Source organism: Mustelus asterias, chromosome 9 (assembly GCF_964213995.1).
Source record: "Mustelus asterias chromosome 9, sMusAst1.hap1.1, whole genome shotgun sequence".
Taxonomy (NCBI): domain Eukaryota; kingdom Metazoa; phylum Chordata; class Chondrichthyes; order Carcharhiniformes; family Triakidae; genus Mustelus; species Mustelus asterias.
Window position 1 is genome coordinate 36,470,803 of NC_135809.1, and position 144,179 is coordinate 36,614,981.

The 144,179-nt window shown below is 43.5% G+C and overlaps 3 protein-coding genes across 4 annotated transcripts in view; 2 read left to right on the forward strand and 1 right to left on the reverse strand.

Annotated features, from left to right (window-relative positions):
- Positions 1 to 15,951: 15,951 nt before the first annotated feature.
- Positions 15,952 to 35,635, reverse strand: stmp1 (short transmembrane mitochondrial protein 1). Its single transcript, XM_078219967.1, has 3 exons — positions 35,448 to 35,635; positions 20,780 to 20,833; positions 15,952 to 17,779 (listed from the first exon to the last, which is right to left on the reverse strand). Exons 1-3 carry the CDS (start codon positions 35,460 to 35,462, stop codon positions 17,705 to 17,707), a joined length of 144 nt encoding a protein of 47 aa, XP_078076093.1. The 5' UTR covers positions 35,463 to 35,635; the 3' UTR covers positions 15,952 to 17,704.
- A 101-nt stretch (positions 35,636 to 35,736) lies between these two features.
- dennd11 (DENN domain containing 11) lies at positions 35,737 to 76,228 on the forward strand. 2 transcript variants are annotated; one of them, XM_078219968.1, is made up of 9 exons: positions 35,737 to 36,066; positions 49,173 to 49,272; positions 66,715 to 66,873; positions 68,698 to 68,857; positions 70,912 to 71,050; positions 71,714 to 71,842; positions 72,712 to 72,862; positions 73,135 to 73,203; positions 74,345 to 76,228. In XM_078219968.1, the coding sequence occupies exons 1-9, from the start codon at positions 35,817 to 35,819 to the stop codon at positions 74,538 to 74,540; spliced, it is 1,353 nt and encodes a 450-aa protein (XP_078076094.1). In that variant the 5' UTR covers positions 35,737 to 35,816; the 3' UTR covers positions 74,541 to 76,228. The 2 variants fall into 2 exon arrangements, with proteins under 2 accessions (XP_078076094.1, XP_078076095.1); XM_078219969.1 differs by lacking the exon at positions 66,715 to 66,873 and having other exon boundaries at positions 74,345 to 76,222.
- A 26,912-nt stretch (positions 76,229 to 103,140) lies between these two features.
- Positions 103,141 to 144,179, forward strand: part of LOC144499101 (protein mono-ADP-ribosyltransferase PARP12-like) — a 65,784-nt gene continuing 24,745 nt past the window's right edge. The window contains exons 1-8 of the mRNA XM_078221178.1: positions 103,141 to 104,017; positions 110,101 to 110,236; positions 117,843 to 118,107; positions 124,582 to 124,683; positions 130,792 to 130,915; positions 132,517 to 132,685; positions 136,028 to 136,130; positions 138,377 to 138,473. Of these exons, the coding sequence (XP_078077304.1) occupies positions 103,683 to 104,017; positions 110,101 to 110,236; positions 117,843 to 118,107; positions 124,582 to 124,683; positions 130,792 to 130,915; positions 132,517 to 132,685; positions 136,028 to 136,130; positions 138,377 to 138,473 (1,331 nt within the window). The 5' untranslated portion in view covers positions 103,141 to 103,682. The remainder of the gene's footprint in view (positions 104,018 to 110,100; positions 110,237 to 117,842; positions 118,108 to 124,581; positions 124,684 to 130,791; positions 130,916 to 132,516; positions 132,686 to 136,027; positions 136,131 to 138,376; positions 138,474 to 144,179) is intronic.

Below are 144,179 nucleotides of genomic sequence, written 5' to 3' on the forward strand. Positions count from 1 at the left end.
TAGTGGACTCAGATTGCTAAACAGAACTTACACTTAGCTCCCAATTCAAAGTCAAATATTGGAGAAAAACCCAGATTGTAAAGATGGCATACATTACTATCAATAACTGTTAAGTTAGTGACATTTCAAACCAAAGTAAAGTTTATTTATTAGTCACAAGTAAGTCTTACATTAACACTGCAACGAAGTTACTGTGAAATTCTCCTAGTCACCACAGCCCGGCGCCTGTTCAGGTCAATGCACCTAACCAACACGTCTTTCAGAATGTGGGAGGAAACCAGAGCACCCGGAGGAAACCCACGTAGACATGGGGAGAACATGCAAATTCCACACAGACAGTGACCCAAGCCAGGAATCGAACCTGGGTCCCTGGCGCTGTGAAGCAACAGTGCTAACCACTGTGCCACAGTAGACAATTAAATCAAAACATACTGTAATAACAATTGTTCAACACCAGAGGCAAGAATTCCACAGATCGACATCCACGAGTACATTCACTAGAAAGGATATAAGGATGATCACTATGGCCTCTCTTCTAAGGGAATTTAAACCATATTAACACAAATTTCTTTCTACATGCAATCCATGCTATACCTGACCTAGAAGTGTATACTGTGATAGTATATAATGAGCTTTACTGTGCATCTAACTGTTGCTATACCTGAGCTGGGAGTATTCAATGTCGACACTGGATCCAGCAGTAAGTCTTCAGTGTGACTATCAATTTTGAGCACAAAACTTTCCAAAGTAAAGTTAACCCTTATATTAAAGCTCTAAACCACACTGTTTTCATACCTCTTCCAGGATTAATATCTCCCACTTTCTATGCCTTTTAGCTTTGACAAAGGGTCATATGAACTCGAAAAATCAGCTCCTGTCTCTCCTTACAGATGCTGCCAGACCTGCTGAGATTTTCCAGTGTTTTCTCTACTGATTTCATATCATTCACATGGCTGTCGCCAGGCTTCTTTTTATTTCCTAAAAGTGCTATTATAAAATGATAAAATCTTACCTTTTCTTAATCATTGATAACCTTTGCAAGAGAGATGCTGAAGTGATCTTGTATTCATAATGGATTGCCATGTAACAAGTTGATCACAGAGTGAATGAATGAAAAAGTGAATGAAAAACCACCCTTTAATTGGGTGGTTTGTCCTCTTCTCTTGCTAATTTACTCCTTCCTCCTGACCCAATTCATTCTATTTTGAGTTGCATTTAATGAGTTTTGATTTGTTTGTCTGATCAGATTAGTGAGTGCTCCTGGTTAGAATTCTGCATGATTTGAGAATCAATAACTTTTTTTCTCCATGTTGTTATGATAATGGTGTTTTAACTACAATCAATGTGACCACATGAAAGTGGGAATGAGCTAAAACAAAATGCATGAGATTTAAAGAGATTATTCTTACCATGTTCCAAATCTAAACGGGGCACTCCCAGAACCCTGCCAAGCATTAATGTGAAGCATTATGCACAACCATTCCTTTTGCATATTCTTCTTCATTGTGTTCAAAACTACACATGTAAACATAGATCAGGAAAAAGATTCTGAGACACTCAGGACAACTCATTTCCCGACTGTTAGGGGATATCTCAGTGGGATCATAAGACCATCAGTCCAAAGATGTGCGGGCTAGGTTGATTGGCCATTCTAAATTGCCCCTTAGTGTCCCAGGATGCATAGGTTAGAGGGGTTAGTGGGTAAATATGTAGGGATATGTGGATAGGGCCTGGGTGGGATTGTGGTTGGTGCAGACTCAATGGGCCGAATGGCCTCTTTCTGCACTGTAGGATTCTATGATTCTAAGATATGAGAGCAGAATTAGGCCATTCGGCCCATTGAGTGTGTTCCACCATTCAATCTTGGCTGATACGTTTCTCAACGCCATTCTCCTGCTTTTCCCCCATAACCTTTGATCCCTTTACTAATCACGAATCTATCTATCTCTGTCTTAAGTACACTCAATGATTTGGCCTCCACAGCCTTCTGGAGCAATTAATTCCATAAATTCACCACCCTCTGGCTGAAGAAATTCCTCCTCAACTCAGTTCTAAAGGGTCGTCCCTTTACTCTGAGGCTGTGCCCTCAGATCTTAGTCTCTCCTACTAATGGAAACATGTTCCCAAGGTCCACTCTATTCAGGCCTTTCATTATTCTGTAAGTTTCAATGAGATCCCCCCTCATCCTTCTACACCAAGGAACTTTAATAAGGATGCTTCAATAACAAAACAACGCTGACAGCAAAACCTCAATTCTTTACCCCAAATTGCCTTTGGAGAATCAAGCACCCTGGTACGTTATTGGCTGCCTGTTGAGGCCAAACAAAGTCAGAGATTGTATTTCACTGGTTGTATGCTATAACAACATGCAATTATTAGTAGCTTAATGCAGCAAAACTCACCAAGATTTATCACTTGGTGGGTATTAGGCATAAGTTTAAAGTTTATTTATTTGTGTCACAAGTAGGCTTACATTAACATTGCAGTGAAGCTACTGTGAAAATCCCCTAGTTGCTACACCCCGGTGTCTGTTTGGGTACACTGAGGGAGAACTTAGCATGGCGAATGCACCTAACCACGTCTTTTGGACTGCGCGAGGAAACCCATGCAGACACGGGGACAACGTGCAGAATCTGCATAGACAGTGACCCAAGTCGGGAATCAAACCCGGGTCCCTGGTGCTGTGAGGCAGCAGTGCTAACCACTGTGCCATCGTGCTGCCCACAAGTGGGGTAGTAGTTGAAGCTGTGATTGAGACATGCTCATTGCACTCTGGTGATACTCCTGCCTCTAACGTAGGAAGGTCACGATTCAGCTCTCCCATTTGAACACACCATCTATGCCAATACTTTAGTTCACTATTCATGGAATACTGCACTGTTGAAAACACTATCTTTCAGATTTAAAATCTAGGTTTGAGATGGAAATAAAATATCCTGTGATTCTATTTCAAAGGAAAGCTTGATATATTTTCTGTAGACACTAATTTTAATGCTTATAAAGCCAAGGTCAATAGATTGAGTTAAAATATAGATCAGCCATGATCTAACTGAATGGCGGACTAAATTCAAGGAACTCAATGGACTCAATCTACACAGCAACCTGTCATTTTTCTAATTTCCATTTGTCGGACCTGATCGTGCCCCATCTGCATGTCTACATAACAATATTAACTTTGTAGTGTGGGAGGAAACTCGCACAGACACGGGGAGAATGTGCAAATTCCACACAGTCACCCAAAGCCGGAATTGAACTCAGGTCCCTGGTGCAGTGAAGCACCACTGCGAGCACTGCTGCCTCACAGCACCAGGGACCCACGTTCGATTCTGGCTTTGGGTGACTGTCTATGTGGAATTTGTACGTTCTTCCCGTGTCTGCGTGGGTTTCCTCCGGGTGCTCCGGTTTCCTCCCACAGACCAATGATGCGCAGGTTAGGCAGATTGGCCATGCTAAATTGTCCCTTAGTGTCCCAAGATGTGCAGGTAAGGGGGATTAGTGGGATAAATTTGTGGGTTACCGAGAAAGGGCCTGTATGGGATGCTATGCCAGAGAGTCAGTGCAGACTCGACGGGCTGAATGGCCTCCTTCTGCACTGTAGGGATTCTGTGACTTCACATCTAAAAATCATTGACTATAAAATGCTTTAAGACATCTTGAGGACATGAAAGATGCAAAATGAATGTATGTTCTGTCTTCTTCAACCTAACGTAAGTATGTCCTCATTGATAAATCAAAGAAGCTCGAACTTTTACAGTTGCTTGTCACTTGGCAATCCCATGCTGCTGATGTATTTTTCGATTCATGCTGTTCTTCAGCACACTCTATTGAAATTGTTCTATCAGTCAATGTCACTTCTACTTACATGTCCAACTGAACAGGTCAAACACTGCCCTAGGATACAGGGGGGAAAAAAAATCAAGTAACAAAATAAAGTGCACAACGAAAACTGCTGAAGGCCCGGAGAACACACAGCAAAGAGCGCAAGGCACAGAGCATATAGCCGAGAACATAAAATAAAAACCAAACTGCAAAGGGTGGAAGACACAAAGAGCATAACATAGAGGACCAAACACTCAGCAGGAGTAGCAGAGAAAGTACACAGCACATAGAAAAGAATGTATGATGCACAATGTGTGTCAGGGTAAAAAGTTCACCTGATCCCAAGAACTTGACTGGTCCAATGTGATAATCAAAGATTACTGGGCTGTCAGCCAGGAACGCTGCTGCTGTCGCCAGTGCAAATATTAAGGAAGCAAATAGGCTCCATTTTAATCTTTAAAACAAGTATTAAAACATTTTTTCCATTTTAAATTCCTGTGCCCCACGTGTATAATCAAAAACGTCAGCTTGTCACATTGCTATTACAGGGATGCTGCTCAGTTTTGTATCTTGCAGTTCCTTCAATTTGTATTGCAGAAGAGCTTCCACTTCCCAACTAACCCTCCTCTACTTGCCAAATCCCACAAGTTTTGCCATTTCATGTAATGATACTTAATCAAATTATGATATTAATATAGAAACAGAATGTATAACTTTAAAATGGGGATTAAATTATGTTTGCAAGCCCAGATCGAATTTGCACCATCCCTGCCACTCCCTACACACACCCCACCCCAGTTTAACCCAACTTCACTTGAAGATTACCCCTTGGGTCTAGAAATTAAATTGCACTATGCCCATTTTTTGGGGCACAAAATAGGCCATGAATGATCCAGTATGGAATGGAGCATCGGCACACTGGGGCAAATTTTCCCGTTCCGCCCGCCACGGGAATTGTTGCGTGGGGTGGGGGGGGGGGGGGGTGGGGGGGGGTTGGGTGGAGAGCGGGGACCATGCAAAGGTCCATTGACCTCAGGCAGGATTTTCTGGTTTTGGGGTGAGTGCGGCCAGAAAATCCCACCCATTCAGTCTGTCCAAATGTACACTGCAAGGTTCAGGGCATCGTAATATCTTGTACTTAGTTGAGCATGGAGGCAGGAGCAGCAGAAGCGATCCTCCTAGTTCTACATTAAAACTTATCCCTATGGTCTTTTTACAATCCTAGCCCTGTTATTTTGGAGCTACAGGATCAGATGTATCTCCTAATTAATTTCCCTCCAACTTCAGCCAGACGAAGCTGAACTCATGAGCTCATTTTTGGATCATAGAATCCTACAGTGCAGAAAGAGGCCATTCGGCCCATCGAGTCTGCACCAACCACAATCCCACCCAGGCCCTATCCACATATCCCTACACATTTACCCACTAACCCCTCTAACCTATGCATCCCGGGACACTAAGGGGCAATTTAGAATGGCCAATCAACCTAGCCCGCACATCTTTGGACTGTGGGAGGAAACCGGAGCACCTGGAGGAAACCCACGCAGACACGGGGAGAATGTGCAAACTCCACACAGACAGCGACCCGAGCCGGGATTCGAACCCAAGTCCCTGGAGCTGTCAAGCAGCAGTGCTAACCACTGCGCTACCGTACCGCCCCAGTGAATCTGACCTGCCGCTTAGCCAAAGGAAGGAACTTACTCAGGAGACTTACCTTCTTCCTTCTTTATTTTTGTGGGATTGTCATATTCCCAAATATTCAGGTTCAGTTAACTCCACAGTAAATATTCCCCCTCCATTAACAAAATAGGAGTTGGGTTCACTGAGCCTTTGATATAGAAGTTTAGGTGAGACAATTTAAATTTTAAGAATACACACAAATTACTATAATAAGAAAGCATGCAATAAGGTGATTATACAAAGATAAAGAAATCTCAAAAGGAATATATAAGAGAATCCAGCAATTACTTTCCGTGGTTACAAACGTAAGAATTCTAAGAGTAAGTATGCAAAGAAGCAATTAAGTCAGTAAGTAAAATTTAAAGTTTATTTTATTCATATCACAAGTAGGCTTACATTAACACTGCAATGAAGTTACTGTAAAAATCCCCTAGTCGCCACACTCCGGCGCCTGTTCGAGTACACTGAGGGAGAATTTAGTATGGCCAATGCACCCAACCAGCACATCTTTCGGACTGTGGGAGGAAACGCAGACACAGGAAGAACATACAGATTCCACGCAGAGTCACCCAAGCCAGGAATCGAACCCAGGTTCCTGGCACTGTGAGACAGCAGTGCTAACCACTGTGCCACCATGTCACCCTAGTCAGGATATCCATCAACTATTGAAGGAATATTACCTTAATGCTTGAGTGAGATTTGCTTGGTTCAGAATAGATGTGAAGTCAAACTAACAGTTCTTCTTAACAAATCTGAAGATTTAAATTTGAGTTGAGATATTTATAATGAATTTTGGGTTTGTACAATTAAGGAAAATGGAAACCATGGAAAATGTTAATTTGTCTGAACCATAGACCACCTTTAGTTAGTATCCTCTTTATAATAAGATGCCTGTGTAATTTCTGGCAAACGTTACTGTGAATTTATTCCCGAAGCTGGATTTACATTACAGTCATGTTGATCAATGTTGCATAATCAAGATATTGAGTCCAGCAAGATAATAAAACATGGGAGTGCAATTCTCCCCAAAAATTTCTATGTTTTGTCCCCAGCAGGAAAATGGGTGCAATTCCCGCCGGGTAGGTCAACATGATCCAGGTCACAATCTATCCACACTTAGGCAGTTTTTTGGAACTTGGAAAGTGCCAGGAAAGAGATATGTGGGACCTAAAGATGCCAGCACAGTCTGCTCCTCAGAGATCAGGACACCCTTGTTAAAGGGCACCCCAATCTCCAGACAATCCTACAGACCTCTCCATGCTGTGCCAGAGGTCACAGTCAGGGCACTGCCCAACCATGTCATAGAAGCTTAGAATCCCTACAGTGCAGAAGGAGGCCATTTGGCCCATCGAGTCTGCACCAACCACAATCCCATCAAGGTCTTATTCCCATAACCCCTCTTATTTACCCTGACACTAGGCTAGGGTTAATTTAGCATGGCCAATCAACCTAACCTGCACATTTTTGGACTGTGGGAGGAAACCAGAGCACCCGGAGGAAACCCACGCAGACACGGGGAGAGTGTGCAAACTTCATGCAGACAGTGACCCGAGGCCAGAATTGAACCCGGGTCCCTGGCGCTGTGAGGCAGAATGCTAACCACTGTGCCACCCCATGTCCTTGACCAGTTAGGGGCTCCAATGGCCTCTGAGCCCCCCTGGCATGGTTATCAAGTCTGATCTCTGTCTGTGGAGACCAGTAGTGATTTCTGCCAGCTTCACATTGTGTCAAAGGGCGGGAGAATTGAAAGGGGCCAGGTGAAATCATCTTAAAGCTGATTCTGCATATTTAAATTAGGATCTAAATATGCTAATCTGCTTCCTGCCCATGCTGGATGTGAACCAGATTACGTCGCTGACGACACAAATCATGTTATGGCCCCTCTCGCAAGATTCTACATCCATAATGTAATCTGCAGCTGTGCGCAGGGGCCAGGGAATCGCCCTTGGGGTCTTGTGTTTCATTGATCTGTTTTGTGGTTTACCTATTGGAGCTGTTTTGTGACTTATGTGCTGACTTCTTAGCAAAGACTATAGAATGCCATTCTTTGAGGTGTGTGTATATAATATCAGCAAATTCACATGTATTATGAAGGGAGTTAAGCCCATGCTGTGTTTACAAGCTATTAAAATATGTTTCGCTGTGAGTTTACTCTAGGTTACTTTTAAACTAATGTTCCTGTATTAATTCCATGTTATTTGACCTTTCCTTTGCACTCCAATGCCCTCTGCACTTCTCTCCAGATTGCCTCATTTCCCAAGGCTCAGCTACTGTCTTGGCTGGAATCCCAGTCTGACAATCTTCTTCCCCATGAACAGGCGAGAGCTGCAACTGGGGCCATGACTGCTGCCCACAGCTTTTGATAATAAACACAAAGTTGGCTGGATGATTTGCTGTGGTCCAGCTCTCAAACTCTTTAAGCAGCAGATGTAACAGCTGAGGTGCTTGGTGCAAAAAGCATTCTGAAAGTGTGTGAGGTCAGAGTGCAGGTCTGAGGAATATGATGCAATTTAAATAATACCAAAAATATTGGACTTGTTTTTAAACAGAAGCAAGTCCTTTTAACATTACTCACTACAGTTGCTGCACTTGTCCCAGAAATGGAGCCGATCCATCAAAGATCAGACCAGTTGTGCATAACGAAAAGCACAGATATTTGAAAAAGCTGGAAGTCAATGTCTAGTTCATCATTTTTCTGTACTGTCAAAGCTGTTCAAATAGTTTGAAGTAGACATCAGACTCCCAGGACACATACAATGCAGGTTTGATGTAAAACAAAGCTCTCTGTATATCATTCATGTCCAAGTAGTTTAGGCCGAGTGCCAGAAAGTAACAAAGCGTAACCTTGCCAGTCTGTTGCAGGCCACACACTCTTCAGTCACTGTCATTACACTCAGGATTCATTCCAGGTTCGAGTTCTTATTTTTGCTCTGTGTCTGCCCACTACAATCCATCACTCCCTGCTCCTCATCCCAGGCAATTATGTTTGTTAAGCGTCTTGCAGTTACTCAAGGAATAACTCATTGAGGCCAGTTACAGGCAATGTCAGTGCTAATATTTACTACGTAAAAAATATGCTTTGAAAACCAGTGACAGACTGAAAGAACTAAAATGCAGCTTATATTAATGACAATTTGCTTTTTGCAAACATTAGATGCTACAGGGTTGGTCATAGCCCTGAGCCTGAGGTTCAGTCCCCACCATCATCGATTTGTGGAATTGAACACAGTGGTCAAGAGATTCATTTGTGTGGCATCACTTTTAGTGAATCATAGAATCCCTACAGTGAAGAAGGAGGCCATTCGGCCCATCGACCACAGTCCCACCCAGGCATCCCCATAACCCCATGCATTTCAGAGTCAGAGAATGTCAGAGAAACCCTACAGTACAGAAAGAGGCCATTCGGCCCATCGAGTCTGCACCGACCACAATCCCACCCAGGCCCTATCCCCATATCCCTACATATTTTACCCACTAATCCCTCTAACCTACGCATCTCAGGACACTAAGGGGCATTTTTTTTTTAGCATGGCCAATCAACCTAACCCGCACATCTTTGGACTGTGGGAGGAAACCGGAGCACCCGGAGGAAACCCACGCAGACACGAGGAGAATGTGCAAACTCCACACAGACAGTGACCCAAGCCGGGAATCGAACCCAGGTCCCTGGAACTGTGAGGCAGCAGTGCTAACCACTGTGCTACCGTGCCGCCCATTTACCCTAGCTAATCCCCCTAATATTAGGAGCAATTTAGCATGGCCAATCCACTTAACCCGCATATCTTTGGACTGTGGGAGGAAACCAGAGCTCCCGGAGGAAACCCACGCAGAAAGGGGGAGAATGTGCAGACTTCCACACAGACAGTGACCCAAGCTGGGAATCAAACCCGGGTCCCTGGTGCTGTGAGCAGCAGTGCTAACCACTGTACCACCCCATAGTGGCACTATGCAGTCTCACTTTGCTTACCCTACCTGCATGTACTGCGTGACATTCATCACTGATATAGGTGTACACATTTGCATCCCCTGTATGTATCCGAGCACATGCAAATAGCACTTTCCTAATGCAGTACCACCCAATCGGTTGATGTGACACACAGGATACCAAAACTGGACAACATGGCTCCAAGCAATGTGTTGTTCAGAAATGAAAAGAGAAGATGAAGCAGCAAAATGGACCAGGTATTCAAGGTAAGTAAAATTTATAGAACTTTCTCTACTGGAAAGTATCTGAAAGAGATCTCGTGTTTTTGGAAGTGTTTCTGGTGCACTTGACAGAGGGATGGCAGGGGAGTGGGTGACCCGCCCACACAAGGTTGCAAGCATGGGACCAGCAGTGACACTGCCATTGGCTCTGCAGCATAGCAGGAAGATGGAGCAGAGACTGCTGAGCTAGCGATTTCTTCATCATGTCCTCTGCCTTAGTTAGAGCCAGAATCTGCCATGTCCCTTGACAGTAATTGTCTGGTAAGTCAGTCAATGCACCCAGTCTCTCGATACGTTTGCTTATTCATCACTCTCCTGTATATGCCACCCCCCACCCACCTCCCACAATCCACCCCAATCAAGGTCCTTATCTGAGTCCTCTGTAGTGCTACACAACTCAGTCTCTGGTGCCCTGCCAAATGAGCCAATCCTAATCTCTGACCTGCTTGCAGCCCATTCATACTCAGTGATTCACCATGTGTTGATGATCTTAGCTCTCTGCTTGCCTCCAAGGTAAATAGGTAAGTGCAGTGCCTGTATCTGAGCTGGTGGATGTCAGATCAAGTGTCATGGCCTCTTCTTCACTTGCTCTCTCCTTTTCTCCCGGAGTTGCTGTGTCTGGGCAGCTGGCTGTTCCTGGGTATCTGAAAGTAGAGATGCAGGATTGGAATGTTGGTTTGAGGGAAGGTTGGGCAAGGGGGGGGGGGGGGGGGGGGGGGGGGGGTGGGGGGGTGGGGGGAAGGTTTGTGGTGGATGTTGCGTGGAGTGTGGAAAGCAAGAAGGCCATCGTCACATCATCAACAGTTTGCTTGTCATTCCATACAGTAGAATGAGCGGGGAGTGGAGAACGGCCATAAGGCCAACATCCTCTATGTTCTCAGTGATATTGGATGGCATGGGCTCTGTTGTGTCTGACTCCATGATCCTGAGAGCTGCCTCAGTGTTATGGCTCAGGCGACGTAAGCAGCCTTGTCTGGCACCGGTTCTCTTCTGCTCCTTCTATTAGATGCCAACTTCCTCTGTAAGAGAGATTGCTGAATGCCAGTGTGTTTGGGGTGATGTGTCTGGGTGGCTAGGGGTTATATGAAAGCAGTGAGAGTTCGGTGTGAAGCAGAGAACATTGCTAGGTTTGTGAGGTTGAGCTAGTGTTTCTGGATATTAGGTATGAATCCTGAGTATCAGGCAATGCTGCAAAATAGCACGAGAGGTTGGGATTGGAATGGATCGGAGATGTCACCCCTGCAAGGTCATTAGACTTCTTGGCTAATGCATTGCTTCCAGGTCCTTGGAGTTAGACTCCAGGAGTTGACATTCTGAGGTAGTTGGGCACTGCCAGTTTACCAGAGCAGTGCCAAGAGGCTGGGGCCTGAGTGGGGATGGGGTCTGAGAGGAGGCTATGATGGGGGTGTTGTGCAGGAGAGGTAGTACAGGGGTGGAGCATGAAGTGGGGGGTCGTGAAGGGGGTGCAGCATGAAAGGGGACATGTTGGGGACATGAACGGAGGGCATGTTAGGAGTTATGAAGAGGGACCCATTGAGAGGACCCCAATGTCCCGATGCCAGTGGTCTGTGTTGGGGAGAGGGATGGGGAAACTTGCTGCCAATGGGGTAGAGGGGTCCCAATCTCCATGGGAGGAGGGAGAGGGTCTCCCAGTGCACTGAGAGATCGGGGCACCCTTTTTAAAATGGCGCTCACTTGCTTTGCAGCCGGGTTCACCGGCATGTTCAGGCCCCACCTCATCAGAATCGACACGGAACTCTCCCACCTCCAAATAAACAAGAGTGTGGAATGATTGCAGTCCCAATCGCGCTGATTGCTCCAGATTTCTCACCATGATGACGCTGTTTTTTTGGGGGGGTAATTCACGGTCACAGTCTCCGCTACTGAACTCTGCCTTCCAATAGTCATGTTGTAGCCATTGGGGTAGCACTGCACAGGAGCATTACGTTGTCAACGATTCATTTATTTAGAGGACCTTATGACTGTTTTAGGCAGCTGACAGAGATAATGCACCAAGCAGTTTGGGTTGAATGTTTTCAGGCATCCGCACCCATTTTCTGTCCGTAAATGAAGGTTTAATTTCTCCTACAAACTAAAGCACAGGTTTTAGCTGCAATAATGGTGGATGGGAGTATAATTTAAATAGGATTAGGGGTCCTGGTACATGGTTATTAAAGGGTAGCTCACTCACGCAAAAGCGATTGATGAAAAGTCATTCATCTGAAACACTGCCTCTTATGTCTCTCTCCATAAAGGCTGCTTGACCTACTGAGTATTTCCAGCATTTTTTCCTTGGATTTCCTGCATTAGCAGTGTTTTGCTGTTTTGAAATTCTGATCACAAGATAAAGTTAAAATTTATTTATTAGTCACAAGTAGGCTTGCATTAACACTGCAATTAAGTTACTGTGAAAATCCTCTAGTCGCCACACTCTGGCGCCTGTTTGGGTACAACCGGGGGAGAATTTAGCATGGTCAATGCACCTAACCTGCACACCGTTGGACTAGAGGAGGAAACCGGAGCACCCAGAGGAAACTCACACAGCACAGGGAAAACGTGTAGACTCCACACAGACAACGACCCAAGTTGGGAATCGAACCCCGGTCCCTGGTGCTGTGAGGCAGCAATGCTAACCACTGCGCCACCATGCCACCCCACTAATTGCATACTGGGCTTCCTGATGAATTTTAGAATAGAAAAGCAAGGAAGAAGTACTGTGATGAAACAATATTCTAGTCAGACTTCATATGGAATATTTGGCGTGGTTACGGGAACCCCATATTGGAGAGAATCCAGGGATGATTCGGCAGGACCTTACCTGGGATTGGATCTTGCTGAAAGACTGGAAAATTCTGGACTGTTTTCCTTGGAAACTAAAGGAGTAAACATTTTAAAATGAAACATTTAAAATAATGAAAGGAATTGGGGAATACCATGCTTTGGAGGAACACAGAATCAAGGGACATTACAGTGTCTAAGAATTCAAGCAAAACTGATTAAAATTAAATTCAGGAAGTACTTCTTTACATCAAAGCTTATCAGAATATAGAACAAATTGGGGTAATTCATTTTGTCTTATCATATGAGCAATAAATCTGGAAATGCCATTGGTCTGCTTTTCACTTAATTGATTGCAGTGGACTAGAGTTGTAAAATGCGGACTGGTAAATTGAAAATAAGAGATGTTTCTTTTCCAATCGATCAAAAATATGGAAAAGCTTTTTGAAACTGGTTGTTAAAGCAACAATTATACTTTTCAGAAAATGACATTTTTACTTTACACCAAGTCTTGAATACTGTCTGTTCTACATCACTCAGTCAGCATAGCTATGACAACTGCAATGATGTTGTGTGTTATAGTTAATAGTAATAAAATAGAAATATCCTTGATACGTCCAACAGTATTTACACATTTAGCATCACTTTTGTTCAAGGTGATTTACACTACCCTGCGCTGTACCTTCCAAACACGTGACCCCTACCTTGAAGGATGAGGGCAATAGATACATGGGAACACCAGCACCCACAAGTTTCCCCCCAAGCCACACACCATCCTGACTTGGAAATGTATCATCGTTCCTTTGCAGTCGCTGGGTCAAAATCCAGGGATTCTCCTCCTAGCAGCACTGTGGGTGTCCCTACACCACATGGATTACAGTGGTTAAAGAAGACAGCTCACCATTACCTTCTCAAGGCCAATTATGGATGGGCAATAAATGCCGGCCTAGCCAGTGATGCCATATCCTGTGAACCAAATTCAAAAACTCACTTATGCATTAGATATATTCCAACATGAGGAATTAGAATCATAGAATCATAAATTCCAACAGGGCTGAAGGAGGCCATTCAGTCCATCAAGTCTGCACCAACTCCTTAACCAGGCCCATCCTGCACCCTATCCCTGTAACCCTACGCACTTTACCCCGCTAATCCCCTAATCTACACACTAAGGGGCAATTTAACATCAATCCACCTAACCTGCACGTCTTTGGAGTGTGGGAGGAAACCGGAGTACCCGAAGGAAACCCACGCAGACACGGGGAGAATGTGCAAACTCCACACAGGCAGTGACCCAAGACCGGAATCAAACCCGGGTGGGTCCCTTGCGCTGTGAGGCAGCAGTGCTAACCACTACGCCATAAACGTTTGATTACTCAGAGGTGCGTTTTGTGGACCAGATACTCTTTCAGGAACAATCCCCAGGCAAACTATGTCCCCTGAACTATGGCCACTATAAACAGAAGGTGATCTACTTTGGCAGAAAACCATCCCTGCAAAGAAGACAGAAAATTAACCCATTGCGCCAGAAAACCATAGAAGCAAAGCAAATTGAAGTATGTAGAAGGCACAATTTTCCACTCAATCATTTAATTCAAATCATCAAATCACTGAATCCATTAGCCAACTAAATTTCTATTGGCCTATGTTTAATAAAAGTTAGACAAATCGTTTGATTCACAAACCAACTGGATTGTCAGGGGTGACTTATTAGATGTTTGCTGGGGAATTAGGGACCATGGAGAACAGACAAGCAATGCAAAGTAGTGATCCATAGTTGAAATTGCTTCAAACAGAGCAGGCAAAGCTTGACAAGCTTACTGATAAATCGCAAAATTAGCATTTCATATTCATCCCCGTAAAGGCAGTGGAAGTAAACCAAACCAACTAGAAAGTTCCTTACAATGTAATCCATTTAAGGAAGGAAAAAGGTTCTGAGTTCGATAAAATAAACACTGTGGGTTCATCGAAATGAACACTGAGAATATACTGGTGAGTGCAAAATTGCCTGCTGTTCAACAACATCATGTGTGATGGCAGGAGCTGCTGCCCCCTGGTGGTTAATTATATCTCACTGTTCTTACTGTCACTGTTCTTACAGATTAACAAACACCTTGCAGAAAAATATGGAAGTTGGCAATCATTGTTCATATTTTGCATTTATCTTTCACATTCAAAAGCAATTCACTTTTTGTCAACAAAAATCAATGAATTACGATGCTAAACACTCAATGTCGTGATTTTGAATTTGTGCTTTTTTGTTAATCTTGGCAACTGCAGCGCCAGGCTTTTCTTACTCATTTAGGTTGACAACACGTATCCTTCTGTACGTGTTTCCATATAGTTACCCAATACCCTTTTAAAATTGTTAGCCTTTGCTAATTACACGTGGCATTTTTAAAAATGAAATTAAAGGGTATGGCAATTAAATATTTTGGCACCTGTAGGACTCCACAACTAGCCTTAGTACCCTCTGCCATGGAAGGAAAATTGGACATTTCTGTTCACGATTGACGTCCTGATTAAAGTAAATGCGTTTGGATGTCTGGTGAGGAGAGGATAATGCTCAACGGTGATGTATTCAAGGTAGAACAGGCTGCTGAGATTCAGTTGCTAAATTCAGAGATGAAGAGTCATGCGGCTCACCTGCCAATTCGGAATCCTAACCCAACAGGATTGAAGATCTTCAGCGTGAGGATTGAATTATAGGATTTACAGCATGAAAGGGGGGGGGGGATGATTCAGCCCATCATGTCAGTGCTGGCTCTTCAAATGGAGCTGACTACAACAATCTGCTGCCTTTTCCACGTATCCTTCTGTACGTGTTTCCATATAGTTACCCAATACCCTTTTTAAATTGTTAGCCTTTGCTAATTACTCACTGTGGTTGGTATTCTACTGTAGGTTCTTGTAGTCCTCTGTGGAAAAATATACTTCTAACTTCCTCCATCTTCTTATGATGATCTTGAATCTATGACTTAATTTGCTAATTGGTGGAAATATTCTTTACCCACCGAAAATCTTTTGTAATGTTCAAAAGCCTCTTACATTTCCCAATTACCCCCTCCTTTTCCAGTGGAGATAGCCACAGCTTTTCGACATCTTTCTTCTTAACACTCACCTCACATTCTATTAAATTTTGACTATATTCTTTCCCTGGTTCCAAGGTGTTTTCTATAAATACCAGAAGTCTATGTAATATAATTGTAGCATAACTATTTAAGTTGTGCAAATTCAACATCACTTCCTAGTTTTTATATTCAGTGGCCAATGGAGAAATTCAGAATGCCACTTCAAACATTTTTCTACCTCCACTCTCACCATTAAAAGACTTATAGAGCTGACTTACAGTTGGAGGCTACACTGCAGCAAATTCAGGAGTACAACAGAACATTTCACAACGGAGGGATTTGCTGGAAATTTCCAGTCCTCTTATTCAGACAATAATTGCATAGAATTGATTGGCTTAGAAGCTAAGAGCATGGAGGGGAGTTGTATGTGTTGCTGCAGCTCCTTAAAGAGTAACCAACACTTCCTGTGGAGGAGAATTAAAACTGGTTTGTATTTGCATGTTTGGAACATGACCCAGGGAATTATAGGTACATAGGGAGGAGGAGGAGGAGGAGGAGGGAGGGAGGGCTCATTCTTGTGACAATATTGAAAGTAACACTGGAAGAGGTTGCAGAAATGAGAGTTGCCTTTTTATGGCTACAAAGAGGACCCTTCTGAAACAGCATCTGCCAAATTTGCAAAGGGAAAGGTGGCAGAGCAGTTATTGGAGGGTCTTCCTCTCAGATGATGAACAAGTCAAACTTAGAGCTTTACAAAGTTAAGTATGTGCTGTTGCGATCTATTTAGAATGTACTGATATGACATGGCGTAAGTACACACTTATTCTTCACAGATATGTTCATTGTCATTACGGTACAGGAGGCCACCATTTGGCTATCACAGGCTGTTTTTTTAGAAAAAAGTTATGCTAAATATTCTGCTTAAAAACAAAATAAGCAAGGTTATGGTATAAAAAGTACACGCTGTAGGCACTTGTGGATAGTTCCTTAGATGATAGTGAATAAGAGGTCATTATCTCGTAATGAAAAGTATAAGAAAGAATTTTGATTCCATCTTGGAATAATGTCCCAACACTCAGCACTTTCCATATCCACGCAGAGATAGCTATGAGAGCCATGTGCTCATTAACACAGAGCACACAGATTGCAGATATTACCATTAGAATTGTTTGTCTAAAGCACAGACACACTGGAAAGAAACATCAATCCCCTGCTGACATTAAAATGCTTACTGCTTTGTGAAATTTGTTTTCCGAAGAAAATTCAGATAGCTAGGTTGGAGTTGATCCGGAGCTAGATGGTGGTGCACCGTTCACACATATACAAGTTCAAAGAATAACTGAATCTTGTAACACACTCTCCTTTGAGATTGTATCCATTATGTATTTCAGGAAATAGGTGCGTTGATTTGGAAGACTAGCTCAAGATTCTAATGGGCTTACCAGTCTGTGTGTTAATGTAACTCATCCATTAGCTACAGCTCATCACCATTAATTAGTCTCTGAGGCAGTTTGAGCCTCAGTTTCATCTGTGGTTCTCTAAAATAGACTTAGAAACCGAATAATGATTTGGTTCTGTCACGTTAAGTGTTTCCTGGGGGTACCTTAAGAAGCGCTGGATTATCCTTTACGTTTTGTTATAGTACTTGGCTAAGTTGAATATTGTGTTTCCAGAACCACTGATGGAATTTTCCATTTATCTCATGCACAAACAGCCACTTGTTTATGTTGGGGAAAATAAAAAAAGACCAACACTAAGACACATTTTGTTACAATACCAGTGACTATATTTCATAATAGAAATTATAATGCACTGTTCTCATAATACAAAAAACAGCACATCAGAGTCAGCATAGATTTCATGTCATCATCACTGGCTTTTCAATAAACACGAACCAAAATTGACAATCCATTACATCAACACAAGCAGTATCAAATCCCAATTTAACTAAATGTGGTAAAGCAATAATATATCACAGGTGATATAAATACAGGTGACTCTGAACTAGTGAAGCTGACTGCTTAACAGGGGCTAAATAAATAGAACTGAAATTGGACCAAAACAGTTTGATACTGAACGCATCCAGTCAATTTATGCTTGCAACTGAATGCTAACATCCCAATCTTATCCGTGGGCTTTCCACCTCAGGATCAATTACTCGGTGGTTTTTTTCGGCCTTCTGCGTCCTTCTTGAATTCTTCAAACTTCTTATAGATATTTGGAATCTGAAAAGAGAATAAAAATCTGAGGATAAACTTTCTGCTGTAAATGTACACATCAAAACCTGGCAATGAACCTTGATAAAACAAACTTCATTGGTTTGACCTATAGAGATTTCCTCTCAAGAGGTTAGATGGCAGATCCCAGTTTTACTGAGTTACGTGGAACCATCTTACCGCAGTAAAGCGTACTAGCCAATCATATTTGTGAGTTTTTAACCATGAAATATTAGTATCTAAATTACGGTAATGAAAATTTCTAAACCTGGTAAGTTGGGTGCAAAATTATTTCTGTTACAACCTTTCAACTCTGAGCATCTGATTGAGTTCATGAACTTTCCCACACGCGTGCCTGCACCTCACTGTTGGTGATGTGTTTTTAAACTATTTTCTTGGAAAAATCGCACTATTTGATGCATAAGCCTGTAGTAGAAAATGCAAAGCTCAAAACCTCATTTAGGTGAGCATCCATGTTGCGGAGAAGCAGTCGGTGGCAGGGACACAAGCATACATATTAGGAGCAGGAGGAGTAAGCCACTTTCACACAGTTTCAGAATCATGAGCTTAAGGTACTGGCCATTTTATCATTAACTTCAATGCTTTTGGGACAATTTCCAACACAGCAGGGCAATCCCATGGATCCTATCTATTCAGGTCACAATGAGTCCTGCATCCAGAATTCACAAAAATTATACTGCTGCTAACCTCATGTAAATTAATCCTGCATCCCATTGAAAGGGTAGAGCATTTGCGTATGTGGCCTGAAGCAGACTATATACCCAGAACAGTTTGGATTCAGCTATCCACGAAAGGTGGATGGATCTGAGTGTCAAGGCTGGGCAGCTTTTTGTTGCAATTATCCCAAAACTCCCCAAGGATCTGCTGATCACTGTTGAAGCTTCCTTTGTTAGTAAACAATTGCAGCTTTCTAAGCTAATCAATGGAAGTTTATCATGAACAAGCACCTGTGAATGGTCTAGGTGCAGATGTTAGACGGATGGGGATAACGTTGCATCTTTACTTAACTTCTTCCATATTAAAACTTAAGAGTACTTTTTGGACAACTCCTTTCCCTGATTAAAGATGCATCTTTGATTTGGGTAGTGTGAGTAAAACCACAAACGTCATCCTTCTCCGTACCACACCGGTCAACAGTTCCATTATTTAAGTAATAATAATTACATGTGGTTAACCTTGCCCCCACAAATCTAAGTTTTCAGTGAATTTGGGAAGCAAGTTTCTTTGACAGTCTTTCAACTTGAGGCAGTCAATCACATTTCTTGAAATTAATTAATTACACTTCCTCCAAAGATTGAGAGGAATTTTTGAGATATGCCTACAGTTCTAACATGAAATTCTAATTTCGTAGCCTGGTATGCATGTGAATCAAGAAACGTGAGTTACAAGCTACCCACCTATATCAAAGGTGCAGACATTTGTAAATTTTGCAGCAGCATGAATAGGTTATCTACATAAGGAACAAAATTGCCCTGAAGGAATTAGGTGGTTTTTACCATGGCTTCAGTGATTTGGAACCACTTGTGGACAAACATAATCCTGGGTCATCAGCAATCTGCTGGGGAGAGGGGCTAGATTTGAACTCACGACCACAGCTAATCCACTGCTATAACCACTATATGTTATCTGTCACAGAAACGAGGCTTAAAAAAGCCCCTTGCAATTATATGTCGCGAGTCGTTCTGGTTAAAGGGGATAAAATCTGAGCCACATTAGACTTACCATTGGAGTTAAAAACTACCAGATCCACTCTTGTACAATTGAGTGGGAATGTGGGTTCACACTTCTCAGGTATTGCACTATGGAATCAGCACACGATGGTTAAAACAGCTTTCAGTTCTGCTGAACAGGGGTATTTTGTGAAGGTTGGTCGACGAAAGAAAATGGGAAAGAACTGATCCATGTCTTAAAGATTTGGGACATGTGGTTTGATCACTGTTTATATTAATAAAGTCATCACAATGTTTGGCGGACCATACAACCATGATAATGGGATCATCAGGATTGTTGAACATGAATCATAGAAGATCATAGAAACCCTACAGCACAGAAAGAGGCCATTCAGCCCATCGAGTCTGCACCGACCACAATCCCACCCAGGCCCTACCCCTATATCCCTACATATTTACCCGCTAATCCCTCTAACCTACGCATCTCAGGATACTAAGGGCAATTTTAGCATGGCCAATCAACCTAACCTGCACATCTTTGGACTGTGGGAGGAAACCGGAGCACCCGGAGGAAACCCACGCAGACACGAGGAGAATGTGCAAACTCCACACAGACAGTGACCCAAGCCGGGAATCGAACCCAGGTCCCTGGAGCTGTGAAGCAGCAGTGCTAACCACTGTGCTAGCGTGCCGCCCTAGCAGTTGAGTTTCTCTTGGCTCCATATTATCTGAAATCAGTATTGTATGTCATTTAATGTATTGTAATTTAATGTTAGTCAGCGCGGAATATACAGATCAAAGGTAGAATTGGTACAAGTGTTTAGGGCTAATCAGTGTTTGCCATGGTCAGTCTGGAATGGTAACGCATGATATCCAAGTTGTTATATTGAATTGTGGACTCAAGGAATCATATAAACTAGATTCATGTTGTTTGATTTGACCAAGTACTCTTGTTGGATTGTGTAACATGAGCTCATCAAAGACAGGGACTTGATTGTGCAGTTGTAACAACTGATGTCTGTGTTTAAAGCAACAAAAAAGCACAAGAAAGCTGTCTTCCAAAGAGCACGTTATTCAAAGATAGTCAAGAGTATGTCACTGATTACTTTCCATGCCATGGAACACATTATGTATAAGGAAACAAAAAAAAAGAGAAATGAAAATAAAATAAACCAGTTCGATAACTTTGTAATGATGCTGGACTGAAAGATTATAGAAATACCAGAACCATAACACATTAGCATTGCGCCCTTCGATTAATGTCTTGACTTAAACAAAATTATCCCTGAGGTGCAATAATTAATTTTCATAAACATACCTGATAATTTTGAGCCAGATACATTCCCACTAGGTTTCCAAAAGTAAATCCTATCTGAAACAGAGCACACACAAAGTTATTAGGACAGGTGCCCACACATAACACTTTATATAGGAAAGAACATCATAAACATCTTTGAGCATGTGTACATATGACTAAATGTATACTCAAATCTGTCACATAAGGAATGTTAGGGTTGAAATCAATGGAAGTGCAGATGATTACGGAGGCACAGTGGTTAGCACTGCTGCCTCGCAGCACCAGGGACCCGGGTTCAATTCCCAGCTTTGGTCACCGTCTGGGCGGTGAGTCTGCACGTTCTCCCCACGTCTGCGTGGGTTTCCTCCGGGTGCTCCGGTTTCCTCCCACAGTCCGAAAGACGTGCTGGTTAGATGCATTGGCCATGCTAAATTCTCCCTCAGTGCACCTGAACAGGCGCTGGAGTGGGGCGATTAGGGGATTTTCACAGTAACTTCATTATAGTGTTAATGTAAGCCTTACTTGTGACACTAATAAACTTTAAAAACTTTTGACGGTCCTCTAAAAAGATATGCGAGGTGATAAAACTTGAGTTATGTGACTAGTAATGAAGTTTCAGTTGGTGCTTCCCTTGCCACAGTGTCTAATTATATTAAAGCAGCTCTGTGCACTTCAGTGCTCAGCAGCTGCTCCCATTCATTGCTGCCACGACGAAGACATTACGTCAGATTTTCTGCTCACATACATCAATGGCAGAGCCGCTCCACTCACATTTGCAGCAACCGACTAGTAATGAATTTTCATAAGGTAGCAAAGCTGTTCAGCATCATTAGCCCGCACAGAAACAAAGCAATACAAATATTAAAAGTAAGCTTAAGGAAGTGAAGTCAGAGATGGAATGGGTAATCACCAGTCAGAAAAAGTGGGGCAGGCAGGAAGTCAGTGAAGCCCCAGAAAGCATCTCACTCAAGAACCGTTTTTCTGTTGAGAAATGGAGATAGTGACAGTTCCTCTGGGGAGTGCAGCCAGAGCCAAGTTCACGGCACTATGGGTGGCTCAGCTGCACAAGGGGAAGGAGTAAGAGTGGAAGAGCAATAGTGGTCAGAGATTCGATAGTGAAGAGTGCAAATAGGTGTCACTGCGACTGCAGAGGTCACTCCAGGATAGTGTGTTGCCTTCCTGGTGCCAGGGTCAAGGATGTCACTGAACAACTCCAAGACAACCTGAAGGAAGAGAGTGAACACTCAGAGGTCGTGGTTCACATAGGTACCAACGACATAGGCAGAAAGAGGGAGGAGGTCCCACAGAAAGAATTTAGGGAGCTGGTTGATTGAAAAGCAGGACCTCAAAAGTTGTAATTTCTGGATTACTCCCGATGAATTCAGGAACAGAAGGATAGGGCAGGTGAATGTGTGGCTGAAGAGATGATGCAGGAGAGAAGGCTTTAGTTTTCCCGGATCACTGGATCCATGTCTGGGAAAGGTGGGAGCTGTACAAGTTGGACAGTTAGCTCTTGAACTGGAATGAGACCAACTTCCTTGTGGGGAGGTTTGCTAGTGCTGTTGGGGGGGGGGGGGGGGGTTTAAACTAATTTGGCAAGAGTTGGCTCACAGTTTGTAGGTATGATCAAATATAGAACAAAAACGGAGTCAGTCTGGAAGGCAGGGCAAAGAGATGCATGTTAAGGCACAAGGGAATATGGCACGGTTGAATGGCATTTATTTTAATGCAAGCAGTCTTACAGGTAAGACTGAGGAACTGAGGGCTTTGATTAACACATGAGGGTATGATGTTATTGCTGTCACAGAGGTATGGTTGAAGGAGGGGCAGGATTGGCAGTTCAGTATTCTGGGGTACAGAATTTTCAGACGAGATGGAGGATATAAAAAAGGACTTGGTGTTGCAATACCAAGGTGTCAATTACTGCAGTGAGGAGGGATGATATCTCCGCAAATATCATTTGATATATATCAAATATATATATCAAATGAGGGCAGATGGGTGGAAGTTAAAACAAAAAGGGGCAATCATGTGGCTGGACATGTACCATAGGCCCCCAAACTGTCAGGGAGAGGTAGAAGAGTAAATACGTAGACAAATCTGAGAAGTGTTAAAATAATAGGCTAATAATAGTAGGGGATTTCAACTTCCCCAATATTAATTGGATATTCAAAGTGTGAAAGGCTTTAGAGGGGGTGAAATTCTTAAACTGCATCCAGGTTTTTGAGCTTTTTGAGCCAGCACACAGAAAGTCCTGCAAGAGAGGAGACTTTTTAAGGAATGAAGCCGGGCAGGCGGTGGAGGTGTCAATGGGGTAGCATTTCGGGAATAGTGACCATAACTCGGTAGGATTTAAGGTAGTTATAGAAAAGGACAAAGATGGACTGGAAATAAGGTTTCTGGGGGATGGCTGATTTTAAAAGGATAAGACAGGATTGAGCCAAAGCGAACTGGGAGTAACTACATGTCGGAAGATTCACATCAGAATGGTGGGAGTCATTCAAAGATGAAATACAGAATGTACAATGCTAACATGTTCAAATAAGGGTAAAGGGTGGAACCAAGTGCAGAGAACCATTGATGCTTTAGGAGTACAGAAAGCGCAAGGGGTACTTAAAAGGAAAGAAATTAGGAGTGCGGAGAGGGGTCACTGGTGGGCAAAATCAAGGAAAATCCTAAGGTGCTCTATAAGTCTATTAAGGGCAAAAGGATAACCAGGGAACGAGTAGGACCCATTAGCGACCAAAATAGCAACCTGTGTGTGAAGCCAAAAGATGTAGGTGAGGTATTAAACTAATATTTTGCATGTGTTCACGATAAAAAAGGATGACGTAGGTATAGAAAGCAGGGATGGGGACTGTGATATAATTGAACAGATTAGCATTGAGAGGGAGGAAGTGTTAGCTGTTTTAGCAGGTTTAAAAGTGGGTAAATCCCCGGGCCTAGATGAGATGTATCCTAGGCTGCTGTGTGAGGCAAGTGGGGTAGATTTCTGGGCTCTGATGCTAATTTTCAAATCCTCTCTGGCCACAGGAGAGGTAAGATGTCTAACAACATCAGGTTAAAGTCCAACAGGTTTATAAACCTGTTGGACTTTAACCTGGTGTTGTTAGACTTCTTACTGTGTTTACCCCAGTCCAACGCCGACATCGCCACATCACAGGAGAGGTGCCAGAGGACTGGAGGACAGCTAATGTGGTACTATTGTTCAAGAGACGGAGTAGGGAAAAAGCAGGTAATTACAGACCAGTGAACCTAACATCAATAGTAGGGAAATTATTGGAAATATTTTTGAGGGACAGAATTAATTTCCACTTGGAAAGGCAAGGATTAATCAAGGATAGTAAGCATGGCTTTATCAGGGGGAGATCATGCCTAATACATTTAATTGAATTTTTCGAGGAGGTGACTAGGTGTGTAGATGAGGGCAGTGCAGTTGGTAGTTTGCACGGACTTCAGTAAGGCTTTTGACAAGGTCCCACACAGGAGACTGATCAAGATGGTACGAACCCATGGGGTCCAGGCCACTTTGGCAAATTGCATCCAAAATTGGTTTAGTGGCAAGAGGCAGAGGGTAATGGTTAAAGGTTGCTTTTGCGGCTGGAAGCCTGTGTACCACAGGGATCGGTGCTGGGTCTCTTGCTGTTTGTAGTGTACATTAATGATCTAGATATGCATGTGGGGGAGTATAATCAGTAAGTTTTCAGATGACACATGAATTGATGGTGTGGTAAATAGCAAGGAGGAGAGCCTTAGATTGCAGGATGATATACATGGGCTGGTCAGATGGGCAGAACAGTGGCAAAAGTGTGAGGTGATGCATTTTGGGACAAACAAGGCAAAACAATACCCAGTGAACGGTAGTATGCTAGGAAGTAGAGCACCAAAGTAGAGGATCTTGGAGTACATGTCCAAAGATCCCTGAAGACAGCAGGACAGGAGGATAAAGTGATTAAGAAGGATATGGCATACTTGCCTTTATTAGCCAAGGCATAGAATATAAGAGGAGGAGGTCATGATGGAGCTATATAAAACAGTCATTAGGTCCGCAGCAAATTACTTGCGCAGTTCTGGTCACCATATTTGAATGCACTAGAAAGGGTGCAGAGGAGATTCAACAGGATGTTGTCTGGGTTGGAGCATTTCAGCTATGAAGAGAGGCTGGGGTTGTTTTCCTTAGCGCAGAAAAGAGGTGGATAGGAAGAAACTATTCCCCTTAGTAGAGGGGTCAATAACTTGGAAGCATAGGTTTACGGTACGGAGCAGGAAATCTAGAGGGGATCTGAGGAAAAAACAGAGGATGGTGGGAACCTGAAACACTCTGTCTGAAAGGGGTAAAGGCAGGAACCCTCAGAATATTTAAGACACATTTAGATGAATACTTGAAACACCATTGCACACAAGGCTTCAGACCAACTGCTGGAAAAATGGGATTAAAATAGATTGGTGTTTGATGGTCAGTGCAGACACGGTGGGCCTTCTGTACTGTAGAGCTCTATGACTAATGTCTTTGACTAAGTTATTGGTCATCTGACTTACGTGGCTCGGAGTCGGACTTTGTTTTATAATGTTCCTGTGAAGTGCCTTGCGACATTTTATTATGTTAAAGGCGCTAAGAAGCAATTCAGAGAAGGTTTACTGGACTGAAAATTGGAATGTGTGGGTTGTCTTATGAGGAAATATTGGAGAGGCTAGGCTTGTATGCACTGGAATTTAGAAGATAAGAGATAATTTGATTGAAACATACAAGATCCTGATGGGTCTTGACAGGGTGGATGTGGAGAGGATGTTTCCTCTTTTGGAGAATCTCGAACTAGGGGGCCACTGTTGAAAAATAAGGGGTTGTCCAGTTAAGACAGAGATGAGGAGAATTCCTTTCTCTCAGAGGGTTGAGAGTCTGCGGAAATCGCATCCTCAAAAGGTAATGAAAGCAGAGTCTTTGATTATTTTTAAGGCAGAGGTAGAAAGATTCTTGATAAGGGGGTGAAATGTTATTGGGGTTAGAGGGAATGTGGAGTTGAGGTTACAATCACATCAGTCATGATCTTATTGAATGATGGAGCAGCCTCGAGGGGCTGAGTGGTCTACTCCTGCTTCTAATTCTATGTTCATAGATAAGTTGCTAGCCATCTATGACCAGATCAGGTTGGACCATATCTAGTGTGACTAAGCCTCATTCTCCTCTGCCAATAACACCCACTTTTCCAGATTGATAGTGGCTTTGTTTCTCCATTGCAAACTGTCTCCACAAAGCTCTCTCTCCTCCAAGTGCAAGGAGAACAAGGATTAACAGTAATGCACGCTCATGTAGCATCTTTTAAAAACATCCCACGGTGCTGTGCAGGAGCATTTAAAACTAAAATATGACACTGAACTTCATAGTTATTAGGTTAGATGATCGAAGGATTGGTCCAAATTGTTGGTTTTAGAGAGGGTCTAAAAGGAAGAAAGTGAGATAACGAGGTGGAGAGCTTAGGGCCTAAGAAACTGAAGGCACGGCCACCAATGGTGCAGCAATTAAAACTGGGGATGTTCAAGGTGATGAAGGAGCAGCGCTCCGAAAGCTCGTGATTCCAAATAAACTTGTTGGACTTTAACCTGGTGTTGTGAGATGTCTTACTGTGCTCACCCCAGTCCAATGCATCTGACCTATGTGGCTCGGAGTCAGACTTTGTTTTATAATGTTCCTGCGAAGTGCCTTGCGACATTTTATGTTAAAGGCGCTAATGTTTATTATGTTAAAGGCTTTATTATGTTAAAGGCATCTCCATATCAAAGGTAGAAATAGGCAGTCTTAGTGATGGTACAAATGAGGTCGGAAGTTCTTCTCGGGATCAAATGTGACAGCGAGGTTGCAAACAGACTGACTTAATCTGTTGCCAGGGAGAGAGATGGAGTCAGTAGTTAGGGAATGGAGTTCAGAGCAGGGACAAAAAAAAGGCTTCAGTTCTCCTAGTATTAGAGGAAATTCTTGCACATCTAGTACGAGATACTGGAAATGCAGTCTGATCATTTCAAAATAGTGCAGGAGTCAAGAGAGGTAAAATTGAGACTAATTCATAAGAACATAAGAACTGGGAGCAGGAGTAGGCCATCTGGTCCCTCAAGCCTGCTCCGCCATTCAATAAGATCATGGCTGATCTTTTTGTGGACTCAGCTCCACTTACCCGCCCGCTCACCATAACCCTTAATTCCTTTACTGTTCAAAAATGTATCTATCCTTGCCTTAAAAACATTCAATGAGGTAGCCTCAACTGCTTCACTGGGCAGGGAATTCCACAGATTCGCAACCCTTTGGGTGAAGAAGTTCCTCCTCAACTCAGTCCTAAATCTGCTTCCCCTTATTTTGAGGCTATGCCCCCTAGTTCTAGTTTCACCTGCCAGTGGAAACAACTTCCCTGCTTCTATCTTATCTATTCCCTTCATAATCTTATATGTTTCTATAAGATCTCCCCTCATTCCTCTGAATTCCAATGAGTATAGCCCCAGTCTACTCAGTCTCTCCTCATAAGTTAACCCTTTCAACTCCGGAATCAACCTAGTGAATCTCGTCTGCACCCCCTCCAGTGCCAGAATATCCTTTCTCAAGTAAGGAGACCAAAACTGTACACAGTACTCCAGGTGTGGCCTCACCAGCACCTTATACAGCTGCAACATAATCTCGCTGTTTTTAAACTCCATCCCTCTAGCAATGAAGGACAAAATTCCATTTGCCTTCTTAATTACCTGCTGCACCTGCAAACCAACTCCTTGAGATTCCTGCACAAGGACACCCAGGTCCCTCTGCACAGCAGCATGCTGCAATTTTTTACCATTTAAATGATAGTCCATTTTGCTGTTATTCTTACCAAAATGGATGACCTCACATTTACCAACATTGTACTCCATCTGCCAGACCCTCGCCCACTCACTTAGATTATCTATATCCCTTTGCAGACTTTCAGCGTCCTCTGCACACTTTGCTCTTTCATCCATCTTAGTGTCATCTGCGAATTTTGACACACTACATACACTTGGTCCTCAACTCCAAATCATCCATGTAAATCGTAAACAACTGCAGTCCCAACACTGATCCAAGGCACACCACTAGTCACTGATCGCCAACCAGAAAAACACCCATTTATCCCCACTCTTTGCTTTCTGTTAGTTAACCAATCCTCTATCCATGCTAATACATTACCCGTAACACTGTGCCCTTTTATCTTATGTAGCAGTCTTTGGTGCGGTTGGCTTATTGCTTCCACCCAATCATGATTTAAATGAATGGTGGAATAAACTTGTTCCCATGTTATATGTTCCACTCTTAGCTTGCCAATCATCGCCAGAGTATCTGCAGCAATGGATTCTCTTTGTGACCTTTTCTCAAGATTTCGCCAATTCTTTACCAAACCACCAACCCTCTCTCCCTGCAACTGAAGGTGTATTTACCAATGGTGGAGTGATTAAAATCGGAGATGCTGAAGAGGCCAGAATTGGAGGAACAGTTGATTTGTACCGCAACTCCATTTACCCTTTTTGTTCCTTATCCTATGTACTCATTCCTCAAAAACTGAGAATATTGATTCAACTGAAAATATTTACACCAAGATCAATATCAGTGCAGACTTGATGGGCCAAAGGGCCTCCTCTGTATTGTATGATTCTATGTACATACTTTTGTTGGCAAGAGTTTCAGATTTTGACTTATCTTGGAGGGTTGTGGAGCACAAAGAGATTACAAAGATAGGGAGAGGAGGCCAAGGAGGGATTTAAAACAAGTTTGAGAATTTTAAATCAAGATGTTGCTTGCATAGGAGCCAATGCAGATCAGCAAGCACAAGAGCACATCAACCTCTATGTCTCCATCATTTCCCTTGGGATGTTTTCACCACCTGTGTTGTCAGACTACTTGTCTGCTATTCACACTGGGTTAAGCTGCAAGTTCCTCCAGCTGAACACTGGGAAGATTGAGATCACTGTCTTTGGTCCCTGCCACAAACTTCATATCTTTGTCATTGATATTATCCCTCTCTCTGGTCCACCCAGCACCACTGCCCTTGCTGGCTTACATTGGTCCAAGGACCCATAACATCTCTAATTTTAAATTATCTTTATTTCCTTCTGGATCTCAGGCCATTGCAATGCTACAACCACCACCAACCTTACAACTGCTTCCCAAAACTCTCCACTCCATCAACTCTGACCTCTTGTGCATCTCTTCCTTCCATTTTGACACCATTGGTAGCCCATGCCTTCAACAGTTTAGCCCTCATGCACTTGAATTCCCTGACTAAACTCCTCTGCACTTCCTCCTTCTCCTTCAAGAACCTCCTTGAAAGCAAATTCTTTGACTAAGATGTTAGTCACCAGGCTTAATCTTGTCTTTGGTTCGCCATCCATTTTTCGTTGATTACTTTTTCAACTTTACAGGTACTATCTAATAACAAGTTGCTGAATCTGTAAAGAGAAAACAGGTGCTTATCTTGATAATATATATCTAAAATGCTCACTTATCTTTTCCATCTATGGATACTAGCTGATCTGTGGCATATTTCTAGCATTTACTGCAACAAAGCCTTTCTTACTGTTTTGATAGTTTTATTGTTATAATCTCCACATTTGAGATGAAACTTCGAATATGTATTAGCCATGAGAATTTTTAAGAATACAGCTAAATGTGAGGCCCTTCCAACTCACTGCAACTCTTTTCAGTCTCGCAATCCTCTGAGATCCCTGTGTTCCTCCATTTCCTTCCCTCCACCACTGGTGGCTGTGCTTCAACTCTCCAGGTCCCAAGTTCTGGAATTCCCCTACTAAACCGCTCTGTCTGTCCACCCTCACTTCAGAAACAGCTTAAAACCTACCTCTTTAAATCAAACTTTTCATCAACCTACCTAATATCTTACGTGGCTTGGTATCAAATTTTGATTCTGAATTTTACATTGGGATATTTTACAATATTAAATATGCTGCATAAATGCAAATTATTGTCAAAATAAAAGCATGCAGAGGTATGAAGAGAAATGTTTATTAAAAAATCTTTCTCCCAACAGCAGTTTTTAAGCAGTGAGTTCTTGGAACACTCCCATAATAAACACAGCTTGGCTGAGCCTCAGAGCTGAATGCTGAGTCACAGCTAAATTGGGTGGGTCACAAGCTGCACTGGAAAATATTTCTTAAACTTTCAAGTCAGTCAGATGGCAAAGACCAACTTGTTCTTGTGGAAATTATGAACAGATGCAACAGAATCTGCATCTATTGTTTATGCATGAACATGATATAGCATAAAGTGGCTGTCTGAAGGGCAAATTTACTTCATCATTCCATATCCTGGCCCCTCTCTAAAATCTCGGGTTCACCGGATATGACAGACCAGGAGATCCACAATGACTTATTTTAATATACTAAAGTCCTCTGTCAAAGGCTGTCCACTTGCACGTCTAACATTGCCCGTCTTCACCCCATCATTCGTCCATTTATGTACATAATGGGTCCCTCCACGTTTAATTACTCTCTACTTCGGTCCTTGCTGACTTTTTGATGTTCCACTTTGTCCTAAACTCGGCTGCTTGTATGGTAACCCATACCAAGATTTGTTCGTCCATCACCATAACCCTCAATGACCTATATAGAAACCAGTCCACCTCTATCCTGCCTCAACTCTGCAAGCCCCCGCCCAAACTGTGTCTTCATCTAACTCCTGTCTCCTTTCTGTCTATCCTCTGTTCAGCCCCAACACTGAAACTAAAACTGTCAACCAACTAACTCGCACTGATTTTCCTGAACTCTGTCTTTCCTCCTCCCATTTTCCTCTTAAGAACCTTCTATAAATCCACTACATTTGAACAGGAGGAGGTCATTTAGCCTCTTGGACCTGTTCCACTACTTGAGATCATAGCTGATCCTAGATCTCACTCCCCGCCTTTGCCTCATATCTTTCAATACCTTTGGTAAATAAAAATCCATCAATTTGGATTTAAAAGCAACAATTTATCTTGCATCAATTGCTGCTTGTGAAAAAGCATTCCAAAGTTCTACCAGCTTTTGTATGTAGATATGGTTTCTAATTTCACTCCTGAAAAGGTCATTCTCTCTCATTTTTAGACTATGCCACTAATTTAACTCTTGGGAGTACAGGTATCCTTCCTAAGGTGTGATGTCCAAAACTGCTCAGCAGTCTCTCAGGTGTGATTTAACCAGAACTTTTTAAAGCTAGAGTCTCTGGACTCTTTAGATTCTTGGATATAAAGGGCAGCGTTCTGTTAGTCTTTTTGATTATTTTCTGTACCTATTTGCAACATATTAATGATCTTATGCGCCTGGGCCACAAGTCTCTTTTGACTTCCACTGTTTCTAGCTTTTGCCTGTTCTAGACCAAAGTAGCTAACCTCACATTTACCTCCACTGAAATCAATTTGCCACAATTTTCACCATTCACTTAATGTCCATCCATGCTGTTTATAATACCGGCTATTTTTGTGTTATTGGATAGAAGGCCACATATCCAAATTTGCCAATCTAAATCATTAATAAATATAGTGAATATGTGAGGTCTCAATGCAGATCCATGCAGGAAATCACTTCACATCCTGCCAGTTAGGGTACCTAATTATTATGTCCATTCTGTCTCATGCTGCCCAGCTAATTTCCTAACCAGGCAAATAATTTGCCTTCAATCTCATGAACTTCAACTTTAGACTTTAACTAACATTCTCATGAGAGGGACCTTATTAAATGTCATCTAGAAATCCATAGACATCCCCATTACTTTCATCATTAGTTTTTTAAAAAATCAATCAGGTGTCACTGAGGCTTTATGAATCCATATTTGCTCCCTGATTAAGGTTTTCAGTCACTCTATTCTTAATTATGGACTCTAGTAATCTCCAAACAACAGATGTTAGACTAACTGATCCATAATTCCCTGGATTCCCACTGTCAACTTTCTAAATAGCAGAATGACATGCACAATTTTCCCAACCTCAAAGAACAAATCAAGAGAATTTTCCAATTTTATAGTTAAGAGTATCTCGAATGTTCTAACCTAATTTCTTCAAAACTCGGGAAATAAACCATCTTTCCCATAGTTATCCTATTTTTTTCCCCTTTTGAAAGCTACAATTGAAATTTCCTCCAGCACCCTTTCAGGCAGTGATTCCGAATCCTAATCACTCTCTGGGTAAGAAAGTATTTCCTCACATATCAGTTTAAATCTGTGCCCTCTGGTTCTCGACCCCTCCACTAATGAGAACAATTTTGCTCTATCTACTCTGTCTAGACCGCTCATGATTTTGAACACCTCAATCAAATCTTCTCTCAAATTTCTCTTCCTCAAGGAGAACAACCTCAGTTTTTTTCCAATCCATTGATGTAACTGAAGCCCTTAATCCCCGACATCATTCTCGTAAATCTTTTCTGCAACCTCGCTACAGCTTTCTTATTACTTCCTAAAGTGCAGTGCCTTAAACTGGACACAATACTCCAGTTGAAGTCAAACCAGTTTTATAAGGATTAATCATGACTTATTTGCTTTGTACTCTATGCCTTGATTTATAAAGCCCAAGATCATCTAAGCCTTTTTAATCACTTTCTTAATCTGCCATGTCATCTTCCCTTTGCTGTGCCTCTTCAAACTTGTACCCTCGAGTTTATACTGCTTCTCCTTGTTCTTCCTGCTAGCATGTAATATTTCCCTGCATTGAATTTCATCTGCCACCTGTATTCCCATTCCATCAGCCAGATCAGATATGGAGTATTGTGCAGTTTTGGTCTCCACATTTAGGAAAGGACATACTTGCACTGGAGATGGTCCAACAAAGGTGCACTAAATTGATCCATGGGATGAGGGGATTATCATATGGAGAGAAGCTGAGTAAATTGGGCTTATACTCTCTGGAGTTTAGAAGAATCAGAGGCAATCTCATTGAAACATACAAGATTCTGAAGGGGCTTGAAGTGGACACTGAGAAATTGTCTCTGTTGGTTCAAGGAGTATAATACAGGGACGTAGCCTCAGGATAAGGGACCAATTATTTAGAACTGAGATGAGGAGATATGACTTCCCTCAAAGGGTTATGAATGTTCCATCATTGAATCCATTTAAAGCTGAGATAGACAAATTTTTGGTGTCTCAGGGCATCGAAGAATATGAGAAACGGGCAAGAAAGTGGAGCCGAAACTGAAGAACAGCCATTATCGTACTGAATGGCAAAGCCAGCTCGATAGGCCATTTGATCTACTCTGGTTCCTGCTTCTTGTGTTCTCACCTCATCTCCAGGGCCTTCACTCACAGTGGGAAAGGCAGGAAGCAAGAGGAAGGGACCACGACGGCCAGGAGAGTCCCAGAGTAGCAGAGGTTGTGAACTGGAGAGTCAGGGCAGAATAGTTCTGAAGAAAGATCATGACATGAAACATTAACTGTTTCTCTCACTCCAGAGATGCTGCCAGACCTGTTATGTATTGCCAGCAATTTCTCTGCTTATTTTTAATGTTCTGAATATATTGTCAGCTCTTGCTCAGTTGATAAGTTGGTAGCACTGTTGCCCAATTAAGAAAGTTTGAATCACAGAAAGTCTACTTCACTCATCATGCACCAGCCAAAAAACAAGCCACTTAGCCCAATCCCACTTCCCAGCATTTGGTCCATAGCCAGGTTACAGCACTTGAACTGCATATCTAGATAGCTTTCAAGTGAGTTGAGGGTTATTGTCTCTCGAGCAGTGAGTTCTAAACTCTACTACCCTTTGGGTGAAAATATTTTTCCCTCACTGCCTTCTAATCTTCTACTGATACCATATTGGGAGCTGGGATGTTAAACAGGGCAGAGTGTCACTTATGAGTGAGCTTGCGAATTGAACAAATTGAACTCGTACATTTTAAAAGAGTGGCAAGAATCAAAACACCTCACTCTTTTGAACCAGAGTGATCAATGCTCTTATGAACATTACTGAGTTGGAGTAAAAAGTTGTGAACTCAAGTGCCACTCATTCACATGAGCACAAAAATCTTGGCTGACTTTGCAGTGAGATATTGAGGGAGTGCATTACTGTCAAAGGTGTTGGATTTCAGGTAAAGACCTTAATACAAGGCCGGGTCTGAAGACATAAAAGAACACGTCCAGGTATTTCTGGTGTCCAGTTCAATTTTATCCATCAATTAACACCACTGAAAATAGATTATCTTATCACATCATTGCTGTTTGTGGAAGTTTGCTGTGTGCAATTTATCTGCTGCGTATCCCCTATGTTCCAACAGTGATGGCACTTTAAACAGACTTCATCGGCCGTATAACTCTTTCGGACATCTTGCGGCTGTGAAAGGTTTAATAGAAATGCAAGTCTTTCTTTTCATTAAAGAATACATACGGAGCAAGCAGGTGTGTGAAGAAGCAGATTTTACGGGCCAAATGGGTATTGCTGTGTTATGACCGCTTCCCATTTCTGAAATATCTTCCAGAATTACAACTTTACAGGATCTCTACTATCTTCCTAGTCTGGCCTTTTGTATATCCATCAGTTAGCTAGCTTCTAAGCTTTGGAATTAACTCTCTTGCTTCCTTTAAAAGCACTCCTTAAAACTTATCTATTTGACCAAGTTTTTGATCATCTGTCCTAGCATCCCACATAGCAGAGTGAAAATTTTGTTCCACATAGTTTTAAATTCCTTGAGACATTTAAGTAAATTATATATGCTTCATAAATGCAAGCTGTTATTGTTATTGGTAAGGAAATCAAGTGATATAAAGTTTAAAGTTTTATTATTTATTCGTGTCACAAGTAGGCTTACACTGCAATGAAGTTACTGTGAAAATCCCATATATTGAGTTACGGCAAGTAAATGGAGTTGATGTACAAATCACTCATGTTCTGAATGAATAGCAGAGTGGGTCTGAGGGATTGAATGGCCTCCTCCTAGTCCTATGGTTGTAAGAATTACCAACCTTTGCAAAGCAGGTCAGAAAAAAGATGGCGTGGTTTTATCGAGGTGCACCCCTAACAGCTCCATAATGCTCTGTGGGTTGTTATGATGTGGAGATGCCGGCGTTGTACTGGGGTAAACACAGTAAGAAGTTTAACAACACCAGGTTAAAGTCCAACAGGTTTATTTGGTAGCAAAAGCCACACTGTTGGACTTTAACCTGGTGTTGTTAAACTTCTTACTCTGTGGGTTGTTCCCAGGGATGCAGAGATAAACATTAACTGCCAATGGAGGACCATCAACTCAAGGAAAGCATTTTTGGTCAGTCTGAAATGAATTTGTTGGTCCTCCAGTGCCAAGAGCTGTCAATGGCCCAAGGTTCAGGAATACATGCCAAGGAACACACTGCCACAAAAGGACATGAGGCTCTCTCACTATGGTCCACCAGGGGTCTGAAAACTGTATAAAAACTCAAGCTATAATTTTGACATGCGACATTGTAATTAATTGGAAATGTAGTAACATACAGCAGTAAGAAACATTGTTTTGCACTTAATGTAATGTAAACGTTGAACTGTCATGTAATATTTGTATAATTTTATGAAGATATGGGGGGGGATAAAGTCCGAATGATTAAGCTCCAGACACACTGGCTGGAGAGGCGACAGGGAGCTAACGCCCAGAGAGCAGGAGCCCGGTCGGTAAAGGAGGGAGACTCTGGGGGAAGTTGGTGCCCCGGTCACCCGCTCACAGCGGCTTCAGCGAAGGAAACACACCCTTACCCCTCACTTACCAGGAACTGGAACATTCTGCTCTCTAGACCGAGGTGTACACCTGGGCCTCGCTCTCACTCCGCCTTCTCCACACCGCCCAGCGCAAGAGTGCGCAGGCGCGCCCTCACTCCGTGGCGGCGGGCCGATGGCACCACCATGTTGGGAAGGTCGTTGCGCCCCTCCCCCCGGGTCAACAACAGGAATCCGTCTCCTCTCAAAACTTCACGGGAAAGAGGAGGTCAATGCGTGACCTTCCCAAGATGGCGCTGCGCTGGTGCCGTTGGCCTGACGCCATGTCCGGCTGGCAGCTGCAGTTTCCGGTTGCTGTGCAGCCGGCTGGCGAGAGTCAGTGAGGAGTGCTATCCTGAGAGGGCCGGTTCCAGCTGGGGATGACGGACCGCGCTCCACTGCTCGAATACGAGGAAGGTCCCTCTGTCACCTTCCCGTCCTGGGATGGCACCAGCCCGGCTGCCGGCAACGGAGCCGGATTAGCGCCCGGCGTGTCCGGCGGCGGAGCTGCCGAGAGCTGGAGCCCGGGGTCGGAGCGGGAGGCGGCCGCGACTCCGGGAGCTCAGCAGCAGGAGGAGGAAGAGGAGCAGGTGGTGGCGGTGTTTGTGGTGACTTTCGACACCAGAGCAGGTGAGAGGCCGGGTTCTCAACAGCAGCATTCCCCCCATACAGAGTCCGCAATTAAAATGGCTGCAGAGTCAACGGGAAGATGGCGGGGTATCCGTGACAGCAGCAGGAGGAGGAGGAGGTATCCATGGGGACAGGGAGGAGGAAGGGAGTATCTGTGGTACTCGAGGGGGGCAGGGGATGGGTTGTCTGTCCCCTACTTTGGTAAGAGTTTTAACAACACCAGGCTAAGGATCTTTATCCTGGTGTCTTTAGCCTGGTGTTGTTAGAACTCTTACTGTGTTTACCCCAGTCCAACGCCGGCATCTCCACATCCCTACTTTGGTCACAGCTAAGTGATTTTAATCTGCAACAAAATGTAGGATTGATGCCTATGTCCCTTTCATGTTATCGAGATGTAAAAAGTTCACTGCAGACCCAGTTGCTCGGGCGTAACTTAGTCACAGTAAGAGAGAGAATACAACAGGTGATTGAAATGTCATTGTTCCTTTCATTGGAAGCCAGTTGGATTTGACTTAGATTGACCTCTGCCATGTAGAATCTGCTTAGATAAATGAATTATCCTGGAGTTTGTGGTGGACGAGATGGGAAGGGCACAGTAAGTCCAATGCTAGCATCTCCACACAAAATGGGAAAGGGTTGCTGCCTGATTGCTACCTGCCATCCTGCAAGTTCTGTTGGATGGTTGTGGCATTGGTTGCTTTTGAATTTGCCAAGAGTTGTATCCAAGATCATAGTGTGCCGGAGTGAAAATGATATGAAATAAAGTATTATCACGTATTTAACATTAGATTAAATGAACAAGTGGGTGTTGTAATGCATTGAGCAGAGGAAGCCCAATGCTCTATCTACTCTGTTCTTCCAAATATGCCGTGGGTTTCCTTACTGTGATTCAAGGGACAGTAATCTTGTATTGTGTCAGCTTTCCTTGTAGGAATTCAGTGAGCCTTTTTAAAACCTTACCGTGCTTTGCTCTTGACTACTAATAGTAATCTGTTCTGCAATTCTATCAGCATTACTTGCCTTTCTTCCCAGTCCAGTCATCTATATATTTTGTGTAATAAACTGAAGATTGCTAAGTCGAGGATACCTTTTGGAATTGTGAATCTGAAGTTTTGGATATGTTCTTAGGGAAAAGGGAGTTTTGGGCAAGATAAATTCCAGGCCCTAATTGTTGCTGTCTGTCCCTCAATTAGAGGATGACGTCTACTCAGGATCACAAGTTTCTTCCATGGGTCTTCATGTGACTGAATAGGCTGATTCTCTATTTGCGTATACTCCCTCCGAGTGTCTCGGAGGGAGTTGTTGACCCGTTAGAGAAAATCTCCATTACAAGGGAGGAAGTGTTAGGTTTTTTAGGGAACATTAAAATTGACAAAGCCCCAGGGCCTGATGGCATCTATCCTAGACTGCTCAGGGAGACGAGAGATGAAATTTATGGGCCTCTGACGGAAATCTTTGTTGCTTCTTTGGACATAGGTGAGGTCCCTGAGGATTGGAGGATAGCGAATGTGGTCCCGTTGTTTAAGAAGGGTAGCAGGGATAACCCGGGAAATTATAGGTCGGTGAGCTTGACGTCTGTGGTAGGGAAGTTGTTGGAGAGGATTCTTAGAGATAGGATGTACGTGCATTTAGAACGGAACAATCTCATTAGTGACAGACAGCATGGTTTTGTAAGAGGGAGGTCGTGCCGTACAAATTTGGTGGAGTTTTTTGAGGAAGTGATAAAAACGGTTGACGGAGGAAGGGCCGTGGATGTCGTCTATATGGATTTCAGTAAGGCATTTGACAAAGTCCCATATGGCAGGTTGGTTAAGAAGGTTAAGGCTCATGGGATACAAGGAGAAGTGGCTAGATGGGCGGAGAACTGGCTTGGCCACAGGAGACAGAGGGTCGAAGGGTCTTTTTCCGGCTGGAGGTCTGTGACCAGTGGTGTTCCGCAGGGCTCTGTACTGGGACCTCTGCTATTTGTGATATATATAAATGATTTGGAAGAAGGTGTAACTGGTGTTATCAGCAAGTTTACGCATGACATGAAGATGGCTGGACTTGCGGATAGCGATGAGCATTGTCGGGCAATACAGCAGGATATAGATAGGCTGGAAAATTGGGCAGAGAGCTGGCAGATGGAATTTAATCCAGATAAATGCGAAGTGATGCATTTTGGAAGAAATAATGTAGGGAGGAGTTATACAATAAATGGCAGAGCCATCAAGAGAATAGAAACACAGAGGGACCTAGGTGTGCAAGTCCACAAATCCTTGAAGGTGGCAACGCAGGTGGAGAAGGTGGTGAAGAAGGCATATGGTATGCTTGCCTTTATAGGACGGGGTATAGAGTATAAAAGCTGGAGTCTGATGATGCAGCTGTATAGAACGCTGGTTTGGCCACATTTGGAGTACTGCGTCCAGTTCTGGTTGCCACACTACCAGAAGGAAGTGGAGGCATTAGAGAGAGAGTGCAGAGAAGGTTTACCAGGATGTTGCCTGGTATGGAGGGTCTTAGCTATGAGGAGAGATTGGGTAAACTGGGGTTGTTCTCCCTGGAAAGATGGAGAATGAGGGGAGATCTAATAGAGGTGTACAAGATTATGAAGGGGATAGATAGGGTGAACGGTGGGAAGCTTTTTCCCAGATCAGAAGTGACGATCACGAGGGGTCACGGGCTCAAGGTGAGAGGGGCGAAATATAACTCAGATATTAGAGGGATGTTTTTTACACAGAGGGTGGTGGGGGCCTGGAATGCGCTGCCAAGTAGGGGGTGGAGGCAGGCACGCTGACATCGTTTAAGACTTACCTGGATAGTCACATGAGCAGCCTGGGAATGGAGGGATACAACTGATTGGTCTAGTTGGACGAAGGAGCAGCACAGGCTTGGAGGGCCGAAGGGCCTGTTTTCCTGTGCTGTACTGTTCTTTGTTCTTTTATATCTGGGTGCACATTGATCAGGGCATCCCACATCGCCTCGGGGAGGTGATGGCCTAGTGGTATTATCGCTAGACTATTAATCCAGAAACTCAGCTAATGTTCTGGGGACCCGGGTTCGAATCCTGCCACAATGGTGGAATTTGAAGTAAATTAAAAACATCTGGAATTAAGAATCAATTGACCATGAAACCATTGTTGATTATTGGAAAAACCCATCTGGTTCACTAATGTCCCTTTAGGAAAGGAAATCTGCCTAGTCTGGCCTACATGTGACTCCAGAGCCACAGCAATGTGGTTGACTCTCAACTGCCCTCGGGCAATGAATGCTGGCCAGCCAGCAAGGCCCATGTCCCATAAATGAATTTTTAAAAAGTAGTGGGGTCCGGAGTGCAGGGTTAACTCCCTTTTCTTTCCTTCTGTACCACTGCTCTGCCTCCTCATTAAGACGTTGTCTTAAAACACGATACAGCTTGATGGACAAGTTGTCACCATTCTGAAGGATAGTAGCAAGCTCTTCCCAATCATTAATGTCAATGCTACCACACTTCAAGGAGGGCTTTGGGTTGGCTTTGAAGTGTTTTCTTTGTGCTCCCTTGGAATATTGGTCACTTGAGCGTTGAGAAAAGAGGACCTAGCAGGGGGGGATGATTTTCGGCCTTCCAGGCAGAATCCAGTTCATTGAAGTTGATTTTACCACAGTTTTCCATGAATGCTTGTGGAGCTGGCTTCGAGAAGGACATTAACATTTGTTCCACGGCCTTTCATTAAATTCACAGGATGTGACAGAGGTATTGCTGCTGTAATCTTTCGAGCACTCTTACATTTTGTTGATACACAGCCTAGGTCTCACTGCAGTACAGGAGTGTGATGGTGACTATTGCTCTGTACACTTGGACTTCTGTTGACTTGCAGAGGCCTTTGTTGTCAAACATGCTGCTGTAGTTTGTAGAAGGCTGTGCTGGCACAGTTAATCCAGTCTGAAATCACCTCATCAATGGTGACTGTTAGAGAGATGGCCGCCAAATATTCCAAAGTGTCTCCTTCAACATTTCTGGGAGGTGAGTATCTGGCTGACCAGGTGCAAGTTGACATGAGTTTTGTTTTGGCAACATTCAAAGACATGCTGAATTTCCTCTGTGCAGAACTGAAAAGAGTTGCTTGCAAATCTGGTGCAGGGAATGCATAGGAATGGATAATGTAGAGGTACTTCGGTTAACTTTGAAAATGGATTGGATTTAAAATCCTTCCAGCCTGTCCAACCTTGTATCACTTCAACCACTGGTCCCCTGACTTTAGCCTCCTGTGCATGCCAGTTCCCCACCCTCATTTCTCTACTGCATCTTTAGTGCGAGAGATTTCAGTCGTTTTTTGAAACTCCTTCCCAAACCTTTGCACTTCTAGCTTTCACCTCTCTGTTATGTCTAGTAGCTCTTGTACAAAGGACGGAGTGTCTGCTCTCGGGCACTTTTAGGCATTTTACATTGAAAGCATTGAGGTATTAGTGAATGTGTGTACTATAGTGAATGACTATAATGACTGCTGTTCCAAGTAATCACAATAAGAGTTTTAACAACACCAGGTTAAAGTCCAACAGGTTTATTTGGTAGCAAATGCCACTAGCTTTCGGAGCGCTGCTGCTTCGTCAGATGGAGTGGATATCTGCTCACAAATAAGGAATACCAAGTTCCAAGTAATACCTTCTAAGCAATGATGCTTGCAGATATAGATAGTGTCTGGAAACATGATACATGATCTGTAGAAAAAATGAATAATTGGCACTTTAGATGTAGGTCGTTTTAACAAAGTGTGCAAACTCAGCTTAATCCCTCTGTTCTGAATGCTTCCACGTTTTGTTGCTGATTCTGGAACAGACCAAAGATGTGCAGGTAGGTGAATTGGCCATACTAAATTGCCCCTTGGGGGTGTAGGGGGATTACCAGGATAAACACGTGAGGTTACGGGGATAGGGCCTGGGTAGGATTGTTGTTGATGTAGGCTCAATGGGCCGAATGGCTTCCTTCTGCACTGTAGGGGTTCTATGATTTGGCCCTTCATGCCTGTTCTGCCATTCATGGCTGATCTTCTACCTCAACTCCACACTCGTGCATATCCACATATTCCATAGTTCCCTGGGTATCCAAAAATCTGTTGGCCTCAGTCTTAAATATAATTCTGTCTGACGAAAAGAATTCCAATGATTCAGAATCCTTTGACTGAAGCATTTTCTGCTCATAAAAACATAGAAAACTACAGCACAAAACAGGCCCTTCGGCCCCACAAGTTGTGCCGAACATATCTCTACCTTTTAGGCCTACCTATAACCCTCCATCCTATTAAGTCCCATGTACTCATTCCGGAGTCTCTTAAAATACCCTATTGAGTTTGCCTCCACCACCACTGACGGCAGCCGATTCCACTCGCCCACCACCCTCTGTGTGGAAAACTTCCCCCTAACATTTCCCCTGTACCTACCCCCCAGCACCTTAAACCTGTGTCCTCTCGTAGCAGCCATTTCCACCCTGGGAAAAAGCCTCTGAGAGTCTACCCGATCTATGCCTCTCAACATCTTATATACCTCTATTAGGTCTCCTCTCATCCTACGTCTCTCCAAGGAGAAAAGACCGAGCTCCCTCAGTCTATCCTCATAAGGCATGCCACTCAATCCAGGCAACATCCTTGTAAATCTCTTCTGCACCCTTTCAATCTTTTCCACATCCTTCCTGTAATGAGGCGACCAGAACTGAGCACAGTACTCCAAGTGGGGTCTGACGAGGGTCTTATATAGCTGCATCATTATCCCCGGACTCCTAAACTCAATCCCTCGATTGATAAAGGCCAGCACACCATACGCCTTCTTAACCACCTCCTCCACCTGCGGGGCCGATTTTAGAGTCCTATGGACCCGGACCCCAAGGTCCTTCTGATCCTCTACAGTACTGAGTCTTTCCCTTTATATTGTACCTGCCAAAATGGACCACTACACATTTATCTGGGTTGGACCATTGGGACCTCTTTAGGGGCAGGGGTGATCTGTATACAAAAAACGGGTGGAACTTGAATCACACGGGGACCAATATCCTGGCCGGTAGGTTGGCTAAGGTTACTGGGGAGAATTTAAACTAGATAGGTTGGGGGGAGGGGAGCTAGAAGAGTTGACTAGGATCAAGGAACTAATTGATGGGGTGGAGGATGCAGGGGTAAGGGGAATTACAAAATTAATGGTAGAGGAGAGGGTGCAAGTGAATGAAGGCGGTAATTTAGATAAGGGAGTAGAGGGAGAGGGTGTTCGTGACTCATCAAAGCGGGTCCAGATAAAAGCTGGAATAAGGACACTTTGCCTGAATGCACGAAGCATTCGGAACAAGGTAAATGAGTTGATGGTGCAAATCAGCACGAGTGGGTACGATCTAGTGGCCATTACAGAAACGTGGCTGAAAGGTGACCAGGACTGGGAGATGAATATCCAGGGGTATCAGGCGTTTAGGAAGAATAGACAGGAAGGAAAAGGTGGTGGGGTCGCGCTATTAATAAGAGATAATATCAGGGTAGTACTGAGGGATGACATAGGCTCTGAGGAACAAAACGTGGAATCATTATGGGTAGAGATGAGGAATAGTAGAGGGAGAAAGACACTAGTAGGTGTGGTATATAGGCCCCCAAATAATAATGTTGAGGTAGGGAGGGCTATAAACAAGCAGATAAGGGATGCGTGTAAAAACGGAACGGCAATAATCATGGGGGACTTCAACATGCACATTGACTGGCAGACTCAAGTCGGTAAGGGTGGAATGGAGGAAGAGTTCTTAGAATGCTGTCGGGATAGTTTCCTTGAACAGCATGTTACGGAACCGACGAGGGAACGAGCTATTTTGGATCTGGTATTGTGTAACGAGGTAGGTAGAATTAAGGATCTTATTGTGAAGGACCCTCTTGGGTCTAGTGACCACAATATGGTCGAATTTCTGATTCAGATGGAAGAGGAGAAAGTTTGGTCCCAAACCAGTGTCCTCTGTTTGAACAGAGGGAAATATGATAGGATGAGGGATGAATTGGCTAAGGTAGACTGGGAGAGCAGGCTGGCAGGTAGGATAGCTGAGGAACAGTGGAGGATTTTTAAGGAGATCCTTTTCAGTTCTCAGCAAAAATATATTCCAGCAAAAAACAAGGATTGTAAGAAAAGGGAGAACCAGCCGTGGATAACGAAGGAAATAAAGGAGAGTATTAAAATAAAAACAGCTGCGTACAGAGTGGCCAAAAATAGTGGAGAAACAAGTGATTGGGAAAAATTTAAGAAACAACAAAGAGAGACTAAGAAAGCGATAAAGAAAGGAAGGATAGACTATGAAGCTAGGCTAGCAATTAATATAAAAAATGATAGTAAAAGTTTTTATAAATATATAAAAAGGAATAGAGTGGCTAGAGTGAATGTTGGACCCTTGGAGGACGAGAGGGGGGAGTTAATAGTGGGAAATGAGGATATGGCTGAGTCTTTAAATAAGTTTTTTGTGTCGGTCTTCACGGTGGAGGACACAAATAGTTTGCCAAATATTAACGATAGAGGGTTGGCAGCAGGAGAAATACTTAATACAATTAATGTTACCAGAGAGGCAGTGCTGGGTAGACTAATGGGACTGAAGGTGGATAAGTCCCCTGGTCCGGATGGAATGCATCCCAGGGTATTGAAAGAAATGTCAGAGGTAATAGTGGATGCGTTAGTGATTATTTATCAAAACTCGTTGCATTCTGGGGTAGTGCCGGTTGATTGGAAAACGGCTAATGTTACGCCGCTGTTTAAAAAAGGAAGGAGACAAAAGGCGGGTAACTATAGGCCGGTCAGCTTAACGTCTGTAGTAGGGAAAATGCTGGAATCCATTATTAAAGAGGAGATAGCAGGGCATCTGGATAGAAATGGTTCGATCAATCAGACGCAGCATGGATTCATGAGGGGAAAGTCGTGCTTGACGAACATGTTGGATTTTTATGAAGATGTGACTAGGGCGGTTGATGGAGGAGAACCGGTGGATGCGGTGTTTTTGGATTTCCAAAAGGCGTTTGATAAGGTGCCCCATAAAAGGCTGCTGAAGAAGATTAGGGCACACGGAGTTGGGGGTAGTGTGTTAAAGTGGATTGGGGACTGGCTATCCGACAGGAAGCAAAGAGTCGGAATAAATGGGTGTTTTTCCGGTTGGAGGAAGGTAACTAGTGGCGTGCCGCAGGGATCGGTACTCGGGCCGCAACTATTTACCATTTATATAGATGATCTGGAGGAGGGGACGGAGTGTAGGGTAACGAAGTTTGCAGACGACACAAAGATAAGTGGAAAAGTGAATCGTGTGGAGGACGGAGAAGATCTGCAGAGAGATTTGGACAGGCTGAGTGAGTGGGCGAGGATATGGCAAATGGAGTATAACGTTGAGAAATGCGAGGTTATACACTTTGGAGGAAATAATAACAAATGGGATTACTATCTCAATGGAAACAAATTAAAACATGCTACCGTGCAAAGGGACCTGGGGGTCCTTGTGAATGAGACGCAAAAGCCCAGTCTGCAGGTACAACAGGTGATCAAGAAGGCAAATGGGATGTTGGCCTATATTGCGAAGGGGATAGAATATAAAAGCAGGGATGTCTTGATGCACCTGTACAGGGCATTGGTGAGGCCGCAGCTGGAATACTGTGTGCAGTATTGGTCCCCTTATATGAGGAAGGATATATTGGCATTGGAGGGAGTGCAGAGAAGGTTCACCAGGTTGATACCTGAGATGAGGGGTTTGGATTATGAGGAGAGGCTGAGGAGATTGGGTTTGTACTCGTTGGAGTTTAGAAGGATGAGGGGGGATCTTATGGAGACTTATAAGATAATGCGGGGGCTGGATAGGGTAGAAGTGGAGAGATTCTTTCCACTTAGTAAGGAAGTTAAAACTAGAGGACACAGCCTCAAAATAAAGGGGGGTCGGTTTAAGACAGAGTTGAGGAGGAACTTCTTCTCCCAGAGGGTGGTGAATCTCTGGAATTCTCTGCCCACTGAGGTGGTGGAGGCTACCTCGCTGAATATGTTTAAAGCGTGGATGGATGGATTCCTGATCGGTAAGGGAATTAAGGGTTATGGGGATCAGGCGGGTAAGTGGTACTGATCCACGTCAGATCAGCCATGATCTTATTGAATGGCGGGGCAGGCTCGAGGGGCTAGATGGCCTACTCCTGCTCCTATTTCTTATGTTCTTATGTTCTTAAGTCCATCTGTCATTTCTCCGCCCAGTCTTGCATCCTATCTATGTCCCTCTGTAACTTCTGACATCCCTCCAGACTATCCACAACCCCACGAACCTTCATGTCGTCGGCAAACTTACCAACCCATCCCTCCACTTCCTCATCCAGGTCATTTATGAAAATGACAAACAGCAAGGGTCCCAGAACAGATCCCTGGGGCACACCACTGGTGACCGACCTCCAATTAGAAAAAGACCCATCTATACACACTCTCTGCCTCCTTTGGGCAAGCCAGTTCTGGATCCACAGGGCAGCAGCCCCTTGGATCCCATGCCCTCTCACTTTTTCTAGAAGCCTTGCATGGGGGACCTTATCGAACGCCTTGCTAAAATCCATATAAACCACATCTACCGCCTTCCCTTCGTCAATGTGTTTAGTCACATTTTCGAAGAAATCCACCAGGCTCGTAAGGCACGATCTGCCTTTGACAAAACCATGCTGAGTATTCTTGAGCATACTAAACCTCTCTAAATGCTCATAAATCTTGTCCCTCAGGATCTTCTCCATCAGCTTACCAACCACTGAGGTTAGACTCACCGGTCAGACCTGAGTACCAGGTCCAACCAATCGAGACCCTTGTGAATTTTATATTTCTCATTCTTCTAAATTCGAGGGAATTTTAGGCTGGGTTTAATTGAATCTCCTCAGTGGACAGTCCTCTCATTCCAAACGTCAGTGCAGTGAAATTTGTTTGTAAATAAATGTTCAGAAACAAGATTCAAAGTTGTGAAGATAATGATGGGCATTGATACTTGATAGAGTTTGTATTCTGTTCCTTTACAGTGAGCTGACTGGAAATGTCAGCATCCTGGCCAGTCCAGGTAACCGTTAGAAGTAAGAGTCCAAAATGAGCCTAACTACATTCATCTCACTACTTTTGCAATTCCACCCATCTGAAATATCTCAGCATTTTAATTCCCACAGGTCCTATAAGATCCTATAATGTTCTGGCCCCTCATGCTGCAGTGACTTTTCCACTTTATAGTATAATGTGTGCATCATTCCTGCATCATCAGAACAATATTTCAGTCCCTTTTGTCTCTGTCCACTCTCAATCCTGAGTTAGAAATTGCCAAATGTTACTGATAGTGTAGTAGTTTCTGGGCTGATGGGATTTACACCTGGAGGGAAGAATCAGTTTGCACAGGTGCATCTATTTGAACCAGAGCTGTCACTTTGAGTCAGGAGTCAAGTTCTGTCACTGATGTTTTCGTAGTTGACATCAGCCATGCGTTAGTCTGAGTACCAGAACCAAGACAGCTGGGGTCAGCTTCCTTTTCTTTTCTGGAGGCAGATCTACTTTGGGTACTGTGCATTATTATACACGATCATAGATACTAATATGGTACTTAGCCCTTCTCTGCTCCTAGTTTTCTTCCTGCGTACAGATAGCGACCATTCCTAGAATACAGCACTTGCGATACTAGCATCAGAAATATCTGATTTGGTGTTCTCAAATCTCATAATCCATTCCTCTTAACAAAATGTAAGTGTCAGCTTACGTCCAAAGCTGAAGAGCTGGTTTAGGTGTATTGGGCATGCTAAATTCTCCCTCAGTGTACCCGAACAGGCGCCGGGTGTGGCGACTAGGGAATTTCACAGTAATTTCATTGCAGTGTTAATGTAAGCTTGCTTGTGACACTTATAAATAAACTTTAAACTTAAAGCTAGGCTGAGTTGGCAGTACTTTTGCCTCTGACTCAGAAGGTCAAACTCTTTAGGTTATATGACTAGTGTTGATACTGTACAGAATGAGAGAATGCTGCTTTGATGGAAACACTATCTTTCAGATAAGATGTTTGTGGCACTGCTTCAGTGAGTTCTCCAACAATTATTTCTTGTTGACTGTTAGGATCTTGCTGTGTGCTAGTTGTCTGCAGCCCTTGCTAACAAATCGCTAGGGCTCCATTTTGAAAGCAATTCACTGACTGTGAAGCATTCTAGTATGTTTTGAGAATATGAAAAATGTGTTCATAAAGCCAAATTTGTTCATTCTTAAGTCATAGGCTGTTTCTATTATCTGTTTCAGTTATTTTCTGCTGTGGGGCTGGAAGGAAGTGGTTCCTGCTTGTGAAATGATAGAAAGGGTGGCACGGTAACACAGTGGTTAGCACTGCTGCTTCACAGCTCCAGGGACCTGGGTTCGATTCCCGGCTTAGGTCACTGACTGTGTGGAGTTTGCACATTCTCCTTGTGTCTGCGTGGGTTTCCTCTGGGTGCTCCGGTTTCCTCCCACAGTCCAAAGATGTGCGGGTTAGGTCAATTGGCCATGCTAAAATTGTCCCTTAGTGTCCTGAGATGCATAGGTTAGAGGGATTAGCAGGTAAATATGTAGGGATATGGGGGTAGGGTGGGATTATGGTCGGTGCAGACTCGATGGGCCCAATGGCCTCTTTCTGCACTGTAGGGTTTCTATGATTCTATGATTGTTTGGTAATAAATATTTTTACTTTTTATAGGTCCTTTTTTATTTAAAAGTTAATGTTCCATGAATAGATTTTCAAAAGAATTTTTAGCAAAGGTTAGTTCACAGAATCTTGCAATTTAATGGATTCTTCATTGCAGAAAATTGTTTGAATTGAGCACATCTGTTTTCAGCTGGGCTAACCATGGGAATATTACTTCACTCCAGTTTGGTTTGAACCCCTGACACAGCATTGAAATGATCTTAAACTCCCAAATGACATTCTCTGCAACTCTGACCATGATGCACTATCTCTTCCCATCCTTCTCAGCCTGTTTGCAACCTTTTTCCATTCTTAACTATCCAGTGCTAGCCATCAAATCTTTTGCAATGGATTCTCTTCATCATCCTGTACCATTAATTCTGGAGCCCCATGATTGCGGCTTGGTCCGTTCCTATTTTTCATCTGCATGTGGTCTCTTGGCAACATCAAAAATACAATATCAAATACCACGTGAACACTGATGGTACCTAAGTTTGCCGTGTTACACCTATCTCGGTCTCTCGACTGTGTTGTTGCTGCACTGTCTGTTATCGAATCTTGGATGAGACAAAGTTTTCTCCAATTGAACCTTGAGGCAGGAGTCTTGGTTCCAACCTTCAGTTTTGTTAAATTAAAAGCAAATAAAAGCAAAATATTGTGGATGTTGGAAAATCTGAAATAAAACAAAATGCTGGATAAACTTAGAAGGTCTGCCAGCATCTGTGGAGAGAAGCACGTGTTTTAAGTCATTCTACAGAATATCAAATTTGTTCCCCAGCCATTGATTTGGCCCTCCTCTTGGACCAATGTCTCAGGTTGAATCATATAGCTCACACTCTCAATCTGTGCTTCTGATGGTGATCCTTGCTATTACCAGTATCACCTATTTCCATATCTGTAATATTGCCTGTTTCTACTCCTGCCTCAGTTCATCTGCTGCTGAAACCCACAACTATGCTTTTGTCACCAACCGACTTGACCATTCCAATGCTGCCCTAGCAGTGTTCTCATCTTCCATCCTCTAAACTTGGGCTCATCAAAGTAAAAGTGCAAATGCAGCTCAAAACTAAGCTGAACTGCTGGCTAAATTCTAAATTTAAAGTCACACTTTCATCCTGGGACTTCAATTCTTCTGTGCTGCATAACTACAAGTGAGCAAAAGGGTGGAGATAGGGAGAAATGTTAATGTATGATACAGCCCCCAACAGAGAAATTCTGACGTTTCTCACAGATTAGAATAGTCATCCAATGTGAAAACTGTTAATCAACAATCCGAGGATCTGAGTTAGAAATCTTACATTTATTCAGATCCATTTGTAGGATTTTTAGGCGAAAAATAAATCTCTCTGAAATTGAGATGTGGCCGTTGTTAGCTTCAACCTGTGTTCAGTGAAGTGCTGTGAAACTGCAGTGTGAATTGACCAACATGCTCTGCTCTCATGATAATTGACATCCTTCTCCACAGGTAACATTGTTGAATGGTGTCTGCCACATGAAGTGGATTTAGAAGGGGTGGAATTTAAATCCATGGCCAGTGGATCTCACAGAATAAACTCTGATTTTGTGTAAGTAATTTTCCCAATGGCTTTTTCAAAACTCGTTCAGGTTTGGAAAGGACTAATTCTAACTTGTATGGTGTCATCAATCGATTTCAATAAAATGTAATTGAGTGCATAAATTGTTCAAATTTGAGTTTAAAAATCCCCCCCAGCAGAAAGAGTTCTGAATTTGTGCAAAAGCAAAGTATTGTGGGATGCTGGAAGTCTGAGGGGATACTGGATTTCTGCTGTTAACTTGGCTTGGCAGCTGGAGAGGGCATTTTTGACTATAAAACGGCATAGTCAGTTATTGATATTAACCATGGTTTGTCATTATATAAAGGACTAACTGAAAACATGGGTTAAATTCTCACCAGAGCAGCTTCAAAATTTTAATGCCGTTTATATAAAAAAAAACCTGGAAATAGAAGACTGGCATTTAAAAGTGCCCCTGAAGGTTCCAGATTGCCATAATAACCTATCTGGTTCACTCATGATCACGAGGGCAGACAATGAGCTTTTCTTACCTGATTGTCTGTGTCTCTATACGCACACTAGCGTGGTTTAAGATGCATTGGTGATGGATGCTAAATATTGCACTTGCCCAGTTCAGCCAATTCACAAGAGTGAATGGAGAAACTGGTCTTCCATTGGTAGAGGGAGCAATTTGAGGATATGCATTGAGTGTCACGCAAAAAAAATTCTGATGGTGCAACATTAAGTCATTGACTGACGTGCAGTGTTCACTTCCAGCACCTTTGTACCACTAAACTGTAAGCCATATCATCATACTCTTGGTTGTATAGTAACAGCAGAATTGGTTATTAGCTTGTAGACTGATCTTATAATTGCATTTAATACTAATATTTGCTCTTTAGCCTTCTCCCCAAGAGGTTGACATTGATTTAAGGCTGCTGTGATACTTGGCACAAGAGGCCATTATTCATTTTAATCTTAAAATTAGAGCTGGAGCATCTGGGTTGATGTCAAAGCATTTCTTCAAACAAATGGTATGAAAATCTGGCACACTCTGCTGTTTAAAATACAGACACGAGGTCAATTGAAAATTTCAAAACTCAGATGGATGGGTTTTTGTTAGGGAAGAGTACACTGAGTTATGGAACCAAGTTGAGTATGTGGAGTTAAGAAGCTATAATTTCTCTGAATTGTGGAATAGACTCCTGGGATGAATCACCTACTAAGAGATCCACTTCATGTTTGATAGATTAGAGCAGTTATTACAATTCATTTCAAAACTCCTTCCTTTTGAATGATAGAATCTTAATTCACCGAAGGAAGCCATTTGGTCTATCCTCCCTGTGCTGATTCTTTGAAAGTACAGTCATGTTTAGTCGCAGATCCTTGCTAATTGTAACCCTACAAGTTCCTACCCCTCAAGAGTCTGTCTGATTCCCTTTTTTAAAAAAAATAATTTTGGAATTGGCTACCACTACCTTTTTAGGTAGAGCATTCCAGATTCCTGCCACTCTGAAGACATTGCAGTTTATCTCCCTTCTAAATCTTTTGGCATATGGTTTTAAATCTGTGTTCCCTAGTTATTGACCCCTTCAACCCTATAAAAACGTTCATCTCTATTTACCCTACCAACACTTCTCTTCTAGAAAACTTCTATTAATTCATCTCTGTTCAAAAGAGAGCGTACCAAACTTTTTCAAGCTCCTCATAACTGAAATCACTCATCTCTGGTGACTTCCTCGTAAACTGCACCCTTTCCTTTCCAAGGTCTTGCATCTTTCCTGAAGTGTGATGCACGAATTATCTACAATATTCCAATTAAAACCTAACTTTTAGTTTTAAAGGTCTAGCATGATTTATTTGCTATTATGTTCTACGCTTCTATTTATAAACTCATGTAACCCCAACACATTTTTTACCACTCTTAACTTGCCTGCCACTGGATTGATGTATATCAGCACCGATGTCTCTGCTCATTTGCACTTTTCAAAATCATGCCATTTCTAGTTAATACTCATAGTATATTGATTTCCTTCCCTGCTGAATATTGGTGAATCACTTGGTTTTATTTTACCTAAACTGATAGTTACCATGGTCACCAAAACTGAGACTAGCACTATATTACAAATTGAATTTAAATTCCGCCAGCTGGAGATTTGAACCCTTGTTCCCAGGGCATTAGCCTGAACCCTGGGTGACTTGTCTGGTGACATTGCCACAATGCCACCATCTTCTCCGAACGCCTTCCATTATTGTGTTGGTTTTCTGTTTCTCTCTCCACAAATGCTGCTCGACCTGCTGAGTATTTCCAGCATTTTGTTCTAATTTCAGATTTCCAGCATCCGCAGTATTTTGTTTTTGTCCATTGACGTTCCCCATCTACTATAGGTGCTTCCTCAAATAATTAATTTAGGTTTATTAGACATGATCTGCCCTTTAAAAATCTACACTGGTTATCTCTAACCATCTCAAATTCCTCCAAGTGATCAATCACTCTCTCCTTAATTTTGGATTACCATAACCTTGCCGCAACAGATGTTAGACTAGCAGGTCCATAGTTTCTTGCTTTTTTTCCTACCTCTCTCACCTTTCTTAAATAATAAAGTTACATTTGCAATTTTTCAATCTGAAGGAACAATTTCTGATTCAAGAACACTAAAATATTATGGCGAAAGCATCTGTAATTTGCTCTTTTAAAACCGTCAAATGCTCAAGGTTTAGTGTCATTATTTTTTCAAATACTTTGAAGGCTGACACAAAGTAATTATTTAAAAGAAGTCTGCCATTTTTTAATTTTCATTTGCAGTATTATCCAATCTGTTTTTAAAAGACTCACATTGCCCATGGCAATTTTACAATGTAATTGTAAAATTATTTTGTGTTAATCTTTATCTCTAGCAAGTTTCTTTTTGTATTCCCCTCTCCAGCTCTCTCTCTTTTTTTGTTTGCCTTTGCTGGGCTTTCAATCTCCCCCAGTCCCTTTTAGTTTTTTTTTAGCTCTCATCTGATCAACAATGGCTGTTTTATTTGGTAAATAGAGTTCTTGCCCTTAGGGATATATATACCAATCCTAAATTAAGATAAATTATATTATGAATGCCTCCCACTGTTCATCTGTAGATTTATCCAACATCAGGTTTAATCCATTTGCTGTTATCAGTCTCTGTCTCATCCCATTTAAGTTGGCTTGAACAATTTTAGAATCTTAATTTTAGAATCTTAATTTTAGAATCTTAAAAGCTATTAGATTTCTTTCTTTCAAACCTAATATTGAATCTGATCATTTAATGATCACTATTAGATAAATTTCCCCTTACAGTTTAGGTTATTTATTAAGTTCGTCTCATTACTCAACTAAATCTAATGATCCTGATTAGTTAGAGTCAGCTGGACGTCAAATATCATCCCAACATTGCACAACATTAAGGTCAGTCAGATAGAACCACCAGGTGAATGTGTTGGGCTAGAGTGAAGGGTTTTTATTGGGATGGATTCACCCTTGCCAGTGCCAAGCTTTAAAACATTCTGATTCATCTATAGATTTAATGTTAGACAGGACAGTGGGAGTCATAGAGTTAAGTGGTGTTGAACATGTGTGCTTTGTGAATTTAGCTGAAAATATTTTTCATGAATGTTTTATTCCTGCTGTAACTGTTTTGATAAAGTTTCCAATATATTGTGTTCAATTTTTAATAAGGAAAGCATGGAATTGCTCTCAGCCCCTAAATTTGAAATAGACTGCACAAAAAACTTGGAAGGGGCAGGACAAGTTTGAGAAGGCAGTTAAACAACAAATCAGATTGCTGGCATTAGTAAAGGTACTAAAAACAAGGACGCTATGCTAAACCTTAAACACTGTTGAGGCCTCAGCTTGAGCATTTGCTCAATTTTGGGCACTGCTATTTCGTCATGAATATTGAATCAGGCTTGATAAGTAATCTCAAAACTAAGGGAATATTTATCTGGCAGTTTATGTTACATGATTGAAGTCAATGTTAGGATTGAAAGAAAGAAATGTAACAGCTACTAAGGTTCTACATTTGTTAAGGCCAGGGCATGTGAAGGCCTTGGAGAGAGCGCAGAAGAGATTTACTAGAATAGTACCGGAGTTGAGGGATTTCGATTATGTGGCAAGATCAGAAAACTGACATGGTTCTACCTAGAATAGAGAAGGTTAAGAGGCAATTTGATAAAGCTGTTGGAAATCATGAGACTTGTTTTTAGAGTAAATAACAAGAAACTATTTCCAGCAGCAGAAGTGCTGATAATCAGAGATCAATTTGAGGTGGTTGATGAAAGAACCAGACATGCTATGAGGGAGCATTCTCTTACATAAGTGGTTATGTTTTGAACTATACAATTTAAAAATGTTGTGCAAACAGATTCAATAGTGACATCCGTGGGCAGCACGGTAGCACAGTGGTTAGCACTGCTGCTTCACAGCTCCAGGGTCCCGGGTTCGATTCCCGGCTCGGGTCACTGTCTGTGTGGAGTTTGCACATTCTCCTCGTGTTTGCGTGGGTTTCCTCCGGGTGCTCCGGTTTCCTCCCACAGTCCAAAGATGTGCGGGTTAGGTTGATTGGCCAGGTTAAAATTGCCCCTGAGATGCGTAGGTTAGAGGGATTAGCGGGTAAATATGTGGGGGTAGGGCCTGGGTGGGATTGTGGTCGGTGCAGACTCGATGGGCCGAATGGCCTCCTTCTGCACTGTAGGGTTTCTATGATGATTCTATGATTCTTTGTTTTTCTTCTTTCACGGGATGTGGGTGTCGCTGGTTAGGCCAGTATTTCTTGTCCATCCCTAATTGCCCTTGAGAAGGTGACAGTGAGCCATCGTCTTGAGATGCTGAAGCCTATGTGGTGTGGTATGCCCACAGTGTTGTTTGTATGGAATTCAGGATTTTGACCGGACAACAGTAAAGGAATGGCAATATAGTTCCCACTCAGAGTGGTGTGTGGCTTGGAAGGGAACTTACAGTGGTGGTGTTCCCATGCATTTGTCCTTGTAGGTGGTCACGGTCATGTGTTTGGAAGGTACTGTCAAAGGATCCTTGGTGAGTTCCTGCAGTGCATCTTGTAGATGGTACACATTGCTGCCACTGTGTGTCAGTTGTGGAAGGAGTGAATGTTTCAGGTGGTAGATAGGGTGCCAATCAGGTGGGCTACTTTGCCCTTGATGGTGTTAAGCTACTTGAGTGTTGTTGGATCTGCACTTGTGTGCAGAATTCCTAGCCTCTCCTGGTTTTGTAGCCACAGTATTTCTCTTTCTTTAATGTTCATTTATGAGATGTGGGCGTCACTGGCTAGGCCAGCATATATTTATATTGCCCGTTCCTAGTGCCCATGAGAAGGTGATGGTGAGCTGACTTCTTGAACGACTGCAGTCCCTGAGATGTAGCTACACCCACACTGCCGTTAGGGATTTCCAGGATTATGACCCAGTGACAGTGAAGGAATGGTGATATATTCCCAAGTCAGGATGGTGAGAGGCCTGGGAGTGGTTATTGCCTAGCGTGAATGTTGTTTGCCACTTATCCTAAGCCTGAATGTTGTCCAGGTGCTGTTGCATTTGGATAAGGACTATTTCAGTATCTGATGAGTCATGAATGTTGCTGAACATTGTCCAATCAGCTAACATTCCCACTTCTGAGTTTATGATAGAGGAATGGTCATTGATGTAGCAGTTGAAGATGATTGGACCTGGAGTGATGTCCTGGAACTGCGACGATGACCCTCCAAAAACTACAGCCACCTTCCTCTGTGCTGGTATGACTCCAATCAGCAGAGTGCTTTACCCTGGCTTTAATTTTGCTAGGCCTTCTTGATGTAACATTTGCTCCAATGCTGCCTTGATGTCAAGAGCAGTTATTCTTGCCTCGCCTCTTGAGTTCCACTCTTTTGTCCTTGTTGGGACCAAACTGTAATGAAATCAGGAGCTGAGGGGTCCTAGCACAATCCAAGCTTAATGTCCGTGAGCAGGTCATTGCTGATTAAGTGCCGCTTGATAGCATTGTTGATGACTCTTGCCATCACTTTGCTGACAAGCAAAGTAGAACATTGCCAGTGTTGTACTGGAACAGCAACGTAGCTAACTCTGGAACATAAGTCTTAATTAAGTACTGTCACTGGAATATTTTCAGTGTCTATGACCTTTGTAGTATCCTGTACCTAGAGCTATTTGTTGATGTCACCTGTGTTATAGCTTCATCAGTTTGACACCTCTTTTTCATGTGCTCCTGCTGTTGCTCCTGGTATGCACTCCTGCACTCTTCATTGAACCAGGATTGATCCCCCCCCGACTTGTTGGTATTGGTAGAGTAGAGGATATGCCCGGCCATGAGGTTACAGATTGTTGGTGAATACAATTCTGCTGCTAATTGCCCACAACACCTTATGTGTGCCCAGAGTTTAGTTGCTAGATTTGTTAAAAAATCTATCCCATTTAGCACATCCCATTCAAGAGAATTGAATAAATACTTGAAAGGTAAAAAATTATAGGGCTATGGGGAAAGAGCATGGGAGTGGAACAGTTCAACAGTGGATAGTTCAATAGTTCTACCATAGAGCTGGCACGATGAGTCAGTTGTCTCCTTCTGTGCCACATCATCCACCCTCATATCAGTGTGACAAAAATGAAGCATCTGTGTCTACAATCGATCTTTGTCTTGCGTTTGATCACTGTACGCATGGGATTAAATACTACGTCGACACTCGCATACCTAACAGATGGCCTGCAGCAAACTGGCATGATATTTGAGTTTGGTTTACATCACACATCAGCCTGGTAATTTTTGATCCTCTGGGGAGGGTAGTTGAAAATTTGCACTGTCAGTACTTCTGTTCACTTATCCATTCACTCTTTAATAATTCTGTTTGGCAGTTTGTAACCTGAGCCATGATTCTAGTGAAGTGTTTAATATACTATCTTTTTGGAAGTGAAGAAAGTTCGTGAGGGCAAATGAAATAACCAATAACTAAAAGACAATGGCTGGAATTCTCCCAAAACATTCTTAAGTGTTGAATTCGTCTGAAAACTGGAGTAATTCACGCAGGTTTTTTCAGTGGGAGTTCAGAGCGGAATCTCCCACACTCTGTGCACTGCAGAGGTCACAACATGTATATCGTTAAAAATCAGTGGGTGGGGCCTATTCCCGCTGGAGAGGCCGGCAGCATTCCGCTGAGCGGGCCACTGCACATGCGCCAATCTGTCAAAGCCGAGCACAGTAGCCCCTCACTGCTGGCCTCCTGATTGCTGTCTAGCGGGTCCGCAGACTTCAGTCCCAGGCCCACTAATTACATTGAAATGATATTAAAATGACTATTTAAATGGTCTTTGCGCCTCCCCGGTGCAGAGCTGACGCTGCAGCGCTCCGGCGCTGGGAGCCACTATTGTGCGGGAATGCTTGCGTGACTTGGCTGACGCAAGAATCTCCCGGTCTGTTGCGCTAAAAAATTAACGCAGCGGGATGGGAGAATCACCCCCACCATAGCTAGGATTTTTTGATATCTCACTTGGATGCAAGTTGGATTGGACAGGTCAGGTGCACCGTTGGGGTCATGGGGAGCAAGGCATTTTGTAGGGGGGAGGACAAAGACTCTGAACCGGAGGGAAAATATCAAAGTTCAAAACCTAACCTACCCATAATAAGATAGAAGAAAATGGTGATTGTAACTTCAGTTTAATTGATTGGGTTATGCTTTTTCTAAATGTAATGTTAAAAGAATCATCACAAAATCTCAAGGTTCCTGAGGGAAATAAGGGTCGAAATTGTGGAGGCACTTTTAATTCTTCTTAGATACGCAGATGGTGTGGGTGGACTGGAGAATTGCAAATATTTCACCCTTACTTAGAAACAGGTTGAGGATAAGCTTAGCAACCACAGGTGAGGCATTTTAACTTTGTTGGTGGGAAAGTTTTTAGAAAAGATAACCTGGCACAAAATTAACAGTCATTTGGACAAGGGTGCATTGACAAAGCCAGTGTGGATTTGCTAAAGGCAAATCATGTTTAATTAACTTGATTACATTTTTTGATAAGGTTGGCGAAGTTAATGTGATTGTGTGTATGAACTTGCAATAGATGTTTAATGTGCTATTTAACAGGTTAGCAAAGTTGAGGTTCCTGGAATAAAAGGAGTAGTGATGGCATGGATGCAAGTTGGATGAGAAGGTATGCAGTGGAGTTCACAAGAAGTCAATACTAGGGCCACAGCATTTCTTGATAAATATTAATCACCAAATGGCAAAATTTCTAAATATGCACATGTCACAAAACTTGGAAGCATTAACTGTGAGGAAAATTGTGCTAGAATTTAAGAGGGTGTGGAGAGACTGACAGAATGGACAGGCAATGTGATACATTTTGGTCGGAAAAAAAACCAGGAGAAGCTATATAAAATAAAGGATACAATTCTGAAGGGGTGTACAAATCACTGAAGGTGGTAGTGGAAGTTCAGAGAGTGGTTAAAAAGACATATGTGATCATGAGCTTTATAAATAGGCACATAGAGTATAAGAGTTAGGGGTTTATGATGATCCTTCATAAAACACTAGTTTGACCTCAACTGGAGTATTGCATATCATTCTGAGTGCCACATTATAGAAAGGATTTGAATGTTGTCGCGAGGGTACAGGAAAGATTTCCAAGACTGGTTCTGGGGTTAAGCACTTCAGTTACAAGGTTAGACTGGAGTAACTAGGATTTTTCTGGTTAGAAAAGAGAATGAACAAGAGCAGATTTAATAGAGGTGTTCGAAATCATGAGAGGTCTAGACAGAGTCGATAAGGATATCTGTTCCCATTGCTGGAGGTATGAGAACCAGAGGACACGGATTTAAGGTGATTGGCAAAAAAAACCCAAAGTTAACATGAGAAAACATCTTTTGTACACAGCGAGTGATTAGGATCTGGAATGCACTGCCTGAAAGGATGATGGAGGTAGATTCAATTGTGGCTTTCAATGGGGAATTGGATACACAAGAACACAAGAAATAGAAGCAGGAATAGGCAAGCAGGAATAGGCCACCAGGCCCTTCACGTCTGTCCCGCCATTCAATATGATCATGGCTGATCGGTACCAGCCTCAATTCCTTTTCTGTGCCATTTCCCCATAGCCCTCTATTCCTCCATCTATCAAATATTTATCTACCTCCACTTTAAATATTTCTAATGATCCAGCCTCCACCACCTTTTGGGGCAGAGAATTCCAAAGATTCACCACCTTCTATGAGAAGAGATTTCTATGCACCTTTATCTTGTAGCTGTGTCCCTTTGTTTGAGACTCTCTCCATCTACCCTGTCAAGCCCCCTCAGGATCTTGTATGTTTGAATAAGGTCATCCCTTACTCTTCCAAACTTCAAGGAATACCGACCCAGACTATTTACTCTCTCTCGATAGGATAATCCTCTCATCCCAGGAATTAGCTTGGTGAATCTCCTTTGGACTGTTCCAGTGTTACTATATCCTTTTTTAGGTAAGGGAAGCAAAATTCTACATAGTATTCCAAGTGAGATGAGGCCTCACCAACACCCTGTACAATTGCAACAAAACCTCTATTTTTAAACTCGAACCCCTTTTCAATAAAGGCCAAAATGCCATTTGCTTTTTACTATGCTTTTTATGTTCTATGCACACCAGGATGGTAGGGAGTGGGATAGCTTGATCTTGGTTTCAGATGAAGGTCGGCACAACATCGTGGGCCGAAGGGCCTGTTCTGTGCTGTAATGTTCTATGTTCTACTTGTTGGACCTGTCTGTTAGCTTTTTGTGATTCATGCACTAGAACACTCAGGTCCCTCTTTACTTCACTTACCTGCAGTCTCTCTCCATTCAAATAATCTGTCTTTTGATTCCTCCTACCAAAGGACATGACCTCAGACTTCCCCATATTAAACTCCATTTGTCAACTTTTCACCCAGTCACCCAATCTATCTGTATCCCGTTGCAGAATCACAATATCCTCATCACAACATGCCCTTCCACCTACCTTGGTATCATCAGAAAATTTGGATACCTTACATTCTATTCCTTTTTCCAGGTCATTAATGTGGGCAATTGCAGCCAAAAACTGATCCCTACGGTACTCCGCTAGTTACATCTTTCCATCCTGGAAAGGACTCATTTATTCCAACTCTGTTTCTTACGTGCCAGCTAGTTTTCAATCCATGTCAACACACCACCTCCAATTCCTTGGGGTTTTTACTTCATGCACCAGCCTCTTATGTGGCACCTTGTCAAATGCCTTTTGGAAATCTAAATACTCCACATCTACAGGTTCCTCTCTATCTACTCTCCCCATTGCAACTCAAAGAATTCGAGCAAATTTGTCAAACGTGATTTACCTTTCATAAACCATGTTGACTAGGTTTGATTATATACAGCTTTCCTAAATGATTATTTATTTCCTCATTGATTATTGATTCCAGCGACTTGCTAATATTATATGTTAAACTAACTGGCCTACAATTCGCTGCCTTTCGCCTTTCTCCCTTTTTGAATAAGGGCGTAACATTGGCTATTTTTCAATCTTTTGGAATTAGCGAGTTATGAAAAATTTCAACAAATGGGCTCACAATCTCTGCAGCCACTTCCATTAATACCCTAACGTGCAGTTCATTGGGTCCTGGGAACTTGTCCATCTTTAGTTTCTCTCATGCTCTATCACTTGTTACTGGGATTTTTCTAAGTTCTTCCATGTGATTTGAAATCAGCCCATCTGTTATCTTAGTGATATTTGCAATGTCTTCCACAGTGAACACTGATGCAAAAAATGTATTTAGCATAGCCGCCATTTCTTTGTTTGATATCAATTCACCCGCCTCATTCAGTCAAGTCCCGCATTTGCCCACTTCCTATTTATGTATCCATAGAAACTCTCACTGTTTTACAGTGTTTTTGTGCTGCATGCAAGTTTTTTTCTCAAAATTCATCATCTCCCTTCTAATGAACTTTTTAGTCTTTTGCTGCTGGATCCTAAAAACTTCCCAGTTCTCTGGTCTACCACTCTCCCTTGCTACTTTGTATATCCTGCTTTTCAATTTAACATTATCCTTGACCTCCTTTGTTAATCATGGATTTTGTCTCTTTCTTGTGAAATACCTCTTTTTGATTGGGATAAACTCCTGTTGAGCATTTTGGAATAGCTGTTTGAATATCTGCTACTGCTCATCTACTGACTTGTATCTTAGCTTGTTTACCCAGTTCACCTTGGACAACTTCTCCCTCATACCATTATATTTACCCTTCTTTATGTTGAAGACACTGGTTATGGACCTATGGTGTTCACCCTCAAACTTTATCTGACTTCTATCATATTGTGATTACTACCCCCTAGGAGATTTTAACTACAAGATCCGTTATTAATCCTTCTTCATAAATAAAACCAAATCCAAAATAGCCAGTTCTGGGTAGATTCCACAATGTACTGCTCTAAAAAGCACTCCCTGATGCACTCCAGAAATTTTTCTTCTCGGTCACTCTTAGAACATAAGAACTAGGAGCAGGAGTAGGCCATGTGGCCCCTCGAGCCTGCTCCGCCATTCAACAAGATCATGGCTGATCTTTTTGTGGACTCAGTTCCACTTGCCCGTCCGCACACCATAACCCTTAATTCCTTTACTCTTCAAAAATTTATCTATCTTTGCCTTAAAAACATTCAATGAGGTAGCCTCAACTGCTTCACTGGGCAGGGAATTCCACAGATTCACAACCCTTTGTGTGAAGAAGTTCCTCCTCAACTCAGTCCTAAGAACAAAGAACAGTACAGCACAGGAAACAGGCCCTTCGGCCCTCCAAGCCTGTGCCGCTCCTTGGTCCAACTAGACCAATCGTTTGTATCCCTCCATTCCCAGGCTGCTCATGTGACTATCCAGGTAAGTCTTAAACGATGTCAGCGTGCCTGCCTCCACCACCCTACTTGGCAGCGCATTCCAGGCCCCCACCACCCTCTGTGTAAAAAACGTCCCTCTGATATCTGAGTTATACTTCGCCCCTCTCACCTTGAGCCCGTGACCCCTCGTGATCGTCACCTCCGACCTGGGAAAAAGCTTCCCACTGTTCACCCTATCTATACCCTTCATAATCTTGTACACCTCTATTAGATCTCCCCTCATTCTCCGTCTTTCCAGGGAGAACAACCCCAGTCTACCCAATCTCTACTCATAGCTAAGACCCTCCATACCAGGCAACATCCTGGTAAACCTTCTCTGCACTCTCTCTAACGCCTCCACGTCCTTCTGGTAGTGCGGCGACCAGAACTGGACGCAGTACTCCAAATGTGGCCTAACCAGCGTTCTATACAGCTGCATCATCAGACTCCAGCTTTTATACTCTATACCCCGTCCTATCGCGAGGGGTCACGGGCTCAAGCTGAGAGGGGCGAAGTATAACTCAGACATCAGAGGGACGTTTTTTACACAGAGGGTGGTGGGGGCCTGGAATGCGCTGCCAAGTAGGGTGGTGGAGGCAGGCACGCTGACATCGTTTAAGACTTACCTGGATAGTCACATGAGCAGCCTGGGAATGGAGGGATACAAAGGATTGGTCGAGTTGGACCAATGAGCGGCACAGGCTTGGAGGGCCGAAGGGCCTGTTTCCTGTGCTGTACTGTTCTTTGTTCTTTGTTGTTCTATAAAGGCAAGCATACCATATGCCGCCTTCACCACCTTCTCCACCTGTGTTGCCACCTTCAAGGATTTGTGGACTTGCACACCTAGGTCCCTCTGTGTTTCTATACTCCTGGTGACTCTGCCATTTATTGTATAACTCCTCCCTACATTATTTCTTCCAAAATGCATCACTTCGCATTTATCCGGATTAAACTCCATCTGCCACCTCTCCGCCCAATTTTCCAGCCTATCTATATCCTGCTGTATTGCCCGACAATGCTCTTCGCTATCCGCAAGTCCAGCCATCTTCGTGTCATCCGCAAACTTGCTGATTACACCAGTTACACCTTCTTCCAAATCATTTATATATATCACAAATAGCAGAGGTCCCAGTACAGAGCCCTGCAGAACACCACTGGTCACAGACCTCCAGCCGGAAAAAGACCTTTCGACCACTACCCTCTGTCTCCTATGGCCAAGCCAGTTCTCCACCCATCTAGCCACTTCTCCTTGTATCCCATGAGCCTTAACCTTCTTAACCAACCTGCCATGTGGGACTTTGTCAAATGCCTTACTGAAATCCATATAGACGACATCCACGGCCCTTCCTTCATCAACCGTTTTTGTCACTTCCTCAAAAAACTCCACCAAATTTGTAAGGCACGACCTCCCTCTTACAAAACCATGCTGTCTGTCACTAATGAGATTGTTCCGTTCTAAATGCACATACATCCTGTCTCTAAGAATCCTCTCCAACAACTTCCCTACCACGGACGTCAAGCTCACCGGCCTATAATTTCCTGGGTTATCCCTGCTACCCTTCTTAAACAACGGGACCACATTCGCTATCCTCCAATCCTCAGGGACCTCACCCGTGTCCAAAGAAGCGACAAAGATTTCCGTCAGAGGCCCAGCAATTTCATCTCTCGTCTTCCTGAGCAGTCGAGGATAGATGCCATCAGGCACTGGGGCTTTGTCAGTTTTAATGTTCCCTAAAAAACCTAACACTTCCTCTCTTGTAATGGAGATTTTCTCTAACGGGTCAACACCTCCCTCCGAGACACTCCCGGTTAACACGCCCCTCTCCTTCGTGAATACCGATGCAAAGTATTCATTTAGGATCTCCCCTATTCCCTTGGGTTCTAAGCATAATTCCCCTCCTTTGTCCCTGAGAGGTCCAATTTTCTCCCTGACAACTCTTTTGTTCCTAACGTATGAATAGAATGCCTTGGGATTCTCCTTAATCCTGCCTGCCAAGAACATCTCGTGACCTCTTTTTGCCCTTCTAACTCCCCGTTTGAGTTCTTTCCTACTCTCTCTGTATTCCTCCAGAGCTCCATCTGTTTTCAGTTGCCTGGACTTAACGTACGCCTCCCTTTTCATTTTAATCAGATCCTCAATTTCCCTGGTTATCCACGGCTCTCGAATCCTACCTTTCCTATCTTTCCTTTTTACAGGCACATGCCTATCCTGCAGCCTTATCAATAGTTCCTTAAAAGACTCCCACATGCCAGACGCGGACTTACCCTCGAACATCCTCTCCCAATCAACATCCACCAATTCCTGCCTAATCCGGCTATAGTCAGCCTTCCCCCAATTTAGCACCCTGCCCGTAGGACAGCACTCATCCTTGTCCATTACTATCCTAAAGTTAACAGAGTTGTGGTCACTATTTGCCACATGTTCCCCTACCGAAACTTTGACGACCTGACCGGGCTCATTTCCCAGAACTAGGTCCAGTATAGCCCCCTCTCTAGTCGGGCTATCTACATACTGTTCCAAAGATCCTTCCAGTACGCATTTTACAAATTCCTCCCCGTCCGGACCCCCAGCTCTAAGCACTTTCCAGTCTGTGCCAGGGAAATTAAAGTCCCCCACTACAACAACCCTATTTTTTCTGCACCTATCCAGAATCTCCTGACATATCCTTTCCTCCACTTCCCGTGGGCGGTTGGGTGGTCTGTAGTACACCCCCAGCATAGTGACTGCACCCTTCCTGTTTCTGAGTTCCACCCACAGCGACTCAGTACATGACCCCTCTAAGTTGTCTACCCTCTGCACCGCGGTAACATGCTCCTTAACTAATATCGCTACTCCCCCACCTTTTTTAGCCCCTCCTCTGTCTCGCCTAAAACACTTATACCCCGGAATATTCAGCTGCCAGTCCTGTCCTTTTAACCAAGTTTCCGTCACCGCAACCACATCCAAATTCCGCATAAGCATTAAGGCCCTAAGTTCGTCTGTTTTACCCGTTACGCTCCTCGCATTGAAGCAGATGCACTCCAGACCTCCAGGCCCACTCAGGTCATCCTCCTCCAGAGTGCTCCTCTTCTTAGCTAACCTTGCCCTGGCCCCCAGCTCAACCCCAGCCTCAGTATTTACTGACCTACTGTTTTGTTCCCCACCCCCCTGCCACACTAGTTTAAATCCTGCCGAAACACTCTAGCAAAACTCCCAGCCAGGATATTTGCTCCCTTCCAGTTGAGGTGTAACCCATCCTTTCTGTACAGTTGCCATCCTGACTTGAAGATTTCCCAGTTATCTATGAATTTAAAACCCTCCCTCTTGCACCAGTCCTTTAGCCACGCGTTCAACTGTAGAATCTCCCTGTTCCGAGCCTCACTTGCACTAGACACCGGGAGCAGTCGAGAGATTGCTACCCTGGAGGTCTTACTTTTTAGCCTAGCACCCAACTCCCTGAATTTCTCTCGTATGACCCCCCTGCTCTTCCTACCTACATCATTTTCACCAATGTGTACAATCACATCCGTTTGACTACCTTCCTTTTTAAATATGCTTCCTACCCTCTCGGAGACATCCAGTACCCCGGCACCAGGGAGGCAGACTACCATCCTGGATTCTCGTTCACTCCCACAGAAGCGCCTGTCCGTGCCTCTTACCATTGCGTCCCCCACAACTATCGCTCTCCTTAACCCCTTCTTTCCCTTTCGGACCCCTGAGCCTGTCTCCGTGGAGGTGATCTGGTCCTCGTGGCTTACCCCTGGAGGGTCATTCCCCTCCACAGAATCCAAAACAATATACCTATTTTGGAGGGGACAACCACAGGGGATCCCTCCACAGACTGCTCACTCCCTTCCCTTCTCCCATCTGTTGCCCATCCCTTTCTTTTATGGGAGACTGCCACTGGGGTACTTTCTGGCACATCACCCTTCTGACTATTACCCCTCCTAACTGTGACCCACGTGTCTTCCTTCCGAGACCCTGGTGTCACTACCTGACTATAACTTTTATCTATTAATCTCTCATTTTCCCTAACTAAACTGAGTTCATCGAGCCTCCGCTCCAGCTCCCTTACACGATCCTTCAGGAGTTGCAGTTCCACACATCTGGCACAGATATGGACTTCCGGGAGGCAAGTTGTCTCCAGGAACTCCCACATCCCACACCGAATGCAGTATACTGGCCTCTCACTCATACCAGCCATGTCCTTTTTAGTTTTTGGGAGATAAAACAAAAAAGGGGGTGTAACAGAAGAAAAACAAACAACCTTCCTCGCCTTCGCCGAAGCCCTGTGAGCCAAAGCCCTTATAGCTCACACTCTGCTTCCCACACACTCCACTGCCCGCTCCCGACGCTGCCCGCTGTATACTGCAGCCTACCTTTTATACTTCACGTGCTTAAAAAACCCTTCCCAGACTCCTTAGCAGCCCACTTCCAGTTTTCACTTTAAACTTAAAATTCTACTGCAAAAGTAAAGGCCAAAAAAAAACACACACTTAGCTGACTAATTAAATAAATAAACAATTCAATTAATCTCTCACCAGCACTGCTGCCTCCAATCACTCCCTCTCAGCTTGCTCCAGTGGAACAATGAATCTGCTTCCCCTATATCCCCTAGTTCTAGTTTCACCCGCCAGTGGGGACAACTTCCCTGTTTCTATCTTATCTATTCCCTTCATAATTTTATATGTTTCTATAAGATCTCTCCTCATTCTTCTGAATTCCAATAAGTATAGCCCCAGTCTACTCAGTTTCTCCTCATAAGCCAAACCTCTCAACTCCGGAATGAGCCTACTGAATCTCGTCTGCACCCCCTCAAGTTCCAGTATATCCTTTCTCAAGTAAGGAGATCAAAACTGTACACAGTACTTCAGGTGTGGCCTCACCAGCACCTTGTACAGCTGCAACATAATCTCGCTGTTTTTAAACTCCATCCCTCTAGCAATGAAGGACAAAATTCCATTCGCCTTCTTAATTACCTGCTGCATCTGTAAACCAACTCCTTGAGATTCCTGCACAAGGACACCCAGGTCCCTCTGCACAGCAGCATGCTGCAATTTTTTACCATTTAAATATAGTCCATTTTGCTGTTATTCTTGCTAGTTTGGTTTGTTGATAGGTGCATAAATGGGGAACTAAGTATAAAATAAATTTTCAGGGTTGTAAGGAAAGGTGGGCTAGTGTGACTAACTAAATTGGTCTTGCAGAGATTTGGCACAGACTCATGGAGCTGAATGGCCGCCTTCTGTACTGTAACCATTCTATGATTGAGGGGAAAAATGTTCATCGATTTTCTTGAAAACATTGAACTTGTGCCTCATGCTTCAATCACCCAGAGGCACCAAATCTACATGTATTCACAGGGTTTCAGCTTGTCAAAAAGGTTTTCTTTAGTGCCCTTCTACCTTGTGCTTTTAGCTTCAAAATGTTGAGTGTGGATCTTTGTCTGTTTTTGGCTTTGTCACATAGATGCTAATGGTCTATCAGGTAAGCCCTGAGATTGGGGAGGTTTCATCTGAGCATTATGTGCATTATATATTTTTCTAATGCATTTCAAAAAACTTAACTGAGAAGTTTGCTTCCAGGTAAGCTGCTGCTATTAATTTAACATGTGTTCCTGATCAGATAGCTGTCCTTTTTATTTTCAGCTACTTTCGGAAAGGTAACTACTTTGGCATGGCATGCTTTGCCAATATGCCTGTGGAGAGTGAACTGGAACGAGGTGCTCGAATGAAGTCTGTTGGAATTCTCTCCCCATCGTATACGCTTCTGTACCGATACATGCATTTTCTGGAGAATCAGGTCAGGTGAGGGCTCTTGTCTTAGTGGCCCTTAATATGTGGTGAATCATTTCATGAAAGTGGTGTAAACATTCGTACATCAAACCACGTCTGCACTTTAAGCAGTTATCTTATTAAACAAAGTGTTTATCACATTAGAAAGATCCACTCGTTCTGTTTCTAATCAGCCTCGGGGACTGTGCTGAAGGTTGAATGTGCTTTCTAATATAATGGAAAATCCTAACAGATATTAATAGATTTGCTTCACGAGGAAACTTGCAACAATTCTCAGCTGACGTGCAATTTTGATGGGCCCTTTCACAGTGACAATTCGTGGATTTCCCTCTTAGGTTTATCTTTCCCTTTTATTCCTCTGAATATGCTGACTTGGTATTGAGACAGTCGCTTATATTTTGGGAGAGTTTTGTTTATCTTTCCTGTACCTTTTCACCAATGATTAACTACTCTTATTTTAATGTATTGTTTCACCCACTTCTAAACAAGAATTCCGGAAATCTGTTTGTTGGCCCTTTAACCTGATTCTCAATCTTGATTTCTTTTTCTCCCCCCCCCCCCCCCCCCTCCCCCCGCACTTTTTTTCTTTTGTTCACCATTGCACTTCTTGCAGTTTTCAGGTCTGATGAAGTATATAAACCTAGAACATTAGCTTGTCTTTTCTGTTTTTAGATGTTAACATCTCAGTTGTGTAAATGCATCAATTTCTGATTAGATTTCAAATCCGTCTTTCGGTATAATCTTGTAGATGTAGGCACCCTTCCAACAACTTGCCATGCCTTGTGTGATTGAACCATCATTGAATAGCATGCTGAAGCTCACTTTGAGGACATCGCATTTAATCCTGCTCTTGCCTGAGATTCATGTGGACTCTTCCTAGCGGTGCTTACAGAAAAATATTTGGAGCTTTAGTTCCCCCTGTGCTCTCAAACTAAAGCTAACTTTTAATAGAACAGAGATCAAACCTGGGACCTTCCTCAGTGTTCGTATCATGCAATCTTTAGATTTTATTGAATTAAGGGAACCACTGTCGTTAGTTTGTGTAATCTAACATTGTTTTTTTACATACTGTTTATTAACCCTTCCTGAACTGGATTGTCATCTGTTTCTTTTGGCACTGTAATGCCACCAGGGCTTTCAAACTGAATTTGCTTAGTATCAGACATCCAAGTAACTGAGATTTGTCTGTCTGTCTGTATTTTTGTATTCTTTATTTCTATGTATTCTGAATTAGAAAGAAGAAAAATATCTTTAATAAATAACTATGTAGGATCTTATCACTGATCAACCCATACTTCAGTATTAGTGACTCTGCAGCCAGAACAAATAAAGGGTCCTGATGGCATTCTCTTCTACCCTCTCCATTTCTCTTTTGCTGCATTGAATCGTTACTATCGATGGTGAATCTTAACAAATTAGCAGAACTTTGCATCTTGTGGTATGACTCAGGACAGTTAGGGAACGGAACAAAACTAAACCACAATTTCACAATTATATGTTGTTCATATCTCCACCTGATTTTATCAAGAGGCGAAATGATTCGTCCTTTTTGCTGTGATAATTCTGGTGGAATTACTTGGATATTGCCAGGCAGGTGGTAACGAGAAGCTTCTAAAAGCTGCATCTAAGAAAGGAATGTTATAAAACTTCTCTCACCCTGATAAAATTCTAACAAATATGGGATGTCCGGGTTAGGTGGAAGTGTACTGTGTATCAGTTTTCATTGTTGGAATATACAAAGTTTTAAGTTCCCCGCCACTCAGCAAATTAATTGAGGTTAGATTTTGAAATAACAGAATCCCTGAATAGCTCAGAATATATTGTATATTTTTACAGACATCAGCTTGAAATCCCTGGACATTATGCACAATTAGAAGCCTTTTATGAAGACAAGAAAGGTGTTTTACCTTCCGGGATTAACAAAGGAATTCCTACATCTCTTCAGCCCCTTCACTGGTTGCCAACTGTTAACAAGTACATGTATCCAGAGATGAAGGTAACAAAGAACACAGTTGTTTGAAATGTTTGGTATAGGAAAGGCAATATATTTGTTTGAAGAGAATCAAATAATTCCTACAGTGCAGAAGGAGACCATTCGGCCCATCGAGGCTGCACCAATAACAATCCCACTTAGGCCCTATCCCCACATATTTATTTCACTAATCCCTCTAACCCAGGACACTAATGGGCAATTTCGCATGGCCAATGCACCTAACCCGCGCATCTTTGGACTGGGAAGAAACTGGAGCACTGGAGGAAACCCATGTAGACACGGGGAGAATGTGCAAACTCCACACAGACAGTGACCCAAGTTGGGAATTGAACCCAGGTCCCTGGAGCTGTGAGACAGCAGTGCCATCCACTGTGCCACCGTGCTGTCCAATTGGTTGTACACACCCTAAATGTTGAGGTAGTATTTGTGTGTATGAAGTGTCATGTGCTATGCCAAATTCTGAACTGTACTAATTTGGCCCAAGATTAGATTTGTAATCATTTGAAATTTGAGTTCTTTGTCAAATTAACTCCCTTTTTTTTTAGCACAATTCCATCCGCATGTAACTTTTGTATTAAGTTCCTATTTTAGAAACTTCAATTTATAGTGTATAATTGGAGATTTGCTTTTTCTAATTACATGTTTGAAGGAAGAACATTTTGAATGAGGGACTTGAGCAGAATATAATAACTCAGACCTTTGCACTGGTTGGCAAAAGTAGTGCATAAGTTGCAACTTCACATGTCCACATCTTAAAAAATGCATTCTAAAGATGTTTAATTTTGTATGTACAGCACTGCAACATGCTATACAATTTCTATGGGAGCAGAATTCATTTCTGCATATTTCTCCATATGTGGAACACTTTGTGAAAACAAAATGTTCATTATAAATGACAACCTGTGTTGGTATAGCACCATTAATATAGAAAAATGTGCCAAGGCAAATCCAAAAAAAGTAAGTGGAGTGACCTTAGTAAGTAAGTTTGGTGGAAGAGATGAGTTTTAAGGAGAGCCTTAAAAGAGGCTGGAGAGGAAATTCCAGCCATTAAGCCTGAAGGAACAGTAACATGAGAAGCTACATTTAGAGGAGGTTATATTTGCAAATTTCCCAACAAATATTACTTTCCATTTTGCTTCCCTCCACATTTGAATTCCATCAATTATGAAGCGCAAGCACTATTGCTTTGATGTTGCATGATGTCTGTTTTTCAGAATGGACAGAGTTCAGATATAAATGGATAGTCAGTATGAATGAAATTGCCTCTGCTTTCAGTTAACGCGGTAGAGTCCTGGATTATTCAACCTTTTTACGTAGCATTGGTTCTGCCTGCGATGAGCTCATTTCACTTGCTTTGCCCCATATTCGATTGTACAAAACAAAGAAAATTACAGCACAGGAACAGGACCTGCTGCCTTCCAAGCCTGCACCGACCATGCTGCCCACCTGAACTAAAACCCCCGACCCTTCCAGGCACCATATCCCCTCTATTCCCATCCTATTCATGTATTTGTCAAGGCGCCTCTTAAAAGTCACTATCGTATCAGCATCCACTACCTCCCCCGGCAGCGCGTTCCAGGCATCCACCACCCTCTCTGTAAATATTTGCCTCGTGCAACTTCTTTAAAACTTGCCCCTCGCACCTTAAGCTTATGCCCCCTAGTAATTGACTCTTCCACTCTGGGGGAAAAAGCTTGTGACTATCCACTCTGTCCATGCCCCTCATAATCTCTTAGACTTCCATCAGGTCGCCCCTCAACATCTGTCATTCCAGTGAGGAGAAACCAAGTATCTCCAACCTCTCCTCATAGCTAATGCCGTCCATATAATTTGTCTACTTTCCCAGGCACACTGTTGTATGTCCAAGATCAACTCATCCATGGAGAATATTTGCAGTAAACCAGATCTTGACGTGTAAGCCCAAATTCCTATTTAAAACATGCATGCTGATATGTCAGACAGTTTGAATTTGTCATAGTTTAAGAATTTGCTGCCAGAAGCTTTAATTAGCAAATTATATTATTGAACTATTGCTGAAATTCTTATCTTGGAAACAGATCACTCACCCTGCAGGATGCATGTCACAGTTCATCAAGTTTTTCGGGGAACAGATAATGGTTCTTTGGAAGTTTGCACTTTTAAGGAAGCGGATTTTGATTTTCTCACCCCCTCCGGTTGGAGTGGTCTGCTATAGAGGTGTGTGCTCTGAATGAATTCATTTTTTAACTTAGCTCACATTTTATATTCCCTGTATTGCTAAGCGAGGAGCAGATGAAGCACAGACTATTCTACCACTTGTGATAGTAACTTGTAACAGCCCCATAGTCACCCATAGTCAACAACAATAATTCAAGTTATTGACATGAGTCACTTTTTTATTGCAAGGTTTCTGCTGAAACTGCCTAGCAGAAACCTGGAAAACATGAGTGACATGTTTAAGCACTGCTAGCACTGTACATAACCACAACCAAGGTGAGTGATAAATTTTATTTTTGCTCGATATATTTCAAGATATGCAATGTTGCAGGGAGCCAACAATAGCTATTCCTTGTTCTTGGTAGCACAGTGGCTAAATTTGAGTTGTAGTCTCACGTGAATGGTTGGACATTTGTCCGATGGTGTGTTCTCATACCAGCCCAACAAATATGCAGATATTGAAATTAACTCCAATGTTCCTTTTCTGGCTGTTGGGTCTTCACATTCCTGGTGGCTGCCCAACGACCCTTTTGTTATCCAAATGACTGACCCAGTGTTTTGGTGCCACCCTTCATGCACCACCCATTTCCCATTCCAGTTGAACACCAGATTGAATTTTCTCATTCTGTGTCTTGTTTCTTCCCCCACCCCCTTCTATTCCAGTTTATTGCTGTTGCTGTCTGGCGAATGTTTCACTGCCTGGGATTGGAGGAGTTCCTGAATCCAAGCCTTACTTTTATATTAGCGTAGCAGACATTGAAACCCTGGAAACGGAGGTGTCTTATGTGGCCTGTAAGTATATAAAATATTCTAACATTGACTCCTAACACATCTGTACCCACCTTTGAAGACCTAATAGATGGCAACCTTCTGGCAGATTGTTCATTACAACACCCACTTTATTCTATTTGATTTCAGAATGTCAGTACATGTCTGTAAGATCTTTTTACAGTTTGGCACAAGAAATAGAAGCAGGAGTAGGCCGCCATGACCTTCAAGCCTTCTTTGCCATTCAATACGATCATGGCTGATCTATGCTGGCCTTAGCTCCTTTTCTATGCCATTTCCCCATAGCCCTCTATTGCTCAATCTATCAAATATTTATCCACCTCCACTTTAAATACTTTTAATGATCCTGCCTCCATCACCCTTTCGAGCAGAGAATTCCAGAGGTTAGCACCCCCGAGAAGAAATTTCTAAACACTTCATTTTTAAATGACCGGCCCTTTATCTTGTAACTATGTCTCCTTGTTCGAGACTCTCCCACGAGTGAAAACATCTTCCCGTCTACCCTGTCAAGCCCCCTCAGGATCTTGTATGTTTGAATAAGGTCACCCCTTATTCTTCTAAACGCTAAGGATACAGACCCAGGTTATTTAGTCTCTCTTGATAGGACAACCCCCTCATCCCAGGAATTAGCCTGGTGAATCCCCTTTTTGGACTGCCTCCAACGTTACTATATTTTTTAGGTAAGGGGATTAAAACTGTACGCAGTATTCCAGGTGAGACCTCACCAATACCCTGTACAATTGCAATAAAACCTCCCTATTTTTAAACTCCAACCCCTTATAATAACCCGGATCATTTTTATCTTTAAATGCAAGTTGGGTTTTTAGCCTGATTTTGAGCAGTGACTTACAAACTGCAATTCATGTTTTAAGGCACAACTGAAAAGATATTTGAGGAAAAGAAAGATTTGTATGATGTCTATGTCGATAATCAAAATGTAAAAACAGACCGTGAACACCTGCAGCAGCTACTTAAGATAAATAGTGCAGATAAGGACAAGTATCGCAAGCTGAATGACCAGAGGTAAGCAAAATCCCCTTTTCAGTCTTTCCTCCCTGTTCCACATTTTTCTCAAATTTTGGGATGCATTGGGTAATTGTAGTACCTCCTCCTACTGCAGTTGGGACATGCACACTCCTGATTGGTATTGCTCAGTTTGTTACTTCACATGGTTTTATAATTCAGTCGGGCAATGGCATGTCTTTACCCCAAAGATACTTTTATTGCTCTAATTTGGCAGGCGGAATTGTGTATTCAATTTCATTTATTTCATATGATGTAATTATTCCCAACAGGCAAATGCTACTTTATTCTCAGGAGGTGGGGGGAGACTGCAGCTCCAGTGAAGAAGACCTGTTCATTATGTAAGTAGCCAACAATGCACACTTGGGAAGAGGGAAAAAGGAAGTGTAAGACCTGAGTGTGTAAGAAAAGTCCTAACTCAATCACAAATAAGTTCTAACATGGCACATTGGGCAATTTTATATGATGTCCAGTCTCAGTCCATTTCAATTATTAATTGAAGTTGGCTTAAGGGGAAAAAAATTATCACTTGATACTATGTGAAATTAGATGCCAGAAGTGTGATGACTTATGAAAAATTAGACAAAAGATTGAAGGGAATTTCTACTGATATACTCAATTTGGAATAATATGTTAGATCAGGATTTGCTATTTATGTTCAAATTCAGAAGTTATTGCTGTTAATTCCAATTGTAGTATGTGGTGAAAGAATAAGTCCAAAACTAGGCAGATTTATTCTTAAAACAGCTCAACAATGACAGACTCTTCCAGTTCCTTCCACACCCACTGTCCAGTGTGCCCATTTATACTCTTTTGGGTTAACCAAATAAACTAAATTAACAAAGTAAGGGACAAAATAAAAGGCAGCCCCTTAAAGGAAAATTGTATCAAAATGAACAGAATTGCAAGAGACTTAAAACATCAAAACAAAACGTGATCAAAGCAATCAATAAAACACACCAGTCCCTGCGGTGTCCACCAGGGACAGAAACTGTGTCCATTTGTATTCTTTTGGGTTGAACTAATTAATGTTTCCAACTATAAGTGAGGCAGAGCTTATCACCTGCCTTTAGCAATACAATTGACTTGCAGTATAATTACCAAACAACGGAGTAGCTGATACACTGACAATTGCTGTGTAAGGTCGGAAGGTAAAATAAAAATGCACAAATCTTAGAGGGATGAGGAAGAAGTCTGTGGCCTTCCAGGGATTGATAGTTTTTCTGACTCTCTGTCTGTAATTCATTCCTGCTTTTCTAGTTGCTAATGTAGAGATTTGCTTAGTCTAGTCTGTGTCTTTAATGGTTCTCATCCAGACCTTGCAAAGGCTCTAATCAGAGCAAGTCTCTCGCAACAAATTCAGTTGTAAGCCATATTTTTCTGTAAAATGCATTCCCTTAAGAATTTACTGCTGCTTTGTGTTCTTGAAGCACTTTGACCAGTAAGTTGACTGATGTCAAATATCATTTATTTTTCTTGCAGGTTTTTCATGGAACAGAACAATCGTATTTTCCAGATGTTGTTGGAAGTTTCAGCGTGCCAAGATAAAACGCTGACAGCTGACCATGTAAGGAGTATGGGACTCGATCCCCAAGGGGATCGTATCTTCCTAATGGACTTGCTTGAAGTTTATGGGATTGATGTGATGTTGGTTATTGATAATCCCTGTTGCCCATGATCCAAGGACTGCGACTAGTGAACGGTTATATGAACTGGGCAGAACCAAGACAAGAAAAATGAATGGATGCATAGGGTTTAAAATAAATGAATAGAAACCAAGTGCACTTGTACCACGGCATGCCACAATTTCTTGAGTTGTGCCCAGGTCAGTTCAAGGGTCACTTGTTTTCCTGCCTCTTCAGTTATCTGTATATTTAAGGATTTTGGAGAATTAACCCAATGGGAGAAATAGGACAGTTTCACTGGAAGAAACACTAATTTGAAGGATTTTTAAAATTTGTGTTTTTGATTTTTGCCTTCTGATAAGGTTATTTTTGCCATTTGTGAATGTGTTGTATAACTAGTAGCTGTGAATTAGTACATACACATGCACGTATGCATTAATGTGAATACATTTCTTGTACATCAGAGACTCCATACTACACCACTGTGAACTGTAGAGAACTTTGTGTGTATTTTTCAGCAAAGACTGGATTCTACTTTTAGAGAGTCTTCAGTTTGATTTCATGAGTCCCTCTCTAAAAAGCCCCACTTAATGTTTATTTGGCAATGGCACCTCCTTCTTCAAATTTTATTGATAAATTTCTCTTTGGATATTTTTTCTTGACCTGCCATATTGAAATTGTACCAACAAATGAAAAATTGTCCCGCTGCACAGCTTCTAATACTTGACCTGTTGCTGATGCCTATGTGATGTTCCACATTGAGAACAAGTTTCACCACCTACTCCATATCCCATTCCAATGTGTTATTAGCAATTTGATTGGAGCTTCAGTATTTCTGATGTAAGGAATAAAAAAAAATTGCTAATCCAGAATAGCACTCTCTGGTGACAGAAACATCAGCAAACTCTCCATTAAACCCAAATTCAGCAATTGATTTACAGGTTTGACTATTTTGCTGTATAAATTAGAAAAATATTCCTCTTAATGCTACCTGCAAGACAGATGGAGGAGATAGGTTGCATTCTTTTTATCAAGCATTAACATCTTATCTGATGGTTCCAAGATAAGTAGTGGTCTGCCCCAAGCTGCCCTTTTGACCTTGGTTTAGAGTTCTTTGCAGTATTTATGCCGCTTTTTAATATTCACTTGATGAGTAGAAAATTTAAGATTAAACTTAAAGCAGCAGGAGAAAATCTAATTGGTACATGGAAAGATATGGTACAAAACAAAGGATAAGGAAAGTTTTGAAGGAAGACTGTTGGGTAACAAAAGAAAATGATAAAGGATGTTAGAATAGCTGGAAGGACATCACCTAGTGTTAAAATAAATAGAGGTATGTAGAAATGGTGGAGATGCTAAGTATTTTATCTCTCTTCACGTTGTTTTAGTAGGAATTAAAGGGTAAGAGGAGGAAATGATTGATCAATCGAAGGTGACAACTGTAGAATAAGGAAGTACAAAGAAAAATTTGTGAAATGCAATAATAAATCAAGTTATTATAGACTAGTCTCATTAACATGCTGGTAATTTTCAAAAACTAGAAATACAAATTAAAGTTACTTATCTAGAAGTATAATAGATGTGCTCAAATTGTCATAAATTGAGGGATTTTGACATAGTAAATTGGGGGAAAATTATTTCTGCTGCTTGGTGAATTTGTAGCTAGAAGACACAAAAGATAATCAAAAGAATGGAAGAAAGTTTCGAGACACTTTGTAATGCAGAGTTTTAACTTAGAATCAAAAGGGAAATGGATAAATATTTGAAAAGGCAAGGACATGGGACAAGCAGCACAGAAGCAATTAGAGTGGTTGCCTTCTATTGGGTAACATTTATATTTTATATGGAGGTTAAATAAGGACTACTTCCTGGTAACATTGGTAACCTCATCCTTTTGAAAACACCATTATAATCAAAATTACAGCTGAAAGGCTATTCAATTTCAATTAAGTATCTACTTTATCATCACTTGTAAATTCTTAATTCACTTCTCTTCAAATGATAGTGCATGATCTATAACATAGAAAACTACATCACAAATAGTTATTTCTTGAGATTGGAGATTTATTTTTGCCACTCGAGTGTTGACCTTGAGTTTAAGCCCCCTTAATACCAATGTGCCAGCCTGTCGGAACAGATTGCTCTTTCACTATTTATTCTTTCAAAACCTTTTTGGCATTTTGAAAACATCTCTAATCCAAAAAGTGGGTATTTTCACTTTTTCATTCCATTGAAAATGTCCCAATTTTTCGAGCATGCTTATATATAATCTCATTTACTCATGCAATTTTAGAGAATCTTTGCTATACCTTGCCAGAGTTCTAATATTTTAATAGGAGTGTAGAACTCCAGCTTTAGCCTAATGAATGGTTTGTGGAAACCAGACATCCTTGTGTATATAGTCGATGCTGCTATATTTAAAATGCAGCTTGGCATTTTTTTAGTGGTATTGTTCTATATGCACTACCATAATAAGCAATAGGTTATTTATTTATTAATTCATGCGATATGGGCATTGCTATCTAAGCCAGCATTTATTGCCCATCCCTAATTGATCTTGAACTCAGTGGCTTGCTGGGCCAATGCAGAGGGGCATTTAACAGTCAACCACACTGCTGTGGATCTGGAGTCACATGTAGATCAGACCAGGTATGGACAGCAGATTTCTTTCCCAAAAGGACATGAGTGAACCAGATGGGTTTTTACGACAATCAACAAAGGGTTCATGATCATCGTTAGACTTAATTCCAATTGATTGAAACCATCAAATGGCGGAATTCGATCCAGAGTCCTGAGAGCATTGCTAGTCCAGTGACAATACCACTAACCCACCTGTGTCTCTGAGGGTGTGCTTGATTAATTGGCCAGGAATTAGGTAATAGGTATAATTTTGACTTTGTTTTTAAATGAAAGATTAATAAGGGTTGATGGAATTCATGGCAAGTTAAGTAGATTTATGGAAAATTAGCAGCAAAAGGAATTATTGACAAATTAAAAATGTTCTGGAAGAGGGTAATCACCATTAATTCCATGAGCCTTATTAGTTGACATCTGCAATGCATGGAAGAGGGTATTGTAGCAATTAAATTTCCTAGTGGCACAAAGAAAATATGATCAGGTGACTAATGTAAGAGAATTAAGCGATCTAAACAAATGAAGTAACTGAGATAATGAATGTCACTGATTTTAATGTTGCGCATTAGAACATGGAAAATGTCTACTCAGTAAATGTCCATTAGCGAAGATGCGAGGGATTATTGACTTTGAGTCAATTAGCCAATCAATATCAAACTCATGATTAGAGCTCTTAAGTGCAGGAGAACTCGCAAGGACATTTGGATAACTTGTGAAGGTCATACCTAAAATATTGCCAGTTTCTGTACCCGATTTTCTCGGAATTGGCCCTTTTTGTTAGTTTACTGGGGATATTTGCAATTTTTGACGCTTCAGTCAACATACGTTGCACTGCCACACGTTGCTGAGGTTCTAAATTTTAAGTCTAGAATTTTATATGAAGTGTTAATATTTTACCACAGAAGCTGTAGTATGGAGTGTCTAGTGCAATTTCTCATGAATCTCTTTTGAAGGCAAGACTTTTTTTTGTTTCAAATTTAGATTCTAGAAATGGTATTATCCAATAATTTCAAGTGTTTAAAAAGTGAAGATTTGCTTCGGGTGTTGTGTGACCAAGAATATGTTCTATTTTTGAAGCTGTGAGAATCAATGCCCAATAGGTTAACGGTCCATTCCATACAAAGCTGTTCTAATGGTGAGTTGCACTCAAAACATTCCTGTCTGGAACAGTAATGGGTGATATGGGGTACTTTTAATGCTGGTTTGATGTGGATAGTACATTGAATTTACTTGTGTTGTGCTTTGCCTACCATGCAGTTGGGGCCTATTGTGTAGCTAACCAAAGTGATCATTTTTATTTAGTTACATTCATAGTCAACCTGTTGCTGTGTGTGTGTGTGTGTGTGTGTGTGTGTGTATTTACAGGAAGTCCAGTTACCCTGTATGTGTGTGCACACACGTGCCTGCTGGCCCAGAATGGACACTGGATACGTTTCCTACCTATGCCTCCCAGTCAAGGTAGAGTAGATTTTTCCTTAGCCACGTTGTTAAATAAATATTGCATGGCTTTCCTCCGGGTGCTCCGGCTTCCTCCCACAGTCTAAAGATGTGTAGGTTAGGTGGATTGGCCATGCTAAATGCCCCTTAGTGTCCTAAAATGTGTAGGTTAGATGGGATTAGCCAGGGTAAATGCATGGGATTACATGGATATGGTGGGGGAAAGAACCTGTCGTATACTCTCCCAGACAGTCGGTGCAAACTTGATGGGTCAAATGGTCTCTTCTGCACTGTAGGGCTGCTATGAATTATAGTTGAGCTTTGCGCATACCAGAGCTGTATCTACTCATCTGCGTTTTTATTGTTACTATTGGTGACGCCTACACTTATGACACAAATCATCTATACGGTAATCTGTTTGAGCAAAAGCATGTTCTTATTGGGTTTTGCCTGTATTTGAGTTTGCTTTTAAAACAGCTTTGATAGCTGGCTATGTCACCCAATGCTACTAACATCAGTAGCATTTCCCGGCAGTAAAGCATTTGCTTACATTCCTTTGCTTTCAACTCATTATTTAATGTTTAAAGGGTTCAGTTAAGCCGCAATAACTAACTTGCTTTAAAATGAACAGTGAATGGTCTAACTGATGGAAGCAGGGGTGAGAGTATGATTAGACTAAATTATTCCAATCATAGAATTTATAGCCTGCACTGGAACAAATGCACAACATTCAAACCAACACTGTATGTCAGAGTATGAGGCATGTAACCAGACATTGTAGTTTTTGTTTTGTATTGTGTTCCTAGTCTCTTTCACCTGTAAGTTTAAAAATATTCAACAATGTTGCATGGGAATGAGGTGGATGGCAAAAACATGACTTCACAATCTGACCATAGCATTTGTGTTCATTCTGCTTTCATTTTAAGCTACCATAACTTTGCCTTTTGTTACAACAGGTTTTTGTTTTATGCTATAAACTGTTTCCTTTGGTTAGTCTGTAGATGTAAAATGTCTACTTTGACAGTATTTAGAAGTGCTTTTCCACTCAATTATGCTGGTATGATACATTTTACTTGAATTAATGTGTTCAGCCCTAGTGAATCCACAGAAGTGCTGACTCAGTCTTCGAAACTTCAGCTTTCAAAAACATTTCAACTAAAACAGTGGCATAGTGATTAGCACTGTTGCCCCATAGCACCAGGGACCCGGGTTCGATTCCAGCCTTGGGTGACTGTGTGGAGTTTGCACGTCTTCCCATGGTCCAAAGATGTGCAGTTTAGGTGGATTGGCCGTGCTAAATTGTCCCTTAATGTCCAAGGATATGTGTGTTGGGGGGATAAATGCATGGAGCTACAGCGATAGGGCAGGGGGTGGGCCTGGGAAAGATGCTCTTTCAGAGAGTGGGTATAAACCTGATGGGCCGAATGGCCTCCTTTTTCATTGTAGAGATTCTATAAAGTGATATTGCAACCAATTATTTCCAAACATGGAAAGTTACGCTATATACCATCAACATCCGTAATATCTCATTCTTAAATTTTTTTTGCCTTTATTACCACGTGACATTAAAAAATGGTTCAATAGGATGCTTTAGATCCAGAAAGCGGAATCCAGTAAATAGTTTTGTGACTTTTTGTAAAGTGCGTTTATATCCACCACAAATACACTTGGATAAAACCCACTAGCATTCAGAATGTGTTCTGTTCTGTGCTGGCACCTCGTAATTGCTGTTCCTCCTTCACTGTAGAAGCTTCTGTGGAGGCAGGAGGGTAAGTGACTTTGTTTTAGGATATTGATTGGGTTTGTAATGGCAGACATTTGATCCATCTAACTATGTCAACGGGGATATTGGTAATTTGTTTTTAGTTTTGAACGTATTAGGAAGATACCGGAATGATCTTATTTCACTGCCTTCACTTTTTTTGATACACTCTTGACAGCTCCACAACAAAAAATATTAATGGCCATAACCTGCTTACAGTTTTTGAAATGTTGGTTACCCATTAAGGTGCAGCAGTATTAGTTCATGTTGACTTTAATCAAAGTACAGATGAAACTTGGTAAAAAGGAGGGTCAGGGAGAAATTTATACTGCCCCTACCAATAGTCTGTTATGGTACTTGGATACAAGGCCCTGAATTTGATCGTGTTATATGCTCTCTTTGCAGGACTTTTGTTAATTTGCTTAAGATTCTGAATTCGGGGTTCTATCTAATTGTTATGCCTGAGGTTAAGAAATACTGTTGTTGCAGAGAGAGCCTTAAAGAAATGTTTTGTGAGGCGCTGTGAAACGTATCTGTATTTTGCTGATAGGGTTAGAAGAACATAGAATGGAAAATTTGGATTTTTAAAAAAAATAACTGCTGTTGAGATTACTAAAGGGACTTGATTTTTTTTAAAATAAAAGGTATATGTGAAGAGATGTAAATTTCTCACTGTCTTCTGTGGATAATTTTGTACTCTGTAAATCTGGATAGATGATGTGCCTAATATATTTTCTAATTAAAAGTTATCTGCAGCAAATCTTGTGTTTTTGTATGAGCTATGATCTATTCCTGACGTGCTATTCATCTTTGAGCCACATTATGCGGCCGAAACAGAAGTTGGCTTGCTAACATTGCAGCTGTTGGCACCTATAGCATTGTATTAAAATTTACTGCAGCTTGATCCCATTTAACATAAATGCATTTAATCTACATTAGGAACATGTGGAGAGAATAACTGGTTGGTGCTTGGGAATCTTGCTCCTGGATTCAATATAGTCAAGCCATACTGGTCAATAAGAGTTCATGTGGATGCCCTACACAACGCCAGGGCTTAACTCACTTGAGCAGTAAAGGAGATGAAGGAAACTATTAAGATAATGGCCTCCATATTCATTCTGGAAATCTGTGCTCACTTCACCATTACTGAACCAGTAGAATACTGTTGAAGATTCACATGTTGCTCCCGCTATTTAATATTTTCTCCCACAGGTGTTACTGCTGTCAGATGTTTCAACAATAACTTGTAATTGTAGAAAACATTTTTGTTGAATAAAACATCCCAAAATGTTTAATGACACCAGGAAAAATGTATTTCAAATAAAAAGAGAGATAAGATATTGAGCAAAATCTTGCTGTAAAGACTTGGGTTGTAAAGAGGAAAGTGGATTCAAACAGTGAATTGTGGAGCTTGGGACTTGAAAGTGGGGTGAAGGAAAGTTTGGATGCTTTTTACTTTTCTATCCCTCAACAGTAAAAGGGCAGTTAGCATCTAATTCAAGCTCAATTCTTTACTAAGTATGGAGATCAATAGAAGTTGCACAGATGGGGAGAGGCGAAGCTACAGAGGGATGTCTTTAATCATGCTGGGACCAGTATTTGGGAAAATCAAATAGCTAGGGTTTTAAACAAAATGGTGGGGGGGGGGGGGGGGGGAGGTTTCAGTTGTATGGAGATGTAGAAAATCGAAGTGTAAGGAGAAGGTAGGAGTACAGATTGATTATGAAGCTAATTGTTACCAGATAATGAAATGAAGGGACAGAGTGTCTGACTGTCATACCAGGGAATTGTACAAGATTAGGGAAAATTAATAATAGGACAAATGTAAAGGCTTTGTATCTGCGCATAGCATTTGGAATAAAATTAATGAGTTAACAGCGCAAATAGAGACAAAGAGGTATGTTTTGGTGACAATTACTGAGGCATTGTAACAAGGAAATGAGGTCTGGGAGTCGAATATCCAAGGGTACTCCAAAAGGATTGACGAAAAGGAGGTGGTGTAGCTTTGTTAGTAAAGGAAGGGATCAGTGCTGTCGTGAGAAATTATATTGGCATTGGAGATCAAGGCGTAGGCTCTATCCGGATAGAAATGAGAAATAGCAGAAGTCATCCCTGGCGGGAGTAATCTATAGGTCCACAGTAGAACACAGTATTAACCAGGAAATACGGGAGCCTGTAAGAAAGGTATGGAAAAAATCATGCATGATTTTATTATGCATATAAACTGGATTAATTAAATTGGCAAGGGTAGCCTCAAGGGAGAGTTCATAGTGTTTTAAAGGTTATTTCTTAGAGCAATATGTTGTTGACCCAACCAGGGAGCAAGCTATTGGTAATGAGCTGGGATTAATTAATCATTTGGTAAAGGATCCTCTAGGGAAGAGTGATCTTTGCATGCTTGAATTTTAAATTTCGTTTGAGGGCAATAGAGTTCCACGCTCATGTTCTGATGTTTAAACCAAGGTAGCTACACAGGCATGATATGATTTAAAAGTAGGATAGTTGATGAACAGTGGCAGATTCTTGAAATATTCAATTCCTCCCAACTAAAATATTCCAGACAGGGAGGAAGCTTATAATAGGAGGGACAATGCATCCGTGGCTAAGCATGGAGGTTAAAGATAACATAAAGGCAAAATATAAGGTATATCACATTGCAAAGATCAGTGGCAGACTGGAGGATAGGAAAACTTTCAAAGACCAACAGGGGGTTACTCAAAAGTAATTATGAAACAATTCTAGTGCAAAATATTAAAACTGATAGTAAAACATTCTATATGTAAATAAAAAGTCAACATTAGTTCCTGAGGGGGCAAGACTGGGAAATTGACAATGGGGAACACAGAAATGACAGACACTAAATCAATACTTTGCCTCAGCTTTCAGGGTGGAGGACACTGGAACCATCCCAATAGTAATGTGTAATGCAGAGATTGTTGAAAAGGAGGAACTTAAATCAATTGCCATCACTCGGGAAAAAGTACTGAGCAAACTATTGGGACTAAAGGCCAACAGGCCCCCAGGGCTTGATGGCATACATCCTAGGATCTTAAAGCAAATGGCAGTAGAGATAGCAAAGGCACTGGTTATAACAGTCCAAAATTCCCTGGATTCTGCAAAGGTTCCTGTGCATTGGGAAAAGGCCAATGTAACACCCCTGTTCAAAAAGGAAGAAAAGCAGAAAGTGAGAATCTACTAGTTAGTCTAATGTCTGTTCATAGAATCCTCTATAGTACAAAAGGAGGTCATTCAGCCTGCACCAACAACAATCCCACCCAGGCCCTATCCCCATAACGCCACTCATTTGACCTTCTAATCCCCCTGACACTAAGGGGCAATTTTGCATAGCCAATCAACCGAACCTGCACATCTTTGAAGTGTCGGAGGAAATCGGAGCACCCGGAGGAAACCCACGCAGACAGTGATCCAAGGCTGGAATTGAACCTGGGCCCCAGCGCTGTAAGATAACAGTGCTAACCACTGTGCCATCTGTTGTTGGAAAACTGTTGGAATCCATTATTAAAGAAGTCGTAACCAGACATTTGGAAAGTCAAAATGCAATCCATCAACGCCAACATTGTTTTATGAAGGGAAAGTCATGTTTGAATAACTTGCCGGAGTTCTTTGAAGATGAAGCGGCCAGCATGGTGACACAATGGTTAGCACTGCTGCCTCACAGCGCCAGGGACCCGGGTTCAATTCCGGCCTCAGGTCACTGTGTGGAGTTTGCACGTTCTCCCTGTGTCTGCATTGGTTTCTCTGGGTGCTCCTGTTTCCTCCCACAGCCCAAAGATGTGCGGGTTAGGTTGGTTGGCCATGCTAAATTGACCCGAGTGTCAGGAGGATTAGCAGAGTAAATTGTGGGGTTATGGGAATAGAGCCTGGGTGAGATTTTGGTGCAGATTTGATGGGCCAAATGGCGGCCTCCTGCACTGTAGTGATTCTATGAATCTATAACCAGCAAAGTGGATAATGGGGGTCCTTTAGATGTAGTGTATCTGGGCTTCCAGAAGGCATTTGATAAGGTGCTGCACAAAAGGTTAATACACAAGGTAAGATCCCACAGGGTTGGGGTTAATATATTAGCTTGGATAAAAGAATAGCTAATAGAAAGAAATCTCACAACACGAAGTTAAAGTCCCAACAGGTTTATTTTGGTATCATGAGCTTTCGGAGCGCTGCTCCTTCATCAGGTGAGTGGAGGGTTGGGTTCACAAACAGGGCATATATATATAGACACAGACTATCGTCCTGTACTTTCCCGGAGCGGAGAAGCTACGACATCTTTGGAGCCTTCAACATGTCATCGATGAAGACGAACATCTCGCCAAGGCCATCCTCACACCCCCACTACTCGCCTTCAAACAACCGCGCAACCTCAAACAGACCATTGTTCGCAGCAGACTACCCAGCCTTCAGGAGAACAGCGACCAAGACACCACACAACCCTGCCACAGCAACCTCTGCAAGACATGCCGGATCATTGACAGGGATGCCATCATCTCATGTGAGAACAACATCCACCAGGTACACGGTACATACTCATGCGACTCGGCCAACGTTGTCTAGCTAATACGTTGCAGGAAAGGATGTCACAAGGCATGGTACATCAGTGAGACCATGCAGACACTATGACAACAGATGAATGGACACCGCTCGACAATTACCAGGCAGGAGTGTTCCCTCCCTGTCGGGGGACACTTCAACAGTCAAGGTCATTCAGCCTCTGACCTTTGGGTAAGCACTCTTCAAGGCGGCCTTCAAGACACGACAACGCAGAATTGCTGAGCAGAAACTGATAGCCACGTTTCGCACACATGAGGACAGCCTCAACCGGGATCTTGGGTTCATGTCACATTACCTGTAACCCCCACCATTTGGCCTGGGCTTGCAAAATCTTACTAACTGTCCTGGCTTGAGACAACTCACACCTCTTTAACCTGTGCTTAACCCTTTCTCCACTCACATTGTCTGTACCTGTAAAGACTTGATTACCTGTTAAGACTCTGATTCCAATCATTATCTTGCAATTAGTTTGTGTCTTATATATATGCCATGTTTGTGAACCCAACTCTTCACTCACCTGATGAAGGAGCAGTGCTCCGAAAGCTCATGAAACCAAATAAATCTGTTGGACTTTAACCTGGTGTTGTGAGACTCCTTATTATGCCCACCCAAGTCCACACCGGCATCTCCACCTCATGGCTAACCAATAGAAAGCAGAGAGTGAGGATAAATGGGTCTTTTTCTGGTTGGTAAGCTGTTACTAGTGGTATGCTATAGGGTTCAGTCCTCGGGGCTCCAACTGCTTACAATCTATATTCGTGACTTGGATGCACTACAGCCAAATTTTCACACAACACGGAAAGCAATTTGCATGGAGGAAATAAATTTGCCATAGTCATCACAGCACATTTAGCTGCAGTGGGCCTACCAGTGGAAAATGATAACCCTTGCCTATTGAGAAGGCTGATGTTTTGCAACCTAATGAATAGGCTGATGTTTTATCCACGGACTACGTAGTAGCTTTGCGATCACCAGTGGTCCATGGACCACAGGTTGGGAACCACTGAAATAGAGTATAAAAGTAGGGAAGTGGTGTTGCAACTGAATAGGGTATTGGTGATACTGCATCTGGAGTACTGTGCATAATTTTGGTCCCCTTGAGGATGTAAATGCATTAGAGGCGATTCGGAGAAGGTTCACTAGATTGATTCCATGGATGAAGGAATTACGCTGAGAGATTGAACAGTTTCGGCCTGTACTCACAGGATTTTAGAGGAATGAGAAGAGATCTAATTGATGCTAAAGGGGATTGATAGGGTAGACATAGAGTGGATGTTTTCCCTTGTTGGAAATTCTAGAACGAGAGACCGTAGTTTTAGACCAAGAGGCGGCAGATTTAAAACCAAAAGAAGGAGGAATTACTTAAAGGGTCATTAATCTGTGGAATTCTCCATCCCAGAGTGCAGTGGATGCCGGAACACTGAACATATTTAAGGAGGAGATGGGTTTTTAATTATAGAGGGGTGAAGGGTTATCAGGAGCGGGCAGGAAAGGAGTTGAAGCCGAGATGAGATCAGCCATGATCGTGTTGAAAGGTGGAGCAGGCTCGAGAGGCTGAATTGCCCACTCCTTCTTGTTCTTATGCTCTCTTTATTAAGAGTTTCCATTTAACTAAGGAGGCTTCAGACCAATCCACATCCAGCAACCTGCTCTGAAAACTTCATCTGTCGTATTCCAATTTTTTTCATTCTTTTAATGTGAGCATGGCTAACACAGCCAGCATTTATTGTCCTTGAGAAGATGATGGTGAGTCACCTTTCAGGACCCCTACCCCTATCCGGTGTAGCACTCCCAGTGCCGTTAGGAAGGGTGTTCCGTGATGTTGACGCAGCGACAGCGACAAAACTGTGATATAGGATGGGATTCTCCAACAAATTCATGCTGGCAGGATTCTCTGGTCTCACTGGCAGAGCACCCCCTGCTGTGGGTTTCCTGGTGGCATGGGGTGGCTTCAATGGGAATTCCTATTGACGGCAGCGGGATCAGAAGATCCCGCCACCAGTGAACAATATGCTGCCTCCTGCCGCTAAGCAAAACACTGAGGGGAGGCCAGAGAACCTCACCTATTATTCCAAATCATTGTGGTGTTTGGCTTAGATGGAAACTCATGCAGCTTGTCTTGGGTGTTAAAGGGCATGAGTTTAAAAGTTGCCGCTGAAGGAGGCTTGGTGAGTTGCTGCAGTGTATCTTGTATATGGCACACGCTGCTGCCACTGTACATTGCTGATGAGGGAGTGAATGTTTAAGGTGGTAGATGGGGTGCTGATCAAGGCATTACAAATAGAAATTTGTATCTCTGACATCATTTGTCAATATAGTGTTGAGAAAAGGGAAATGCATAGTTCCAAGTGAAACAAAGCCCAATGACTTGCTCAGTGCTCTGCCCGTTGTGATGGTTTCTGCTCTTACTACTTCTATGCAGTTCTTCCCTTTGGACCTTGGTGAGGTGGAAACAGTTTGCTCACTTGTCTCTGCTTGCAACTGGGAAGCATGTGGTGGTTGTCCTTGTCATGGAGGTGCCCAGAGGCTACAGAACCATTGTGCTTGCAAGGGCAGCATCCATCACTGGGTGTTGCTGCACAGATGGCCCCTCAGTCAGAGCCAACGAGGCCTATGATGACACCTTATGAGGGGTGGCACCCTTGCCCTCTTAGTGACATCCTCAGCTCTTGGCTAGTGCTCCACATCAGTGCACAGTTCCTGTATTCACTGTTGCTGCATATGGCTCTGAAGTTGGCCACCCTGAATGGAGGAGCTCAGGCGTTCAAAGCCCTGAACCATTGTGGATTGCTCCATTCTCCATCCATAATCTCATGTCAGGGAGCTTCCACCCAGGAACATACTGGTTGGTGCAGGTCTAAGTAAAACCTCTTGTGATTCTTGAGGCCTTCCATCTGTGCTCATCTAAGCAGGGCTGTGAGTGTCCTCCATACTCTTGAGGACATTGCTCACAGTTTACACTGCCATATCCTCGCTGAGAGATGCTCATCATCCAATACCAGCGCACAAAGATCCAGCAAGAAGACTGTATCTGAGCTGGTGGAGGGTATGGGTATGCTTGGGTATGAGAGTGCTTGATCTAGTGCAGACATAGGAATCTATCTTTTGACTTTGATGTTCTAACCTGTGGGAGACACAAGAAAAGATCGTGAGAATGAGCCTTGTAGAGTAATCGCCTTGTAGTATTGAGTCCAATACAGCTGAGACTTTTGCATGCTGTCAGATGGGCTGGAATGCAATGCACGCCCTTAAAAAAACACATTCCAATTTCTTTGCACCTTCACCACCAGAGATGTCAGTGTTGCCTTCCCGATTTGCTTGTGGTCCACCATCGTGGCAAATCACCATTGTTCCCTCCTCCAGGGCGCTGAAATGTGTAAATGGGAACCCTTTCTTTCATCCGGACCCTTTCACAGGCATTGTGAATCCTTTTCTCCTGTGTAGATAAAAGATCGAGAGAGAAAGTATTCTTATGTCTCCCACAGTTGGAATAAGGCCAAAGGGTAGATTCCGCTGCCTGCACCAGGCCAAGAGCCAGAGCAAGCGCTGTCACACCCAAGCATACTCTTATCCTCTACCAGCTCAGATATAGTTAGCTTGGTGGATCTTTGTGCACATGTAGATAGGATGATATTGGATGATGGGTACCTTCCAGTGAACAAGAGGTGACAGATCCAACTGTGGGCAATGTCTCACAGTATATGTAGGAAACATGATCATATGCCCAATGATCTGATTGTGATGGAAAGCTGCATGTATCAATACTGGCAGTTCTGTAGAAATGTTAAGGCTTGCTGAGGAGTCAGAGGTTTCTGAAAAAAGCAATCCTTCTATGTACAGGAACAGCACGCATCTGCAGGCTCCTCCGCGAATGTGTTTGCTGAGGTTGAAAATTCTGAGGCCTGTCCTGGAATCTGATGTTGTATTCACTGGAAAGAGTGAATAAGATCAGGCTTTCACCAGGCTGAATCCAGTTCCTCCTGACCAGATTCCATCTGCTCATGGTCATCTCCACTTTGATCCAGGCCAGCTTGCTTCTCCTGTCGCCCTCCAGAGAAAGGATCTCTTTCACTTCCTCTAGAAGGTTCACCAAGTCTACACCTGCAAAGCAATGAGTGACCCTAACCTTGGTTCCAGCATTTTACCTCTCCTGCTCTGAACAATACAGCAAATGGATCAGTAGAACTGTAGCAGCAGTAATGGCTACCTTGGTCTGTTTAAATTGGGCCGCCCTCCATACAAAAATAGGAATAGGAGTAGGCCATTCTCCTCATCGAGAAGTGTTTTTTTCTGTGAAGACAGACTAAAGTAGTCCAATTGTGATGCCATCTAACTTAGCCATCTAGTCGAATCTAACCATTTGATGTTCAGCAGTACGCCCATCGTTGAATACCTCACCATCACCATTCTCAGGGTTATTATTTACCAGAAACTGAACTGGACAAGCTATCAAGTTACCACCAACACGTCTCCTGTTCCACCAGAGGCCCAAACATCCTAGACCACTGCTACACAAATATCAAACATGCCTACCGCTCTATCACCCGCCCACGCTTCAGCAAATCAGACCACAAGGCTGTGCTCCTGCTCCCAGCTTACAAGCAAAAACTGAAGTGGGAGAATCCATCAAAGAAAGTCGTGCAATGTTGGTCTGAGGAATCGGATGATCTCCTGCAGGGCTGCTTAGAGTCAGTGAACTGGTCAGTATTTAAAAACTCTGCGACAAGCCTGAACGAGTACACCACTACAGTAACTGACTTCATTAGTAAGTGTGTAGAAGACTGTGTGCCAAGGAAACAAATCCGAGTGTTCCCCAACTGGAAACCAGGGATGAACAAGGATATCCACTGCTTGCTGAAGTCCATGTCTGAGGCGTTCAAGTCAGGCGACACTGACCTATACAAGAATGCCAGATACGATCTAAGAAGATACATCAAAGATGCCAAAAGACAATACCGGACCAAGCTAGAGTCCAGGCTAGCCACACCGACCCCCGCCGACTATAGCAAGGTCTGCAAGACATAACAGGCTACAAGATAAAGGCATGTAAAATCGTCGGTGCCAATGCATCCCTCCCTGATGAGTTCAATGCATTCTACGTCCGTTTTGAGCGAGAGGTCAGCGAGAGCATGCTCTCCACCCTGGAAGACCTGGATGAACCTGTATCTGGGGTCACCATTGCAGATGTCAGAGCAGCCTTCTTGAAGGTCAACCCACGGAAAGCGACTGGCCCGGATGGGGTACCCGGATGAGCACTCAGATCCTGCGTGGATCAGTTAACGGGGGTATTCGCAGACATCTTCAACCTCTCTTTACAACAATCTGAGGTCCCTATCTGCTTCAAGAAGACGACCATCATCCCGGTACCTAAGAAAAACCAAGCAGCATGCCTTACTGACTATCGGCCAGTGGCTCTGACATCCATCATTCTGAAGTGCTTCGAAAGGCTAGTCATGGCACAAATCAATTCCAGCCTCCCAGACTACCTGGATCCCCTACAGTTTGCCTACCGCTGCAATAGGTTCACAGCAAACGCCATTTCCCTGGCACTGTACTCAATACTGGAACACCTAGATAACAAGGACACCTATATCAGACTCCTATTTATTGACTATAGCTCAGCCTTCAACACTATTATTCCCAAGAAACTCATCTCCAAACTCGTGGCCTGTGTCTCAGCACCTCCCTCTGCGACTGGATCCTGAACTTCCTAACTCACAGGCCAAAATCAGTAAGGATAGGCAACAACAACACCTCCATGATCATTCTCAACACCGGTGCCCCACAAGGTTGTGTTTTCAGCCCCCTAGTATACTCCTTATACACCTATGACTGTGTGGCCAAATTCCCCTCCAATACGATTTGCTGACAACACCACCGTAGTGGGTCAGGTCTCAAACAATGATGAGACAGAGTACAGGAATGAGAAAGAGAATCTAGTGAACTGGTGCAGCAACAATAATCTCTCCCTCAATGTCAACAAAATGAAGGAGATTGTCATCGACTTCAGGAAGCGTAAAGGAGAACATGCCCCTGTCTATATCAACGGGAACGAAGTAGGAAGGGTCGAGAGCTTCAAGTTTTTAGGTGTCCAGATCACCAACAACCTGTCCTGGTTCCCCCCATGCCTGACACTATAGTTAAGAAAGCCCACCAACGCCTTTACTTTCTTAGAAGACTAAGGAAATTTGGCATGTCAGCTACGACTCTCACAAACTTTTACAGATGCACCATAGAAAGCATTCTTTCTGGTTGTATCACAGCTTGGTATGTCTCCTGCTCTGCCCAAGACCGCAAGGAACTACAAAAGGTCATGAATCTAGCCCAATCCGCCACACAAACCAGCCTCCTATCCATTGACTCTGTCTACACTTCCCATTGCCTTGGCAAAGCAGCCAGCATAATTAAGGACCCCACGCACCCCGGACATTCTCTCTTTCACCTTCTTCCATCGGGAAGAAGATACAAAAGTCTGAGGTCACATACCAACCGACTCAAGAATAGTTTTTTCCCTGCTGCTGTCAGACTTTTGAATGGGCTGACCTTGCATTAAGTTGATCTTTCTCTATACCCTAGCCATGACTGTAACAGTACATTCTGCATTTTCTCGTTTCCTTCTCTATGAACGGTATGTTTTGTCTGTATAATGTGCAAGAAACAATACTTTTCACTGTATGTTAATACATATGACAATAAATCAAATCAAATATATCAATACAAGGCTACCAGGACAAGTCAGAGGTTGGAAATTCTACAGTGAAGAACTCATCTCCTGACTCCACAAAGTCTGTCCACATTCTACAAGACTCAAGTCAGGAATGTGATGGAATAGTCTCCACTTCTCTGAATGAGTGACGTTCCAACAACACTCAAGAAGCTTGACACCATCAAGGACAAATCAGCCTGTTCCACCATGCACCAAATTAAACCTTCACTTCTTTCACTACCTAGTATAGAATACCATCTAAAGAGGCACTGTAGCAGTTTGACAATTTTGACAACAGTGTGACACTTGCCACCTAGAAGAACAAAGGTGGAAGGACCCACCACCTGCAAGTCTGATAACTACCATTATTCCTTCACTGTTGGTAGGTTTAAATGCCTGGGTAATTCCCTCCTTTCACCATTGTGGGTGCACCGCACACCGTGACAATTTAGAAAGGTGGTTCACCATCTCAAGGTAATTGGGGATGGGCAATAAATAAAAATAAATTCTCAATTCTGACATCTTCAAGTAAAGGAGCTAGTTATCCACTTCAGCAAGTGTAGCGAAGGACATGCCCCTGTCTATATTAACAGGGATGAAGTAGAAATGGTCGAGAGCCTCAAGTTTCTCGGTGTCCAGATCACCAACAACCTGTCCTGGTCCCTCCATGCTGATGCTATAGTTAAGAAAGCCCTCCAATGCCTCTACTTTCTCAGGAGGCTAAGGAAATTTGGCATATCCGCTACGACTTTCACCAACTTTTACAGATGCACCATAGAAAGCATTCTTTCTGGTTGTATCACAGTTCGGTATACAAAGTCTGAGGTCACGTACCAATCCACTCAAGAACAGCTTCTTCCCTGCTGCCATAGACTTTTGAATGGACCTACCTCGCAGTAAGTTGATCTTTCTCTACACCCTAGCTATGACTGTAACACTACATTCTGCATCCTCTCCTTTCCTTCTCTTTGAGCAGTATGCTTTGTATAGCACGCAAGAAACAATATTTTTCACAGTATACTAATACATGTGACAATAAATCAAATCATCGTCGATGAGGAAGAAGAAGGTGCTGAACGGGTGTGAGGACCATCCACAGAACATAAATTGGCTGCAAACCAGAACAGCCAGTGTTCTGTGCATGTGCAAACCAGACCAATGAGAACTATCTCTCCTGAGTCAAGAGCAGCAGCATTTGAGACCAACTGTCCATCCTGGAAGACTCCTGCCAAAAGCAAGAGGAATAGGATCCCTAACCTGGGCAGCAGGGAGAAGGCATCAGAGATATCCTTCTGTCGTGATTCTGTGTAAGGAACACCAAAACCATAAACTAGGCCTCAAGGTTCAAGGATAGAGCAGGAAGGGAATTGAGAAAATAAAATCTGGGAGAAGAGTGAGATAGCAAATTGAATGGGAAGAACAATCAGATATTATAAATTAAAAATAGAATTTAAATTTTTACAACTTTAAAATGTGCCTGTAAACTCCAGAGCCACCAAGCAGAGCAATGCAGACAATGTAATTTTGAGGAGCTACAGTGTCACCTAGTGTTGGATTGAGTGATACACAATAACGCTGAATCATTTTTCCTACAAATAAACCCTGCTTATAAAGATCCCATTTTAGTGAAACAAATGACAAAACCTGACCTTTTTCTTCAATGTTAGTCAGCCCAACTGCAACAAAACGCTTGAACAGGATCTGCCCAGCTTGGCCCGAATGCAAGAAAGGAGCTGAAGCTAACTATAGGATGATCTATTGTGAAAATCCTGCTACCTATGTATTAACTCCTGCCAAGAGTGCATGGACTGTGGTTTTAAAAAACACAGATGTCACAACCCAAACAACATGGATATTATTGAATGGTGGCATTGGGATGAAGAGAGGATGAGGAAACCTTTGGTGACGAGGATGTGATAAGTATAGAATCGGTGACCCTTCACTGGAAAAGCTTTGGAAATCAATTGCAACACTTTACATCTGAAATTGAAGATATCTTTGGACTGGTTAACAAAAATAAAAACAGTACAAAAAAACCTATGTTGTTTAGTCTTTTTACAACAGCATAAGCTATTCGATTTACGTTGCTCGTTTATTCATTTTAATGCAGTAAATCCCAAACATGAGTATACTATACTGAATAACCAGGCATAATGATCCTTTCTGCCATTCTCAAGGTATTTGCCTTGAGGGAACAATGTGGATAACGAGAATGTGATATACTTGGATCCCCAAAAGGCAATTGATCAAAGCTTATACACAAAATAAAAACTTGTGGTGGAGGGGGTAACATTAGAATAGATAGAGGATTCATTAGCTAACAGGTTAAATAGAGCAGGGATAAATTAGCCATTTTCAAGTTGGCCAGCCATAATTACTGGATTACCACAGGAATTGATGCTGGGGCTTCAAATATTTACAATCTAGATCAATGACTTGGATGAGGGATAGAATGTATAGTTGCTAAATTTGTTGATGGCACAAAGAGAGGTAGGAAAGTAATTTGTGTAGAGAACTTAAAAGAGTCTGCAAAGGAGCATTCATAAGTGGGCGAAGATTTTGCGGATAGTGTATAATGTGGGAAAATGTGAACGTGTCCACTTTGGCAGGAAGAATTGAAGAGCAGCATATTATTTAAATGGAGAGAGATTGCAGAACCCTGATTCCAGAGGGACTTGGAGTGTCCTGGTACATGAATCACCAAATGCTATTATGCAAGTGATTAGGAAGGCAATTAAAATGTTGTTTTGTTTCCAAGGGGAATGGAATTTAAAAGTAAGGAAGTACTGCTACAGTCGCATAGGGTGCTGATGGAACCACATCTGGAGTACAATGTATAATTCTGGTCATCTTACTTAAGAAAGGATATGACTGTATTAGAAGCAGTTCAGAGAAGGTTCACTTGACTGATTCCTGGGATAAATGAGTTATTTTATGAGGAAAGGTTGGACATGTTGGGCCTGGATCCACTGGAGTTTAAAAGATTGAGAGGTTGTGTTGCCCTAACATGACAATCACCACAAAGGTGGTCTTATTGAAACATTTAAGATCCTGAGGGGACTTGACAGGATGGATGCTGAGAGGATGTTTCCCCGTATGAGCGAGACTAGAACTAGGGGACATCGTTTAAACATAAGGGGATCTTCCACTTCAGGTGGAGATGAGAATTTAGTTTCACTGAGGATTGTTCGTCTGTGGAATTCTCTTCCCCAGAGAGCAATGGAAGTAGGGTCATTGAATATTTTTAAGGCTGAATTAGATAAAATTCTGGATTGATAAAGGAGTCAAAGGTTATAGGGGGTAGACAGGAAAGTAGAGTTGAGGCCAGATTAAGACCAGCCATGATTTTATTAAGTGGCAGAACAGGATTAAGGGATCAAATGGCCTAACATTGCTCCTTATTTGTATGTTCTTTAGTTTCGCTATAACATATAAGGCAGCCTTCCATCTCGTAAAACGATGGTTTGATGGTCAACTCTGTGTTAAGCATCACCTGGTGTGAGTTAGGATCCCCACTCTGGCATGTCAGTCTCTGCTGCATTTGTTGCAGAGGAAGACAGTGGTCTGAGAAGGTGCACAATTCTCTGGCCTCTGTTTTCTCTGGGCCCTCTTCTCAGCCGGCTGACCTTTGTGTTTCTGCTTCCCACTTCTAATGCCCTTCAAAACAGTCCATTCTGGAGGTCAGAGCCATCAGTGACTGTCTCCCACGGGCAATGTCCACCATCATTTTAATCAGTAAGGGAATCAAGAGTTATGGGGATAAAGAGGGAAAGTGGAGTTGAGGATGATAATATCAGATCAGTCATGATCTTATTAAATAGCGGAGCAGACTCGATAGGCCAAATGGCCTACTTGTGCTCCTACATCTTGTGGTCTTATCTTTATATCTTGTTTACAGGTGGCCTTATGTTGGAGGTTGTGACTGAGTTCACGTTTAGAAGTCATTAGGTGTGTGGCCTTCTCCCATTCAATGAACCAGTACAGATGTCATTGTCTTAGCAATGAGTGTATGCTGATGGAATTAGCACAAAATAACTTAGCAGTGAAACCAAACTGTATAATGCTTTATTTTATATAGGCTAAACTCAGCCGCTATTGACATGCAGTCTTGACAGAATAGAGGAGCAACTGAAATAAATCATGACACAAAAGTAAGATCAATGTGTACAACAAATAGATGCATTATGCAAGACTTGTAATGGATTGCTGTTTCTCTTGGTAATTTGATAACAACAGGGATTTCATGCTTTCATGCAATATAACGTGCAATGCATTATCTAGGTTACTAATCTGTGGTTATTAAATTGGATTAAATTAGACTGGTTATTGTCTATTTTACACCATTACTTGATCAAGGGCTCATTTTACGTCTCCCACAATTTTATCTTTCTAAATGATTATGAACTCAATACATCTGCAGTTGGCAAAAGCAAAATACTCAAATGCTAGGAATCTGAAACAAAATCAGAAAATGCGGGAAATACTCAGCTGGTTAGGTCACAGAGTTAACGTTTTAGATTTGGATTCATTCTTCATAATTAAGAGAAGTTAATTATAGTTTGTGAGCAAGTGAAAGAGAGGAGGAGAAGAGGAAAAAGAACAAAAGGGAGTCCTTGGATATATAGAGTGGTGAGCAGAAGAGATCAAATAAGATGTTAAGGGGTATGTTAAGGAGAGCATAGGAGTATGGTGTTGAGATGGAGGATCATACTATGATCATATTGAATGGTGGAGCAGGCTCAAAGGGCTGAATGGCCTACTCCTATTTTCTATGTTTCTATGGGAAGGGTTTAATAGTGTCAACGCCAAAGGAAGTGGTAACAGGGCAAGTAAGGCAACAAATGATGTATCTAGATGAGATGAGAATGGCAGATTAGCAGTTATTTAAATGGAAAGTTGAAGGATGAGGAAAGAAGAGAAAAACCAGCAAAACAAAATTGGGGCTGACGTTATGATCTAAAACTGCTGAACTCAGTGTTGAGTCCAGAAGGCTGTAAAATGCTCAGTTGAAAGATAAAATGTAACCTATGGTCTGTTTTCTTTCCACAGACCTGCTGAGTGTTTCCAGTATTTTCTGTTCACTGTTCCAAGCTCACTTCACCAACTTCCAAACTTCCACTCTCAATGAGTTTGAACTCATCTAAATTTGTGCTGCGCATATCCTCACTCACGGCAAGCCCCACTCACCATCACCCTTGTGTTCTGTGACCCACATCGGCTCATGGACAACAAAAACCCTGATATTAAATGTGATGACTTCAGCCAAGCCAATGAGGTTGGCTTGTTAGAGTATGAACTACCTGATGAGTCCTTGTTCCCCCTTCCTTTTGGGGAGCTGCCCCTTTTAATTTGTCCCTAAGTTAATTTGAGTTTGTTTATTTGGTTGGTACCTAAAAGAGATACCTGATGAGTCCTAATTGATGGTTAAATTAGGGAGCCTCATGCTCCCTATTTAAAGCAGGTATGTCAGACTCCCAGCCTGCAGTTAGCAGGGAGCAACTGGAAAGCTCGCTGTGTACAGATGTATGGTGTCAATAAAGTAACTTGGTGATGGAACTTATGCCTCCGTGGAGTTATTACATTAAAATTCTCATCTTCATGTTGAAATCCCTCCACGGCCTCACCCTTCCTACATGAACTTTAATGTGTGAGCATTATGTGTTCTCTGAAATCAGCAGGCTATGTGCAGTGTGTATTCTAAACTCAGGAATGTGAGCCCTGTGCATTCTCTAAACTCAACATTCTTAGCGCTGTGTGTTCTTTGGACTTTATGGTGCGAGCATTGTAAATTCTCTGAACTCAGGTGTATGAGTATGCAGTGGACATTTTGGACTCAGGAATACTGTGCACCCTCTGAACTCAATAGTGTGAACATTGTGCACACTTCAAGCCCATGAGTGCAAGCACACATACACTTCTAAAAGCAATAGTGTGCATCGTCTGATCAAATTACACATTTCAGGATCTTTGAATTTCTTTACAGGAGGTAGGATCAAATTACACATTCCAGACAAACAGTTGGGAGTGGCTTATCCATCAGGGAGGCAATTTTTAATGTATGTACGGCCGTAAAAATATAATTAAATTGCTTGTTAATGTGCCAATTGACCCAAATAATACTTGTTGGAAGCAATAAAATGCATGGAGAGTGTGATTCATGCAAGATGGGGACCCCATTATTTTTAACTAAGTTTATACGGGCAGATTTAAAGCCTCCAGCTGAATTATTATTTTGAATTCAGCAGTTCAGGATTCTGTGATTACTGGCAGTGCTTGACATGGAAAGCTATGTTACCATGGTAAACATTTGTTATTTTGAGGTCCAATGTTTCCTGCTGAGAAGTGAATTTAGACCCATCAACTGTACCTCAGCCTGAAACCATGATTACCTGGCAGGAGTGTGCTTCTCAGCATTTTGACTAAGTCAGTGTCAGGTCAAGCCCAAGATGGGGTGCAATGCCCTTTGTCAGCTTGGATTTTGTACGTCTCTCTTGTGGGAACCATGAATTGGATTCAGTTTGAATTGGTTTTTGGAACAAGCAAGGAGATGGATTCAGGTCTGCCTGGTTGGCTCTGCGCATTGGCTTTGTAACTTTAAGAATGGAGGAAAACATGGGAATGGTTGTCTCTATGGAAGACGTCGGCCAGTGAGGAGGAGGAGGAAATTGAGAGGGAGATGAGGAAGGGCAGACAGAGAGGTGCAGGAAGCATTGGTGCGACATGAAGGTGGCAGAGCTACAGCAGAGCAAGAAGGTAATGCAAGCCGTAATGATACACCAACGGTGGTGCAGAAGGACTCATGCTGCCAATTAACTATATAGGCAAAGAATGAACTACCTTCACATGTCAGAGACACAATGCTAGAGCAGATTCAGGCTATTAAGAGCCACAGTTACCTCACTTTGTGACATGCTGGCAGGGGAAATCTAATTATGTTGATGGTCACCCAATGCCAGTTGCTGTAAAGGTGACTCACTGAATTCCTTTGTATGTGGAGACCACAGTGACATTATGTAGCTTGCCATACATCATTATCTTCACAGGTGCAATGTTCCGGAGGCCAGGCCATTATTTTTCATTCTCACTGGACTGCCTGAATCAACTTGAACAAGACACAGGCTTGGTGGCGATCACAGATTTCCCAAGAGTCCAGGGAGCAATTGACTGAATACATCTTGCCATGAAAGCTCCAGCTGGCCAGCTCTATATATTTATTGAAGGGAGGGGATATCACTCTTTAAATATCCAGTTGGTATGTGAACATAATAGAAAGATTGTGCTGGTATGTGCAGGATACCTGGGCAGCATGACTCATACATTTTGTGGCACTCCCAATTCCAGCCATGTTCAACAGACCTGATGCCCTGGATGGTTGACTTCTATATAACAAGGGTTACCCTTAAGTGGCTCGTGATTCTAGTGAGGGCCCCAAGAACAGACACAGAGAGAAGCTATAACAACTGCCATGGAACCACCAGGGCCATCGTAGAGCAGACAATTGAGCTACTGAAGATGAGGTTTAGATGCCTTGACAGATCAGGTGGAGCATTGCAGTATGCTCCAACATATGTGTTACTCATGGTCATAGTGTGCCGTGCACTTCATAACCATGCCATTCAGAGAGAAGACCCCTCCCTCACCCTGCACAACAGAGAGACATCGGAGCCATGAACAATGCCATTGCTGCATAATGGAGCTCTGGACCTCAGACGTCTTCACAGGCTCCAGTGTTTTCAAACCTCTTCTGTTGCTTCCTGTGACAAGAGTACACATAGTGAGGACTTCTTCACCCTTGCAAAATCTCAAGAGGTCATTCAACCTTTTCCGTCACTGAGACCAGGTACAAGGTACAACGCCCATACTGCTGACCTCCGCGGCCACCTTCTCCCTGGCTAAATGTGTTGCAGAGAGAGAGGTCTCCTCTTCCCATCTGCTGGCATTAGGACCTAAAGCATAGTGGAAATAACCTGGAGGATGGTGCAGAGATTCATCATCATGGGGCTGATCTTGCCCTTCTTCCCTTGCCTCGTCCTCTCACTCCCTTGTCTGGGCCATCCAAGGAGGATAATGTACTCGAATTAAACAGCTCCTCAGTGTTAAGATCTTGAAACCATTTCCAAGGTCAGATTGTATGCCTAGTGTGCTCACTGGGAAGAAACAACTCAAACTCTGGACATTTCAAGACAATACACAGAAGAATTACACTCACCTTCAACAATTAATTCCTGATGCTGTCTCCAACAAATGAATCCTGTTTTTGGATTGAAGGCTCACGCATTGGCTGGGCCACCTGAAACTGCCCCCGTGCCATGTGGCCCTTTAAATGAGTGGCCATGATCTTCTTCCAGGTCATGACCAGCTACTGTGGATGCCGGACAACTTGTCCTCCAGCTCCAATGGAGCAGACAGGAGAAAGCCTCATAACCTTGTAAGCCATTCTCAGGTCCGCAATTGGCTAATTGCTGCTTTATTCCGGTTTCTTTGATGGTGGGGAACGGAGTGGGAAAGCCACTCTATTTCTGGGTGTGAGTCCCGTCCACCGTGATGGGCGCATATTTTTCAGCACTTATTCCCTGCATCTTGCCCCGCTATCAGGAAATTAACATTTCACATCTCACCTAATTTAATCACCCCACACGTCATGTTTCCCACTCTTTTGGGCTCCATAAAATCCTCCTCACTGCTCCCCCCCCCCCCCCCCCCCCCCCCGCCACCCCACAAGAGTGCTTGCAGATTTGTAAATACTATAGGTGCTTTGTGGGGTGTTTTTGGGATTTGTTATGCTCATCAAGGTGAAAGATCTCCTACTTCATGGGCCCAATGTTGGCATCAAGTAATTTTCAAAGTCCACCACAGCAGCCCTGCCCTCTCACCTGCCCCATCCAAACAATGGCAGAAGACCTCATGTCGCTGTAAGAAATGGCAGAAAGGGGAGCGCGGACATGAGACTACGTCTGAGTGAGATATAGATTAAGTTAGGAATTTGGTTCCGGTGGGAATTTCTGGTGAGCTGTCCTTAACTTTAAATTTGGATTAAGAGTTGGATCCTTACTTTCAACGTTGTTAGTTGAATAGCCAAGTTAAACAGCAAGCTGCCTAAAGTGGCAGTTATCAATCAGCACGAAGTAGTTAATTAGCAGAAAGCTGAGTGAGCTTGTGAGTCATCAGAGGCTCTATATGTATTATGTGGGGGCTTCTCCGGCACTAGCCCCGATCGTGAATCGCGATTGGCCGGAGAATTGGGAATCTGCGGAAAAGCAGGTTTGGCGCCGTGTGCCAAATCTGCTGCGATTCTTCCAGGCTGCGCATTTGGTGTTGATTGGCTTCCCATCCAGGGCAAGCAGGGAGCCTATTAACATTCAAGTGGGATCCTCAGCATCTCATTAGTGGGCGAGGAGGCCGATTCAGTGGTTGGACAGGTTAGACTTGTATCCACTGGGGTTTAGAAGAGTAAGATAACTTGATTGAAGCATGTAAGATGCTGAGGGGCATTGACAGGGTGGATGTGGAAAAGATATTCCCTATTGTGGGAGAATCTAGAACGAGGGGTCACTGTTTAAAAATATGGGGTCCCCATTAAGACAGAGATGAGGATTCTTTTTTTTTCTCTGAGGATCGTGAGTCACTCTTTTCCTCAAAGATGGTGGAAGCAAAGTCTTTGGACAAAATTTTCCCAGATATTGGCAAAGGCTGATAGCGGGTGTTGAAGCCATTGACAACAATCGCAGCTTTCATTCGGAACGTAGGCAGTAAAGCATAAAGGGGCAGGTCCCATGACATAATGGTGATGAGGCGGGCTGTTGTTGAGTCTGCCCTGCCAAAAATGTAGTCCTTCTATCATTGGGGAGCGATTTTTAAAGGCCACCCCAGTGCACAATAATTCACCGGGAACCGCCCCCCGCCCCCCCACAATCATGTACCTCCGCAGGGCACTGTCCAGGCACCCACAACTGGCACTTCATGTTGGCATTGCCCAGGCATGCCCACTCCCCCCGAGTGATGCATTCACCTGAGCTCCTCTGGGAGGTCTGCTCACCAGGTGCACACCTTGGGAGACCAGTCAAGTTTCATGCCATTCTGCCCTCAGACTGATGTGAATGGACATTCTTACCGAGGGATGATTCCAGGTGTAGAGGCTGATAATGATCTGGTAATGTATGGAAATGATGTTCCCAACATTGAACTTCAGGAAATGTGCTACATCACTGGAGGTGGGGGGTGGTGGAGAAACAATCAAGTCATGCGTTAACGTTAGTGTGAAACACAATTTTGAATTCTCTCGAGATTTTCCACTCCCGTCACCGAACCCGCCCTACAAAGATGGGAGCAGAAAATCCTTGCCTTTGAATATTTTTAAGCCAGAGTTAGATAGATTCCTGATGAGCAAGGGGGTGAAAGGTTATCTGGGGGAGTTGCGGTTACAATCAGAGCAGTCATGATCTTATTGAATAGTGGGGCAGATTTGAGGGGCTGACCCCTCTTCCTAATTTATACCTCGGTAACATCATAAAAAGTGGGAAGATTTCCTTGAGTCACTATTCCTAGCAAAAGTAACAGTACACCCTAGAATTCCTTTCCAATTTGTTAATATGGATGCCAGCTTCCTTCGGTGTATATTCAGCTCAGTTTAAGCAGGATACTTTCTACTGAACCATTTCCCTGATCAGCCCTACTCACGAGTTATCTGAAAAAAACTGACAATATTAAAATTCTTCCAATTCTTAGTGGTGTCTGACTGGAAGTCAGACAGCTTCAAGAACAGCTTCTTCCCTGCTGCCATCAGACTTTTGAATGGACCTACTTTATATTAAGTTGACCTTCCTCTACACCCTAACTGTGATTGTAACACTGTATTCTGCACTCTCTTCTTTCCTCCTCTACGTATGGTACGCTTTATCTGCAAGAAAAAAATACTTTTCACTGCATACTGATGCATGTGACAATAATAAATTAAATCAAATCAAATCAAATGGATCAACATCCCCTTGGAACTGCGTTGAAATCTTTAATTATTAAATGATTAATTTCACCTAGGATCCCAAATACAAATAGAATGGAAGCTTTTACCCCATCAGTCAAGACGAGATTAAAATCCAGGCCTTGGACATTCCTTATAAGCAATTCACCGGAAGGAAAGCGTTTGTTTTAGTCAACAAACCAGATCAACTAGTTGGTAAGCAGGTTCTCCTTGTCCATTATTTCTAAGGAATTTATTTATGCTCATCTTACGAAGAAGAAGCATGATGCATTGTGGTAGAAAAATATAACATACAACCTTTATGAAATCACACCATATTCTTTACCTGACACACCCACCATCAAAGCTACATAGCTGATATTGGTAAAACATATAAACTTAAAGAAGAATGCTAAAATGTGTATTTCTCCTTCTGGACAGTATCCTGTTATTTCAGCTATTTTTCTTCCTCGCTTATTGAACCGTATAATATTTCCAATGCTCCTCAACTGGGCCTGGCCTTCACAGTACCGTGAGTTTGAAATCAGGAAAGAACTTGCAATTATACAGCGCCCTTCATGACCTCAGAACATTCCAAAGCATTTTACAGCCAATAAGCACCTTTGGCCGTGTAGTCACTGTTGTAATGCAGGAAATGTCACAGCCAATTGGCGCACTGCAAAGTTCCGCAAATATCAATAATCTGTTTTATTGATGTTGGTTGGGGAATAAATATTTGCCAGGAAAATTTGCCTTTTCTTCTTCAAATTGTGTTGTTGGATCTTATACATATTAAGCTCCTGGGGTTTGTGCAGGAAATGTCTTGGCCGAGCCCAATGCCTAGATTGACTTGAAGATTGGTGATTTGGATGGTGCCAATGGGAACATGCCTCAATGGGAGTCAGTGATATGAAGGCAAGAAAGGAACTTTAAAGTGAATTTAATTATGACTAAATCAACCTATAATTGTCTCTTATGGTGATTGCAACACTAGTTCCACTCAATTGGTTGTTGCTATGCTGTGTTGTTCCTGGAAATGCATAGCTAAAGTTTCAGTTTCATTTCTGCATCCTCAGCTTATACATTAAGAAACATTGTGTTACCGTGAGTTGCCAAACAAGCTAGGGGAAGAAATGTCTCTGTCAAAGCTCTCTCAGGACATCATCAAGATTCTGTGTTCCAATAATGGATCAATGTATTACGAGGATCTCCGCAGAAAAATCTCTCTCAGGGCTGCAGTGCCTGACCTCCAGCTGACTACGACTTTGAGAAGCTCCAATCTTTTTACTGTTGTCCAAGGAACAGGAAGCAAAATATCGGGATCTGAGCTGACATTGGACAGTCAAATCATTGCCACCTCTGTTATCAGGGTCTGCAAGGATTACCCAAACAAGAAATGTCTAGATTGTGGCCAACTTCATCTGTGCAGATTTTTCATTTTTGGAAACTGCAAATACACAGAAGAAAGGTAATCAACAAACCAGTATACTAATAAGTTACTGAACCAATGTCAGACACTGTTAAGAACTAAGATAATAGAAACTCAAGGTCAAAGAGGCAAAATTTAAACTACTATTTATTGAAAATGTCAGTCAATAGCCTTTGTCGTATTCGAATAACATTGTTAAAAAAAAGGTTTTGTTTGTTTGTCCATGAAGTGTAAAGTATAAGGGAGATATCACTCAGTTGTTGCAGCACGCGTACACCCAGGAGGGCTTTGGCACAACTTGCACCACACAAATGGGGTATAGGTTTTCCAATATTTGCTGAAACTTCCTCCCAAACCACTCACAGCGCTGAGCGGTGTCTGTGCTGGGAGCATGGCAGCCAGTTAAGTAGGGAGAGGAAATCTCTAGGGCACAGGGAGGTTTTTACATACTCTGATTACCTGAGGCTTCATATTCAAAACAATCTTTGGTCGTGGGTTTGGATCAGCAGCTGTTGTACAAAAAGTCACAAAAATCGGGAAAGCAGTAATGAGCATACACAAAAGAAAAGTGAAGGCAGAGGAAGGACTCCTAGGGAGAAAGCAAAGATAAACCTAACTAGCTGATGTTGCACCAAAATCTACTGGCAATGTTCAGATTCCTCTCATTCCTAACTTACTGATAATCTATATGTAACTGATGTCAAAACCTTTCAGCAAAGTATGTATTACTATTAACATTTTAATAGAATGAGTGTAAGTTCAAGTGGTATTAGGGATAATAAGATAGACAACTCAGGATCTTTTGCTTTTCACCTTAGGATATTAAGAGAAGCAGGCGAGAGATTGCAGAGGCAGTAGCCATAATTTTCAAAAACTCCCCAGATTTGGTAATGGTGCCATTTAAATTGCAAGATTTGCCATTTTAAAAAATTTGTTCCTGAGAGATGGGCATCAGTGGCAAAAGTAGGATTTCTTGCCCATCCCAAAAGGTCAACCCATTATTTAAGAATGGAGCAAAGGAGAAACCAGGAAAGTTGACATGTCAGTTTAACATCAGCTGTGTGGAATTTACTAGAATCTATCATCCGGTATAAACTGGCTGAGCACACCTGACCTCTGGGAGTTAGCATGAATCTGTGAACGGTAGGTCATGTCTGACTTAGTTGGGTTTTTTTGAGGCGGTCACAGATGTGGTAGACAGATGAACATTTATATGTTAGGGGACGATTTATAAGTTATTCCACAAAAATTGGGCTTCAAAGGCTTTGGTTTTCATGTGACTTAAGCCACTCCAAAGATGTGTGGGTTAGGTTGATTGATCATGCTAAATTGCCCCTTAAGTGTCAGCGGGAATAGCAGGGTAACTACGTGGGGTTACAGGGATAGGACCTGAGTGGGATTGTTGTCGGTGCAGGTTAGATGGGCCAAATGGCTTCCTCCTGCACTGTAGAGATTCAATGATTTTATGATTCGATCATAGCTGGTGACCACACATACGTGATATGTAATTATACATATACTTGAGACACAATAAAAGGAATTACCACCAAATTCATTGTTCTTAAGTTTGTGGGAAATAGCTGGCTCAACTGCAAATCTCTGAGCCCACTGACTTCTCAAGGTTTGTCTGGAGTTTATCCTGACACTCTCTGAATTAATGACATTTCTTGATTTCTCCACCTCCTCCACCAAAGCTTCCAGTGAATTGTTGAATAATTTTCAAGGCCATTATTGAGTGTTTCCCCGGTCAAAAGGGCTTTAAGAACTAATTGTATTATTTCTTCCAGCCAAAGTATACGTCTCCCATGAGAGATGCACATAACCTCAAACTGTGTTGGCCTCTCATTATTTGTAGAGCTAGCAAAACCCACAGTGTTGTAGCCTAGCTCAGTAAAATGTGTTACAAGGAGCACCATGCTGATAAGGGCAACTGATTTTTTATTTTTCATTTAAGGGATATGGGTGTTGCTAATAGAGTTGGAATTTATTGCCAGTCTGTAATTGTCTTGGAGAAGGCAGTGCTGAGCCGTCCTCTTGAACTGTTTGGTGAAAGCATACCCACAATATTGTTTGTGAGGGAGTTCAGAGATTTTGATCCAACGATGATCAAGAAATGGTAATATATTTCCAAATCAAGATGGTGTGTGACTTGGAGGAGAACTTGGAAGTGATGTTGTTTCCATGCACAGGCTGTCCTTGTTTTTCTAGGTCATAATGTTTGTGGGTTTGGGAAGCTTTGAAGGAGTCTTGGTGAATTGCTGTAGTGAATTTTATAGATGGTACACACTGGTACAATTAGTTAATGCATATACAATCATACCTGTCAAACACTTCTCATATTGAATATTATTTAGTACATTAAAAGTAACATTCAAAATTGCAAAAGCCATGTGAAGATTATTTTAAAAATCAACTGTGTGCTGAAAGAGTTAACTTTTCTGCAGTACATAAAGGGGCGGAGCAAAACATTCTTGGAGGCGCACTGTTGCGTAACCTTATGTGACCTTTTAACAAGGTCTAAACACCATTATTAACGTTGTATGCTCAAACATTATAATTTCCTCTCCCATTCTCATTTCTACAATAAAACCCCTTACCAGTATTAACCTGAAAAGAAAACAGTAAACTCATTTGTCCCATTTTAACTTTAACTGACTCAACAATCATGGGATCACTTTTCACTGTCTAAAGCAGCCTTCCTTTGCTGTTTAGCACGCATGTAGTCCTGTATTGTAGGTTCACAAGTGGACTACAGGGTTTCATGGGCATCAGACACACATCACACTGTGGCCCACACCAGCTGCAACAAGCATCAGGATATCCGTACAGGGCAATCAGATGTAGTAACAGAATTAGAACAAAGAGCATTGAGTGAGTGGATAGCATGGTGGCACAGTGGTTAGCACTGCTGCCTCACAGTGCCAAGGACCTGGGTTTGATTCCCGGCTTGGGTCAGTGTCTGTGTGGAGTCTGCATGTACTCCCCATGTCTGCGCGGGCTTCCTCCGGGTGCTCCAGTTTCCTCCCACAGTCCGAAAGACATGCTGATTAGATGCATTGGCCATGGTAAATTCCCCCTCAGTGTACCCGAACAGGCATCGGAGTGTGGCGACTGGGGTATTTTCACAGTAATTTCATTGCAGTGTTAATGTAAGCCTACTTGTGACACGAATAAATAAACTTTAGAACTTTAAATGTGGAGTTGGCAGAAGGGGATCAGGATAGAGATGGCTTGATCTTTAACCATGATGTGGAGATGCTGGCGTTGGACTGGGGTAAACACAGTAAGAGTTTTAACAACACCAGGTTAAAGTCCAACAGGTTTATTTGGTAGCAAATGCCATTAGCTTTCGGAGCCCTGCTCCTTCGTCAGATGGAGTGGATCCACTCCATCTGACGAAGGAGCAGGGCTCCGAAAGCTAATGGCATTTGCTACCAAATAAACCTGTTGGACTTCAACCTGGTGTTGTTAAAACTCTTATTGATGTTTAATGCCAGACTATCCTCAAATGCTGTGTGATGGACAGTGATGCCATCCAGGATCTGACGATCAAATAATTCAACTTTCAGAAGAAGATTCATTTATTGAAACATTTGAAACTGCAAAATATTTAGTCAAGCACAACAGCTAGTATGGAACAAGTCACTATTCACGCATATAAATTAAAGTCTGTTTTGTAACGTATGACACTTCTATTGACATCTATAGTGATCTTCCTCCCTTCACCAATGTCCTTAGGTTATCAGTTAATTCTCTGGGAAAGGTCATCTATCATGCAATAGAGATCTTGGCCTACAGAATTCATAATTTAGTTCTGTATGTTTTTTGCCTTTCTGAGGAATTGGATTGTATTTTAACGTGTCCCAGGTAGTTGGCAGAACATGCTGAGTGAGGTCCGGCAATAGGGGATGTATAATGGAGTTGCTTTTTCACTCCATCCAGCCACCCTGCACCAGTACAATCAATGTTATAATGAGATGGAAAAAGGCAGTCTTAGTGACAGCGTGGATTAGCGTTTGGAAGCCATATTTTACACTCTCTTCAAACAAGTTGCTGGGCACAGCTGTAAGAATAGTAAAATTATAGTAAGCCCACCAGAGATTTTTTACCCAGGCCAAATAAACAGGTGGCAAATATTCTGGAAGACTTCCCACCAGAAGAAAAGTCTAGACATAGGGCGGAATTCTCCCGTCTTGTCCATGGTGGGTTTGGTGGCGGCATGAATGGAGAATCTGGCGGAAACAGAAAGTCAGAAACCCACTAGAGTAAAATCACGATGCAATTCTCCCAATGGAGGGTTAATGGTGGATCAGACTTCAAACTGGCAAGTGGCATGAATGGTATTTGCATTCATTTGCATATCACAAATACTAATTAAAACTGCTCACCATCGGCATCCCATCAGGCTTTGCAATCCTGTGTCACACTAGCAGGAAATTACATTGGTTTAAAATCTAATTGATAAAGAGTGGTGCACAAGGCAGTCCTCAGTTCACCAGACTTAGAGGGGAGTGCAACAAAACCTTCCTGTCATCGTGCTGCACTGCTCCTAATGCGTTGTTCACCACTCTGCTGAAGCAAACTGGTTCCTGCCATGCCAAACTGTTTTTTATGGACAGCACCGTGCTACTGGACAAATGGAAGCCCCTGTGTCGCCATTTTGGATCAGTACTGCATCTGGGGTTGGGGAATACAGGGGTCTCCTTCCTCTTGGTTTTTTAAAATTAATTTGTGGGACATGGACACCGATGGCTGGCCAGCATTCATTGCCCATCCCTAGTTGCCCTTGGAGGGCATTTGAGAGGCAAACACATTGCTGTGGCTCTGGAGTCACATATAGGCCAGACCGGGTAAGGACGGCAGATTTCCTTCCCTGAAGGACATTAGTGAACCAGATGAGTTTTTCGACAATGCTTTAGAATTCGACAGAAGGAGGCCATTCGGCCCATTGAGTCTGCACCGACCACAATCCTTACCCTAGCTAGACCACCTGACACTAAGGGGCAATTTAGCATGGCCAATCCACCTAACCCGCACATCTTTGGACAGTGGGAGCACCCGGAGGAAACCCACGGGAGAACGTGCAGACTCTGCACAGATGAACTCGGGTCCCTGGCGCTGTGAGACAGCAGAGCTAACCAGGTGCCACCGTGCCGCCCCATGGTCATCAGTAGATTTTTAATTCCAGATATTTTTTATTGAATTCAAATTCCACCACCTGCCAGGTGGGATGCGAACCCAGAACATTAGCTGAATTTCTGGATTAATAGTCTGGCGATAATACCACTAGGCCATTGCCTCCCCCTCCTTTGTGCTGCACACCAGTGTCTATCTAGACAGCACTGTGCTGCGGGACTCATGCAGCCACCCCAACAAAGGTCCAAAGTTTGGCTGGGGTAAGGTGAGGCCAGCAGGGGACAAAGACAATGGGGGCAATGTGGAAGGAGGGTTGTACAATGAATGGGGGTGGGTAGAAGAGCGAGGGCTCAGGATGGCAGGCTGAGGGACAAAGAGGGGATGGAGAAGGCAAAGAATGGAAGGCAATGGGAAGACCAAGGGGCGGGAAGCTGGACCCCGACAAGGCAAAGTATAAAGCTTACAAGTAAGGGGTCAAAGGAATAATACATTGTTTACTGGAAGCGGATGGACAAAAACTCCAGATGCAATGGGTAGAGGTCTAAATGGGGCATGGGTGCTTGGGTTCAGAGGGAGGATGGTTGAATCAGGGAACAGACTTCTTCTTGAGGCTGCTAACATTTTCCCTTTGGGTTGTACGGTCTGGTGCGTTGAAGAGAGTGATACGAGTGTGCTGGATTGGTATTTAAATATGGCGCCAAGACCTTCAAACCCACCAACCGAGGGTGGGAGGACAAATCAGCTGCTGGCCTGCCAGGAGATCAGGAGGGGAACTCTCTTGTGCATAATTAATGAGGTTCCAAAAGCAGAATCTGGCACATGATGCCAACATTCTGGCCATTGGGATAGGCACCGCTGGATTAGCCCAGCAGCGCACCTCTTCTCAAAATGGAGTAATTCCACCCATAGTTTCTTGCTAAGGAAGTAACAAAATTCCATCACATGTATTTTTCCCTTGATATAGTTTTTTGTTTCATTCCTTTTAGCAATGCTTGCAAATATTTCCATACCGTCCATAATATTCACAACTGGGAAATCATTCACATTAACCAGCTGCAGGAACTGAACGTGAATGAACTGCGTGTTCTCTTGCTTCAGAACGACCCATCTTTGCTGCCTGAGGTCTGTATTCTAAATTCTTTGCAACACTTCCTGTCCTTGATTAATGGAACAATCAATGGCTGATTTTTTTAAAAATCCCTGCATTTACTGCGTACACTGCCATGAAAATATTTTTGGATAATTAATTAGATGCAAATTGTGACTGTAAATTTTTGTTTAATTTATTTGTATGCAGATGTGTATACCCATGAGAGAAGAGTGTAGGGGAGGAAGATGTGAGACACTCAAATCAGATAATGGTGCCAGAAATATAAAAATAATCGTTGCAAAAAACCTTGTGATTTGTCAGATGTAAAATCTAGGAAAGAGCATAAAATTAAATGTTGACAGAATTCCCCAGTTCCTGTTTCAGAATCGATCTGAGCACTGTTTCTCACTCTTATCACCCAAATATGCATCACATCTTTTCTGAACCCAGATAGAGAGCAAGATAGTCACGAGACTCAGGGTCAAACATGATTTGAGTTCTGAGAAGTCACATTGCAGCCAGAATGGACCCTCGCTAGAAGGGAGTGCAGGTCAGAGATAGAGTTGTGACATTAAAACCCCCCATTCCAACAGCAATGGAGCCACGTTAGAGGTAGGTACAGGCCAGAGATAGAGCTTTTATATTAAAACCCTCCATACGGTCAGGAATGGAGCCATTTTGGAGGTAGGTACAGGCCAGAGATAGAGCTTTTATATTAAAACCCTCCATTCCAACAGCAATGGAGCCATGTTAGAGGTAAGTACAGACCAGAGGTGGAACTGTAACGTAAAAAAAACCCATTCCATCAACAGTGGAGTCATGCTAGAGGTAGGTACAGGTCAGAGATAGAGCTTTTATATTAAAACCCCCATTCCACCAGCAGTAGAACCATGTTAAAGGTAAGTACAGGCCAGAGATAGAACTGTAAATTTAAAACCCCCATTCCACCAGTGATGGAGCCATGTAAGCACAGGTCAGAAATAGAGCTATAAAATCCTGGGGCCTGAACTCAGCACCATTGCTGGAGCCTCATGAAATTACTGCTCTTGTTTTTTTTTTATTTTGCTACTGATGAAAGTGTTGTTTACAGAATCAGGGCTATTCAATTATTCAGCATCTCTGAACCACGTGCCTGTTTTATGTGTGGGGCATGCCCCTTTAAGAGAACGGGTCAGGTGACCTGGGACTCAAGCCCCACCTTGGGTAGAGCTTGCCTGGGCAGTTGGGTGCGTACTTGCATAGAGAAAGACATTTTTAAAACTGCCCCGTTAATTTATGACTACTGAACTCATGGTCCTTATTAGTCTTCAATATCAGACCGCCAAACATAATGATGGCCATCTAGTGAGGCTCTGAGAGAGCAGTGAAAGTATTAAGAAAGAATAAATAAAGTAATCCTCAGAACCCGAGTCATGTTTCACCCTATATCTCATGCCAATTTTGACTTTGGTCTAATTTTTAAAAATTACTAGGCAGTCCCTTCATTAAACAGGTTTAATCCTTATCCGTTTCCTATTGATTGTTTGTGTATTGAGAACTAATCCAGTTCCCAGTCTTGAACTAAGGTCTATTGCATGAGGTGGCAGCCATTTAAATATATCAATGATCTTAAACTTTAATTGGAATTTGCCGCCTATTCCTATTTGGTGGTTCCGTGCATTGACCCTGTGGGCACTTGAACAATATTGACCTGAGCGGTATCCAGTCCAATGCTGAGCTGTACTGAGTTAATCGGCCTGAGTAGTGGTGGGAATGCCCATTGATCTTCTCGCCAATGGGTGAGGAAGAGGAAAATCTGGACGGTATCTTGCCTTTCTTTGATTTATGCTGCATATTGAGACAGAGTCATAGAGGTTTACAGCCTGGAAACAGGCCTTTCGGCCCAACTTCTCCATGCTGTCCTTTTTTTTTAAACCCCAAAGCTAGTCCCAATTGCCCGCATTTGGCCCATATCCCTCTATACCCATCTTACCCATGTAACTGTCTAAACATTTTTTAAAAGACAAAATTGTACCCGCCTCTACCACTGCCTTTGGCAGCTCATTCCAGACACTCATCACCCTCAGTGAAAAAATTGCCCCTCTGGACACTTTTGTATCTCTCCCCTCTCACCTTAAACCTATGCCCTCTAGTTTTAGACTCCCCTACCTTTGGGAAAAGATATTGACTATCTACCTTGTCTATGCCCCTCATTATTTTATAGACCTCTATAAGATCATCCCTCAGCCTTCTACGCTCCAGAGAAAAAAGTCCCAGTCTATCCAGCCTCTCCTTATAACGCAAACAATCAAGTCCCGGTAGCATCTGAGTAAATCTTTTCTGCACTCTTTCTAATTTAATAATATCCTTTCTATAATAGGATGACCAGAACTATACAAGTATTCCAAGTGTGGCCTTACCAATGTCTTGTACAACAAGATGTTCCAACTCCTGTATTCAATGTTCTGACCAATTAAACCAAGCGTGCTGAATGCCTTCTTTACCACTCTGTCCACCTATGACTCCACTTTCAAGGAGCTATGAACGTGTACCCCTAGATCTCTTTGTTCTGTCACTCTCCCCAACGCCCGACCATTAACTGAGTAAGTCCTGCCCTGGTTCAATCTACCAAAATGCATCACCTCGCATTTATCTAAATTAAACTCCATCTGCCATTCGTCAGCCCACTGGCCCAATTGATCAAGATCCTGTTGCAGTCCGAGATATCTTTCTTCACTGTCCACGATGCCACCAATTTTGGTGTCATCTCCGAACTTACTAACCATGCCTCCTATATTCTCATCCAAATCAAGATAGGAAAGCTCAGGGGTGGAGAGCCTGTCGCCATCCTGACAACCTCCAATCAACTCCAGGCAGGAACCATGCTGTTCAAAAGTCAACTGAGGCTCTTAAATGGCCTGTCTTTGCTGGTATTCTACCAGTGCAGCAGCACAAGGAAAAGCCACCAGGTAAACTGTCGGGCCTGCCAGCTGCCCAGGAGAAGGCTTCTGCTTGCTCATCCGATTATGGGACCTGAGAATAGCAAGGGCTGCCGGCACCATGAGCCATGGGTTAATGACTAGCTCTTGCCATCTCGTAATCACTCTCTGAATGGACGTGGTGACTCAAATGCCGGTAGTACAGTGAACAACTACAAAATAAAGGCAATGACTGTTGCCAGAGTACTGGACATGAAGCAAACCAGCTGGACTAATGCAGACCTTTGCAGTTGTGGTGTACCTCCGAGCTTACATGTAGCAGCATCACATGACATGTGTGCAATCATAGCACCTCGTGCTATGGGGAAGTTTCCAGTCCTTGCCAAACTATGTTATTGTTCCTTTTCTCCCCTGTGGTAAGACAGAATGAAATGTATTCAGTTCCTTTCGAATTGGGAGTATCAGTGACCTTCCTAATATAGCAGTGGATGGCAAAGTATGAGGATGTTGCAACTATCCCCTGATCCAGCCTGGAAAGAACCTGATGCAAAAATATCATAGCTGGGTCAGCTTTACATTCCTGGCAATGCCACCCTTTCCCTGATGAGCTGTAGGCCTGCCTACAACAGGTGGCAGATTCAATAAGCATCTTCTTAATGAATCAGAGACATCACGCACACTGCTCCTTACTGAGGTTAAACTTGTTCGCTGAAGACTCTCGGTGGATAAGGCCTCCTGCTGTCAGCTATATTCCCCTCCTTGCCCCCTCTTCACATTGCATGTCCTCTTCTGTTCTACCTCTGCTCATTCTCCCTGTCAGGATCCAAGAGGAATGCAAAGTGTAGCCCCTTTGATTGGGAGCAAATGGTCTGAGCAGAATAAAGTCGCCACAGTCCCAGAGGACCATAGGCTGCTCTCCCCTTTATGGGGAATGCTGACTAGTAGTGATTTAACCTGACCATCACCACAACTCAGGTATGGGGCAACATTGAGAAGACGGGATTTCATGAATAACCTCAGACGGTATGGGAATTGAACCCGTGCTGCATTACGAACCAGCCATCCAGCCAACTGAAGTGAAAAACAAGGCCACTCCTAGTTCCACACCACTCCCTGTAGACTTCAACAACTTTGAGATGAGGGCAAACCTCCTAACACTCCCACTAACTCAGTAGAAGCCAGTAGAAATCAATCTGCTTGAAATGGCATCACTCGTGTCAAATCAGCATTACACATTGACTGATGCAGATTGACTGATGTGGTGATCTGCCTACGCTGCATACTGGTAGTGCCAACACTAACCACCTACTTGAAATGGTGTAAAATGCAATTTGCAGCAGAAGCATGCACACATGTTGACACCGTGGGAGTGATTCTCCCATTCCGATCCGCGAATTTTTTGTGGGTCGGGTCGGGAGATGCGTGCGTGCGCCGATTCGCGCATACATTCCTGACGCATGTGGGTCTCCCACCGCCAGAAATCCGGTGCAGTCGGACCACGCAGGAAACTAGCGGGAAGACCAGGTAAGTTATTTTAATCTATTTTTAATGTTATTTGAATGTAATTATCAAGCCCGGGACTGAATTCTCCAGGCCTGATCGCATCTCCCACCCCGCCAGTACAATTTCACTCCAGTGCGGCTTAGAGTAGCTCTCCACTTTCAGGGAACTAGTGGGAGACCCGTCTGGAATAAAGGGGGGGAATCGGGGCTCCCCCAGGGGGTTGGGCAGCAGGGGGTGGTGCCCCTTGGGCATGGGCACCCTGGCAGTGCCAGTCTGTGCCCCCTGGCACTTCCCAAGGGGAAAAGTGCCCATGCCCAGGGGGCACCTTGGCACTACCCACCAGGCATGGGGCAGTGCCAAGGGGGTGTGGCCTATTGGGGTTGGGGGCTAGGGGTGGGGCTTAGGGGCGGGACTTGGGTGGGGCCTATTGGAGTGGGGCCTAGGGGTGGGGCTTAGGGAATGGGCCTGATGGGGGCGGGGCCTGGGGCGATCGGTGGGGTGGGGGGTCTCGCTGCCACTCTGCCATTGGGATCGGTCAGGGCTGGAGGGAGGCCAGCGATCAGAGCAGGCTGGGGAGGGTTCTGCCAGGGGGTCTGCCTCTTGTGGGGTGTCTGCTGGGGTGGGTGGGTCTGTCTCTCGGGGGGTGGAGGGGTCTGCCTCCCATGGGGGGGGGGGTGGTCTGCCAGGGTGGGGGGATCGTCACTGCTGGGGGTTGGGAGGGGCTGGAGCTCGGGGCACTCCGGGATGGTAGGGGGTCAGGGCTGGCCTGGGAATGCTTGTGTGGACCGTGATCAGGCCGTAGTGGGAGCTGGAGGGGCAGCACTGAGAGGGTCCCGGACTGGCCAGCGATCGGGAGGATGAGTGATCGGGGCCACTGCACATGTGCAGAGGTCCTGAACTGCCAGCCTCCGCTGTGAATAGGCTCCGTCCCTGAGCTTTTAATGATATTCAAGATTGTGACCTCTGCATTGCACAGAGTGTGGGAGATTCAAGTCTGAACTCCCACTGAAAAAACAATCATGATTTACACCATTTTTCCTGCAAATTCAGCACTTAGAATTTTTTTGGGAGAATCGCCCCCTCCCTCCATTTTGGACTTTTTATATTAATTTATAAAGTTTATTTATTAGTCACGAGTAGGCTTACATTCTCACTGCAATGAAGTCACTGTGAAAATCCCCTAGTCGCTACACTCTGGTGCCTGTTCGGGTACACGAAGGGAGAATTTAGCATGGCCAATTCATCGAACCTGCACATCTTTGGACTGTGGGAGGAAACCGGAGCACCCGGAGGAAACCCACGCAGATACGGGGAGAAAGTACAAACTCCACACAGACAGTGACCCAAGCAGGGAATTGAACCTGGTGCCTGGCGCTGTGAGGCAGCAGTGCCAACCACTGTGCCCCCGTGCCGCCCCCATTTATTAATTTATGGGATGTGGGTTTCGCTGGCTAGACCACGCATTTATTGCCCATCCCTAATTACCCTTGCGAATGTAATCATTGAATCATAGAAATCCTACAGTGCAGAAGGAGGTCATTCGGCCCATCGAGACTGCACCAACAACAATCCCACCCAGGCCCTATCCCTGTAACCCCATGTATTTATCCTATTAATCCCCCTGACACTAATGGTCAATTTAGCATGGTCAATCAGCCTAACCTGCACATCTTTGGACTGTGGGAGGAAACCGGAGCACCCGGAGAAAACCCACAGAGACTCCACACCAACAGTGACCCGAGGCCAGAATTGAACCCGGGACCCTGGCGTTGTGAGGCAGCAGTGCTAACCACTGTGCCACCATATCGCCCATCCCTAATTGCCCTTGCGAATGTAATGATGAGCTGTCTTCTTAAACTACTGCAGCTCATGTGCTGTAGGTACACCCAGTGCTGTTAGGGGAGAGTTCCAGGATTTTGACCCGGCGACAGTGAAGGAACGATGATAGATATATAAACCAGCCTCCCGTCCATTGACTCTGTCCACACTTCCCGCTGCCTCGGCAAAGCAGCCAGCATAATTGAGGACCCCACGTACCCCGGACATTCTCTCTTCCACCTTTTTCCTTCGGGGAAAAAGATTCTTCCCTGCTGCTGCCGGACTTTTGAATGGACTTACCTTGCATTAAGTTGATCTTTCTCTACACTCTAGCTATGACTGTGACACAACATTCTGCACTCTCTCGTTTCCTTCTCTATGAACGGTATATTTTGTCTGTATGGCGCGCAAGAAACAATACTTTTCACTGTATGTTAATACATGTGACAATAATAAATCAAATTTTAAAAAATCAAAATATTTCCAAGTCAGGATGGTGAGTGATTTGGAGGGGAACTTCCAGGTGATGATGTTCACACATGTCTGCTGCCTTTGTCCTTCTGGATGTTAGCAGTCCTGGGTTTGGAAGGTGCTGTTTAAGGAGCCTTGCTGAGTCCCTGCAGTGCATCTTGCAGATGGTGCACACCATTGCCATTGCTTTTCGGAGGTGGAGGAATTGAATGTTTGTGGAAGGGGTAGCAATCAAGCGGGTTGCTTTGTCCTGGTTGGTGTCAAGTATCTTGAGTGTTGTTGGATCTGCACTCATCCAGCCAAGTGGAGAGTATTCCATCACATTCCTGACTTGTGCCTTGTCGATGGTGGACAAGCTTTGGGGAGGGTCAGGAGATGAGTCACTCACTACAGGATTCCTAGCTTCTGACCTGCTTTGGTAGCCATAATATTTTTACGACTAGTTTAGTTGGTTTCTGGTCAATAGTCACTCCTAGGATGTTGAAATTGGGCATTGAGTGATGGTAATGCCATTGAAAGCCAGTGGGGTGATAATTGTTGGAAATGGTCATTGCCTGGCAGCTGTGTGACATGAATGTTAATTGCCACATGTCAGCCCTGAAGCTGCAACCATAGCATCAAAAATATGGGTGCTGTGCAACCATCATTCTAAGATCAGTTCACTTACTTTTAAGAAATGACCTTGGATCCTTTGTTGTTTGCAAGAGTTTGTAACAAACCATACAGGGTGCAGTAGGATAGATGTTCCCTGAGCTTAACCTGCATCTGACTCATGCTAATGAATTAATGCAGGGAGCCTGTATATAAAGAACTCTAATTTCACTGCAGTAATTTCCTTCAATTGAGGAGTTCAAAAATGTCCTCAAAAAACATGTTATTTTCCTCTGCTTTATTTTTAACATTGAATTTGAAATCTCTCCATTTCTAGGTCTGCCTGCATTACAACAGGGGAAGCGGGGATCCTCAATTTGGAAGCTGTACGCATAAACACACCTGCAATAAGCTGCACATTTGCTCATACTTCATTTCAGGAAACTGTAAATTTGGGGCTGGATGTCGACGTTCCCATGATTTCCATGGCAGCAATGTCAATACTCTTCTCAAGAAATTGAGTTTGGATGAAAATATGGTGCGTAATCTGCCACTGATATATCAGAACAGGAACCACATTAAAGAAGCACTCAGCACCAATGGTGAGAATCAAATCCCAATTTATTTCTAATCTTTCCCATTTATATTGGCCCTGTTTACATTCCTAACTTTACTCCAGGCCCCGATGGTGCCAGATTCAGTCCTGGGCCAATACTGAGTTAGTTGAAAGCTCAATAGGAATTACCATCGTGGACCAGTATTCTTATTTCCCAGTTTTTACTGGTGTTCCATTGTAAGGTATACAAGACTGGTTTGGACCAGTATTCCTATTTCCCCATTTTTATTGTTTTTCCCATCTGGGAGGGTGCCAGTAGAGATGCTACAACTGGTCTCGGTTTCCCTTTGCTGAATGTGAAAGTGAGGAGGTCTGGTGGGTTGTATTGAGCCAATAAGTGATATTTAAGTGATAGTTAAACAGCCCAGTAAATGTACAATAAGTGGACACTAGGTAATCCACACTAGTATTGTATCAGAAAATGCAACATGTAGTGGACAATATTTGAAGAATAGAATCTATGGTTCCCAATAGTTCCATTGCTGAGGTTTTCTTTGCCTCAGATCTGTATCTGTTACAGATTAATCAATAAATATTGATTATTGTGATTTGTCAAAAGCACCATTATCATTTTATCATGCAACTACCAGGATGATAGAAGTGAACTAGATGGACTTCGGTCTTCTTGCATCTAGCCACACTGATGTCCCCATGTATAAGACACCCTCTTCCTGGCTTTCCCTGGGGATACGTTACTGCACCATATGGACAGATGTGCTCTGCTCACTGAGTTCTGTCATTTTGAACTGGCTGTTAAGGGAACGGGTAACAGTAGCTTAATGTTACTCTCTTTTCTAAGTCCGCTGAACCAAATTACAAAAAGATTCAGGGCTGGATTTCAGGGAGGAGAAAGTGGAGGATGAAGGGGATGCTCCAGGGGAGTCTGGTGCCCTTAATAGTTTAAGGTATTGTGGTGATTGGCAGGCTGGCATTGCTGCAAGGGCCATGCTGATTTGGCAAAACTTCTTCTGCCTGGCTCCCAGCCCTATGGCAGTTGACTCTCATTCTCAAATTGCAGCATAGCACACAAATATGGATAATCTCATTGGCACCCACAAGTATGGAGCTTGGAATCTCCAGCACCACTATCGCCCCACACAACAGACCATGAACCCCATTCAAACACAGTTCATCCAACCCTCTTCCCTCTCTTTCCCTCCTCCCTTCCCCCTTTATAGCTTTTCTCTTTATCCTCACCACAGGCCATAAGCACACATATGTCTCATCTATATAATCAAACATTATTATTAAAATTAGATAAATTAAGTGAAAGAACAGAGAAAACGCATCCAGGTGATCCATCAAGTGCAACATGTGGTGGGGCACCTTGCTGTCCCGCACAATCTTATGAGGTGCTCCAGCTGAAGCTGAGAATGAGGTTGAGGCAGTCTGATCCATTCTCTCTGCATCTGGCTGAGATATACATGGCTTCCATCCTCATCATGGAGGTGTCCATGAGGGTTCCTCCACTGGCTGCTGTGCTTGTGCCATTACAGGGGCAGCCTCTGTCACAGGGCCTTGCAGCACAGATGGTTTCTGAGTTTCATTGAGGGGCTGAGGAGGCAAGGGATGACTCCTGTGTCTCCTGAGGGGTGGCCTCCTCATCAGCCTCTTAATTGCCTCAGCCCATTCATGCTGTCCTTGACCACTGGCTGGTCCCAGCTGGCACCCTCTCCATGGATCTCTGTGCCATCAGTGACACTGAGCGCTCCATGTCACTCTTTCTGTATACATCTGTGCACTGCTCCTGTACCCAGGTGCAGATTCAGCTGTCCAAGCAGATGGCCACTCTCTGTGCAGACACTCACTCATCAAATCCCTGAGCAATGACGGTGCACATGTACTGCAAGAACTCCTCCATTGACTACCACCATGCCTCAGGGATCGACGATATTTAGGAAATTATCCACAACTGATTTTTCAGATCGGCCCTTACACTCATAGCGTCATACAGTACAGAAGCAGCCCTTCAGGCCATTGAGTCTGAATTGACAAAACTAAATCTACACTAATCCCACTTTGGAGCATTTAGCCTATAACCTTGAATGTTATAACATTTCAGGTGCTCATCCATGTACTTTTTAAAGGTTGGGAGATTTCCTGCCTCTATTACCCTCCCAGGCATAGAGTCATAGAAGTTTAGAGCATGGAAACAGGCCCTTTGGCCGAACTTGTCCATGCCTCTCTGTTTTTTAACCCCTAAGCTAATCCCAATTGCCCGCGTTTGCCCATATCGCTCTTTACCCACCTTACCCATGTAACTGTCCAAACTCTTTTTAAAAGACAAAATTGTACCCGCTTCTACTACTACCTCTGGCAGTTTGTTCCAGACACTCACCACTCTCTGTGTGAAAATATTGCCCCTCTGGACGCTTTTGTATCTTTCCCCTCTCACCTTAAACCTATGCCCTCTAGTTTTAGACTCCTCTACCTTTGGGAAAAGATATTGACTATCTAGCTGATCTATGTCCCTCATTACTTTATAAACCTCTAGAAGATCACCCCTAAGCCTCCTCCGCTCCAGAGAAAAAAGTCTCAGTCTATCCAGCCTCTCCTTATAACCCAAACCATCAAGTCCCAGTAGCATCCTAGTAAATCTTTTCTGCACTCTTTCTAGTTTAATAATATCCTTTCTATAACAGGGTGACCAGAACTGTACATAGTATTCCAAGTGTGGCCTTACCAATGTCTTGTACAACTTCAACACGACATCCCAACTCCTGTATTCAATGTTCTGACCAATGAAACCAAGCATGCCAATTGCCTTCTTCACTACTCTGTCCACCAGTGACTCCACTTTCAAGGAACAATGAACCTGTACCCCTAGATCTCTTTGTTCTATAACTCTTGCCAACACTGTACCATTAACTGAGTAAGTCCTGCCCTGGTTCGATCGACCAAAATGCATTACCTCGCATTTATTTAAATTAAACTCTGTCATTCGTCAGCCCACTGGCCCAATTGATCAAGACCTCGTTGCAATCCTAGATAACCTTCTTCACTGACCACTATGCCACCAATCTTGGTGTCATCTGCAAACTTACTAACCATGCCAAGTAAATTCTCATCCAAATCATTAATATAAATGACAAATAACAGTGGACCCAGCACCGATCCCTGAGGCATATCACTGGTCACAGGCCTCCAGTTTGAAAAACAACCCTCTACAACCACCCTCTATCTTCTGTCATCAAGCCAATTTTGTATCCATTTGGCTACCTCACCTGGATCCCATGAGATCCCTTATGCAACAACCTACCATGTGGTACCTTGTCAAAGGTCTTTCTAAAGTCCATGTAGACAACATCAACTGCACTGCCCTCATCTACCTTCTTGGCTACCCCTTCAAAAAATCATGTGAGACATGATTTTCCATTCACAAAGCCATGCTGACTGTCCCTAATCAGTCCTTGCATCTCTAAATGCCTGTAGATCCTGTCTCTCAAAATTCCTTCTAACAACTTACCCACTACAGGCTCACTGGCCTGTAGTTCCCAGGCTTTTCACTGCAGCCCCTCTTAAACAAAGGCACAACTTTTGCCACCCTTCAATCTGCAGGCACCTCACCTGTGACTATGGATGATTCAAATATCTCTGCTTGGGGACCCGCAATTTCCTCCCTAGCCTCCCACAATGTCCTGAGATAGACTTCATCAGGTCCCAGGGATTTATCTACCTTGATGCGCTTTAAGACTTCCAGCACCTCCTTCTCAGTTATATGTACACTCCTCAAGACATCACTATTTATTTCCCCAAGTTCCCTAACATCCATGCTTTTCTCAACAGTGAATACTGATGAGAAATAATCATTTAGGATCTCACCCATCTCTTGTGGATCTGCACATATATGACCTTGTTGATCCTTAAGAGGCCCTACTCTCTCCCTGGTTACTCTTTTGCCCTTATGTATTTGTAGAAGCTCTTTGGATTCTCCTTTGCCTTATCTGCCAAAACAATCTCGTCTCCCCCTTTTGCCCTCCTGATTTCTCCCTTAACTCAACTCCTATACCCTCTATACTCTTCACTTGATTCCAGCTGCCTAGGCATGTCATGTATCCTTCTTCTTGATCAGGGCCTCAATGTCCAGAGTCATCCAGGGTTCCCTACTTCTATCAGCCTTGCCCTTCATTCTAAGAGGAATGTGTTTACCCTGAACCTTGGTTAACATACTTTTGAAAGCCTCCCACTTACCAGACGTCTCTTTGCTTTCCCACAGACTCCCCCAATTAACTGTTGAAAGTTCCTGCCTGATACCATCAAAATTGGCCTTGCCCCAATTTAGAATTTTAACTTTTGGGCCAGACCTATCATTCTCCATAGCTATCTTAAAGCTAATGGAATCATGATCAGTGCATTCCAGACACCCTCCTAGTGAATGTCCTGGTGAATCCCCTCTGCACCCCCTCCAATGCAATCACATCCTTCCTATAGTGAGGTGACCAGAACTGCATACAGTGACTCCAGCTGTGGCCTATTTTTTTTGTTTTCTGTGACACCTGAAGCTCAGTATCCTCTCCCTGCAGAGCATGGATATGTCTGTTTTCCATCCTCTGAGGGAGACTAGTCATAGCTGACTCTACCTTATTCTCCTGCTGCTCAATCTGTGCTCCCTGCTCTAATTTAGATCAGCACAACAAACCCCATAGATGAAAGCGGACAAAGAGCACAAGGGCGCATTGGGCAAAAGTTTCCTCCATATCCTTCAGTTGGAAATGGAATTATAAAATGATCTTGTTCTGCGGAATCTCCTGTCTCACAATTGCTAATGACCGACTGAAGTGGCACCCACACAAAGTCCAGCTCCAGTTCCCCCATGGGTGTGAGTTAGTGACAATCAGGCTCCACTCTTCCATCTCATTCGTGTTGTGAGCTCTCTTTTGTTGAGAGCTCTCTTTTATTGCAGGATGAGAAGAGAATTATCTCTGAGTCTACTGTCTCCCTCACCTCTTCCTGCTTGACATTGACATTGTGTGTTGTGCTCCTCAGTAGTGCCCCCTTGTCAGTGTTCCTCCGATATGGGAGAGAGTCTGACATCTCAGTGCTGCAACAGGGCACTTGTACTGACAATGTTAGGATATTTAGTCTGCTCAGCTTGGGTACCTGCTGCTACAGAGTGAGTGACCTGCCACTGGAGTCTAGTTTGCCACTCACCGTTCAAAATGTTATCAGGTCATTGGACCTCTTACTTGCTCCATTGGCAGAAACAGTTGCAACTTTATCAGTACTTCTTTCATCATCACCCCTTTTTTCTTCGTTTGCGACATCCTCAGTGACATTCAGTCTTTCAGAGACAAGGGTAACTTTTTTGAAAGGACTTAATCGGGCAGGACAACTTGACCTTTGTCCTTTTGGTGACACCATGGCTGCTGACTTCTGCTGCCTCCTCCAATCATATTCTTTTGGTATTTTGTGGGTGGAGTGGGGGGCTCGGTTGGTGGTTTATTCTGCCCAAGGCTGAGGAACAGAATTTCCCACCTCTCAGCAACAGCCTCGTCAGTAACTCGAGGGAGACATTGGGAAAATTGTGAGGCTGTTCATGGTCATCTGCCCACACCAACATCCCCGATCTTGCCCCCGTGTAGCCGTGTGCTAAATGAACAGCAGGTTCAGTCATGCCTGTCTTTTCAAATGGTTCATGACCAACTTCCAGGCTCTGCTTGGGGCCACTAACTGGACGCCCAGTTCAACCTCAGACCAATTACCTTGTTTGTATTTCCAGCACTGTGCTGGGATTTGGAAATGATCCAAGCACCAGATTCATGACCCCGATTGAAAGTACATCCCCTCATTGCGATATGATACTGCTTTAAAGTGTGATAGGACCAGTAACTCTGAGGTATGAGAGAATCGATCATTCAGAAAGGGAATAAGGTAAAGAGCGAGGAAAGACCGAGGAAAACAAAAATGAAAAACAATTCACGTTTGTTTATTTATTATTGTCACAAGTAGGCTTACATTAACACTGCAACTAATTTACTGTGAAAATCCCCTGGTCGTCACACTCCGGCGCCTGTTTGGGTCATTCTCTATTCGGTGTACCCAAACAATATTCATTATTGTTCACTATAATTCCCAGTATCTTTAGTTTCTGTTTCTATAAGAAAATATTTGGGAAACTTTTTTTCTCTCTTTTAAAAAAATGCTTGTTTTCTTGCCATTTATTTCCCTCCCTTCCCTACCTGCAAACTCTGTGCTCTTTGCCCGTCTTATCTAATTGACAATTATTGGTATGGCTTTTGCTTAGTTAATTCAGCACAGCCCGGGTGTTCAAGCTGGGGCCCTCCTGCATATGTGGCTTATTTATTTTCAAACACATCAAAACTATCATTTCATCATCCGTAACTAAAGTAACCCAAGGCTTGTCAGTTCCCTTTTTGTGCACAGCTTCAACTCGGTTCAGCAAATAATTCTTCATTAAAATGGCTACCCGGAGTTATAATCCTTTGCTGTATTTTTTCAGGAAGTAACGCTGCTTGCCAGCCTCCGCTCACAAGTAGCCAGAGAAATACCACCACTGAAGAAATTTGTCTCTACTTCATCAGAAATCACTGCAGCTTTAAAGGTATCTGTAAAATTACTCAAACTTTGCCATGAATGGTGACATTCTGTGAGACAGTTTCACTGGTTAGTTTTTCTCCTTGTCATGGCATTTGTTTTTACTCATTTATTTTATACTCTTGCTGAACTTATCTTATATTTCCTTCACAGCGAGCAGTTCCAACTAAGAAGACAGTTTCATAAAGTGGAGACACAATAAAGTTCAGTAGTTTCCCTCATAGATTCTGGATCCTGCAGCACACTGGTGTGAAGTAGAATCGTTTCCTCTGGGTCGAGTGTATCTTTCTTGATCCAGATCCAGTCATAAAGAACAGTGATGCATTTCATTCCCTGTATTTACCTATCACCCCCTCCCCGCTGCAACCCCATTAGCAAAGATCGACCAAAAATGACATTGTAAATTGGCAAATGTTCAAAATCACATGGAAGTGCATGATGCACCATCAATCAAGCAAAGGCTAGTTTGTATGCAAGACAAATAGGCTTTTATTAACAAGAACTTGGAGCCATCCCTGTCGGAGATCTGGTCCGTACTAAAGGCTAGGGGGAGGAGCCATTGCCTTTATACCCGGACCAGGGGGAGGAGTCTTGGGCGGAGCCGGCAGGGATGTGCCACATATACAGATAATAATAGATACTAACGAACAGTGGTTAACCACAACAGATAACAGCTAACAGTGGTTTACCACAGTGCAGTTGTTTGTCTATTGGCTTTGGAACTGATCCTGCAGCATGAATGAAACAGTATCTACCAACCTGACAGTCCCTGAGTATAATATAAAACCAGTTCTGTAACTAGAAGAGAGCCTAAAACAGTACACTTAAAATAAGGCAAATTGAAGACTGATGTCTCCATTGATGGAGAAGATGTCCCGAGAGGATTAGTGCTCAATAGCTGTTGACCTGTGGTAATTAGTTGCAATCCACAAAGGGTGGCTTTTATGAGGTGTGCCCTGTCTGGTCGGTAGAAGTGCGGCTTGCATTCCGCGCAGACCTGGCAATTTCGAGTTATAGACTTAACATCCTCAACAGAGTAGGGCTCTAATGAAGTGAAAAAACCTGGTGACCCCCCAGGTGGCAGAGGTCGTTGTGGAGAGCCTGTAACCGGTCCACATGCGCTCTGGCGCATGTTCCACGGGACAGGGCGTCAGGTGGCTCATTGAGCTTCCCGGGCCGATACAAGATATCGTAATTGTAGGTGGAGAGTTCGATTCTCCACCGCAATATCTTATCGTTCTTGATCTTGCCCCGCTGCGTATTGTTGAACATGAAGGCAACGGATCGTTGGTCCATGAGTGGGGTGAACCATTTACCAGCTAAATAGTGGCGCCAGTGCCGTACAGCTTCCACTATGGCTTGGGCCTCCTTTTCGACAGAGGAGTGTCGAATTTCGGGGCCTTGGAGGGTTCGTGAAAAGAAGGCCACGGGTCTGCCCGCCTGGTTAAGGGTGGCGGCTAGGGCGAAGTCAGACGCATCGCTCTCCACTTGGAATGGGATGGATTCGTCTATAGCGTGCATCGTGGCCTTCGCGATGTCAGCTTTGATGCGGTCGAAGGCCAGACGGGCCTCTGCCATCAGGGGAAAAGTGGTGGATTTTATGAGCGGACGGGCTTTATCCGCATAGTTGGGGACCCACTGTGCATAGTACGAGAAGAAACCCAGGCATCTTCTCAGTGCTTTGAGGCTAGTGGGGAGGGGAAGTTCCAGGAGGGGACGCATATGGTCGGGATCAGGGCCGATGACCCCATTCTCCACTACGTACCCGAGGATGGCGAGGCGGCGTGTACGGAATACGCACTTCTCCTTATTGTAGGTCAGGTTAAGGAGGCTAGCCGTGTGCAGGAATCTGTGGAGGTTGGCATCCTGCTGATCATGGCCGCAGTTGGTGACGTTATCCAGGTACAGGAAGGTGGCCCGCAGCCCGTTCTGGTCTACCATTCGGTCCATTTCACGCTGGAAAACCGAGACCCCGTTGATGATGCCAAAAGGGACACTAAGGAAGTGGTAAAGGCGACCATCTGCTCGTATATTGGCAGATCGGGAGCTGGTGGTATGCCGACTTCAAGTCAATGGATACAGTGGAGAACACTCGATATTGTGCAATCTGATTGACCATGTCAGATATGCAGGGAAGAGGGTATGCGTCCAGCTGCATGTATCGATTAATGGTCTGACTGTAGTCAATGACCATTCTGTGTTTCTCCCCAGTCTTAACGACTACCACTTGTGCTCTCCAGGGCTGGTACTGGCCTGGATGATCCCTTCCTTGAGAAGCCGCTGGACTTTCGGACCTGATAAAGGCCCTGTCTCCAGCACTATACCGCCTGCTCTTAGTGGCGATGGGCTTGCAGTCAGGAGTGAGATTCGCAAACAAGGAGGGAGGGGCGATTTTAAGGGTCGAGAGACTGCAGGTGGTGCACGGTGGGCAATTTAGACGCTGCTGATTGCAGACGAAGAGTGGGGGAAAAGGCCCATTATACAGTATAGTGACACTCTTCAGATGGATCATGAAATCTAGCCCCAGGAGTACTGCAGCGCACAGATGTGGCAGCACGAGGAGCCTGAAGTCCTTGTATACTGTGCTCCGCACCTTCAGGGTCACCACGCAGTACCCGAGGACATTTACAGAGCGGGACTGCGATGCCATGGAGATCGTTTGCTTGACGGGCCGCACGGAAAGGGCGTATCGGCTCACCGTATCAGGGTGAATGAAGCTCTCCGTACTCCCACTGTCAAACAAACAATGCTCCCTGTGCCTGTTTACCTCGATGTCCATCATGGACTTGGCAAGTCGGTGAGGCTTGGACTGGTCCAGGGTAATCGACGCCACCGTTGGATCTTGCAGATAGTCATAGGGGGCTGATGAGGTAGGAGACGGCAGTCCCTGCTGGTCGCTCGCGGCTGAAGTCATCCAAGATGGCGGCCCCCGTGGGTCGCCAGCGGCCGATGATGTCATCCAAGATGGCGGCACCCACGGGTTGCACGCGGCCGGAGTCATCCAAGATGGCGCCCCCCGCAGGTCGCACGCAGCCGGGGTCGTCCAAGATGGCGGCCCCCGCGGGTCGCACGCGGCCGGGGTCATCCAAGATGGTGGCCCCCGCGAGTCACACGCGTCGCTTGTGGGTTTGGAGAGGGACTTACGGCAGACTTTGGCATAGTGTCCCTTCTTCCCACATGCGGAGCAGAACGACTCCCTCGCCGGGCAGCGTTGTCGGGGGTGCTTACCCAGGCCGCAAAAGTAGCAGTTCGGGCCTCCAGAGGCTGCTGCAGCGGTCAGATCACCGGTGAGACGTGGCGTGGCGTAGGTCTGTGGCCCTCCCGAGTACAGGAGTAGTGACGGCTGCGGTGTCCATGATGTGCCCACGTGGTCAGGTGAGTAGGCCTCGAGATATTGGGAGATCACCTCTAAAGATTCGGCCAGTTCCACCGTTTTCTTTTAAGTCCAGCGCACCCTGTTCCAGGAGCCGTTGTCGGACATAGGTCGTCCCGATGCCCGTGACAAAGGCATCTCTGATTAAGTCCTCTGTGTATTGGATGGCAGTCACAGTCTTGCAGTTGCAGTTCCGGCCAAGCAGTCAAAACGCGCGCAGGAATTGGTCAACCGATTCTCTTGGCTGCCGTCTGCGCGTAGCTAGGAGATGTCTCGCGTAGACTTCATTAGGCCGTTTGTTATACTGGCCCTTTAAAAGTTCGATGACGTCCTTCTAATTTTCTGCGTCCCGAATCGTAGAATATACTACGTCGCTTACCCGGCCGTGGAGCACTCGTAGTTTGTCGGCATCCGAACAGACAACAGCGGAGGCGACGATGTAGTCTTCGAAGCATTTCAGCCAATGATCAAACGTGTTTGACGCTCCTACAGTTTGAGGATCCAGATTCAATCTGTCGGGTTTTAACAGCTGCTCCATTTTAAAATCTTGTTAATAAAATTGATGCACCATCAATCAAGCAAAGACTAGTTTGTATGCAAGACAAGTAGGCTTTTATTAACAAGAACTTGGACCCATCCCTGTCGGAGATCTGGTCCGTACTAAAGGCTAGGGGGAGGAGCCATTGCCTTTATACCCGGACCAGGGGGAGGAGTCTTGGGCGGAGCCGGCAGGGATGTGCCACATATACAGATAATAACAGATACTAACGAACAGTGGTTAACCACAACAGATAACAGCTAACAGTGGTTTACCACAGTGCAGTTGTTTGTCTATTGGCTTTGGAACTGATCCTGCAGCATGAATGAAACAGTATCTACCAACCTGACAGTCCCTGAGTATAATATAAAACCAGTTCTGTAACCAGAAGAGAGCCTAAAACAGTACACTTAAAATAAGGCAAATTGAAGACAGATGTCTCCACTGATGGAGAAGATGTCCCGAGAGGATTAGTGCTCAATAGCTGTTGACCTGTGGTAATTAGTTGCAATCCACAAAGGACCACATAGACATCTCTCACCATTAGAAAGAAACACATTAATTATATAGCTTATACCACCTCACATCAAGCCTGGGACAAGATAAGCCTCCATGAACTATTACAGCCAGTATGGGAATTGAACCAATGCTGCTGGCATTCTTCTGCACCATACTGTAGCCAACTGAGTTAACTGACCCCCACATGGTACACGTGCTACATACAATATTGAATTGATAATTCAATTTGGCTGTTAAGTTGCCATGTGGAGTGAGATGAATGAAATGTGGTGCAGTTGCAAACTCATCCCTGCATAAGCTAATGTCAAATCTATGCATTACAAATCTAATATCTGAATACAGTTAATATAGATAAGGAAATCAAACATTATGCATAAACATTATGTGGGCGGCACGGTGGCACAGTGGTTAGCATTGCTGCCTCACAGCACCAGGGATCCGGGTTCAATTCCGCCCTCCGTCTGTGTGGAGTTTGCACATTCTCCCCATGTTTGCGTGGGTTTCGTCCAGGTGCTCCGGTTTCCTCCCACAGTTTAAAGATGTGCTGGTTAGGTTGATTGGCCATGCTAAATTGACTCTCGTATCAGGGGGATTAGCAGGATAAACATGTGGGGTTACGGGAATAGGGCCTGGGAGGGATTGTGGTCGGTGCAGACTCGATGGGCCGAATGGCCTCCTTCTGCACTGCAGGGATTGTATTGTATTGTATCAGATGTTATTCATCCATGCCTTTGGTTAACTCCAGACTTGATTATTCTAATGTACCCTTCCCACATGAGATTTATGCATCACCCCTGTGCTTGCTGCCCTACAATGAGTTCTGGTTAAACCATGCCTCGATTACAAAGTTCTCATTCTTGTTTTCAAAGCCCTCCATGGCTTGGCCCCGCCATATTTCTGTAATCTGCTTTAGCCCTACAACAGCCTGAGATAACTGTGCTCCTCTAATGCAAGCCTTTTGAGTGTCCCTAATTTTAATCTCTGGGCCCCTGATCTTTGGAATTCACCTAGACCATACGCCAGGAGAGTTTGGAAGGAATTGTCTGCACTCAGGAACTAAGAAACTCCCTTATTCTCCTTTTCAAAAAAAACATACATATCATGGACAGTAGGGAAGGGATCGGGATTTCAGTCGTTCTCTCTCACTCTGTCTATAACAATGTTATTCAGTTTATTGTGTTCTGAAGTACACAAACTGACAGCAGGTATATAAAAATCTGGAACCTATTTGAATGTGTATCCTTTGGATTAATTCCCTGAGCTAACCAGTTTTGTTTTCACATGCTAAGCTCAAGATCACAGGTTAATACGGATAAGGAAAGCCATGCAGTCCCCTTTAATTATCTCTCTGGAGAAATCCTAACCCCGCACACACTTGTATCATGCAGTTATTCGCTCTATAGTTTCAGGGCTTTTCTTTAAGTGGCAGCTTTCCCTCTCAGAGATGATGTTTGTGCCCTGGTCATTAACACTGTGTTAAGCATAACCTGGTGTAGCTCAGGAACCCTACTCTGGCATGGCAGTCTCTGCCTCATTCATTTCAGAGGAAGACATTGGACTGAGAAGGTGCACAATTTACTGAACTCTGCTTTCTCTGGACCCTCTATTCAGCCAGCAGAGCTTTTCCTTCTAAACAGTCAGCCTCCAAAGACTAATAACTACATACATATTTTATATTTTTACAGATAAGTGCATTCGGATTCACTTCAGTCTTCCCTACAGGTGGCAGGTGTGCAAGGGAACATGGCAGGATTTCCCAAACATGGAAAAGATTGAAATGGAATTCTGTGACCCAAACAATATCACCAGGTATCTTTCTAATGTCAGAAATATTTGTAATATATACTAATACAATACATCATATTGCAGTGTTTATGGGCTGAAGAATGGAATTAATGAAATTAGAGAGCACTGTAAATCACTCACCCTCTTAATTTTAATTTTAAGCTAATTCCAAATCCTATCTAAAATTACTTGAACGGTCTTATGATTGGAGTCTGCTCTCTGGGATATTGGAGTCCGTTGTCTGGAGTATCAGAGTCTGCTGTCTGGGATATCGGAGTCCGCTCTCTGGGGTATCGGCGCCTGCTCTCTGGGGTATCGGAGTCTGCTGTCTGGGGTATCGGTGTCTGCTCTCTGGGGTAGTGGCCTCTCCCAGTAGCCAAGCCCTCAGCTGAGGGTGACCCTCGAACCTCTGATACCCCAAAGAGCAGACACCGATACCTCAGAGAGCAGACACCCAGACTCTGATACCCCAGAAAGCAGACACCGATACCCAAAAGAGCAGTCTCCTACATCCCAAAGAGCAGACTGTCTTAACACATAGGGCAGACTCTCTGACCATTGACAATGGACTTGCGTCCCACCAACGATGGACATGGTGACCCCCACTGTGAGTTAAGCTAGTGACACCTGACAGCTGCCCTCCTTTTTCACCTAACCACCCTTGCGCTGCTCAGTTGCCACGGTCCTCTTGGGCTCCCTGATGCTCAGTGGAGACAGCGGAGCTGACCTCCTACCTCCCTCTCAGTGGCCATGATGCCTGGTTCCCATTGTTGAAGAGCAGTAGTGATTCGTGCCAGCGTGACATCGCAGCTGGTGGGTGGGAAGATTCGTTGAGGGTGGAAGATGTGATGTTAACCCCACTAAGTATATGATAATGATTAAATTTCGTGCAAATCAGGTTTGCTCCTTCTTGGGCGTGAACCTGATCACATCATCGGAGAGGGGCTGAGAAGATTGCGATCAGAAATCTCGCTGGTGCAAATCCCGACTTTGGCCTCCCACAAGATTAAGCGGCCATTATGGGATTTACACCTGGGGCTAACGGGGTCACAAGATTGTGCCCTGTGCGTTTTTAGAAATCAATTTCACCCAATTCAACCTACATACTGCAATGATTTAGCTAATGTCACACAGTGAGCCAGTATTAGTGTAACGCATTGATGCACAAAAAGGCATTCAGGTTAAGAAACTGTCTTCTGGAAAAGAATTATTGTCACACAGTGTTCGGATAAATACTGAAATGTTGGTTTTGGTTTAATTTTAATTATTAAAAAGACCTGTATGTAAAGTATATATAGAGGAAAGACTACCCTTACATCAGGAACACAGGAAAAATGAACATGGAATATTTGATCATCTCCATCGGTATTTCTTCCTGTACCTAGCAGTTCTTTCACAGATTCCTGGCTGTACAAGAATCTCTTGCTGAGATTACTGTTCCACAGATCCATTACTCTGTCAGGAAAAATACATTCTAATTTCTAGTCTAAGGATAGAATTAATATTAAAATCTATGTCTATCAATTCTGTGTTCAAAAGTGCACCTATATTTGTCAATGTCTGCCGATATATTAGTGATCTGAATGGTATTTCTTGAAGTTTTCCTCTCCAAATTGTTTTATCAGCTCGGGACCTACTCCCGTTAACTTTGAGACAATGATGTGTGGGTCTCACCAGGTGAGGCGTCTCTCCACTGCACCCTCAGTTACTAAACCTCCACACTACATCCTGACTACTGAATGGCTGTGGTACATGAAGGATATGTTTGGAAAATGGACTCAGTATGAAAATCAAGTAAGTTTCATGGTCCTTTTCCTTCCTGGGATCTTGGCCAACAAAGAGCAATCCTTGGAATTCTGTATAATGAATCAACAGCCTTAATCCGTGCAAATTGTAAATATGGGGCTAATCTGCTCGGTCAGAATGCTGACATTGCATCAAGAATAAACACCTTTAGGTGAGGAGAGAAGAAAACTGGAGAGAGAGAATAAATATTGTTTTAAAATGTTTTTAAGAGTAATGGAGTTCCCTCCGATGACCTGGTCAATATTTGTTCCTCAAGTAAGATCACAAAACAGATTATCTGATCATTATCACATTGCTTTGTGGTGGTGTTTGCTGTGTGCAAGATGGCTGCCGCGTTTCCTACATTACAGCAATGACCACACTTCAAGAGTACTTCATTGGCTGTGAAACATTTTGAGACATTTGGTGGTCATGAAAAGTGCTATATAAATGAAAGCTATTTTATCTTTAAGAAAATGTCTGATGCAATTTGAAACCTTTTAAAGTTTTTTTTCAATAATGAAGTGCAGAAGAATGGATAATTTATGTTTCCTTTGTTACGATTCCCATAATCCCAAAATATACAATCAATCTTCCAGTTATTAGCTGAAGGAATGACCTGACAAGATTTTGTAGCAGGAAATCCATTGCTTAAATAACATTACTTTCTTTTTGTAGGCAACTGTACTTTAACTATGGAAAGTGATATTCCTCTTGTAAACTTATCATCCATCTTACTCTCCATGTCTTTTTAGCAAACAGTCCACAGTTACTCTCAGTTTCTCCTGGGTTCATGTATCCCTTTTCGCTGAGTAGTAACTTCAAGTGACCGTTTCCAGGCACCTCCCTATTTTTTTAAGAGAATTTCTTAAACCCATCAGTGACAGTAATGTCTGTTCCGATGATTCTCATGCCAGGATGAATCTCCCGGAATCCTCAGATGGCTGCAAGATGTGTCTGTTTGACAAGAGACTGTCTCCTCCCAGCATCCGGTTTTGATTGTTTCTGTGTGCTGACCACCCAGAACCTCTGCTGTCTGCCTGTAGGGAAGCTTCCACAGCCTTCAGCTTCTTTTAATTGTATGCATGCTCAGACGACATTCCTTTTTTACTTCCAATATGCATGACCTCACATTTTTTGTTCAATTGCAGCAGCTGCTTCGTACCCATTCCGCTGTCCTGTATATATTCTCCTGAAGTCTTTTACAGTACTTTTCACTTTTTCTTTGCTTTTCCCATCCCAAAGCAGGGTGAAATCACTTTGAGTGCCCAATTTTACTGGTGCAGGAAATGTTTGTCTTGTAAATAATCCGTGATATCCATATGTAGCAGGAAATCCATTGCTTAAAGCAGTTATTTTACTGGAGCATTGTGTGAGATAATTTTCTATCTACATGCATGTTTAACACACCACAGTGACCGACTCAGTTTTAAAGGCAATGTCACATTCTGCTAACACAGCTTTGTCCATGAGCATTGGGTGCTGCATCGCTGACCTGGGCACACAATCCTCCAAGGTTGAAGAGCTGCAATTCATGGGAGGGACACTGAGTAGGCAGAAATCTCACTCACCTTGCCAGAATTCAGCAGGTCCCTAAAATGCTTGTAGCACAACACACAGGTTCATCCCTCACACCTGCAGAATCTCAATCTAAACCCTCTTGGTCATGAGCAGGATGTCTAGGTCATAGTGGTTGAAGCATTGTGCTGGTATTTCCCAGCTCTTCTGTCTGCTTCCTGGTTCAGCTTCATGGCACTGGAGTAGATGAAGTACCTGGGTCAGTTTGTATTTGTGTTGTGTGTCATTAGTTTGATAGGATGAAATGATAGTGAGAGAATGTTGTCTTGTGGTCTGCATCCCACATGATGTGTTTGCCATGTGAAGGTTTTCTGCTCTCACTGTTGCTGTACGAGTCCCAGAGCGGCTTTTGCTGACACTACACAGAAAAGTAGTAAGGGAACAGGCCCCTTTAGGGGTACACATGTCTTCGGGTCTTGTAAGACTGGCAATTGCCAGGGGATTGCTCAGTGTTTGCCCTCCTTTGCTGAGGTTATAGAGAGAAATGTTGTGTGAGGGTTTGTGGAGCTGAGGTCTGAGTTTGGGGTACAGCCCTTGACTGGGCTGCTGTGCCCCACTTATAGAGCTGTGCTATAGTCTGCTGCCTGCTCACTTGGCAGTGTGCAACCACTTGCAGGAGTTTGTAGAGAAAGGCTGGCCTCACAGAATCCTCAGAACTAGATGTTCACAGGCAGCAGATCAGGACAGCAGTGGACCATGCAATGGGTTGGGAGTTTACTAAAGGTTCCTTCCTACTGGGCCAACTTTTACAGCAAAACAATCTATCAGCTCCACATGTAAGTGTTCACAGGTCAAAGTTCAGCCAATTGTTCAAGCAGCCTTGCCAGGTTCTTCAAGAAACTTCTTCCAAATCCTCCAGCATCAAGATGGAGCAGAGGCAAACCTTTTATTGATCCTGAGTTTGGGTGGATCTGCTTCTGTACCCAATAATGTTCTTGCTGCGAATTGCACCTTTGTGCTGACACGGGAGGTGGAGACCTCAACTCTAGCCCGCCCTCAACTCTCCACCATGAAAATAGTGACTGCTCGTCAGGAGGCAGGACCGTATCATCAGGAAAACTCCTGATTCCTACCTCCAAAATGAAAATCCAGCCCCTTATGCCTGAGGTCAAATTATCTATGTATGATCACGTCTCAAGGAGTAGAGCTGCATCCATCCTTGCTCTGAAATATATTGGCTGGCAGCATGTAGAGGGAAGCCTGTGTCGCCAGAGCTCAACCTTTTCAACTGTTGAGAGCATCAGGATTTTCAGAAACCAGAATATTAAGTCAACAAGCACCAGGCTTCTTCACAGATCGCAATTCCAAACTTCTCATTAAATCCAGCAATTTGTACTCTCTCCAGAGGTGTGTCTGGTTGTTTCTTGAACCCATTTATACTGTCTGCTTCCATGACTGCTCCTACTAACTTGTGTTACTGTCTACAACCCAATGTGTAAAAAAGGCTCTGTCTGGCTTCCCTTCTTATTCTTATCATCCTATGGTTTAGCTTGCATCCACGGATATTTAAACCTTTTACCATTGAGTGCAATTACCGCAGATCATCTTTGTCAATTCCCTCCCATACTTGAAACCATCATCATTATCCATCATTGGCTTGCGTCACCTTCTTTTATAACTTAAAAGATTAGACGCCAAAGTTGCTCAAGTTTGCTCACTTCTCTACCCTTTCAAGAGCAAAAGTACTAATTGGTATGTTGGTAAGGTTTGCTTTGTAGAAGAATAAGACTTCATGAGCAGAAAGTCTAACCATCAAGTTGGCATATTTGACAGGATCAAGTGCATGTTACATCCACAGACCTGGAGAATGTCTATTTGGCCAATAACAATGCTGAAGTGAATATTGGAGAATTCAATGAAATATTAAGCTTTAAAGGTACAGTCAGTTCATATAACATTTTCAAATATTATGTGAAACAATTTGTACGTTTGAATTTCATGGTAACTGTAGAGGAGTAAATTGGGACACTTTTCAGCTCTGCATGTTCTGGTATGCAATGGAGAGAATTATAATACCTCAAGATCAAGGGGTGGGGGAATATAGGGACAGGAATAGACCATGTAGCCACAAGGGTCTGTTCAGAAATTCAGTGAGATGATGTCTGATCTGAAATCTATCTTCATGGATAATCCTTGAGTATTTGTTTTTTAATTTAGCTCCTAGTTTCTGCTACTCTCCTAAACCGGGCCTCTTCTTTACTCTTCCCTATATTGTTGGTCAATTGCTTGTTTTCCATCACCTGAATTTTCAGTCACATCCACATCTTACACAAAGGAATCAACAGATTTTTCAATGATTTTGTTTTCAGATCTTAAAAAGGAAAATAAAGAATTGAGGATGTTTGTTCTTCTGGCCATCCATAGATAAAACAAGTCATGTAAAGGAGTTCACAAATATAGAAAGAGTAACAGGTGTACAAGATTATGAGGGGCATGGACAGAGTGGATAAAGAGAAGCTGTTCCCCTGAGTTGAAGGGTCAGTCACGAGGGGACATAGGTTCAGGGTGAGGGACAGGAGGTTTGGGGGGATGTGAGGAAAAACGTTTTTACCCAGGGGATGGTGACGGCTGAATGTGCTGCCTGAAGGGTGGTCTCATATCCTTTAAAAAGTACCTGGGTGAGCACTTGGCACACCATAACATTCAAGGCTATGGGACAAGTGCTGGTAAATTGAATTAGGTAGGAGGTCAGGTGTTTTTCGCATGTTGGGACAAACTTAAGGGGCTGAAGGGCCTCTTCTGCGCTGTATAATTCTATGATTCTACGTTTGTTTGATCTTCACTCCAGAGTAATCCAAATTAAGGCACTATATGATAAAAGGGCCCTTAATTTCCTCTTCAGTGTTTGATAATCTGAGAATTATTTGATATTTATTTGGCATTTACACAGTTCTAGGTGGAAACAGAACTCCTCGCTTCAATTGTCTTATGTGCTAAAGGCGATTGTGGGAAGGGGTGGCACCATTGGGTGCCGTTGTGTTCAGCTGTCAGTTGTAGAGGAGAGAAGTCAGTGTCTTATATGTAGACCTCTTTCCATTCCAATCCCAAACTCAGTTAGACGGGTGCACTTAAGCCTCGAAGAAAGTCACATACGTTAGCGCCACCTCCTCAAGAATGATCTCTGGTTCTCTAAAGTAATGATGTGGAGATGCCGGCGTTGGACTGGGGTAAACACAGTAAGAAGTTTAACAACACCAGGTTAAAGTCCAACAGGTTTATTTGGTAGCAAAAGCCACACAAGCTTTCGGAGCTCTTAGCCCCTTCTTCAGGTGAGTGGGAATTCTGTTCACAAACAGAGCTTATAAAGACACAGACTCAATTTACATGAATAATGGTTGGAATGCGAATACTTACAACTAATCAAGTCTTTAAGAAACGAAACAATGTGAGTGGAGAGAGCATCAAGACAGGCTAAAAAGATGTGTATTGTCTCCAGACAAGACAGCCAGTGAAACTCTGCAGGTCCACGCAACTGTGGGAGTTACAAATCTGTGGGAGTTACAAATATTTGTAACTCCCACAGTTGCGTGGACCTGCAGAGTTTCACTGGCTGTCTTGTCTGGAGACAATACACATCTTTTTAGCCTGTCTTGATGCTCTCTCCACTCACATTGTTTCGTTTCTTAAAGACTTGATTAGTTGTAAGTATTCGCATTCCAACCATTATTCATGTAAATTGAGTCTGTGTCTTTATAAGCTCTGTTTGTGAACAGAATTCCCACTCACCTGAAGAAGGGGCTTAGAGCTCCGAAAGCTTGTGTGGCTTTTGCTACCAAATAAACCTGTTGGACTTTAACCTGGTGTTGTTAAACTTCTCTAAAGTAAATCAGCTGTTCTTGCACCTCCTCCAGTTGCCACTCTCAACACACTAGTTTCCATCAAAATGAATTGTTCCTCTAGTTTAGTGTAGTAACAATTTAAAACTGCTACACCTCAGAAACCCTATCGATTGGTGCTGCAAAAATGTATGATTAATGTATTGTGGGGTGGTGTTGAGTATATCAGAGTAGAAGTTTTTAGAAAACTCTTTTCAAATCATATGGACACTGTTTCAAAGCTAGATCTTTATTTTGTTTGTTTGCCAGTTCACCACATTTCGAATACTATTGTTTTCCTCCTCAGAAATGATTCAGAAAGAAAAATTTTCTGAAATTGCAAGCCAAGTTCGGAGACGGCCAAAATTTATCTCTAAAGAAGATGTGGAGAATAAAGTAAAGAGGTAACTGAAAACACAATTAACTCTTAAGGTTAGCAAGAATTCTTCATTGTTCGTCCTTTGCTTCATCTTCTGCTTTCTTGGTAAGTTTTAGTGTTCTCTGAGGTGATTAATGGAATGCTTTCTAGCTCAGGTAGGTATTGGAAGCAGAGTTAAAACTAACCTAAAGTTTCTTTTGTGCTCTCCCAGGAATGTGTCCTGATCTCATGTTTCCCAGCTTTTCCTGTTATCCTTCCATTTCCCCAGGAATGTACCAATACAAGCAAAGTCCTTGTACATTAGTCCTTCCCAAACTTTTTCCCAGTGTGATCTCATTTTAATGCTTCAGACTTTGTGTGACCCCAAAGTGTAAATCTGGGGTGCACAAGAGTTGTTGACGGAGATGGGGGAGTTGGGGGGGGGGGGGGGGATGGGTGGTGGGGGGAAGGGGGTGGTTTAGTTCTTGACCGGGGGTGATGGGGAATAGGATTTGAGATTTGACTGTGGGTTGATAAAATGACACGTAACAGTATCTTGAATTTTAAACGTATAGGATTCTTATTATAAATGTAATAGAAACATAGAACATAGAACAGTACAGCACAGAACAGGCCCTTCGGCCCACGATGTTGTGCCGAGCTTTATCTGAAACCAAGATCAAGCTATCCCACTCCCTATCATCCTGGTGTGCTCCATGTGCCTATCCAATAACCGCTTAAATGTTCCTAAAGTGTCTGACTCCACTATCACTGCAGGCAGTCCATTCCACACCCCAACCACTCTCTGCGTAAAGAACCTACCTCTGATATCCTTCCTATATCTCCCACCACGAACCCTATAGTTATGCCCCCTTGTAATAGCTCCATCCACCCGAGGAAATAGTCTTTGAACGTTCACTCTATCTATCCCCTTCATCATTTTATAAACCTCTATTAAGTCTCCCCTCAGCCTCCTCCGCTCCAGAGAGAACAGCCCTAGCTCCCTCAACCTTTCCTCATAAGACCTACCATCCAAACCAGGCAGCATCCTGGTAAATCTCCTCTGCACTCTTTCCAGCGTTTCCACATCCTTCTTATAGTGAGGTGACCAGAACTGCACACAATATTCCAAATGTGGTCTCACCAAGGTCCTGTACAGTTGCAGCATAACCCCATGGCTCTTAAACTCCAACCCCCTGTTAATAAAAGCTAACACACTATAGGCCTTCTTCACAGCTCTATCCACTTGAGTGGCAACCTTTTGAGATCTGTGGATATGGACCCCAAGATCTCTCTGTTCCTCCACAGTCTTCAGAACCCTACCTTTGACCCTGTAATCCACATTTAAATTAGTCCTACTAAAATGAATCACCTCACATTTATCAGGGTTAAACTCCATTTGCCATTTTTCAGCCCAGCTTTGCATCCTATCTATGTCTCTTTGCAGCCTACAACAGCCCTCCACCTCATCCACTACTCCACCAATCTTGGTGTCATCAGCAAATTTACTGATCCACCCTTCAGCCCCCTCCTCTAAGTCATTAATAAAAATCACAAAGAGCAGAGGACCAAGCACTGATCCCTGTGGCACTCCGCTAGCAACCTGCCTCCAATCTGAAAATTTTCCATCCACCACCACCCTCTGTCTTCGATCAGACAGCCAGTTACCTATCCAATCGGCCAACTTTCCCTCTATCCCACACCTCCTTACTTTCATCATAAGCCGACCATGGGGGACCTTATCAAACACCTTACTAAAATCCATGTATATGACATCAACTGCCCTACCTTCATCAACACACTGTTACCTCCTCAAAAAATTCAATCAAATTTGTGAGGCACGACTTGCCCTTCACGAATCCGTGCTGACTATCCCAGATTAATCCGCATCTTTCTAAATGGTCGTAAATCCCATCCCTAAGGACCTTTTCCATCAATTTACCAACCACCGAAGTAAAACTAACCGGTCTATAATTACCAGGGTCATTTCTATTCCCTTTCTTAAACAGAGGTACAACATTCGCCACTCTCCAGTCCTCTGGCACCATCCCCGTGGACAGTGAGGACCCAAAGATCAAAGCCAAAGGCTCTGCAATCTCATCCCTTGCCTCCCAAAGAATCCTAGGATATATTTCATCAGGCCCAGGGGACTTATCGACGTTCAGTTTATTCAAAACTGCCAGGACATCCTCCCTCTGAACATCTATTTCCTCCAGCCTATTAGCCTGTAACACCTTCTCTTCCTCAAAAACATGGCCCCTCTCCTTGGTGAACACTGAAGAAAAGTATTCATTCATCACCTCGCCTATCTCTACTGACTCCATACACAAGTTCCCACTACTGTCCTTGACCGGCCCTAACCTCACCCTGGTCATTCTTTTATTCCTCACATAAGAGTAAAAAGCCTTGGGGTTTTCCTTGATCCGACCCGCCAAGGACTTCTCATGTCCCCTCCTAGCTCTCCTAAGCCCCTTTTTCAGCTCGTTCCTTGCTAACTTGTAACCCTCAATCGAGCCATCTGAACCTTGTTTCCTCATCCCTACATAAGCTTCCCTTTTCCTTTTCACACGACATTCCACCTCTTTTGTGAACCATGGTTCCCTCACTCAGCCATTTCCTCCCTGCCTGACAGGGACATACCTATCAAGGACACCCAGTATTTGTTTCTTGAAAAAGTTCCACTTTTCATTAGTGCCTTTCCCTGACAGTTTCTGTTCCCAACTTATGCCCCCTAATTCTTGCCTAATCGCATCATAATTACCTCTCCCCCAATTGTAAACCTTGCCCTGCCGTACGGCCCTATCCCTCTCCATTGCAATAACAAAAGACACCGAATTGTGGTCACTATCTCCAAAGTGCTCTCCCACAACCAAATCTAACACTTGGCCTGGTTCATTTCCCAGTACCAAATCCAATGTGGCCTCACCTCTTGTCGGCCTATCCACATATTGTGTCAGGAAACCCTCCTGCACACACTGCACAAAAACTGCCCCATCCGAACTATTTGACCTACAAAGGTTCCAATCAATATTTGGAAAGTTAAAGTCCCCCATGACAACTACCCTGTGACCCCCACACATATCCATAGTCTGCTTAGCAATTTCTTCCTCCACATCTCTATTACTATTTGGGGGCCTATAGTAAACTCCTAACAACGTGACCGCTCCTTTCCTATTTCTAACTTCAGCCCATATTACCTCAGTGTGCAGATCCCCCTCGAAGTGCCTTTCCACAGCCGTTAGACTATCCTTGATTAACAATGCCACTCCTCCACCTCTTTTACCAGCTTCCCTACACTTATTGAAACATCTATACCCTGGAACATCCAACAACCATTCCTGTCCTTGTTCTACCCACGTCTCCGTAATGGCCACAACATCGTAGTCCCAAGTACCAATCCACGCCCCAAGTTCATCTACCTTGTTCCGGATGCTCCTTGCATTGAAGTAGACACACTTCAACCCACCTTCCTGTCTACCGGTACCCATCCTTGACCCTGATACCTTCCCCAATACCTCACCACCCTCAAGACTTCTGGACTACAACTCCTTTTCCCACTCCCCAGACAAATTAGTTTAAACCCCCCTGAAGAGCCGTATCAAATTTCCCTCCCAGGATATTGGTGCCCCTCTGGTTCAGGTGCACCCCGTCCTGTTTGTACAGGTCCCACCTTCCCCAGAATGTGTTCCAATTATCCACGTATCTGAAACCTTCCCTCCTACACCATCCCTGCAACCACATGTTTAACTGCACTCTCTCCCTGTTCCTCAACTCGCTATCACGTGGCACCGGCAACGTACCAGAGATGACCACATGTTTTGTCTTGGCTCTCAGCTTCCAGCCCAGCTCCCGAAATTCCTGTTTTAAATCCCCGTCCCTTCTCTTACCTATGTCGTTGGTACCAATGTGTACCACGACTTGTGACTGTTTCCCCTCCCCCTTAAGAATCCGGAAAACACGGTCCGAGACGTCACGGACCTTGGCATCCGGTAGGCAACAAAACATTCCGTGAGTCTCTTTTGCTGCCACAGAACCTCCTATCTATCCCTCTAACTAACGAGTCCCCAATAACTATTGCCCTCCTGCTCTCCCCCTTACCCTCCCGAAACCTTGTTATAAATACACTAGGACCCTGGTTATTAATAACATAGGACTTTGTCCCGATCCGCCCCGATCGCTGGCCTCCCTCCAGCCCCGATCTAATCCCAATGTAATAGGATCCACATTATTGATGCAATTGGTCATTGATTCTTAAATAAGTGATTATTAACATATTTAAATTCTGATTATTAGCGTAATAGCATCCTGAAAATTAATCTCATGATCATAACCATTGACACAATTGGCTAAATGACTTCAATGCAATAGGATCCTGATTATTGCTGGGAAAAGAGACATGTGCCGGAATTCTACCGCCCTGCCCACCACAGAATCGGAGAGGGAAAGGGGCGGACAACAGAAATGTCCATTGACCTCGGGTGGGAATTTCTGGTCTCACTTGAGCATGGCCGTAAAATCCCGGCCATGCCGTCTAAGCTTTTTGTCTTGCACTCATCAGGACAGGTTGCAAGGATACCAACAATAAAGAGAACAACAATTCATACTGCATGAGAAGAGAATGCTGATTGGTTGGCAAGTGGACTCTGAGCGGTAGGGACATTGTCATGTTCAAATTCAAACCAAGCAGGTTCTGTATCTGACTCCCAGCACTTGGAGATGAGCCATGCTGCACACCCAACTGATCTTAAATTGGTTTTCAGTGTAATTCTTAGCAGGATCAGAGTTTATTGGCAAGTGTTGTCCAGTCACAGAATCACATCTAATTTCGGACACGATGGGCCCGGTTCTCCCCAGGAAAATTCTAAGTGCTGAATTGGCAGGAAAACTGGAAAATCACAATTCATTTTTCAGTGCGAGTTCAGACTCGAATCTCCCAAACTCTGTGCAATGCAGAGATCACAATCGTGAATATCATTAAAAGCTCGGGGGGCGGGGGGGGGGCAGGGCCTATAGACGCCAGAGTCTGACTGTCCCGGAACTCTGTGCCTACGCAGTGGCCCCCATCCGTCAGCCTCCCGTTTGCTGGCCAGCTAAATCGCTGGCCAGCCTGGGACTTGGCAGCGCTGCCCCCCCAACCTTTCCACAGCTTGATTACAGCCCCCACCACCATTCCCGGGCCAGCCCCGACCTCCGCCCCTCCCCCCTGTTCTGGAGTGCCCCGATCTCCGCCCCTCCCCCCAGCAGTGATGATCCCCTCCACCCCGGCAGGCCTCACCCCCACCCCGGCAGACCCTCCCCACAGAAGGCAGAACCCCCCCCCCCCCCCCGGGGGGGGTCCCCCCCTCCCCCTGGCAGACCAACACCCCCACCAGCCCGCCCCGATCGCTGGCCTCCCTCCAGCCCCAATCAAATCTCAATGCTGATTGGCAGCGGGACCCCCCACCCCCACTGATCATCCCTAAGCCCCGCCCACAGTAGGCCCTGCCCCCTTGGCACTGCCCGATGCCTGATGGGCAGTGCCAAGGTGCCCCCGGGCATGGGCACTTTGCTGCTTGGGCAGTGCCAAGGGTCACAGGCTGACACTGCCAGGGTGCCCATGCCAAGGGGACACCACCCCCCACCTCCTGACCTCTAGGGGGGCCCCCGATTGCCCCCACTTTCACTCCAGCGGGGTCTCCCACTAATTCCTCAAACGTGGGGAGCTACTCTAAACCCTGCCGTAGTGAAATACTCCTGGCGGGGTGGGAGATGC

Bases quoted from the DNA above. Each gene is read 5' to 3' on its own strand.
- stmp1 (XM_078219967.1), bottom strand. The intron at 17,780-20,779 runs GTATGTTTATGA...TTCTCTTTTCAG, and splicing joins ATCTGGCTCAAAATTATCAG to ATTCCAAATATCTATAAGAA.
- dennd11 (XM_078219968.1), top strand. From the start codon at position 35,817: ATGACGGACCGCGCTCCACTGCTCGAATACGAGGAAGGTCCCTCTGTC. The intron at 66,874-68,697 runs GTGAGGGCTCTT...ATATTTTTACAG, and splicing joins TTTCTGGAGAATCAGGTCAG to ACATCAGCTTGAAATCCCTG. The intron at 71,843-72,711 runs GTAAGTATATAA...TCATGTTTTAAG, and splicing joins GGAGGTGTCTTATGTGGCCT to GCACAACTGAAAAGATATTT.